The following is a 142,979-nucleotide window of genomic DNA, read 5'->3' as shown; positions in this document are numbered from 1 at the left end:
GGAGGTCAGGAAAATAAAGTCTGACACTGTTTCCACTGTTTTCCCCATCTATTTTCCATGAAGTGATGAGACCAGATGCCATGATCTTAACCTTTTGAATGCTGAGTTTAAGCCAGTTTTTTCACTCTTTTCTTTCCCTTTCATCAAGAGACTCAGTTCTTCTTTGTTTTCTGCCATAAGGGTGGTGTCATCTACATATCTTAGGTTATTGATATTTCTCCCAGCAATCTTTATTCCAGTTTGTGCATCATCCAGCCTGGCATTCCTCATGATGTATTCTGCATGTAAGTTGAATAAGCAGGGTTATTGTACACAGCCTTGATGTACTCCTTTCCCAATTTGGAACCAGTCCATTGTTCCATGGCCGGTTCTAACAGCCACTTCTTGACCTGCATACAGGTTTTGCAGGAGGCGGTAAGGTGGTCTGGTATTCCTATCTCTTTAAAAATTTTCCATAGTTTATTGTGACCCACACAGTCTTTGTGATCCACAAATCTGAAGGCTTTAGCACAGTCTATGAAGCAGAAGTAGATGCTTTTCTGGAATTCTCTTGCATTTTCTATGATCTAACAGATGCTGGCAATTTGAACTCTGGTTCCTCTGACTCTTCTAAATCCAGATTGAACATCTGGGATTTCTCAGTTCAGGTACTGTTGAAGCCTAGCTTGGAGAATTTTGAGCATTACTTTGCTATCATGTGAAATGAGTGCAATTGTACGATAGTTTGAACATCCTTTGGCAATGTCCTTCTTTGAGATTGGAATGAAAAGTGACCTTTTCCAGTCGTGTGGCCACTGAGTTTTCCACATTTCCTGGCATATTAAGTGCAGTACTTTAACAGCATCATCTTTTAGGATTTGGAATAGTTCAGCTGGAATTCCATCGCCTCAACTAGCTTTATAAATTGTGATGCTTTCTAAGGCCCACTTGACTTCACACCCCAAGATGCCTGGCTATAGGTGAGTGTTCACACCATCTTGATTATCTGGATCATTAATATCTCTTTTGTATAGTTCTCCTATGTATTCTTGCTACTCTTCTTAATCTATTCTGCTTCTGTTAGATCCTACTGTTTCTGTCCTTTATTGTGCCCATCTTTGCATGGAATGCACCCTTGATATCTCTAATGTTCTTATAGAGATCTCTAGTCCTTCCCATTCTATTGTTTTCCTCTATTTCTTTGCATTGTTCACTTAGGAATGTTCTCTTATCTCTCCTTGCTATTCTTTGGAACTTTGCATTCAGATGGGTATTTCTCTTCTTTTCTCCTTTTTTCTTTTCTTTTTTTTCCTTTTCCTTTTTCTTCTTTTTCCTTTCTTCTCTTATTTTCTTAGCTATTTGTAAGGCCACTTCCAACAATCATTTTGCCTTTTTGCATTTCTTTTTCTTGGGGATGGTCTTGATTCCTGTCTCCTGTACAATGTCTTGAACCTCTGGCCATAGACCTTCAGACACTCTATCATATCTAATCCCTTGAATCTCTTTGTCACTTCCACTGTATAATCATAAGGGATTTGATTTAGGTCATATCTGAGTGGCCTAATGGTTTTCCGTACTTTCTTCAATTTAAGTCTAAATTTTGCCATAAGGAGTTCATGATCTGAGTCACAGTCAGCTCCAGGTCTTGTTTTTGCTGACTATATAGAGCTTCTCCTTCTTTGGATGCAAAGAATATGATCAATCTTATTTTAGTATTGACCATCTGGTGATGTCCATGTGTAAAGTTGCCTCCTTTTTGTTGGAAGAGGGTGTTGGCTATTACCAGTGCATTCTCTTTGCAAAATTCTGCTAGCCTTTGCCCTGCTCCATTTTGTATTTCAAGGATTATTCCTAAACCTTAAACTCTAGTCTGAACCATTTCTCCCCAATTCAGAATTACATATTCCACACAGCCTATGGCATTTTAGAACTCCCTTATCCTTTAAACTTTTATTTTACAAAAATCTTGCTCAATTAAGGCTTCTATAACAAAACGGCATAGACTGAGTTGTTTAAACAGCAGATATTCATTTCTCATAGACCTGGAGACTAGGAAGCCCAGGATCATGGTGCCAGCATTGTTGGCTTCTTGGTGCAGACCCTCTTCCTGGCTTGCAGACTTTAGCCTTCTCGCATTATCTTTACATTGTGCACAGAGAGGAAGCTCTAGTGTCTCTTATTCTTATAAGGCCTCTAATTCCATCCTAAGTGCTCTGCTCTATAGCTGCATTTTACCTAATTTCCTTCCAGAGAAGGCACCTAGTAATGTAACATGCTAAGGTTAAGAGCTTCAGTGTGATTTGGGAAGCACAATATTCAGTCCATAATATAATTTGACCTCCTAAGGGATGGAATAGGAGATTGTCATTTTGCGTCCCAAATGCCCCAGAGATTTTTTGTTATCAGGTAGTCAGTTACATGTTGTTCTTCACTGTCATTTGCAATATTGTTTCTTTTAAGTACTTTACATGGGAATATAATAAAGCTACTTTTTAGTTAATAAAGTCACAGATTTTGTCATAAACTGAACATCATAGTTTCAATGAAGGACAGATGAAGGAGGATGAGCAGGAGGTGGTGGAGGAAGATAAACTAGGAAAAAGGAAGAAGATGAATAAGGACATTCCAGCAATAATATCACTACAAATACTCATTCACAGGCTGCTTTCCAATGTCATCAATTTAATGCCATACCTGTGATACAGCAGTAGCTCTTTATTGATTTTTCCTTTGAAAATGAATGACCTTGACATTTTCAAAGAGTATGTTGCTTGGTTAGTGTAGACAAAACACCTGTGGTCTTAATTTGAAATATCAAGACATCCTCTGATCCATCAGTTTTCAAAAAGATCCATCAGTTTTCAAAAATGACCCATTGTTCCTAGAGGATGAAACCATAATAACACAGATCTACTTCTTGTTTAGAGTCCACAATTCTAATTTTCTGCTTTTAATCTAATCCCCACACTTCCTATCATGTTGAAGGAGATAATGATGAGTGCAATAATGTCTGCATCTGGGTGCCCCAGACTAAAATATGGGTGTGTTAAGTTTAATTGTAAATTTTAAATATGAATATGAGCATCTATTAATTATTATTACCAGGCAGTTTGTGTTTCTTGCTGTTGATTTTTTGGAGGGTCTCTGGAACATTAGTTCTCTTACACTGTGAATATCTTAGATCTACTAGAATTGTGTCTAGGACCATTGCTTAAATGAATCAATGAAGAAAAAATGTTGAGGGAAGAAATTCAGTGAGGAGGAATGAGAAAGAATAGAGAATGGAAGGAAGAAAATCACTTTAATCTCCAAAATGGATAAAGCAAGACTTATTTTTAAAAATCAGGCTAACTTCAAGGGTTTCTGAACCCTATACATCTTTTCTCCATTCAAAATATACCTACAGAATTAAATTTATTTTGCATTTGAGAAGCAACCGTATATCTACAAGACAAAAAACTCATGGAAAAGAGTAAAAAATACGGAACTTGAATTTGACTTTAATTCTTTAGTTGCCTTAATATATCATGCATAATGTCAAAGCACTGTTCAGAGAATAAAAATAATTTATAATAATATTCTTCACCTATAGCACAAATTTTTCCTACAAACACCAAAACTATGACTTCTATTGATAGGGTCACTTCAATAGATGAATGATGTCTTTATCAGTGTACTTACCTGGATTCTTCAACTTCATGGTACAAAAAGAATAACCTGGAGACAGTGTGAAAATTGGATTCCTTGTGCCCTTCCAAAATCCTGATTCAATATATCTGATGAGCGCTAATGAAGTTGAATTTCCAAGAATATTTCTGAAGATGCTGATTCTGATGGTCTCCTATAATATATACACTAAGTAATCATGAAATAAGACATAAAATTTATTTAAAATTTACTCGATTTTCTAATTTTTCATTCTGAGTATATTAAATTAGCCAACAAATAGCAAAGAGGTAAATTTTGTATTAATTTCCTGAGGGACTGAGGCAGACCTAAGTATTTTCTTCTACCTATTGTAATCATGTCAACTCATGACTTCCACTGAGAAACATGATCCCCTAAAGATTCAAGGGAGTAAATTTAATTCTAAACATATGCATCTAGTCACTATATGAAATATATACTACTGAGTTTCTCTGATCACATGGTTTTGAGAAAAAGCATCACTTTATCAGGCAATATACAAAGGATTATCCATTTTTTTCTAATAAATATTTAATGTTTGATTGGAATATAATGTAATAAGATAAAAGAGCAACTTAATAATTTGTAGGAAACATTTAAAATAAATGACTTGAATTTATTATGATAGCACCATATCTTAGAGAAATGTAAATTTTTCATTACATGATGTATTTTTGGCATAGATTTGCTCCATCTCAAAAATGTATTTGTTGAAATAATGTGAGTGGTTAGTGTTTTACAGAAATATTTTTACTTTATTTCTAACTTTGTTTTCTCTATCACATTTTTTCCTTTATTTTATTCATATGGCCTAGATTGATTAGATTGATACTAGGATTAACTTTTGATGGATTTGTTTGTTTCCTGGTCCTTCTGCTTCACAATCTTCTATTGTAAAGTCACCCTATTAACTTTATTCTTAGTATCTGTGAAGACAGATTTTGGGCATTATCTTCTGTTCTATGATATGATTTGACAACTGACATGATTTAGAATGACAAATGGAAAATTTCAAGTGCATTTAAATACAACAGTTCTCCAGCAAAGGGCATTCTCTCTTTAAGCTTCGGAATTTCAGCTTCTCTGACTCCTGAGTCTCACCTTGGGTGAAAGGTATGTTCATATATAATCTAATGTGATGTCTTATTCTAATCTTTTGCTCAGTAGAATGAGCTGAAATACTTTATTAATTATATGTTATTTGTTGATAGCTTCTCATAAAGAAATAATTTTAAAGAAATAACCCTCTGCCAGGATCTAAAAGTGGTTTCAGGATTTCAGTGCCTCTGAACTGACAGCAATCGTTGCCCAAGGTGATTGAGGTGGAAAATGGAAGACAAGAGCTCCATCTTCTCTGTCTCTGATACATCTTAGAAGCCTATTTCTCCTGGACTAAATGTGTGATCTTTTTGTTAACACGTTTACCTTCAGCCTACAGTGTAGCTTGTTTTACAGAAAAAGTATCTCAAGTAGCATCAACTCTATTTTTGGAAACATATGCATTCTTTTAAATTTAAGTAGCCTTTTTCAAGGTTATTTTCTTCCCATCACAGATCATTTCCAACCTTCCCATTGTTTTGTCATCATCAACATATATTCTGTTTTTCTGAACCTACACAAGCTTTATCATTGTATATTTTAAGAAGCATTTTCTTAAAGCCCTTAAATTATTCTGTCTATCCATCTCTCAAGATCAGTTTCCGTCATTTCTCTCAATTATCTACATTCTATAAAATCCAAGGATAAAATGGCATCACTGAATATTTAGTGTAATAGTAAATGATTGAAAAACTTGACCAAGAAATATATAATTTTTATAGTTTGTCTGATATTCAGGGCTTAAACAATGAGACACAATCAGCAAACACAGGAAAACAGAAATACCATCAGTTACAAATTCTAATTTATATATGAGAGATTTATAGTTATTTATCCTGAGTAGTTTCTTTCCTTAAAGATGTTGCTGTGATGTTCTATCAAACTGATGACTAAAAATTATTTTTAAATTTACTTATTATTCACCTTATATATAAGGAATTTTTTAAATTTAATGCTAGTAATTTAGAAATAATCTACATTATTTCCTTTCAACAGCAACAATACTGGGTTCATTGCAGATAAAAAGTTACAAAAACATATTAAAGTTTCCCAGTTAAGTTTAATTGTGTTCAATAAGGTTATTTGAAGATTAAATCATTTTATTAATTCAATTTCAAAATAACTAGAATTTTTTCCTAAAACATTTTTGTTTGATTTTTCTCTCCCTAGCATCATTAATTTTCTAATACCAAGATTACATCATCTACAGTTTTCAAGTCAGAAACCTGACTCATTTTCACTAATTCTGATTCAAAACCAGTCCCTGTAGCTTGTCATTCTACCTTCTAAGTACATCTCAAATTCCACCTTACTATCAAATTCCGTCCATACTATCATTATGTAAGTTCCCTATCATTTCACAGAAGTCTAAATGGTCAACCTGTCTCCTTTTTCTGTCCTTGTTACAGTCTGAAATATTTGTTCTCATTCTCTTTCATTTTTTTTTTCTTTGTAGGCCACAAAGACTTGTCTTTACTTACTCATTAACCCCATATAATGTAACACAAGTCTTACCTTTTTTTTTTCTTTTTAAAAACTTTTGGCTTAGCTGGGTGTTCCCTGCTGCACCCTGGCATTCATTCTATAGTTGTGGCGAGCAGGGCCTACTCTCTAGTTCTGGAGTTGCTTCTCTTTGAAGTGGCTTCTCCTGTTGCAGAGCATAGGATCTAGGGCACAAGGTCAGTAGCTATGGCTAATGGGCTTATTTACCCTGCAGTTTGTGGAATTCTCCTGGACCAGGGGTCAAGCCCATTACCCCTGAATTGGCAGGCAGATTCTAAACCAGTGGACCATGGGGGAAGTCAAGTCTTACCATTTTATTTTCTTCAATATCTCCTTTCTCTAGGTCTAAGACGCTCACTTGCTGTGTGTTCACAGTGCTTTAGTATTTAACGTCATAGTACTTCTTTTTGCTTATCAAGATGCCTACCTGTCTCTACATTGCATGATGACAGGCAATGTGATTCAATTGTCTTTGCATTTCTACTCAGTTTCACAAGACTGTGGAGCACAGCTTGATAAATACATGTTTGATTTTTAAATGCAGGAGTGGATGGGTTACTGATTTTTCACATATGCTTTCACAGGACTCTACCAGATATGAAGATCTTTTTCTTTGCCTTCGTTATGGCTCTCATTGTTGCCATGATTGTAAGTATTGATATACCAGGAAATTTTGAACTTAAGCTCTTAGGAAGTATCCTAAGAGTGTTTCCTATTTCTTGTGTTCTGACCTATATGTGCATGACTGAACACGGCTTTAAAATTTTTTTCATGTTTTATAGGAACATTTTCCTTGAATTAAGCTTCATAAATTTGTGAGGAATTAGAATATATCTTGAAAAGACATGCATGTGCATAACACACACAGACCTAAAGTATAATAGTATAATGTAAAAATAATTTTTTTTTAAATCCCATAATATGGGACTAAGAGCTGGTAAAAGGCACTTAAATATTAAAAGCTGTGGCTCTGACAAATGCCATGAATTCTCAATTTGTACTGTCATTTACTCCCATGTGTCATTAGGTAAAACTTCACTTCTCTAAATTGCTTTCCACTTCCTCCCTCTCCTTTTCCACCTTCTACCATTGTCTTCCTGCTTTTTCTATTTTCCTTAAATTTGTTACTCCTGCTAAAACTAATTGTCCTTTTCACTTCATATTCATTATGTCCAGTTACTGAGAAATTACACAAGAAGTAGCAATACCACAAGATATTGAGCAAATTCTAGTAGGAGTTTCAAAAACAAATTGGTTACGATATCACTATAAATCATGTTATTTTCTATAAAATGATAGTTGTGGAAAAATAAAACTTTAAAACAACCAGAGAAAATTATAATATCAGACTCTACCAGCATACTAATGCTTGAATATTAGTGGCTTTTGAGTTACTTAAACATATCCACATAAAAAATGTTTTTCTTGAGCAAAACCAAAAATGAACTATTCAAATTCACTGTCCTATTCAAGGTAATAGATTTTTCTCAATTTCACACCCAAAAGAAATTCAAACCACAGTGAATTATTTGAATGTAGCAAATTAACATGGCAGCAAACTATTATTCACTCATTTTAAAGATGTAAGTAAACAACAACCAAAGTGTAAACAACAACCAAAACAGCAAAAAAAAAAAAAAAAATACAAGTTGCTTCTATCAGTTACCTAAGACTTTGCCTCCATTTTGTTTAATTGTGGCAGCTAAGTGCATTTCTGCACTCAATCTAGAATTGTAAAATTAAAATGTGTTAACTACTTTACCCCATAACAAATTAAAAGATTAAAAATAAATGTGCCAACTATTTTCTTCTTTTCTTTTTTTTCCCAGAAAGCTGATTCATCTGAAGAGGTAAGTCACTTTTATTCACTGGGAAAGGTGATAATTAAACATGTATTAAAATTTTAATTTTTTCTTTATTTTAGCAGGAACATTACCGGTTTAGATATAATCCTGTAAGTATTCCCCTGAGAAAATGGTATAGCACAAACATATTTTATTCCCTAGTGTTAATTCAAAAAGAAAGGCCCACATTCATCTCTGAAATATATTTATACAGTGAATGACAGCAGTACTTGTTTATGCATTTGTTATCTATTTATTTATACATTTATTTCTTTATAATACACTGAGGAAAGTCCTGAACTCCTTAATATTAGTAGCATTTAGATGGAAACTCATAATGCCAACCTGATGTAGCCAATCACTTTCTTAAAACTCAGATATGTTTGTCTGATGAATAATTTGACTCTGCCTAAAGAATCATATTCTTTTGAGCATAATATACACTTGGTGGAGCATAGAGGCTGTAATGGTAACTTTCCAATTTCTGATTCTCATAGTGGGTGATAAAGTCATAAGGTAAAGTTTAAATTTACCATGATGAGAGAGATCATTTTATTCATTTAACATTTTGCTCCATGAAATGTACCCCTGATTTCTCACACTTTTTGGACATGTCTTATCAATGTGATAGGTCTCAAAATTGTATACTAACTTAACAAGTAGATGATCTTAAAATGATATCAAATAAAAAGATTCAGAAGGTTGGATGAAGGATATTTGGATTAACAGAAGTGAATATTACAGACTTGGGGGTTTTAAGAGGCAGTAAGCTCATTATAATACAACAGTGATCAGTAGCAATTCCAGTAATTTGGAATTAGTAAATGCCTACTCCCTAGAAGGGTGACCAAATCAGTTTAGAGCTAATATCATAAAAAAGATTTTAAATCATTTTTGAGAGGTCAGCCATAATCAATGGGTCTGGGTATGATAAAACAACAGAATCATCAACAAACAGCAAAAAAAAAAAAAAAAAAAAAATCCTATATTATTTTACTATTTTAAAAATATTTTTCTCATACAAAAAGTAAAAATCTAACTAAAAGTTTGAAAAATAATCCAACAGATGATATAGAAGGACCTACCACATTTATGATGTAAGTTGTTAATAGATATTATTATGAATTATTTGCCCTATATTATCTTAACTCTATGCAATTTTCTCCTCCCTTTTGATGTATGCAGACAAGTTATTACCCAAACCAGCAAGGAGGATATATTCCTAATTATCCATATCCATATCGACTTCCAAATCCATACCCATATCCAGGCGTGTATTAGCTGCTCAGTAATCACAGGACATGAACACAAAGGTAAGACAAGTCTAGTGACATTTCGTATTCTCCAGAATTATGAAGGGTGACAATTAAAACAAGAAAAGTCAAGAGCAAGTCATAAAAACAAAAGCAGCCCCAGTTTAAGAAGTACAGCCTGGTGTAGCTCTCTTAAACTGTACTTATTTATCTGTGCTGTGCTTAGCCACTCAGTCGTGTCCAACTCTTTGCAACCCCATTGAATCCTCTGTCCATGGCCCACCAGGCTGTCCACGGGGATTCTCCAGGCAAGATACTGGAGTGCCATGCCCTCCTCCAGGGGATCTTCTCTACCCAGGGATCGAACCCAGGTCTCCCACATTGCAGGTGAATTTTTCACCATCCAAGCCACCAGGGAAGCTCAATTATTTATCCAACTGCTTCCAAAGAAAACATCTGTCCTGTGGTTCAAAGACTGAGCACTGGGTGTGGGGACACCTGGGCTTGTATCCTGGTCCCCAAAATCATATGAAATATCCTTAATCTTTTCTAAACTTCACTTTTGCATCAGACTCCATAGTATCATAGTAATAATTCCTCATAGAACTAGTGAGCCTTTTAAAAGATGATATGCAAAATTTCTTGAACAGAATTTTATATAACTGTGACTACAGGTAGCTCTGCCACTAAATCTGCACCAACATATTGTTTAAAACGTTTCCTTCTAAATGTAAACTTTGGAACAACTGCAAAGGCACCAGATTGGAACTTGTTAGCAATTCATTCTAAAGTAACAGCCACACAGTGAACCAGGACCTGCATTTTAAGAAGATCCCTATATAATTCATAATTCAAAAAAGCCTGAGAAATATTACCTTGGAGAGTCTGTAGAGCAATTAGAATAGGAAACACAGTTCTAAAAAGAACCCCTCAAAAAAAAAAAGATACTGAAATACTTATAATTTACTATTAGAAAGTTATTTTTATCTAAAAACATTAATATTTCCAAATTTTATAATATATTAGATATTTCACTACACAGTAAAGCAATATTTGTAGAGATGGAAGAACATTGTTCTACAATTCAAAGTTGAAATAGTTTCAAAACATTTTCAATTAATTTGTATGCATGAAGAATATATTCAAATTGAATTTCCTAGTGCCATTAATAGCAGAACAAAGAATCTGAACCTATCTTCCCAGATATAAAGCAATCACTGAAGGTTTTTGATCAAGGAAAGAAATAATATTAACAAAAATATCATTTGACAGAGATAAACATGGGTAAAATATGGACTCTGTTTATAAGTTGAGGGGCAGGGGGCTGAAATTGGTTGGGAAAAGAAAGACTTGAAAGAAAAATGATAAAGAAGCCTTAAGAAATGGCAATCAGATTTCATGATGCATTGAATGGATAACCAAGCCAGGGAAGGAGAAAAAAAGAAACGGAAGAACGTGGTCAGAATTTGATTAGCAAATAAATGTTCTCAGGAAATATAATTTTCAGTAAAGACACATGATACTAATGCTATTTGTTTCTTGGTTGTTGCTGTTTCCTCCAGGAAATTTTGCTTTATGAATACGTTTGATCTGTTAAAGTAGGAGATGCTAAAAGAGATATTTTGGCTATGTTCAATTTGAACAAGAATAGCATTCACATTGAAAGTCCAAGTGGAATAAAATGCAAACTAACACAGTTTTTCTTATGTGAGAAGTGCAGGAAAAAAAACAAAAGATAGTAGCTATCATTCTCTGAATTTATTAATAGTCGTTTGATATTCCTTAAATCCATGAAGTATCAGGGAAAATGAAAGTGAAAGTGAAAATGAGACTTGAAGACATGGAAATATAGGAGTTCTTTTAACTTTTGGATGAGAACAGTTGAAAATACTGTTCCTTTGTTACTGTTTTAGGAAAGGATCCAATGAGATTTGCATTCATTCATTCAACAGATATTTTTAGACCACCCATAGGCATTCACTGAGATGGCCACTGAAGATATAAAAAACATTAAGGCAGAGTCCATGCAGTAGACAGCTTTAGTCACGTCCAACTCTTTGCGACCCATGGATAGCAGCCTCCCTGTCCATCATCAACACCCAGGGTTTACTCAAACTCACGTCCATTGAGTCAGTGATGCCATCCAACCATCTCATCCTCTGTCATCTCCTTCTCCTCCTGTCATCAGTCTTTCCCAGCATCAGGGTCTTTTCCAATGAGTCAGCTCTTCACATCAGGAGGCCAAAGTATTGGAGTTTCAGCTTCAACACCAGTCTTTCCAATGAACATTTAGGTCTGATTTCCTTTAGGATGGACTGATTGGATCTCCCTACAGTCCAAGGGAATCTCAAGAGTATTCTCCAATAATAAAATGCTGAATAACTTTTGCCAAAAAAAAAAAAAAAAGAGTATTCTCCAACACCACAGTTCAAAAGCATCAATTCTTCGGTGCTCAGCTTTCTTTATAGTCCAACTCTCATATCCATACATGACTACTGGAAAAACCATAGCCTTGACCAGATGGACCTTTGTTGGCAAAGTAATGTCTCTCCTCTTCAATATGCTGTCTAGGTTGGTGATAACTTTCCTTCCAAAAATAAGTGTCTTCTTATTTCATGGCTGCTATCACCATCTGCAGTGATTTTGGAGCCCCAAAGAAATAGTCTGCCAGTGTTTCCCCTGTTTCTTCATCTACTTGCCATGAAGTGATGGGCCCAGATGCCATGATCTTAGTTTTCTGAATGTTGAGCTTTAAGCCAACTTTTTCACTCTCCTTTTTCGCTTTCATCAAGAGGCTTTTTAGTTCCCCTTCACTTTCTGCCATAAGGGTGGTGTCATCTGCATATCTGAGGTTATTGATATTTCTCCCAGCAATCTTGATTCCAGCTTGTGCTTCCTCCAGCCCAGCATTTCTCATGATGTCCTCTGCATATAAGTTAAATAAGCAGGGTGACAATATACAGCCTTGACGTGCTCCTTTTTCTATTTGGAACAAGTCTGTTGTTCCATGTCCAGTTCTAACTGTTGTGTCCTGACCTGCACACAGGTTTCTGAAGAGGCAGGTCAGGTGGTCTAATACTCCCATCTCTTTCAGAATATTCCACAGTTTATTGTGATCCACACAGTCAAAGGCTTTGGCATAGTCAATAAAGCAGAAATAGATGCTTCTCTGGAACTCTCTTGCTTTTTGATGATCCAGAAGATGTTGGCAATTTGATCTCTGGTTCCTCTGCCTTTTCTAAAACCAGCTTGAACATCTGGAAGTTCATAGTTCACATATTCCTGAAGCCTGGCTTGGAGAATTTTGAGCATTACTTTACTAGCGTGTGAGATGAGTACAATTGTGCGATAGTTTGAGCATTCTTTGGCATTGCCTTTCTTTGGGATTGGAATGATAACTGACCTTTTCCAGTCCTGTGGCCACTGCTGAGTTTTCCAAATTTGCTGGCATATTGAGTGCAGCACTTTCACAGCATCATCTTTCAGGCTTTGAAATAGCTCAACTGGAATTCCATCACCTCCACTAGCTTTGTGCACAGTGATGCTTTCTAAGGCCCACTTGACTTCACATTCCAGGCTGTCTGGCTCTACGTGAGTGATCATACCGTCGTGATTATCTGGATTGTGAAGATCTATTTTGTACAGTTCTCCTGTGTATTCTTGCCACCTCTTCTTAATATCTTCTGCTTCTGTTAGGTCCATACCATTTCTGTCCTTTATTGTGCCCATCTTTGCATGAAATGTTCCCTTGGTATCTCTAATTTTCTTGAAGAGATCTCTAGTCTTTCCCATCCTGTTGTTTTCCCATATTACTTTGCATCGATTGCTGAGGAATGCTTTCTTATCTCGCCTTTCTATTCCTTGGAACTCTGCATTCAAATGGGAATATCTTTACTTTTCTCCTTTGTTTTTTGCTTCCCTTCCTTTCACACCTATTTGTAAGGCCTCCTCAGACAGCCATTTTGCTTTTTTGCATTTCTTTTCCATGGGGATGGTCTTGAGCACTGTCTCCTGTACAATGTCACAAACCTCCATCCATATGGCACTCTGTCTAACAGATCTAGTCCCTTAAATCTATTTCTCACTTCCACTGTATAATCATAAGGGATTTGATTTAGGTCATACCTGAATGGTCTAGTGGTTTTCCCTACTTTCTTCAATTTAAGTCTGAATTAGGCAATAAGGAGTTCATGATCTGAGTCACAGTCAGCTCCCAATCTTGTTTTTGCTGACTGTATAGATCTTTTCCATCTTTGGCTGCAAAGAATATGATCAATCTGACTTGGTCAGACACAGAGGAATGTATATGGATATAATTTGAAAACAAGTAAGAATAATGTTATTAGCCATGATTTTATCTGTATTTCAAAGTTAATAAAAAGAATATTTTCTCTGTATCTACAGGCTTGGTGAGAAGATGTATTTGCTTTGTACTCAGGAAGGTTCTTCCTGCCCTCCTGCTGTGTCCATATTCTGACTTTCAAAGAAGGAAAAGAAAAAAGAAGATGCAATCAAGTAGTGTTACATTCAAAACACACTCCTGAGATCATATTAATATTTCTAAACAGTAGTAGTGATATTCTCTGAACTAATTGATTGTGTTCTACCTACTTCTCTATGTTAAAGTATTACAAAAATTTAAAAAAAAAAACTTATCATAGTAATAAATTGATCTCTCAAGCAAATACTGGATATCCCATTTTATTTATTTCCTTGACTGTAATAACAAAGTAACAAAGTTGGTGGCTAAATTTACAATAATTTATGTCTTCACAGTATATTTGACAGAGTTCTGATGGATGTAGAGTGTAATTGTCTTTGTGGTTTTTCTAATTCTGACATTCATTATCCACCCTTGGCATTTCTTAGTTTGTAAATGTATAACTTCAATCTATGTATCTGTTTTCACAAATTCAACATCTACTGCTGGGTTTCTGTCTTCTCATGACAACAACAGTCGTGTTTCATTAACTGCCCAGTTCAGTTCAGTCCCTCAATCGTGTCGCACTCTTCGAGACCCCAGGAACTGCAGCACACCAGGCCTCCCTGTCCATCACCAACTCCCAGAGCTTGCTCAAACTCACATCCATTGAGTCAGTGATGCCATCCAACCATCTCATCCTCTGTCATCCTCTTTTCCTCTCCTGCCTTCACTCTTTCCTAGCATCAGAGTCTCTTCCAATGAGTCAGATCTTTCTATCAGGTGGCCAAAGGATTGGAGTTTCAGCTTCAGCATCAGTCCTTCCAATGAATATTCAGGACTGATTTCCTTTAGGATTAACTGGTTTGATCTCCTTGCAGTGTTTTTTTAATTTTGAAATATTCTGTACTAAAAAAATTTCTATCCATGCTGTTGGCATGAAGTCATCAAAATCGAAATCAATATCTTGCCTTTCACTTTAATTGTACTTATCAAAGAAACTGATTCATTCTTTTATTGAAGTATAATTGATTTACAATGTCCAGTTAGTTTCAGGTGTATAGCACAGTGGTTCAGTATTATGTATACATATTGAATGAATATATGTATAGTCATTTATTCATTCTGTATTCATTCTTTTTCAGATTCTTTTTTCCAAACAGTTTATTATTAAATACTGAGTATCATTCCCTGTGCTATAAATTCTTCTTGTTTGTCTGTTACATATAGTAGAGTATCTACGTTAATCCCAACTTCCTGATTTTTATGCCCCCTTCCTTTTCCCTCACCATATGTGTAGGTTCTATCTGTGCATCTACTTCTGAAATACTCATTTTAGCATGCAGCTTGGAAAAAAATGTCAACTATGTGCTACTTGTAAATATTAGCAGCTAAAACTCTACAAATTAAGCTGTGTCATAATTTTAGGTGATAGTAAGTTTCATTCACTGAAATACATGGAAACAAGTTTACACTTCCTGAGAAGATCAGCTAAAGGAAGGGACAATCTTCAGTTTCCAGAGGTTTGCACACAGCAGAGTGGCCTAGTGTTGGATCAAAGACATTCGCAGAACACAAAAGGAGAGTCCCCAGACTCAGATGCTGATGAAAGAATCAGAGAGTGAGGGAAGGAAGTAGATACTGAGTTATTTGTGTGTGTACTCCCTCCTTAAGGCTCCCTGCCTTTTCACTCTCCACTTACACACTCTACTGTGTGAAAAATGCCTGAAAATGAACAACTCCAATAGACAACTTTTTGTTGTGCCCCTCCCCCAATTCAGTTCATTTCAGTTCATTTCACTGCTTAGTTGTTCAGATTCAATACATAACAAAATCCTTGAGTTTGTTTCCACTGATCTTCACTTTTTATTTATGACCGATATATATCTCTGGGATTGTCTTTCTTTGGGATTAGAATGAAAACTGACCTTTTCCAGTCTTGTGGCCACTGCTGCATTTTTCAAGTTTGCTGGCGTATTGAGTGCAGCACTTTCACAGCATCATCTTTCAGGCTTTGAAATAGCTCAACTGGAATTCCATCACCTCCACTAGCTTTGTGCACAGTGATGCTTTCTAAGGCCCACTTGACTTCACATTCCAGGCTGTCTGGCTCTACGTGAGTGATCATACCGTCGTGATTATCTGGATTGTGAAGATCTATTTTGTACAGTTCTCCTGTGTATTCTTGCCACCTCTTCTTAATATCTTCTGTTTCTGTTAGGTCCATACCATTTCTGTCCTTTATTGTGCCCATCTTTGCATGAAATGTTCCCTTGGTATCTCTAATTTTCTTGAAGAGATCTCTAGTCTTTCCCATCCTGTTGTTTTCCCATATTACTTTGCATCGATTGCTGAGGAATGCTTTCTTATCTCGCCTTTCTATTCCTTGGAACTCTGCATTCAAATGGGAATATCTTTACTTTTCTCCTTTGTTTTTTGCTTCCCTTCCTTTCACACCTATTTGTAAGGCCTCCTCAGACAGCCATTTTGCTTTTTTGCATTTCTTTTCCATGGGGATGGTCTTGAGCACTGTCTCCTGTACAATGTCACAAACCTCCATCCATATGGCACTCTGTCTAACAGATCTAGTCCCTTAAATCTATTTCTCACTTCCACTGTATAATCATAAGGGATTTGATTTAGGTCATACCTGAATGGTCTAGTGGTTTTCCCTACTTTCTTCAATTTAAGTCTGAATTAGGCAATAGGGAGTCCATGATCTGAGTCACAGTCAGCTCCCAATCTTGTTTTTGCTGACTGTATAGAGCTTCTCCATCTTTGGCTGCAAAGAATGTAATAAATCTGATTTCGGTGTTGACCATCTGGTGATGTCCATGTGTGAAGTCTTCTTTTGTGTTGTTGGAAGATGGTGTTTGCTATGACCAGTGCATTCACAGCATCTGGTCCCACCACTTCATGGGAAATAGATGGGGAAACAGTGGAAACAGCGTCAGTCTTTATTTTGGGGGGCTCCAAAATCACTGCAGATGGTGATTGCAGCCATGAAATTAAAAGACGCTTACTCCTTGGAAGGAAAATTATGACCAACCTAGACAGCATATTAAAAAGCAGAGACATTACTTTGTCAACAAAGGCCGTCTAGTCAAGGCTATGGTTTTTCCAGTGGTCATGTATGGATGTGAGAGTTGCACTGTCAAGAAAGCTGAGCACCAAAGAATTGATGCATTTGAACTGTGGTGTTGGAGAAGACTCTTGAGCGTCCCTTGGGCTGCAAGGAGATCCAACCTGTCCACTCTGAAGGAGATAAGTCCTGGGTGTTCATTGGAAGGACTGGTGCGGAAGCTGAAACTCCGGTACTTTGGCCACCTCATGCGAAGAGTTGACTCATTGGAAAAGACCCTGATGCTGGGAGGGATTGGGGGCAGGAGGAGAAGGGGATGACAGAGGATGAGATAGTTGGATGGCATCACCAACTTGATGGACATGAGTTTGAGTAAACTCCAGGAGTTGATGATGGACAGGGAGGCCTGGCATGCTGCGATTCATGGGGTCGCCAAGAGTCGAACACAACTGAGCAACTGAACTGAACTGAATATATATCTGGTAAGTTCTAACCCTAACATTAATATATACTTAAATTATATACATAAATTTATGTGGTTGCTCAGTTACTTATGTCCTGCTCTTTGCAACCCCATTGACTTTAACCCACCAGGCTCCTATGTCCATGGGATTTTCCAGGCAAGAATACTGAAGCGAGTTGACATGACCTCCTCTAGGGTTCCTTCTCAACCCAGGTCTCAAACCTGCATCTCCTGTGTCTCCTGCATTCACGCACTGGCAAGAGAATTCTTTACCACCGCGTTAGCTGGGATGCCTACATATGAATTTAGATGAAACATACAGTACTGCTATCTATAGATGCTAAGCTGTATAGTAGGTCTTCAGAGTCTATTTATCATTCATGGCCAAAACTTTGTACCTTCTGTCCCTGGCAAACACAGCCACAGTTCCTGCTTCTCTAAGTGTGATAACTTTAAATTTTACCAATAAATGAGATTGTACAATATCAGTCTTTCCGCGTCTGACTTATTTCAGTTAGCACAGTATCCTCTAGGTTTATCCATAGTGTCTCAAACAGCTAATTGTCTCTTTTTTAGTGCCGCTGTTCATAGTGGCTCAGTCGTGCCCAACTCTTTGGGAACCCATGGACTATAGCTCGCCAGACTTCTCTCTCCAAGGGGATCTCCAGGCAAGAATACTTGAGTGGGTTGTGATGCCCTCCTCCAGGGGATCCTTCCAACCCAGGGATGAAACCAGGTCTCCTGTATTGCAAGCAGATTCTTTACCAGCTGAGCTACCAGGGAAGCCCTTTTTCATTCTAAATGTAATAATATCTATTTTTATAACATCTATAAAAATAGATATATTTATTTTAAATATAATAATGTGTATTTCATGTGTATAATACATTTACTCTCTCCATTCGTGTGTCAATCCACATTCAAATTGTTTCTAAGTCTTGGCTATTGTAAACAATGATGAACATGAAAGGGCACATCTAACTTGGACACGTTGATTTAAATTCTTTCAGTTAAATTTCTCAGAAGTGGGATTATTGAATCAGATGTTAGCTTTATTTTTAATTTTTTGAGGTAATTCCGTAATATCTTCCTTAGGGGTTGCACCAACATATGTTTCTATGGTACCCCAGAGCTCCCTTTTCTACAGTCTCAATCACATTTATTTTCTTTTTTTAACAGCCATATTAATAAAGCATCTTAGATATTAGCCTTTAATTTTCCTCCTCCAGTGATTTGTAGTGATGTTTTCATATACTTTAACCCTACTTTTAGTAAAACACACACCATATATATTATTACTTTTTTTTTCATTTATTTTTATTATTTTTTAAATATTTACATTTATAAGTGTTTTCAAACATAGATAATTGAGGCATTTCCTTTCCATCCCCATATTTACCATTTTCAATCTTCTTCTATTAAGGAGCTAAAGATTCCCATGTGTTATTACTTTACTTCTACCTGAATGACTTTCATTAAATGTTACTTCTAAGGCTAGCATAATGATCATAAATTTGCTCAGGTTTGTGATCTGAAAAAAGTTTTTTTTGTCTCCATTTTAGAATTATATTTTCACTCATAGAATTTGTTTGACAGATATTTTCTTTTCAGTACTTAAAATATTCCATCACCCTTTTCTGGCTTATTTTGAGAAATCAGTTAGCATTCAAGTACTTGTGGCCCTGTATAACACATGTATTTTTTTTCTCTAGATACTTTCTTTTTAAGACTAGTAGAGGAATTCCCCGGAGGTCCTGGGTCTGTGCCTTCACTACTGAGGCTGGATTTGAGGTCAGGTTCTATCTTTGTCACCGAACTGAAATCCCATAATTCAATACTGCAGTAAAAAGAAAGAAATGGCTAGGAAATCATTTGTTTATAATGTGTTTGATATGGTCTTTTTGATGCTTTGCAGTCATAATTTGTTGTGCTCTTGATCTATGAGTTGCAGGTTTCCTAACATTTGGACATTATTTGTTCATTGATTTATTCAAATATTTTTTCTTCCTTCCCTTCCTCACCTTCAGCATAATACAGCATATATAATACATATATATAGTACATATATAATATGTATTATATATGTACTATACAAAACATACAAGTTCCTTTTGATCCATTGTTCTTTTTCCTTTTAGGTGGGCTGCCGTCTATGGGGTCGCACAGAGTCGGACACAACTGAAGTGACTTAGCAGCAGCAGCAGCAGCAGATATACTTTTATTCCTATAAATGCTATTTTTTTCTGAGTTATTTAACCAGCAGGATAAACCCAGTCCCTGATATGTAATCAGCCCCAGAAACTGAATTCCAGAGCAGAAGTCCTTTAATCTCAAAATGCCTTTAAAATCCTGCATAATCGGGTTCTTTTGATTTCTCTGCTCTCAGTTCCAAGAAAGATCTCAATTTAAACAACACTGTCCTATTTGCTTTAACATCATTATTAACAGTATTATTATTTTAGTATTGCAGGCATGCTCCCATCTCATGGTCTAGATTAGAGTAGTCTTCTCACAGCTGTCGACAACATTGACTTGTTTACTTCCTTCAAGTTTTTACTTTCTTGCTCAGCAAGACATTTCCTAACACATATATATTCTGTTTCTAGAAAAATTTCCTAACCCTTTCCTCTAATTCTATTTTCTTAGTATATATCACTATCAGACAAAGGATTTATGACTTGGTCATCATGTTTTATCTCACCTTCCAGTTAATGCATAGTATATCTTCCGTGAAGACTGAAATTTCTTTTTCTTCACGGCCCAATTCTATTTGGATGAAAGAGTTCCTGACACACATTAGGCAATCAATAATTGCTTGTTAAATATACTACACTTATATTTTTTAAAGGGAAAATGCATTTACATAAACACTCTAAGGGATGTATTTTATAATATTTGCAGGCAATTTTGTAGCTATAGTCAAATCTGAACATGATCTAAAAATAAACATAAGGAATATTAAATGCACTGTCTGTGAAAATATGAGGGAGGAACATTCTTGAGCAGAGGAAAAATGGAAATCAAAAACACATGAAACTTCATGGTGCTTTCAGGAAAGTTGCAAATGAGACAAAGAATAGTGAAAAATGGAATTACAAATGTCTGCTGTGTGAAATTTGAATACCCTTGTATTATATGTTATAGATTGTCAATATTACCTTACTCAGGATAAGAAGCCAAAAAAAAGTATTGAGGCAGTTAAGTTGCCCAATACATCTATTATTTTTTTCAAATGTAAAACTGTTGTGGAAAATGTATTTTGGAACTGACAGATAAAGATCAGATTTTAATTTATGAAATTAAAGATAAGCTACATATCTTTATCCATGCAAGAGGGGATGAACTGACTTACAAAGGCAGTGCATTAAAGACATTTGGAAGAAGAAGTCATAAATAGGACATCTTTCCAAAAGCTTAGCCATCATTGTAAAGAAGCAATGGTTAGTGTGATTTATTGGAAGCAGAGAATGAAGAGATGGTATCTGAAAAATAAGTGATAATTAAAGATCATAGTTGGAGAAGGAAATGGCAACCCACTCCAGTACTCTTGCCTGGAGAATCATTGTAGACTCAGGGAATAAACAAGTGCAGACAAAACAAGCTAAGATATTTAAGAGAAAGAAACAACCACAAAAATAAAGTCTTAGAAAAGGAGAGGGAAGAAGATGGATACTTATAGTAGTAACTGGCCACTCATAAAAGCTCTTCTAGAATTCAAAAATATTAAAAAGCACAGTTGTATGATTTCTAGTCTCTTTGAAATTAGAAGTAACAGCTAAGAATCAAAGGGTGGCTGCTGAATGCAATGAATTCTGTCTGCAAAATTAAGAATTGACTGAACTCCATGCCACTCCAGGTATTCAGGGTAGTTGTGGAACCACAAAGTTGGTTTAAGTCAGGTCACCTCCACTGTGGAAGAAAAAATGATGATGAAGTAGCTCCAAAGGTGAAAATAATTTGCTGGCAACAATTAAGAACAGACATTATTTTTAAAAATGTATGTTGTTAAAAGGTGATTTCATTTTGGTTATGATTTCTACTCCTCTTATGTGAAACCTATAGGATGAAGCTATGTTAAGACATCTTCAGTTTAGTTCAGTTCAGTTGCTCAGTCATGTCCAATTCTTTGCAACCCCATGGACTGCAGCACACCAGGCCTCCCTGTCCATCACCAACTCCTGGAGTTTACTCAAACTCATGTCATTGAGTCGGTAATGCCATCCAATCATCTCATCCTCTGTTGTCCCCTTCTCCTCCCGCCTTCAATCTTTCCTAGCATCAGGTCTTTTCCAATGAGTCAGTTCTTTGCATCAGGTGGCCAAAGTATTGGAGTTTCAGCTTCACAATCAGTCCTTCCAATGAATATTCAGGACTGATTTCCTTTAGGATTGACTGATTGGATCTCCTTGCAGTCCAAGGGACTCTCGAGAGTCTTCTCCAACACCACAGTTCAAAATCATCAGTTCTTCAGCACTCAGCTGTCTTTATAGTGCAACTCTCACATCCATACATGATTACTGGAAAAACCATAGCCTTGACCAAATGGACCTTTGTTGGCAAAATAATGTCTCTGCTCTTCAATATGCTGTCTAGGTTGGTCATAACTTTCCTTCCAAGGAGTAAGACATGTTAGATAGTTTAAAATTGAGTCCCAGTGGCCAATGTGGACTTCTACATTAGTTGTTCTGAAATATCTGTGTAGGACTGGGAGTGTGTTGGGGTAATAAACTAAGTCATCTCTTTAGATGGAAAGTTTGATGGCCAATGTACCACATTGGAACAGAAAGAATAACCAAAATCAAGACCTCTCCCCAGGGATAACCATTGCTCCTTAAAAAGAGCCCACCAAGCTGAGTGACTTGAGAGCTCTTCCCAGGAAAACCCAACTTTATGCTGTTGAGAGTTGTTGCAGAGACTCTTACCTGGAAACCCTGGGAGAACAGAAAGTGACCTCTCACTCATATTTGTTCCAAACTCATTGCCTGGCCAGAGGCCACTGCTCCTGCTGAGATGCCTCATTCTGGAAGCCTCCTTAGTATGGTTCTTACTTCATTGTCTCTACTTTGACAATTCTGTGTTGTATGCTAATAGTGTGTAACAAGCTAAGTGATTCACAAATTGAATGTTTGCTACTCTTTCATATACCTCCAATAGATGATTCTTATCTGTATTACTTTGAGAAACACAGAAAATCTGACTTTAGGAGAAATTACTTGGTCAGTGGCTTCTAAATTCCATATGCTCTAATCGTTCCTTATTGTTTGAAAGCAACAGTTTGTGTGCTATAAATCTTACACAAGTTCATGTATTAAAGATAAAACTTTTAATCAACAATTAAATAGCAAAAAAAAGAAAAAAACAGAAGAAATATGAATCCAGGAAGCTGGCAATTTATTTTAAATAAGTTAAGTTTTAGAGTCAGAGGATCTGTTCTGCCGCAAACAATTTGTACTTGACTTTTCCAGGCACTTGTATGCCTTTTTGTAGATGAAATTCTGAGGTAATAGAGAAGCAACAGAAAAAGCAACAGTGAAAACCAAGCATGTCAGACTGTGGGTTTAAATATGAATACCTTAAAAATTATTAAATCCTGGTGGGACCATTCATTTTAATTTGAATATATCTTTCTTTGCTTTTTAAGAGACATTTGTAAGCCTTGAGTTCATATTTTCACTTATCATTTGTTAAATTCTTTAAACTGAGAACTTAAGGAACTATTGTATTAGATATTTAGATAAAAATGCAAAATCAGAAAGTCATGTTGAAACAACTTGATATTTTTACAACTTTTAGTATGATCTACGAACTTGCAGTTCCAACAAGCTCTCAGGTGATACTCATTCTGACAGTCTCATATACCAGACTGAGTGAAAGTGGATTAAAAAATATAATTTAAATACTGTAGATGATACCATGATATTCAGATTTTAGTACACTTGATTTTCAACTAGTATCAAAAAGGTACATTTTAATACAATTTCCTTAGATACTTAGTAATAACTATTTTTTTCTACTATCCTGTATAATCCTATTATCACATGGCTTCCCTTGAGGAACACAAAACCCTAAAGACTTAAAGTAAGCAAATTCAATTCCAAAAAAAAATGCATCCAGTTACTGTATGAAATATATAGTACTGAGCTCCATGGTCATTTGACTTTGAAATAGGAATTTTTTAAGTACAATCCTAAAAGATTACCAAATTTTTCTGAAAATTTGACTATACATTAAGACTTAAAATATTATAAAGTTATTTTAATAAAAGTGCAATTTAATAATTTGGATATGTTTATAATCAATGATGATTCCAAGTTACTATGCCATTTATCATCATTTATTAAACAATGGTAACATTTTTATTAGCTGTTATATTTTTGGCATAGACTTATTCCACCTTGGGCATGCATTTTATGAAGTAGGATAGCTGGTGTTCTACAGAAACATTTTTTACTATTCCATGTATTTTCTAACTTGGATAACTCAAGCATAGTTTTCCCTTTGTCTTATTCACACATGTCAGGCTAATCCTGGGATTAACTTTGGATAACTCATTTGTTATTTGGTCACTCTACTTAACTATCTTCTATTGTAAAAATCATCCTGTTAAGTTCATTTATAAATCTTTTCATTTGGTTGTTGCTTCTAATCATTTTTATGGAATGTTTTCCCCCAAATATAGCATTAATGTTCTATGGTTATTACTTTACTTATTATCTGACTGCATTTTCCCTACGGATAGCCAATCCTGTTTGTGATGCCAACTGTCTTGCTGTATCGCACTGTGCACATTGTTCGCTGAACCCAGGGAAGGCAAGGTACAAGCTAAGAGGCTGGAAGAAAACGGGGAGCCATAGCAACTGCAGACACGTTTATTCTCTCCTGGCTGGCATGGCAGCCACAACACAGCCTCTGTCTTGGCTGATGCAGCAGTTGTAGCTGCAACCACAACATAATCATAAAGGAGTCATAATAGAGCCATAACATAACCTCATATAACATAACCATGATGTCACTCCAGTGTAGTCCCAATGCAGCCGTAGCTAGGGCTTTCATGGTGAAACTTACAGGCATACATACACAGCAGCCCACGACCAACCGAATACCTTGTGACACGCATGTGCAGTGCTATAGGTGATCTCAGCTGTTACATAATCATTATTTACAAAGCATGGAGAAAGGGTGAGAGGCCAAGGGGCAAGAGAACCTGACCATCTATCTTGGCTAATTTGCTGTTTCCCTACACCCTATTTATCTTAATCATGTTCATTATCATCTATACACTATGATGCCCTAAGACACTCGACTATATCCCAGTAGTCATGTACAGATTTGAGAGCTTGGACCATAAAGAAGGCTGAGTGCTGAAGAATTGATACTGTCAAACTGTGGTGCTGGAGAAGACTTGAGAGTCCTTCGGACAGTAAGGAGATGAACCAGTCAATTCAACCCTAAATATTTATTGGAAGGACTGATGCTGAAGCTCCAATACTCTGGCCACCTGATTGTTAAGAGCAGACTTATTGGAAAAGATCCTGATGCTGGGAAAGATTGAGGGCAGGAGGGGAAGGGGGCGACAGAGGATGAGATGGTTGACTGGCATCATCAGTTCAATGGACATGAGTTTGAGCAAACCCTGGTAGATAGTGAAGGATAGAGAAGCCTTGCATGCTGCATTCCATGGGGTTGCAAAGAATCAGATACAACATAGTGACTGAACAACAACAATCTCCTGAAAGTGTTAGTCACTCAGTTGCGTCTGATTCTTTGCAACCCCATAGACTGTAGCCTGCCAGGTTCCTCTGCCCATGGAATTCTCCAGGCAGGAATACTGAAGTGGGTTGCCATTCCCTTCTCCAGGGGATCTTCCCAAACTAGGGATTGGACCCAGATCTCCTACACTGCAGACAGATTCTTTGCCATCCAAGCCACCACAGAAGCCACATCAATTTCCTAGACATCTCTTATATATTCATTTGTCTCCCAGAATAATATATAAGCACCTTAGTATAGTGTCAATATAATTTTCTTTGAATCCTCTGAGGTCAAAACCAAATCTTCAATCTAATTGCACTAAAAGCCTTTTTCAAATTTGTCATCTCATATTTCTATATTACATTAAAATGAAACTGTAATATAGCATACACCTAAATTCCTTGATGGCTTAAAAAATATACTTCAAGAATCCTTCAGGGATTCAGCTTTGGGTTTCTTTCATTCGTGTGAATTGATAGTTAAAGATCATCTTGTTTTTGGAGGAGACCGAAAACAGGAAAGTGCGTATTAAAGCTGGCTCTGGATTGTATCCTTATGGCACCATACTCATGAGATAGCAATATCTCTTTGTCGTGCTATGTTGTAAAGGAAACATCTTGACATTTTCAAGAGCCTGATATTTGGCTTTGGAGAACATTCTATCATTCTTTATCTAAACATAGAAAAACAAGCTCTGGTCTATTAGTTTTATAAAGCCATCTCCCTGTCGTGAAGTTTAAGATTATAGACAAAATAAGAATGCCACTCCTATGAGTACAGTCAGCAGTTTTTATTTTGAATGTCATGCATATGTCACACCTCTCTATCTTGTTGAGTACAATTTTAATATATCTTGTTGAATATATTAACATAACACTTTAATGTAGTAATCCAACCTAAAATATAGGATATGTTAAATTTCAGTGTGGTTTATGTTTCCATTTACATTACACTCAAGTAGGATCATTTGAATTTATATTTGAAATCTCTTGTATTCACTTGAACCATATTATTGCTTTAAATCCACTCAGTAATATGACCAATGTCTATAAAGTTTCCTTGTTTCAAAGAATAAGGAAAAAATAAAAGTAAGAAGAAAAGAAGGGAAGGTAGGAGGGGGAAAGATGGAAGGAAGGAAAAAGGGAGATACGAAAGGAAGGAAGAAAGAAAAATGCAATCAAATATGTTAGAATAAACCTTGCATGTGACTTAGCAATGTAATTTTTAAAAGCCAGACTTATTCCAACAGTTATTTAGAAAGAGTCTCCAAACTGGTGTGTAATGGTACCTCATTGTGGTTTTGATTTGCATTTCTCTAATAATGAGTGATGTTGAGCATCTTTTCATGTTTTGTTAGCCATCTGTATGTCTTCTTTGGAGAAATGTCTGTTTAGTTCTTTGGCCCATTTTTTGATTGGGTCATTTATTTTTCTGGAATTGAGCTGCAGGAGTTGCTTGTATATTTTTGAGATTAATCCTTTGTCTGTTTCTTCATTTGCTATTATTTTCTCCCAATCTGAGGGCTGTCTTTTCACCTTACTTATAGTTTCCTTTGTTGTGCAAAAGCTTTTAAGTTTCATTAGGTCCCATTTGTTTAGTTTTGCTTTTATTTCCAATATTCTGGGAGGTGGGTCATAGAGGATCTTGCTTTGATTTATGTCGGAGAGTGTTTTGCCTATGTTCTCCTCTAGGAGTTTTATAGTTTCTGGTCTTACATTTATATCTTTAATCCATTTTGAGTTTATTTTTGTGTATGGTGTTAGAAAGTGTTCTAGTTTCATTCTTTTACAAGTGGTTGACCAGTTTTCCCAGCACCACTTATTAAAGAGGTTGTCTTTTTTCCATTGTATATCCTTGCCTCCCTTGTCAAAGATAAGGTGTCCATAGGTTCATGGATTTATCTCTGGGCTTTCTATTCTGTTCCATTGATCTATATTTCTGTCTTTGTGCCAGTACCATACTGTCTTGATGACTGTGGCTTTGTAGTAGAGTCTGAAGTCAGGCAGGTTGATTCCTCCAGCTCCATTCTTCTTTCTCAAGATTACTTTGGCTATTCGAGGTTTTTTGTATTTCCATACAAATTGTGAAATTCTTTGGTCTAGTTCTGTGAAAAATACCGTTGGTAGCTTGATAGGGATTGCATTGAATCTATAGACTGCTTTAGGTAGAATAGCCATTTTGACAATATTAATTCTTCCAATCCATGAACACGGTATGTTTCTCCATCTGTTTGTGTCCTCTTTGATTTCTTTCATCAGTGTTTTATAGTTTTCTATGTATAGGTCCTTTGTTTCTTTAGGTAGATATACTCCTAAGTATACAAGCAATAAATGCTGGAGAGGGTGTGGAGAAAAGGGAACCCTCTTACACTGTTGGTGGGAATGCAAACTAGTACAGCCGCTATGGAAAACAGTGTGGAGATTTCTTAAAAAACTGGAAATAGAACTGCCATATGACCCAGCAATCCCACTTCTGGGCATACACACTGAGGAAACCAGATCTGAAAGAGACACGTGCACCCAATGTTCATCGCAGCACTGTTTATAATAGCCAGGACATGGAAGCAACCTAGATGCCCATCAGCGGATGAATGGATAAGGAAGCTGTGGTACATATACACCATGGAATATTACTCAGCCATTAAAAAGAATTCATTTGAACCAGTCCTAATGAGATGGATGAAGCTGGAGCCCCTTATACAGAGTGAAGTAAGCCAGAAAGATAAAGAACATTACAGCATACTGACACATGTATATGGAATTTAGAAAGGTGATAACAATAACCCTATATGCAGAACAGAAAAAGAGACACAGAAATACAGAACAGACTTTTGAACTTTGTGGGAGAATGTGAGGGTGGGATATTTCAAAAGAACAGCATGTATGCTATCTATGGTGAAACAGATCACCAGCCCAGGTGGGATGCACAAGACAAGTGCTCCGGCCTGGTGCACTGGGAAGACCCAGAGGAATCGGGTGGAGAGGGAGGTAGGAGGGGGGATCGGGATTGGGAATACATGTAAATCCATGGCTGATTCATATCAATGTATGACAAAACCCACTGGAAAAAAAAAATAATAATAATAAAAAAAAAAAAAAAGAAAGAGTCTCCATAGCTATGATACTTAAAAATCAAAATGCCAAAATTATTTGAATTATCTAGCTGCCTCAAACATATGTATTTCTCTATGATCCAAAGAAAAAATACAATCTCAATAAAGAGGATGTTACTAGCTTATTGTTTGAGTATCTAGAACCCTATTTATTATCTGAATATCTAATATATACTCCCTAAAATTAATTGTATTTTAACCTCAAGATAAATTCAGAATTTATGTGTTATTTCTTTCTGCTAATAACATGGTGGTTTTGCAAAATTACTTTGTTTTTAAGGTTGACATGGACTTTTCTATGTTATTTTATTCTCATATATAACTTTGCCTACTCTTTACATTTTTATTTCCATCATTAAAAACTTTATTTTGCATAAATAATGCTCACATCACTTATTCATTCCTATTTTATTCAGTTGTTTTATCTACTATCTCAATTGCTGAAAAAGAAGGAAATTTTAATTTTCAAAAGATCTTAAATGTGTCCTTTGAATTTGTTTTTCCAAAGTTAGCAAATAGTATTTTTTGGCAGAGAAAGATCACTTTCTGTAGACTTCTTTTCTATTCTAATTTTAACACAATACTATAGTAAAGTCAATGTGATTGCATCTTTTCCTATATCATGACATGGTTTAAAGATCTGTACAGTGCCTGCAAGTTGGAAAATTTCATTAAGATACTCTAAATACTTCGCATTCTGAATAACATCCAGTGCTCTTGACATGAATAAATAAGAGAAACTGACAGATAAAAAGCAAGTAAAACAACAGAGTGGGCTTCCCTGGTGGCTCAGTGGGGTCTCAAAAGAGTTGGACATGACTGAGTGACTAAACAGCAACAAAAAACAGCATAGAAGTCACTATGTTACTTCTTCATGTCTTTGATTATTAAATTTTTAGCAGAAATGTAATATCTACTTTTCAGGTGCAATATGGTTCTGCGATATTGTATCATTCTTGAGAGAAAAAAGTTCACAAGAAGTCTATTATTTCTTTTACATTTTTCAATTAGGTAAAATATGAATTTTATAAATTCTTTAATTATTAAATATTCCTCACAACATATTTTAATTTTTATGTATATAATTCAAATATAGTTCATATTTAACTTGCTGGCTCTGAATTCACTTGGATACAATTGAGCGAGGGGATTATAGAAAATAGTGCCAGATTAAGCTCTTATTTTCTTTTTAATAGAACTTTGGGACAATTTAATTGTTTTCTCCAATTCCATTTCTCATAGCCAACACACAAAACATCCTGCATTTTTGATTAGTTGTTTAATAGTCTGTCATTTATTCTTTTAAACATTTCTTCAATCTGTTCCTTAATCAACATCATCAGTGCCATTTTCAACAAATCAGCCCTTATAATTGTACTTTCTTTCACACACCGCCATAAATGGCAATGCTGTCTGCTATTTTACTCCACTGTTAATCTTTCTCTGCAATAATTTTTCAGTAATTAATACAAAATTCAGCACTTTCCACCTCACATGCTGATGAAGAGTCTTCCATGCCACTCTCAGCCCCCAAGAGGAGACATAAAATGTTTAGCCTCCCTGAAAACTTTACACTCAATTCTTGCCTCTCTTTCTCTTGAACTCAAAATTTCTGCTCCTCATTTGGCTACTCTCTCTCATTTTTCCTGTCTTTTCAGGCTTCTGACACCTTCCTTTTCCTCACTTCCTTCCTCTGTGACTGCCCTCATTTTGTAGGACATAGCACTACATTTACTCTGATCCTTTCCCAGATGTCCCTGCTTATCTGATTTGGTTGATACGAACATTTTCCATATTCTCATAACATTTTGAGTATACTCTCACTACAACATTTTGCTTAACTTACCTAGTATGAGTTTATTAGAAAATATGTTCCTGAAATCAGGGAATGTAATCTTAATTTTCTGTATATCACTATTATCACAATTTTTTAGCATGTAGTATGAGCCATACAAGTTTGACAAGAAATGAATGAATTACTACTTTATTATATCTACTTTATTAAGACTCAAATAAAATCAAGTTTTTATTCACTATCTTTATTCTTGTTCTGGTGGTTGACAAGGTGGTCCTCATATAAGTATATGACAAAATTGAGAAGATAAATTCTTATTAACTACACTGATGGGATTTAATTTTTAGTAATTACATTAAAATATCTAATATATTTGTGTTCTAAGCTACATTTTAGTAACCCCTATGTTGTCTATTAAATTTTTTCACGCAAATATTTTGCTCAAGTTAGATCACAAAATTTTCTGGTGAAAAAATATACTCTCATACACACATACTGAGATGTATTTGGCTCAAAATCAAAATCGAAAAAGATTGCTCAATAAAGAAGTGGGGTAACAGAATAGAGTACTCTTGAATATAAAAATCACTGGCATAAAAGTCAATGTTTCCTGAGTTGAGTCCAACTGCGTCTTTATGCCCATCACACAACTTCCTTGAATCTCTGTTCCTCTTCTGGTAAAATTAGAGAACATTCCACCTTGAGTATACCGTGTATTTAGTTACCGGGAAGTCATACAAGATTAGTGGCCGTATTCCAAATGCTAACATATGCTCTATTCTGACTTTAAAATTGCAAGTAACTGTCTGATGTGTTATGAAAATATTCAGTGTGCATCTACCATATGAATCCTATGTCTTATCCAAGACAAAAAGAAATTGTCTTCAAAGATCATTGTACAAATAATATTATAATATCTTTATTCATGATAGTCCCAAACTAGAAATAGCCAGGGTGTCGTTCAACAGCATTTTTATAATAGATGACTCAGCAATAATGGCAACAACATGGATAAATCTCAAAAACATTATGCCATGAGACAGAAGCTAGATGTCATACAGTATATGCTGTATGATTACATACAAATGGAAACAGAAAAAAAATGAATTATTGATCATTTCAGGTAAGTGACGATCTCTGAGAGAGGTGATCAAGTGGGACAGGGCAGGAGGTAACTTCATGGGGTGATACAAAAGTAACACACTTCAACCCTGGTAAATGATCCACCTATACAGTTAAAACGTGCATTTTATCACACATAAATAATACTTTAATTCAAATACTTTAGTTCATGAATAGAAAAAAAATTTATCGCTGCAACTGAAGCTTCATTGTTGTTACTCAATTTCGTTCCCATCCATAGCTCCTCAGAGGTAATAGAATTTTGAAATTTGTATGTAGTTTTCCAGGCACTATATTATGCCTGTGCTATACATGCATACAGTTCTTCCAATATATAGCAGACATTTAGTTTAAAAGGGATTTTTCTGCATAATAAAGTAATATTTTGACTTTAAAAATAGAGATAAATATATGATTTGACTTTCCATAAGATTTCATTCATAGATTTATCAAAGCATATCAAAAATACATTGAATTAAACTTCTTTTTAGAAAAAATGATTAGATACATTTCTCATGTCATTCCTCACAGCTCACATCGCTAGTGTTGTTTTTTTCTGCCAGAGATCACTTTGTTTTAGATAGAAATTACTGAAATTTTCTGTGTTATTTCCAATGAGCCAATATTCACTAATCAACTGGTAACATTTATAAGATAACATATCTTAAATTATCTTTAGCTCTTATTAACCTGCATTCAAGTTCTGTTTCCATCCTCAGGGTTGTTGGCCTTTTTGATTACTTATGACCTAACTCTCTGTTCCTTCAACTTTGCACAAACTCCCTCCATACCTTATCTTCTTTCTGGACTACCTGGTTCTTTTACTTAAAGATATTTCTGTATATAAGTAAGTGTCTTGATGAACTATTGATATAATCATTGCAATGTATTGAACATATGACAACATATATATGTCCACTGAAATAATATATGACTTTCAGAATTTTAAAATTTCCTTTCTGTTTGTTTATTTATATCCTACAGAACTTATCTACTCCAGGTCTTTTATTTCTAAGTGTAGTAAGAGCTTCTTTTTCTTTATGTTCTCATTTTAGCTGTACATCAGTTCAGTTCCGCTCAGTCACTGTTGTGTCCAACTCTTTGCGACCCCATGAACGGCAGCACACCAGGCCTCCCTGTCCATCACCAACTCCTGGAGTCCACCCAAACCCATGTCCATTGAGTCAGTGATGCCATCCAACCATCTCATCCTCTGTCATCCCCTTCTCCTCCTGCCTTCAATATTTCCCAACATCAGGGTCTTTTCAAATGAGTCAGCTCTTCTTATCAGGTGGCCAAAGTATTGCAGTTTCAGCTTCAGCATCAGTCCTCCCAATGAACACCCAGGACTGATCTCCTGTAGGATGGACTGGTTGAATCTCCTTGCAGTCCACGGGACTCTCAAGAGTCTTCTCCAACACCATAGTCCAAAAGCATCAATTCTTCGGCACTCAGCTTTCTTTATAGTACAACTCTCACATCCATACATGACTAGTGGAAAAATCATAGCCTTGACTAGATGGACCTTTGCTGACAAAGTAGCATTAGAAAATACTGAAATCATGATAATAAGATTTTTCAATGATTAAAGAAATCAATCCCACTAGGTAATTTTGTATTGTTGTATACTGTTTATATTTCAACCTAAATTTCTAGTTAGAACTTCAAATTTAACATTTATAAAACTAAGCTTCTAAAAGTATAGATATATGTTTATGTATAACTGAATCACCTTGTTGTATACCTGAAATAACACATCATTGTAACTTCAATATAAAGGAAGATTTTAAAAATAAAAAAATTAAATAAATAACTTAAGGGGGAAAAAAAAACTAAGCTCCTAATGGTTTTCCCACAAACCAGATCCTCCCTCAACAGCAGCCATACCAGTAAGTAGTAACTACATTATTCTAGATGATCAAGCCAAAAATCTGGAGTAATTATTGACCTTTTCCTTTCTCTCACACCTCACCTTTAATCTATTAAATTCTACATTCTCTAAGTTTCAAAGTATATCTAGAATGCAACCATTTCTCACTATTCCATCTGCTGACATAATCACATGCCTATATTATTACAGTAGGCTCCAAATTGATCATATTTCTTCTCTTGCCCCTTCAGTCTACTTTTAGTAGATAATCCCAAATTATCTACTACTTGACAGCATCTTCCAATCAGTGTAACTGTCTTCTTAAAATCCTTTCAATATTGAAAAACCTTGCATTATGGGTCCCATTTTCCCCTCTGACTTTGTTTCAACTAAATTCACTATTTTTTAGCCATGTTGCTTTATCCAATATTTTTCAAATTTGTCAAGTTGACTCATAAATCAGGGCCTTTGCAGATGAGTTCTTCCTGAACTATCTACAGTAAAATGTTTACTTCCTTCAAGCTTTTGCTGTTTTGCTCATGGAGACATTCCTTGGTCACACTATCGAAGAGTGACCACCTCATCCCTATTAATACTTCCTGTACTGTTTCTCCATTATTCCCCTTACCATGCAAGATGATAAAACCAACGATGTGTTATTTATCATGAGATTATCTCTCTCAGCCGGTTGAAATATAAGCTCCTTGAAAGCAGAGATTTTTCATTTGTTTATGGTTTTCTCCTAGATGCTTAGAACAATTCCTGGCTTGTACTCAAGAACTACTCACGGAATAAAGAAGAAAATCTTAACTATATTTCCAACTTCAGTATCTGTTCAACTATTTCATTTGTCACATTTATTAAAAAGTTCAAGTATGTGGAAGATTTGGGAGACCTTTTCACAGATGGTTCAAATCTCAACCAAATATTTAGGAACAGATTGGCATTTACTAGGTAGAAAATGTGATAGAAAGGCATTTCCAGTCAGAATGATCATGGACATTTCATGGTGCCCTGGAAAGAATGTGAATGTGGAATATGACATGTTGAGAAATGAGGGCAGAAAAATTTCCTGAAAAGATTTTGAATGACCTTGAATTCTATGTCAAATATCTTGAACATTACCCTAGACACTATGCAAAACCTCAGAAATATTTTGATTCAGTAAAATTGCTTGTTACATTGATTTTGGAAAGAAAATATTTGTGAGGAAGTTAATGGAAAATGCACTTTGGAGATAACAGATGAGAGGTTACAAGATGTATTAGAAAGCTGTTAATAATTATCTAAGCAATGGAAGATAAACTGGGACAGAAAAAAAGTAGGTAGCATGTAGTTACCAGCTCACTTTATATAAACTATTTCTAATTATTATAATATTGGCTTTCCTGGTGGCTCAGCTGGTAAAGAATCTGCCTGCAATGCAGGAGACCTGGATTTGACCCCTGGGTTGGGAAGAAACCCTGAAGGGAAAGGCTACCAATTCCAGTATTCTGGCCTGGAGAATTTCATGGTCTGTATAGTCCATGGAGTCACAAAGAGTTGGACTCGACTGAGCGACTTTAAGACTTAACAATATTATAAATTGGATTAAATATAGACAGTATTATTTGACAGATTCTGAAACTAATGAGAAAAGCTAAAAAAGTAAATACTTATAAAAGTTACTGCTAGCAAGTAGGAGAGCTGAGTTTCCCAGTGTATTACATAGACTTGCATATGGCTAACCTTATTTTTAGAGTTAGCAAATGATAAGCAGTGAATAGGAAGAATGTATTTTTCACTTATTAATGAAATTTTAATTAGCATATCCAAAATATAATTTTAGATGCTTATTTAAAATGGTCGTGACTAGAAGAGGCTCTATGGTACGTCTAGGCAAAAAATAAACAAAAAGAGCCTTATGCTGAGCCTCATAACTAGTATTAAAATGTGGAAGAACTGAGCTACACAAACATGAAATATAGACAATCATGACACATTATAAACCCCACATTACCTGTTATCATGCTCTAAATCAAACTGAGTAGAAGCATTCCTTGGAATATGGGGTACAAAAATTCGATAGAAAAGCAATTCTAATCATCATGACTTCTTAGAATTCAAATTCTGTTCAGGTATTTCAAACCACAGAATTACCATATTATGGAGGAACAAGGTATAAATAGTGCTGTGCTAATCCATCAGAGATATTCCATTGCCTGGACTACTTGTTTTCCTTTTAGGAAACGAGGTAATATTTTCATTTATCTTTTTGCTAGTCTATGTACCTTTTAATATTGTAAAACCTAATAACATTGTTCCAAAAAGTATTTTTGAAAGAAACTAATGTCAGTGTACCTTAAGATTCCTTGAGAAATTGTTTGATAGCTAACACAGCTACTGATTTATCTCCTTTTCAGTGCTTCTTAAAAAAATTAACATACAGATGCTAGAAATTGTTACACTGCTCTATCTTATGATGAAATGCCACAGTCTTATTTTAAGAATGAGCTAATCATAATGAGGTTTTTGAAAATGCAGGGTGCTGCACATTAGATGTATGACCTCTTAGATCACTTTCTTCATCTGTTAATCAGACACGTGTACCTAGCAAAATTGTTCCACAGACTAGAGAAAGAATTTACAACATACCTAGCACAATGTCTGGCAATAGCGGATGCTTCATAACTACAACTATTTCTATGGTTCTCATTTATCAACATGCTGAAAGCATTTCTTTAACTCTTAGTTAATATTTGTCCATGTTCCAGTTTCTTTCATCCATGGAAAATAAAATATCTTATGTAAAATTAAGGTATGTGGCTATATATAATGAACTTATTTCAAAAATTTAAATTATAAAATTTAATATATTTATCATCTTAATTTAAAACATTGTTATTATGAAATGCTTATAAAGTGAATGTCATGTGCATTATCCTGTAAGAGGAAACAAGAATATCTGTAATTCTTTAGTAGGAATGATAAATTAATAACAAAAGCAGGCAATGCTAATCTTAAGACAGAGAATAATTCTCACACATACACATTCTCTAAATTTGCACAGGCAAAGATCACCAGCAAATTTAACAATTTTGAGTCAAATAAAATCTTGCTGTTTAAAAGTAATTGATTTCAAATTTGTAGATCTACAGAGTAAAACACTATTACATGTCAAAAAGGCATTAGAATAACTTTATTTCACTTTTCAGTTCTTTGTTTATGCACTGGAAAAGTTGCATTGATAGGTAGTCAGCAAACCTTGGGGACTTATATGTGGTCATAGTATTAGAGATTGAGATGGAGGGGATCTTAGAAATCAAATCTTCTTAGTTAAAAATCTCATTTGGTGGTTATTCTAAGTCAAGTTCAGTGATGTTCAGTGACTTGCTCGAGGTTCAGCACTGTCCCCAGGCTGAGCTAGGATCAGCAGGCTTCTTGTCCCCTAGCACAGAGTTATTTTCACCTGCCAATTCTTCCCCTTATGAGGGAGGCAGGCTCCATGTTTTGGCTCACCTGAAATCTGATGTTAAAATGATTTCTGTTGTTTTTTGCATTTCTGATATGACTCTTCATAAGATTTAAGAAGAATTGTAAATAATATGGCGTTATTAGTATAAACATCATTATTTTTCATCACTGTATCTTTATATCTGGAATAGTACCTGACATAGCAAGTAGTCATTGAATAAGTGGGTAAATTAATAAATAAATTAGCCATTTATACATAGGGTCATTTATGCCACTAATTTGGTATACCCAAATGATCCTCCACAATTTAGAAACTAAGATTTTACATTATGTTGTGTTAATTTCTTCTTGTAAAGAACTCATCATATTCAAATCATGTGTTTCTCAATGAATCTGCTTTTATCAGTCTTCATCGCCCTTTTCTAATTATCTGAAGACAATTTAATACATAATTAATGAGGAAACGTGATTATAAGGAGAGTAAAACTGTTATTAATTAGCTTCTTATCTATTTCACAGGACCAAGTAAACATGAAGTTCTTCATTTTTATCTGCCTTTTGGCTGTTGCCCTTGCAAAGCATGTAAGTATAATAAGATACAGATGAGAATATTTTATGTAAATATAAGAATATTAAATTGTTTATGAGGATAACGTCAGGGGTAGACAGCAGGGAATAGAGAAGTGTATAAACTTTGAAACTTATAATCAAAGATGGCCTTGGCCCTGCCTTATGTAAGTTATGAAGATGGACAAAAGTGCCACTTCTAAAGTGTTGTCCTTGTAGGATTGGAAAGATTTTTAGTTCTAAGTTAAAAAGCATACACTTTCTTCATAAACATTTGAATTTATTAGGGAAATATTTTCACTCCAAGAATCACTTCTTAAAAGTAAGAAACATGAAACCATAACAAGAACTTCTTTTAAAGTTCAGGAGGGTCACAGAGAAAATGTAGATTCCCAAACCATCTCTCAAGCACATGTCAGAATTTCATCATTCTTGACTCCAGTAGCTCAGCAACAATGATGCTTTGATAGGAAACAGTGATGTGTTGAATAGTGCTAACTTTAGGAGTTGGGCTTCCCAGGTGGCTCAGTGGTAAAGAATCCACCTGCAATGCAGGGGACTCCAGTTCCATCCCTGGGTCGGGAAGATCCCCTGGAGAAGGAAATGGCAACTCACTCCAGTATTCTTGCCTAGAGAATTCCTTGAACAGAAGAGCTTGGCAGGCTACAGGCCATGAGTTGCAGAGTCAGACACTGCTGAGAGACTAAACAGCAACAACATCTTTGAAAATGACTTGCCAGATAACCTAATGCAAAGTCAACCCTTCACTTCTCAAAGCAACATCTTCTAGTGAGAATGTTATAGAAATATTCATATCATACAATGATAAAGAAGGACTAGATGCTTCACATGAAGCGCTTTGAAGATACAGGCATGTAATCTGTTAGCTCCCTCAGGAGCAATTGGGCTTCTTCCCTTACCTGCAGCCTGTGCTGCCAACACCTCTCCCATGCCCAATTCTCACTCAATTCAGATTGGGCTTTCCTTGTGGCTCAAGAATCCGCCTGCAATGCTGGAGATCTGGGTTCGATACCAGGGTTGGGAAGATCCCCTGGAGAAGGAAAAGACTAACCACTCCAGTATTCTGGTCTGGAGAATTCCATGGACTATACAGTCCAGGGGGTCGCAGAGTCGGATGCTTTCATTAACTTTCACTTTTCAGATGTACCGTATCATCAGGGTGACCAGAGTTCTTTGCTTCCTTTCCATTTCCACACCTCACACAACAGTCTTGAAAACAGTCTTTCTGTTAGTCCCTAAATTTAAAGCCAAACCAAGAGTTTAGATACAGTAAGAATTCCAGTTAGGTGAATATAAGATAAAATAAGCTTCAGTGGTCAATCTTACACCAAGTTTCATTGTTTCTTATTTATAATCTCCTAGTCTTAATTACTCTTCTCTGTAAATCAGTAATTGTCCTCAATCTTTCCCTTAAGAGTAATTAAATCTAGCAATTAACAAAAACTAAATAAAACAAAATATGGTATTTTAAACACTTTGAGATTCTGTAGCACATGAGCACATACATTATATTTTAAACTGTGATAGGATAAACTAAGAACCCAACACTTCCTAAAAGCAAGAACTACATTAAGCTATAAAAAGGATTTGTTTGAAGTACAGAATGATTTGCTGGTAATATTATAGGATATAATATTATAATAATAATGAAAAATTCAGCTAAACGTCATGCATTTCCAGAAACAAATTCCTGAAAGTCTCTTGCCTTTAAAACAACAGGAATAATGATAAAAACAAAACAAAATAGTGAGATATCTTGGCATTTTAAATCTACCATAAAACTGAAAACTGTATTTGCTTTTGTTTATAGAAGATGGAACATGTCTCCTCCAGTGAGGTAAGATACTTCAGTATCAACAGAAAATCTTTTCAGTTCGTAAAAACAGAATATGCCCTGAACTATTGTCTTTAAAATAATTTTTCACCTCTGAGTCTAGAACTATAGCATTAGAGAAAATTGAAAGTGCAACCATAATGAAAAGGTATATAGAGAGGAATAAAGACCAAAAATCTACACATTCAAATCACCAAGATTAGATTAGCACATTTTTTTCTGAAGATGTCTCAATATTAATGACATATTTTCACAAGTCATGATGAATATTTTGTGAGTACAGTGACAGAAATCCATTCTATGTTTCTGCAAAAAGGACTAAAGCTTTTCTGCAGCCATATTACATGCTGTTTCCTAAATGACTTCCCAGCTATGGGTGCATAACAGGTTCCCACCACCATCTCCGGTGTCACCTAAGCATTTTCTTGTTTTCATGTGATGTGTTTAATCTCTTTCAAAAAGACAGAAGAAAAAATGTGATAATGCTAATATGAAAAAAAACACTGACAATTGTACAGAGGAAATAGAAAACCTATTCTTTCTTCCCTGTGGATGATACCTGGGAAAGTTTTTGATTCAGATATTCATAACCCAAAGCACAATGCAAAATGAGTTAAGTATATGAAATATAATAGTTATGTAGAGGCAGTGAAACTTCAGTTAATTTTGTTCCATAATTCAGGTAAAGACTAATATGTTATCTACCCCATGGATAATGGTTGTAGATCAGTATATTATTAAGCTAACACAAATTCAATTTAGGTAAATGAGTAATATTGTCTCTATTTTTCTAAGGAATCTATCAACATCCAGGAAGTAAGTACCAAATTCTTAAGTCAAATATAATATATTTTAACTTTCTTTTTTTAATCATAGTTATAAAATAAATTTATTTATTTTGTAGACATATAAGCAGGAAAAGAATATGGCCATTCACCCCAGCAAGGTAAAGTTTGATTACTTTAGTCTATTAATCTTTCACTGATGAAACAGCTTTTCTATCAAACATCGATCACTTTCTTATTCAGTCAAAAAGAGAATTATGTTTGTGATTCTGAAAATGATGATGTTTTCATTGTTTTGTTTAAATGCTATATACTAATGAAAGGAATTCTGGGAAAAGATTTGAGAGCCATTTTTGAGCCACAATGTTAAAGCAGAATATCTTTGAAAGAATTTTTTGTTAAAGATCCATCATCTTTACTTTTCTTCCTTAATTCTGTACTCTCTTGATCACAAAATCATATTTTCTTTGCTATAACTGTATGCTCAAGAATATTACACTACATTTCAATAAATGTTGTATCCTTTTGGTCTTGTTTTCTTTTAGGAGAACCTTTGCTCCACATCCTGCAAGGTATACACTGATTTCACATCTGGAACATAATGCGAAGCAAAATATTATAGTATCTGAACTAATTTGGAATTAGCCTGTATTTGGAAAATATATTTCAAATCAATCAAATATGAAAACCAAAATTTCCTTTAAACAATGAGACCAAAATTATAGTCTTCTCAATTTTATGACTAAATTAAATGAAGAAAATATATCTTTGCATGAATCAACTAACACATTTGATTCCCAGGTTCTATGAAGAATGAAGAACTTATCTTTTAGTGTTTTTCAGTATCAAACTTATCTTATTCTTTTTTAAAATTCTTTTTCTGTTGCAATATTTTCTTAAAACTGACTCAATCAGTTTATCACAGAAACAATATTTATTTGCTTCCTAACGCATGTCAGTTGGCCTAGTGATGTATTTTTCCTAATACATAATAAGTAATGACTATTAAAATAAGAAAGAAAAATGTATCCATGCCTTGCCTAAAATTATCTTGTATATTCATTCATTCACTTGACAAATCTTTTATTCAAAAAGAACTAGGTCCCCAACATTATCTTAGTCTCTAGGAATACAATAATAATTATGAGACTCACTGACAATAAACACAGTAAACAACAATAAATACCACTGTCATCAAATAGGAAATTTTGTTATAACTTATACAAAACTCATATAATGAAAGTGAATCCAGTCTAATGCATCTCTTTATGAGAGAGGAATTTTTCCTTTTATATTCAGGAGAAAATAGTATAGCAATGCTGTGGGGAAATACATCTAATTATTTTTCTTCTCTCTTTAAGGAAGTTGTAAGGAACGCAAATGAAGAGGTGAGAAATTTTTATATATTTGAACATGTTTTTGTTCATATTATGAATATTTAATACTCTAAAATTAGTAATGGCATATGGGAACATGTTTAAATTTCCTTTTTTAATAAACTGGAAAATAATTTATAAGAGGCTTCAAAATGACAGTTTTTCCCTGTCCACGTGAGTAATGTCCACTGTGTATTCTCTTGAGCCACTTATATTTAAATATATGATCGTTTTTATCTCTTCCACTTATTTGCTAAAGGTGATTAAAAACAAGCAGCCAAGAAGCCTGGTTGCGTTGCTTTTATTTCAATCCTTTTAACTTATCATACTAATGATCATGTTTGTAATAAGAGACATATCCCAAGTAAACATTAACATGCAAAGAATAATGTTTGCATTTCTTCTGGTAACCAGATTTATATTGTATATATTATTTTTTTCAAGGAGTATTCTATCAGCTCATCTAGTGAGGTAAGAGAACTTTTCTTTTAACATCAAATAGCAAGTTCATCCAAGATGGATTTTCAGCAGTATCTAGTAATTTGTTGTTAACATCACAAATAGGGTGAGCAATGGAGAAATCATTTACCCAAACTTAATGTCATATTGGGGAGACTGCAAAGTGACTATCTACACCCTGGTGTACATGGGTGTTCTTTCACAGAGATATCAAATATCTGACTACAGAGGAAAGAAAGAAAGACATGCTCTGGTATTGATAGAAATACCCAAGCAGTGAGCACAATGGGGAAAGGTGTCTGGGAAAGGGAGAACCAAAGCTTTGGCTCAGAGCCTTGAGGCATAGCCTGAAGACTTCCTACTTAACATCTAGGAAGTCTGATTTACTGTTTCTCTAAGCCACAAGTCTGTCTGGAATGGAGAGCCAATGGCCTCCTATAAATAGCAATGTGTCCTCTAGAAAGGGTATGCTGGATTCACTTTGCCACATCTCACTAGGCTGACTTTGTAAACTTATCTGTCACCTGTCTACACTTCCTAAGAATTTGATATTGAATGAATAATGTAGAATTGATGAAAACTTTAAAATGAAACATGTTTTCAGTCACATGTTATTACTTTGAGGATTCTGAATTTTCAATTTATCAAATCTCTAATAAATACTATAATTTCTCAGTAGTAGTAGCTTGGACTCTAAATATACTTAATGAATTGCCTTTTCTACTCTAGTACAATGCTAAGACTAAATCATGCAAGTTAAGTTAATCCTCCTTTTCTTCCCTGAAGGAATCTGCTGATGTTGCCACAGAGGTAACTAATTTTCATTCAAATAAAATGAAATTCATATCACCCAGCTTTGCTTTCTTTTTGTGTATTTTTATAGCAAGTGTTTTGTTTTCTTAACAGGAAGTTAAGGTTACTGTGGATGATAAGCACTACCAGAAAGTACTGGTAAATTTCTCATACAAACTATAACTTTAAGTAAACAGTCATAGTACTGCTGCTTCTTCTCCAAATGTTCACATAACTCATTCCATCCCAGTTACAGAAAATTCTATGTTACTAAACAACCCTTGTTAGGTAAATTTGCCATGTTGTATAAATTATCTAATTAACTAAAGTTCTAAGAAACTTGGTTCTTCTATAATCTACTTTTGACACATAGAGAAGATTCAATACTGGAGTAGATATTGATAATTTTCTTTCTCTCTAGAATGAAATCAGTCAGTTTTATCAGAAGTTCCCCCAGTATCTCCAGTATCTGTATCAAGGTCCAATTGTTATGAACCCATGGGAACAGGTTAAGAGAACTTCTGGCCCCTTTATTCCCACTGTGGTGAGTGCCGCTTTTTTATATGTTTCTTGTTTATTTGGTTTTCTTTTTGTTTTTGGTGAGGAATGAGTTCAGGATAAAGATTTGTAAAATATCTAGAGATAAAATGTCCCAACAAGAGAAGTTTTAACTTAGAAAGTAGAACAATTGCAAAAATCATATAGTCCAGAAATTAAATCACAAACAAAAATAGCTCAATATAATAACAAATAACAATAGCAACCATAGTGACAAATAAGTAATTTAATTTAAATTGAACATACCTGTCCTAAGAGTTTGCTTCTATATCATTTTTCTTGGCTTCTCAAACAATTCTCTAAGAGGAGCTGGTGCTGCTGCTGCTAAGTCTCTTCAGTCGTGTCCGACTCTGTGCGACCCCAGAGACGGCAGCCCACCAGGCTCCCCTGTCCCTGGGGTTCTCCAGGCAAGAACAGATAGTAATCATTAATTTCATGTAACAAAAAGATTGCTTTGTTAAGAAAATATAAAGAAATGAAGTAATTTACCTAGGTTCCAGGTTCTCTCTACCATTTTCTTTCATAAAACAGTCTATCTTAAGGAATGTTTTCTCATATGGGGAATAAATAATGAGTTTTCATGGTCCCCCTTTTTTTTTTTTTGGATATAGGACAGAGATCATCTCTCCACCAGTGAGGTAAGGCATTTACCTACAAAGGCAATAATCTGGTAACTAGCAAGATATTATTCACTTATTATACACTATACTAGACAGTCTTTGATGTAGTTGCTTAAGCAATAAAACTGGATTTATATGAAAATTGAGAAACTTTTTCTGATTGGAAAATTGGAACTTTAGATCCCTAAGAAAAACCTGAGGAAGGCAGAACGAAAATGTACACATTGAAGGATACAAAGATTGGATCTGTGCTAGTATACTTTGTCAAAATGTTGTTACTACTTCTTTTTTTATAGATCACCATTAATATTTATATCACACCATGACACCTGGTATAGATCTTAAATTTTAGAAACAGAGTGGGAGAAACCCAATGTATTATTCTGAAATAAGAACTCTGAAATAAGAACTCAAATTCATTCAGATGCATATAAATTGCTGTTATCCAAGGGTCTTCCTGCATATCACACATAATTAAACACATTTTCACATCACACAAAAAATTGCCTACTTTTATTCCTACTTCATAATGAATAAAATATTTGAGAAAAGAGAAATAGCAATTTCATAAGTAAGACTAAAATGTATCATTTCAATTTTTTCTTAAGGTATCTGCCAACTCCTCCCAGGAAGCAAAGCAAAACCACTTACATTAAATATAGTTAAGAAATTACTTTTTATGTTGTTACAGTTATAAAATATTATTTATTTGCATAAATATAATCAGGAGACAATGTGGTTATGCATACCAGTCAGATAACATGTATTTACATATTTATTGGTTTATTGATGAGATATGCCATTCATCATTCACTTAAGAAATATGCATTTAGGCAGCATTATGCCCTTTACAGGAGAAGGCAATGGCACCCCACTCCAGTACTCTTGCCTGGAAAATCCCATGGATGGAGGAGCCTGGTAGACTGCAGTCCATGGGGTCACCAAGAGTCGGGTCAGACTGAGCGACTTCACTTTCACTTTTCACTTTCATGCATTGGAGAAGGAAATGGCAACCCACTCCAGTGTTCTTGCCTGGAGAATCCCAGGGACAGAGGATCCTAGTGGGCTGCCGTCTATGGGGTCGCACAGAGTTGGACACGACTGAAGTGACTTAGCAGCAGCAGCAGCATGCCCTTTACATTATGTTAGACTCCTGGAATACAACAGCAATCTATAGGGCAATAAAAACAAATTGAATTATTCTTTATAAAAGAGGAATTTTTCTAAATATAGTCAAAGGAAATTATGTATAGACAATACAGTGGGAATTAAATGTCTAATTCCTCTTTTATTTTTTAAGGAAAATTCAAAGAAGATTGTTGATATGGTAAGATATTATTTCTATATGAAGCTATATTTAATTAATATTTTCAAAATCTAATATCAATAATTAGGCCTATCTGAAACATTCTGCTTTTAATAAAATAGTTATATTTGTAAGTTATTTAAAAATATGATTTTTCTCCAACACTTAACTCTGTTCCTCTCAATTGTCTTGAATTCTTTCTGTTAAGTCCTTCCATGTGAGCAAGACTTTTCTATATCACAAAAGTTTTATATTATTTTCACTGCTTCTTTCTTTTTTTAATCAAATTTTTACTATTTTTGAACTAGATATTTTACTTCAATTCTTTTTTACCTATTGTACTATTATTCTTTTTGTAAAATGAGAAAGAACTGAAACTCCACAAATATTAAAATTATACTGCTACTGCTAAGAATTCAATTATCTTGGTCACCAAATTTTGACTATTTTTTTTATTTCTCCAAGAATCTTCTAGTAGTTCATCCAGTGAGAAAAAATATACTTTTAAAATAAACAACCAACTAGTTTATCACACTTTTCTGCTGTTAATTATTTTAAGCAAATTAGGTATCGCTAATTTTTTAACAGAGCCACATCAAAATAGCCAATAAAATAAAGACAAACACGTGTAAGAAAAATACACAGATTCAGAGTCATTTTAGAGATCTGGAAGGAAGTATATCCAAAAGGGTTGAGTAGATGTTCTAGCCATGCTTTTGATAATGTTCAGCTGGAGACCCTGATTCATTGATAACAGGCATTTTTAAAATAAGCCAATGCCAAATAAACATCGTCAATTACCTTCACCATAGTTCTACCCTGAGTCTCTCTGGTTGTCTAGGGGGTTGGATACGGGACTGGGCCATGGGTTGTGTAAATCACAGTTACAGGAACACTTGCTGTGTTAGAATGAGTCAAGAGGAAAAGCACAATGGGAAGACGTCCCAGAAGAGGATGAAACATGGATTGTGGCCCACCGTCTTGTGGCCTGAAGCACAGTCCAACATCATCCTCCTTGAGAGCTTTAGAAGCATGCCTTACCCTTTCTTTCAATTTGGGGTTGAAACCCCATTAAAAAGGGCTTCCCAGATGGCGCTAGTGCTAAAGAACCAGCCTGCCAATGCAGGAGACAAGAAACACAGATTTGATCCCTGGGTTGAGAAGATTGACTGAAGAAGGGCATGGCAACCCATTCCAGCATTCTTGCTTGGAGCATCCCATGGACAGAGGAGTCTGGCAGGCTACAGTCCATAGGGTTGCAGAGTCACATAGGACTGAAGTGACTCAGCACGCAGGGAGGCACAGCCATTAAAAAAGCAATGGTCTTCCCAGAAAGGATATGCAAGCTCGGCTCCATACCTCAAGAGCCTGCTTTTAGTTTTCCCTCTCTCTCCCCATTTCTCCTCCACTCCCTTGCTTTGCGTCTGCTATACTCGATGAGAATTTGACATTATATGAATAATATACGTAAATGGAAACTCAAAACATATTTTCAGTCAATTATCATGTGGACACAGAGAATGCTCTGATAGTGCATATTCAAACTCATTAAATTCATAATAAATTTCTATAAAATAGCATTGTGTTACTTGGTAGCAGTGATTAACCTTGAATTGTTAAAAATAATTAGCTCTAGTTCTCTACTGTAATGATACAGACAAAATTACTGGCTATTCAAGTAAAGCTGATCTTCATTTTTTTTCCTTAAGGAATCAACAGAAGTATTCACTAAGGTAAGTAATTTCCCTTCAAACAAAATTAACTGCATGCTATCCTATAATATTTGCTTTTGTATTTATTGCAGTTTATTTTTATTATTAACAGAAAGCTAAACTGACCGAAGAAGAAAAGAATCACCTAAATTTTCTGGTAAATTTTTATACAAACATTTGTAGCACACTCAGACTCAGCTTGGACACCACTGAACCACAATCCTCTCAACAACAACAAAGCAAAACAAAAAAACTCACATTTTTTAAACAAATTCTAATTTCTATAAGTCTTCCTTACACTTTATGAAAACTATTGCAAAAACATTCTTCCATTGTACCAGTTGTACTATTGCCATGTATCTACCCAACCAGTCATTCTAAAAACTCACTGACTTTTCATTTTGTAAAAATAGGAAATTATCCTGAAGACAGATACCACTGTGTTTAATCTCTATAATAATCTATAGTTGTACCCATATAAATAGTTCAAAATAGAACACAGAGGAGAGGGGTATTTAATTATAGAATCAGTGACAGGCAATATATTAATTCATTTACTTCTACAAGATAAATGACACTCAGAGATTAACAATTGGCTCAGTGTCACAGATTCTACTGAGTTAAATCACACATTCTATGTGACTCTAAGGACTAAAGTATTTCCACGAGATATGGAAAAGAAGCTGCAATCTAAGACACTGTTAAGAAATTATCCCCTTGCCTTCTTACACATTTTTTTTTCTTTTTTTCCACTTAAGCATTTTGGCATTAGAATTTGAAATAACCAAAGAATATTTTTAAACCTATCATTTATTTTATAAAAGTAAACATAATTTTATATGAATAAACTTCACTTTGCTTAAGTCTGTTTGGTATCATTTAGAATTTTTCCAAGTAAAACTTTATTTGGTTAGGTCCAGGTGTTCTGACACATAGGATAATGGAATAATTATAATTGTCCTAGAAAAAAATCAGCCAGTATTACCAGAAATTCGCCTGGCCCCAGTATCTCAAGACTGCTTATCAGTATCAGAAAGCTATGAAGCCATGGACTCAACCTAAGACGAATGCTATTCCCTATGTGGTGAGTTCTCCCTTTTATTTTTAATTTTAAAAATCGAGTTGTCTTTTGTAATAAAAATAAGATAGGGAAATGAAATATGTAAATGAAATTCTAAGTTCTAAAGTAAAAGCTAAGACAAAATTAAATAAATGTTCTAGGCTGGAAATTGAATTATAAATCATATAGGATGACTAGAGCTACAATAAGAAATAGTTATCATGATACATTGTACTTGTATTGGATTTAAATTTCATAAGTATTTGCTTATAATATTTCAGTTGATTCTATAGCATTTCCTGAAGGTAGGTCAGCATAGAGAATATCACTTCCATTTCACAAAAGTATCTGAAATTCCAAAAAGTAGCCTGACCAAACTCTAATTAACATTTCTCCTTTGTTTCATCTTTTAAAAAGTGTGACTGAGGAAATATATTTTAACATAAGGAATAAGGGAGAGAGCAGGAAATTGAACCTAGAGAACCAATAAGTTAATATAAAAATATAGGATTGGAATCCAGAAGACCTGACATAAATAAACTTTTGATTTGGGGCAAGTCACTTCATTTATATGGATTTTTTTATGATTTACTTTATTGGATATACATATAGTATTTAAAGATATCTTCCCCATGATTAGAGAAAATAAGAATTTAGTATCTGTAGTTTGAATATAATGTGTCAAAAATTTTTCTAAATATTTCCACAGAGTTGTAAATATTCTTTTTGTTTGTTATTATAAGCAATTAGCTAAAATATGTTATTTCATTCTCTTTTAAAGAAATACCTTTAAGATTCTTGAATTAACTGCTTCTACCTGGTTATGGTAAGTAACTTCAGGCTTATAATTTAAACAGTAAATGGGATTTTTGTGTGAAGGATGACTAATATTAAGTAATATATATACGTGTTAAATTGCTTCAGTCATGTCTGACTCTGTGAGACCCTATCGACTATAGCCCACCAGGCTCCTCTATCCATGGGATTCTCCAGGCAAGAATTCTAGAGTGGGTTGCCTTGCCCTCTTCCAAGGGATCTTCCTGATCCAGGGATCGAACCCGTGTCTCTTACATCTCCTGCATTCGCAGGCAGGTTCTTACCACTAACGCCACTTGGGAAGTATATAGCTTCAACTTTAAGTCATACTTGGTTTATGAAATGTTTTAAATTTTGCTTATACCTCTTGGATTCACAAATGTAAGTGATCTGTATATTTGCATGCATTTTATAAATATTTTGAAAATAAATTATAGAGACGGTTCTCTAGAGCTGATGATAAATTCAGTCAGAAGCAAGAGCTCTGAGTGGAAATTGTCACAAGCTTAATGGTCACAGGGATGTTAACCTGTCACCTTAGGGCTCAGACCCAGAATTTCAGTTTGGTGAAAGGTAAACAATACAAAGTTTTCTTACACAGGTTAGTTTAAAGCAAGCATTATTTTCTCTGGAAAAAATCATTTATTTTTTTAAACACATAAAACCTGTTTCTCCTAGTGATTCTCTTTGACATTTTAAACATTGCCTTAAAACCATGATGAACAGTCAAGGAAACAAGTACACATCAATGTTGCTTTTTCATGTAGTCACTTTTTCTTTTTTTGATGTTGTCCTTGCAGTATATAAGTTATCTCCAATCTCAGCATTCTGTCTCACTCCAGATTTCTTGTTCTTTGTATGTGTCCTGCGATGGGACAAAGTAGGTTTCAGAGAAACGAGTAGTAACAGTGGTAGTAATTTATTGAGGCCTTGCAATGCTTGTCAAAATACTAAGCCCTTTGCCTATATTAAATTTCATGTTCACAAAAACCTACATAGCCAATATTATTAGCCACGTTGAGATAAGGAAACTGTTGCTGCTAAGTCACTTCAGTCGTGTCCGACTCTGTGTGACCCCACAGACAGCAGCCCACCAGCTCCCCCGTCCCTGGGATTCTCCAGGCAAGAACACTGGAGTGGGTTGCCACTTCCTTCTCCAATGCATGAAAGGAAAAGTGAAAGTGAAGTCGCTCAGTCGAGTCTGACTCTTAGCGAACCCATGGACTGCAGCCTACCAGGCTCCTCTGTCCATGGGATTTTCCAGGTGAGAGTACTGGAGTGAGTTGCCATTGCCTTCTCCTAAGGAAACTGAGCCCCATAGAAATTAAATAACTTGTTCACGATCACCATGTAAAAGTGGAAAAGCCAAGAATCCAACACAGATTCCCAGCTCTGGGACTCAAACACTCCACTATTGATGCTAAGCTACAACCAAAGTCCAACTAGGGGATTTTTTTAGAACACTCTTTTGACTTTAGGTTATGTTGTCACAAACTTGATTTGCTTTGTCATATCATTTTTTCTCTCTGAATGATGAAAAGAATTAGACAACTTTGCAAAATAAATTTCTGTGAAAAAAAATAACTATTATTAATATGAGCTGAATATTCAGTTGTGTTTAATAAATAGCTTTATTCCCTTTGCTATCATTATTTATATATTTATTCTACATTAAAAAAAAATTGATCACGTGTTCCATAATGTAGGAGAAATGAAGGAGACAAAAATAAGGTACCAAACTTATCCTCATTAAGCTCTATTCTAGACAAAGTCACAGAAATGCTATTCAAGGTGCCAGATGCTAAGTTAGAGACATCAGAAATATGTGGTAGTACAAAAAGATCCAGTGATGCATCAGACATAAGTCCTAAAGTAAGTCTTTTCAGATAATTAGAAATAGGCTAAGCAAAGCAATGGCAAAGGGGGAAAAAAGGTATCAAACTGATAGGAAAATGACAAAAGAAACAGAGAAACCAAAAATGCAAGTCAGTTTTAAAGAATTTAATAATTTTAGCAATTTCTTAATGTATCAGCCCATGGTCATTTTGCATAATGATTTTGTTTTATTAAAATCTAGATTTCAATTATATTAAAGGGTTTTAGGTGCAGGAAGCAATAACATTTTATGTGTAATAAATTATTTAGAAAATAAGAATAATTAAATGTTCCTTCAAAGTTGCTGAAGTGTAAATATTTACCACTTTATAAATAAATATAAATATTAATACTACTTTTATTTGTTGGATTAAAGAAACTGGCTATCAGTTTTCACTCATACATTAAATTATTTCACAAATAGTTATTAAAATCCTACAATGTTCTAGGTTATCATGTTGAGCACTAGAAAATATTAACTAATAATAGTTACAAATAATAACATTTTGGATACATGTATATGCATGGCTGAATCCCTTTGCTGTTCACTTGAAACTACCACAACATTGTTAATCAGATATATCCCAACACAAAATAAATTTTAAAGCTTGAAAAAAAATAATAACATTCTGCTAAACTAGTATGGATGAGTATGTGTGGGTTCTGTATATAGACATACATTGTTTCTTGAGTATAGATCGATAGGTAATATAGTATTCTGTTTTCCTTTTCAGGTTGAACTGGAAAATCTATCTTCTACAGTTTCATATCTACCACTTTACTTTATACAACCAGCATGTTTGGAGTGGCCCATCAACAAGACAAATCTCAGAGAATTTCATGAATTATTTATACTCTCCCTGTTAGTTTATATTGAATATACTGGGTTTATATGGTGGTTTCATACAAACTTAGCTGATGATTATTTAAAATGCTTTCCCTACTCTTTCTGAGTTATAGAAACATTTTTCTTTCCCTCTGAAAATAAAATTTCAAATGCATTCCTTGGTGTGTAATCATCATTTCCATTGTTCATACTGGCCCATGAGGCTATGGATTATAATATTGTTTGTTGTTTAGTTGCTAAGTCATGTCCAACTCTTTGCGACCCCATGACCCACCAGGCTCCTCTGTCCATGGGATTTCCCAGGCAAGAATACTGGAGTGGGTAACCATTTCCTTTTCCAGGGCATCTTTCTGACCCAGGGATCAAACCCTGGTCTCCAGAATTGCAGGTAAATTCTTTTCTGCTGAGCCACTGGGGAAGCCTTCATGGATTATAACATAAAGAGTCTTATAAAGAATCCTAACAATAACTCTGAACCAGCTTGACTACCATCAAAAGAACCACACACTTTCTGAGTAATTCAATCTTACTTCTCATAAATACTACTTATTATATTCTCCAAACACAGCTAGGTTTACAGTATTATTCAATCATCATTCTACCTTTTTTTTTTTTTTTTTTACTTTGTGCTCATCGTCTGCCACAGCATTAACCCCAAACCTTCACCAGAGGCCCCAGTCCTCTTCTCTCTGGTCACCTTGTCACACTAAAGTAGGGAGTCAGGCATTGGGAACATAAACCTTCCAAAGCCCCCTATTAATGGTATTAACAACTGGAGAAATAGCATAAACAAATGGGTTCATGCATGGAACATAAGAAAACTATAGGAAGGTAACATATCCAAAGAAGAAAGAGGGATAGGGAACTTAAAGGAAAGTGAATTAAAGAGGAAAGAATAAAGATGAAAGCTATTTGAGCTTAGAAATTTCTGTGAAACATTTGCTTGTGATGGGAAGACATTGGAGGAGTTTTCACAGGCAAGTGACATTGTATGATATGTATCTTTGATGCAAAGATTTGAAAATTGGAGACTTTTTCTTTGATTCAGTAGACTACTCCAGTCCTTTAACCTTCTCATTGTACTCCATTCTATTCAAGCCCTCTTAACCTCACTTTTTTTCCTATTCAGCTGAACACTAAAGGGTTTTTCAGAAGAAGGGTACACATGCCATATATTTTGAAAGAGTGGAAGAGGTAGAAGTTAAGAGAATTTTACTTTGTCTTCATAGAACACTCCTTCCCTTAACACTCTGAATATATTCCATTCTATTTCTTATTTACCTCACTTCCTTTCTTACACAGCCCCGACTTCACCCTTGATTTTTTTTAAATTATCATTTTGATAACTCATGTAACTCTTCTGTCCCTCTGCATCTGGTGCTACTGGAAAGCATCCAACCATGAACTAAATTTCTCCTGCCACTTCACGCAAAGCAGCTGAATACGAAAGTAAGTTTGGTTTTTAAACATTTCTAAACATGTGAGTCATGAAAGACTGCTCATCAGTCTTTGTTGTCTTGGCGTTAAAGTTAGCTGCCTTCTTCAACTCTCTCTAAACTCCCAATTATCTTACTGAAAAAAAACTACCTTCCTACTTTATTGACAGATATTGAGTTTATCAAGCCTAAACACTATCTACCTTACTAGCATGACACTTCACTAACTTGATCTAAATCTGAACATAACTTTGACTGTCTCCTTCAAATCTCAAAGGCTGTGGTGATCTTTCTCTGGTTCAAAGCTAATAGTGCCTCTGGTGCTTTTTTTTTTTTTTTTTTTTAGCCCTTTTTTGTTTTTTATTGTCAAAGTAACACAAACCTGAAATTCAATAGTTAAAACTTTTTCAATAACTTTAAAGTTATTCTTTTTTTTTTTTTTTTTCCAGTGGGTTTTGTCATACATTGATATGAATCAGCCATGGATTTACACGTATTCCCCATCCCGATCCCCCCTCCCACCTCCCTCTCCACCCGATTCCTCTGGGTCTTCCCAGTGCACCAGGCCCGAGCACTTGTCTCATGCATCCCACCTGGGCTGGTGATCTGTTTCACCATAGATAGTATACATGCTGTTCTTTTGAAATATCCCACCCTCACATTCTCCCACAAAGTTCAAAAGTCTGTTCTCTATTTCTGTGTCTCTTTTTCTGTTCTGCATATAGGGTTATCGTTATCACCTTTCTAAATTCCATATACATGTGTCAGTATGCTGTAATGTTCTTTATCTTTCTGGCTTACTTCACTCTGTATAATGGGCTCCAGCTTCATCCATCTCATTAGGACTGGTTCAAATGAATTCTTTTTAATGGCTGAGTAATATTCCATGGTGTATATGTACCACAGCTTCCTTATCCATTCATCTGCTGATGGGCATCTAGGTTGCTTCCATGTCCTGGCTATTATAAACAGTGCTGCGATGAACATTGGGGTGCACGTGTCTCTTTCAGATCTGGTTTCCTCAGTGTGTATGCCCAGAAGTGGGATTGCTGGGTCATATGGCAGTTCTATTTCCAGTTTTTTAAGAAATCTCCACACTGTTCTCCATAGCGGCTGTACTAGTTTGCATTCCCACCAACAGTGTAAGAGGGTTCCCTTTTCTCCACACCCTCTCCAGCATTTATTGCTTGTAGACTTTTGGATAGCAGCCATCCTGACTGGCGTGTAATGGTACCTCATTGTGGTTTTGATTTGCATTTCTCTAATAATGAGTGATGTTGAGCATCTTTTCATGTGTTTGTTAGCCATCTGTATGTCTTCTTTGGAGAAATGTCTGTTTAGCTCTTTGCCCCATTTTTTGATTGGGTCATTTATTTTTCTGGAATTGAGCTTCAGGAGTTGCTTGTATATTTTTGAGATTAATCCTTTGTCTGTTTCTTCATTTGCTATTATTTTCTCCCAATCTGAGGGCTGTCTTTTCACCTTACTTATAGTTTCCTTTGTAGTGCAAAAGCTTTTAAGTTTCATTAGGTCCCATTTGTTTAGTTTTGCTTTTATTTCCAATATTCTGGGAGGTGGGTCATAGAGGATCTTGCTGTGATTTATGTCGGAGAGTGTTTTGCCTATGTTCTCCTCTAGGAGTTTTATAGTTTCTGGTCTTACATTTAGATCTTTAATCCATTTTGAGTTTATTTTTGTGTATGGTGTTAGAAAGTGTTCTAGTTTCATTCTTTTACAAGTGGTGCTTTTTAAAATTTCCTCTGTACTCTATCCTGTTCAGTATCGTTCACTGGGCAAGGTAATAATAATGATTATAACATCTGAAACTTATTGAACAGCTATGTGCAGGGCAATTTATATATTTGTCTCAATTATCTTTATGACTATTAACATTACTCTTATATTATTAATAACTCTTAAGATTATACCTTATGGATGAGGAAATTTTAGCAAAAAAAAAAAAAAAGGAATATGTTGTCTCCAGGGGCAACATTCTATTTGGATCTACTGATATTTATGACCTGGTGATTCTTACAATTGTCTTTATTTAGCTATTTCTTACTGGAAATGCTCCATTTCTTTCTCCTACACAAATATCAATGGTCTCTAGGCCTCTGGCCACAGCCACTTCTTTTCAATTTCAACATATTTTTTCCTAAATCATAGTGTCCACTTTAAACATTTTAATTGCCACATACAATTGGCTGATTAAAACCAGCTTCTAATTATTTAGATAAATTCAGCTCTAAATTACTGTTCTCCAAATTTAGACAGATATACCCAGTTGACTTCTGAAACCCTGTCTATATTTTTTGGCTCTCCAAATTAAAATGTAAGCAATATCAGTGGCAATGTGTAAGCAGACATCAACTCCTCAGTAATTCAGTAATCAAAACATTATCTGGTATTTGAATGAATTCCATATATTCCATATACTCCACACCTAATATTTTATTTGTTTTGTTGTTTTAGTCGCAAAGTTGTGTCTGACTCTTTCTAACCCCATGGACAGTAGCCTGCCAGACTTCTCTATTCATGGGATTTCCCAGGCAAGAATACTAGAGAGGGCTCCCATTTCCTTCTCCAGGGCATCTTCCTGGATCAGGAATCCAACCTGAGTCCCCTGCATTGGCAGGCAGATTCTTTACCACTGAGCAATTAGGGAAGCCTGATGGCAATATTTTATTACCACAAATTAAACTGGAACATAGCATTTATCATAGCTGCTTTTTGCAATCAACAAATAATCTTCAAGGATTTGTCAAACACTATCTATATGCAAGTTTATATTATTGGTACAGATAGATATCTAAAGAGTCTCTTATAATTGAAAAAGACTTAAAACATATGAAAGCAGGAAAACACATTACAAAACTTTGGACACGGATTGTGTACTTATGGCAGCAATAGTTAGTGGCATATCTTTGTTGAGTGTTTCTCTTGTAAATTAAACATCTTGACATTTCCAAGAGCATAGCAGCCAGTAACAAAATATAAAGTATCCTATTTCCATTATTACAAAATAGCAAGATATATTCTGCTCTATCTGTATTCTGAAGTCACCTACTATTTGTGGATATTAGGTTGTACATAACAGAAGAGTACTCTCATGGTTATTCATGTCTATTCTTTCCACCTGTCAAACATAATCAGCAGATTTCCTAACTTGTTGACTCACAAAGTAATGGACTTAATTATACTAATTTTCAGGGTAACAGTCAGAAATAGAGGGTCAGTGAAGTTTACATGTGGGCTTCTCTGCTGGCTCAGACGGTAAGGAATCCACCTGCAATGTGGGAGACCTGGGTTTGATCCCTGGGTTGGGAAGATCCCCTGAAGGAGAATTCCAACATCTGTATAACTGACTCTGGTCTGATGGCTTCTTTTTTATCTTCCTAATTTTTTCTTGACTTTCTGTGTGTCTTGTAACTCTTTATACTGAATGCCAGACATATGTTATAGTTCAGAATAAGATGAGGAAAATATTTTATGCTTGTATATGAGTACTCTTTTTCCTTCTATGGGGCCTTTAGTAGTGGGATTTGTATTAATTGACTCCACGGAGAGAATATTATGAACTTGAAGAAAGGATTCTCTTTCTCTGAATAAACACTGCAGCCACTATTATGATTCAAGAGTGTATCAACCTAAATCACTTCATGTTGCTCTGATGATGACTTGAGCACTGCCAACCAGTACGATATCGTATTGTCATTTCTTATTGAGTACTATGTATAACTGGAGATACTGTGGTCAATAATAAATTCACAGGGTGGAGCAGCTCTTCTAAGTTTTAATGATTATAATTATTTTGGTAGGTAATTCATATTTGTAACACTCACATAAACTGTAGAAAATTCTGAAAGAGATGGGAATACCAGACCACCTGACCTGCCTCTTGAGAAACCTGTATGCAGGTCAAGAAGCAACAGTGAGAACTGGACATGGAACAACAGACCGGTTCCAAATAGGAAAAGGAGCACGTCAAGGCTGTATATTGTCACCCTGCTTATTTAACTTATATGCAGAGTACATCATGAGAAACGCTGGGCTGGAGGAAGCACAAACTGGAATCAAGATTGCCAGGAGAAATATCAATAACTTCAGATATGCAGATAACACCACCCTTACGGCAGAAAGTGAAGAAGAACTAAAGAGCCTCTTGATGAAAGTGAAAGAGGAGAGTGAAAAAGTTGGCTTAAAGCTCAACATTCAGAAAACTAAGATCATGGTATCCAGTCCTATCACTTCATGGCAAATAGATGAGGAAACAGTGGAAACAGTGGCTGACTTTATTTTGGGGGGTTCCAAAATCACTGCAGATGGTGATTGCAGCCATGAAATTAAAAGACACTTACTCCTTGGAAGGAAAGTTATGACCAACCTAGATAGCATATTAAAAGCAGAGACATTACTTTGCTAACAAAGGTCCATCTAGTCAGGGCTATGGTTTTTCCAGTGGTCATGTATGGATGTGAGAGTTGGACAATAAAGCAAGCTGAGCATCGAAGAATTGATGTTTTTGAACTGTGGTGTTGGAGGAGACTCTTGAGAGTCCCTTGGACTGCAAGGAGATTCAACCAGTCCTGGGTGTTCATTGGAAGGACTGATGTTGAAGCTGAAACTCCAATACTTTGGCCACCTGATCTGAAGAGCTGACTCATTTGAAAAGACCTTGATGCTGAGAAAGATTGAGGGCAGGAGGAGAAGGGAACGACAGAGGATGAGATGGTTGGATGGCATCACCGACTCGATGGACATGGGTTTGGGTAGACTATGGCAGTTGGTGATGGACACGGAGGCCTGGCGTGCTGCAGTCCGTGGGGTCGCAAAGAGTCAGACACCACCGGGCGACTAAACTGAACTGAACTGAACATAAGAAGAGAGACCGTGCTGTTAATTTTTAAACTATTTGTTTTTCAATTGTATTCCATACTTAAAATGAAATAAAGCACAAGATTCCTTCATTGCAATTACCAATTGATGTCAAAAAATCAGTCAAGTAGTGCATATTTGGTCCTCCCAGGCGGCTCCAGTGGTAAAAAAAAAAAAAAAAAAACCCACCTGCCAACGCAGATTCGATCCCTGGGTCCTGGGTCGGGAAGATTCCCTGGAGGAGGGCATGACAACCCACTCCAGTATTCTTGCCTGGAGAATCCCATGGACAGAGCAGCCTGGCGGGATACAATTCGTAGGGTCACACAAAGTCAGACTCGACTGATGTGATTTAATACGCACACACCTAATACATATTTGCAAAGTGCGTTTTGGAATTACATTTAAACTTCCTTATTTTTATGGTTCTGAAATAAGCAAGTAATTTACACTCAAATCAGCCAAATTGATAGGTTTTTATTTTTTTAGTTTTAATGCTGATTTATTTCAAACAAAAGAAGAAACATTAGATTAAGGATTTCTTATAAGCACCCCTGGAGGAAAGGGAGTGAGGCACATTGTCCAGATTAAGACAAGACTGGTACCCCACATCCCCATCCCGGCACACACACTCTATTAAGATGCTCACATTTTTAAAGAGTTTTTTTTTTTTTTTTTTTTTTAAGATTCTCTAGTGGGTCTCAGATAAATTTTAATAGAGTGTGTTGCCTGCAAGAGGAAATGGCAACCCACTTCTAGTAATGCCAGGGAAGCCTGGTGGGCTACAGTCCATGGGGTTGCTTAGAGTTGGACAGAACTTAGGGACTAAACCACCATCAGTGTCTAAATGCATGGCACATTTATGTTCTTTCCTGGTTTGGAGAGGTTGGTAATACAGGGTGTTATGTAAGTCTAACCACCAAATACTTATATTCTCACTTCAAGACTGCATGACAGGAGACGTATCAAAGAAAAATTTGTCTTCTCTAGGTGTAGACTGGACTTAAGAGTTCACATAAACCTGAGAAGGATGGGTTTCTACTGAGGAATTCTCATGTTCTTCTGAAGGATTGAAAAATGGGGTCAAGTAAGCCATTCTCACTTTAAATCTATTTGAAGAAAAAATAAAATCTGAGGAAAAGAGAGGATAAAAAGCATTACTTGAATGGGTCATAAATGTTCTTTGTTGTTGTTTTTTTTCCTTTTTGGAGATTTCTAAAATAATAAATCACAAGTGATACATGGGTAGATAAGTGAATTGAGGCAATGACACCTTGGTGAGATTTTTAAATGCTGATACATCTGGGACTTTTCCATTTCTCAAGTTTTCATTTTAAGGAGTCTAAAATTATAGTTCTATTATCCTTTACTAGCTATCAATTTTTCTGAAAGGAATAAAAATTTTATTTTTACATTCTTTATGAAGAAGAAATATTTATTTCTCTTTAAGAGAATTGTTAATGCATTTAAGCAAATTAATAGTTGTCATATTAAGAAAAAGGTCAAATTTAATTTAAAATATGATACAAACATCTCTGCAAGGTGATCTAACCCAGCCATCCTAAAGGAAATCGTTGGATTTCCTGAAATAATATCGGTGAAATGATTTCAGTGATAATAATAATCACTGAATATTCATTGGAAAGACTGATGCTGAAGCTGAAACTCCAATACTTTGGCCACCTGATGCGAAGAATTGACTCATTAGAAAAGACCCTGATGCTGGGAAAGATTGAAGGCAGGAGAAGAGGATGACAGAGGATGAGATGGTTGGATGGCATCACTGACTTGATGGACATGAGTTTGAGTAAGCTCCAGGTGTTGGAAATGGACAGGGATGCCTGGCGTGCTGCAGTTCATGGGGTCACAAAAAGTCGGACAGCACTGAGAGGCTGAACTGAACTGAACTGATTATAATACAATAATAATTTAGGTTGATATTATTTAAACAACTAATGTAGAATTTCTTTTAAAAGCACACCAAAAAATGTAAATGTGCATTTTCTAACATAATTTATTTTATCTTTATTTATAGATTTTGGCTATAACATATGATCAAATTGATAGGTTCCAAAAATAATGGTAAGGTAAGGGAGAAGTTCTTCTAAATTATTCATCATATGTCAGTTATCAAATAATTATTAGACAATATGATAATTATTGATATAGCAAACTAGACAACTGCCATATAATTTGTCTTTGGAAATTGACTGCAGCCAATAAAATCTTCCTATTTCAAAAACCCAGATAGGGGTACAGGAGTGATTTAGAAAGACAATCAATAGTTAACTTTTCATTGTTAATCTTTAGGACTCTACAATGAGGTACTGTTGTTTAGTTGCTAAGTCATGTCTGACTTTTTTGCAACCCCATAGACTAGCCTGCCCAGCCCTTGGGATTTCCCAGGCAAGAATCCTGGAGTGGATTGCCATTTCCTTCTCCAGGGTATCTTCCCTGACCCAGAGATTGAACCCACATCTCCTGCATTGGCAGGCTAGTTATTTACCACTGAGCTACCAGGGAAGTCCACAATGAGGTAAAGGCTACTTTAAAAATAATTAGACTATAATAAGGAATAAAATACTGTCTCCTTTAGGTATAAATTAATTATATTTTTTGTTTAGCTAATTAAAATTTTTCATTTTCTTTACACAACATTAAAATATAATAGAGGGAAATTTTGATACTCTAAATAGTTTGGGAAAGATTCCTTTGATTGGTGAATTTTTTTCTTTTTCTTGTTCATTTATAATATGACCCATGTTAGAAGACTTAAGGCATCTTGCAAAATAGGTAAAACAGGATTTTTTGAAAAGTTAAAAAGAGTTTGATGAGGAAAAAATAAGGCTAGAAAAAAAAGATAAAGCCAGACATGAGGTAAGTTCACCCAGATGAGGCACCACAACACCCTATAGAGTTCTAAAAATGGGCAAGATATCTGACTCTGAAATTCCTTGTACACAAAGAACAAAAATAAATGCAAAATCAGGAAATAAGCCATGTCAGTATCAATAGGACATGAAAAGAGTAATACTTCAAGAAATCCAAGTCATTGAAAGACATCTGCCATGAAGATAAATTTGGCTTTGGTGTCATTCACATTAGGTAATGCTGACAGTAGATGAACAAGGTGACCAAATTCTCTGTGAAGATTCTTCCTAGTCAGACTAGTAAAGCCATAAACACTTTTATTATTCTGTAGAAGAAAAATATGCAATATATTGTATGTTTTCTGAAACAATCAATTTATAATATTAATGTTCATAGGGTCAACCAACATGAAGTTTCTCCTTTGGGCCTGCCTCATGTATGTTTCTTTTGCAAGAGTAAGTAAATGGACTTTTAAAATTGTAGCAATAGTATAATCATCAAATAGTTGCAGACAGCGATTCTACAATTGTATATTGTAGTTATAGTGTTGATAATGATTCAGAGACATGTTAATGAGAATGTAGTTTATTGTACCAAACTTTTCAAAAGAAATTTTCAGATGCCAAAATAATAAAAGTTGTGTAATCTGAAATGAATAAGCAGCAAGGAAAAGAGGTAAATTCAGAAAGGCAGTGGGTTGGAGGAGAATAAAATTATAGTGAACCAGAATTCCAGGCAGATGATCTTAATAGTTTACATCTTCAAATTATACAAAACTGGATTAGGCTTCCTCTGGAAGTGAAGTCCCATTGCTGGAGGTCTGATGTAGTTGCTGTTTTTCAGTCACTAAGTCATGTCTGACTCTTTATGACCCCATGGACTGCAGCACTCCAGGCTTCTCTGTCTTTCACTATCTCAAAGAGTTTGCTCAAACTCATGTCCATTGAGTTGGTGATGGCATCCAACCATCTCATCCTATGTTACCCCCTTCTCCTCCTGCCTTCAGTCTTTTCCAGCATCAGGGTCTTTTTCAATGAGTTGGTTCTTTGCATCAGGCGGCCAAAGTGTTGGAGCTTCAGTTTTAGCATCAGTTCTTTCAGTAAATATTCAGGGTTAATTTAAGGATTAACTGGTTGGATCAACTTGCAGTCCAAGAGACTCTCAAGAGTCTTCTCCAACACCACAATTCAATAGTATCAGTTCTTCAACTCTCACCCTTCTTTATGGTCCAACTGTCCCATCCATACATGCATACTGGAAAAACCATAGTTTTTACTATATGAACCTTTGTCAGCAAAGTGATGTCTCTGCTTTCCAATATGGTATCTAGGTTGGTCATAGCTTTTCTTCCAAGAAGCAAGCATCTATTAATTTTGTGACTACAGTCACCATCCAGTGATTTTGTAGCCCAAGAAAATAAAGTCTGTCACGGTTACTATTGTTTCCCCACCTATCTGCCATGAACAGACGGGACCAGATGCCACGATCTTAGTTTTTTCAATGTTGAGCTTTAAGCCAACTTTTTCTCTCTCCTCTTTTACATTAATCAAGAGGCTCTTTAGTTCCTCTTTGCTTTCTGCTGTTATAGTGGCATCATCTGCACATCTGAAGTTGTTGATATTTTTCCCAGCAATCTTGATTCCAGCTTGTGCTTCATCCATCCTGGCATTTCGTATGATGCACTCTGCCTAAAGGTAAATAAGTAGGGTGACAATATACAGCCTTGATATACTCCTTTTCCAATTTTGAATCAGTCTGCTGTTCCATGCCCAGTTCTAACTGTTGCTTCTTGACCTGCATAAAAGTTTCTCAGGAGACAGGTGAAGTGGTCTGGTATTGCCATCTCTTTAAGAATTTTCCACAGTTTGCTCTGATCCACACAGTCAAAAGCTTTAGCATAGTCAACAAAGCAAAAGCAGACATTGTTTTGGAATTGCCTTGCTTTTTCTATGATCCAGAAGATGGCAATTTGATTCCTGGTTCCTGTGCTTTTTCTAAATCCAGCTTGTACATCTAAAAGTTCTTAGTTCACATACTATTGAAGCTTAGCTTGAAGGATTTTGAGCATTATCTTGCTAGCATATGAAATAAGCACAATTATATAGTAGTTTGAAGAACATTCTTTGGTATTGCCTTTCTTTGGTAGTGGAATGAAAACTGAACTTTTCCAGTCTTGTGGCCACTGCTGAGCCTTTCAAATTTGCTGGTATATTGAGTGCAGCACTTTCACAGCATCTTTTAGGACTTGCAATAGCTCAGCTGAAATTCCATCACCTCCTCTACCTTTTTTCTTACTAATTATTCCTAAGGACCCCTTAACTTCACACTTTGGCGTGTCTGGCTTTAGGTAAGTGAGCACACCATCATGGTTATCAGGGTCATGAAGACTTTTTTTGTATAGTTTTCTGTGTATTCTTGCCATCTCTTCTTAATCTCTTCAGCTTCTCTTAGGTCCTTGCTGCTTCTGTCCTTTATTGTGCCCATATTTGCATGAAATATTCCCTTGATATCTCCAATTTTCTTGAAGAGATCTCTAGTCTTTCCCATTCTGCTGTTTTCCTGTATTTATTTCAATTTTTCACTTAAGTCTTTCTTATCTCTCCTTTCTTATCTCTGTGGAACTCCATAATGAATAACCATAGTGAATTAACTTTTTCCTTTGTTTTAGAAATGCTTCCACTTTATTGATGAGGTAAAACTTTTTTTTTTCATCTATGTATAAATGTATTTTAGAGGAAATGGAAACCCACTCCAGTATTCTTGCCTAGAGAAATCCATGGACAGAGGAGCCTGACAGGCTATGGTCCATGGGATTGCAAACAGTTGGACATGACTGAGCGACTAACATACACATAAATGTATTTGTTTCTACCTTGAAGTATATTTTACATTTTAAAACTCTCTGATTTTTAGTATGCAATTTTGTGACTACTGTTGCTGTTAAAATATTAATCCTATTAAACTCATATTTGATAGAAAAATGTTTATGAAGTATACATATATTTGTGCTCAACATATTTACTATAAGAATTTTCTTTCTTTTCAATGAACAGAAGCATTAAGCAAGTATACACCCTTTATAGTGGATATAAGTTTTGCTATGCCCAGGTTTTCTCCTCACGCTTTGACAAGATTTTATGACAATATTGTACTGAGTTTACTTCAACAAAATAAGTGATGAATCTGAGAAGATTTTGCCTATATGAAAAGATAGCAGAAGAAAGCATGATCTAGGAATTACTAGCAGGAGGAGTATGTCCTAAAGTGTTAGGTGATTTCTGTGCAGCAAATACTCAAATTATCCCTATGTAGCACACCAAGACATTCATCAGTTCACTGCCATTAGAAATTTTTTTTAGTTCTTTGTCATTTTTGCCTCAATTCTGATGACAGGAGAGTGCTAAGAAAATAATACTTATATCTACCCACAAGTATGCAGTAGATCAACACAACAATCTGTCAAGGAAAGGCCAAGGCACATGATCCAGATATGTTCAGTTTTAACCAAATACCATTAGACATACGGCAAAGGAATAGAAAATAATTTAAAAATGAAAACAATATGAGATACTACTTTTAATTTCTTACAAGAGTTAAGATTTTAATCATAAGAATTAGAACTCCCTGATCACACTATGAATCACTGTGTCTGTCTCTGTGAACACTCTGGAATGTCTATTGTTTGTGTATTATGCATCTTACCTTCATGATCCAGGAGCAAGTATTTTAACTCAGTAATTCAGGAAACTACCCTAAAATTGGAAATAATATTATGCACAATATTAAATTTTAATGAAGAAACTTCCTACCTGGGAGACAACAACCCTGGCACAAGCAAAGAAACCCTGTCTGTTCTATGCAGGTGGACAGCACAGGGTAGGCATTCATTTGATACTTCTAAAAAGTTCTTGAAAATACATCAAGAAAGACAAAGTATCCCCAAACCATTGAGGAACAATCTACATTCATTGAGAAGTTATATTGCAAAGTTTTTAGTCCCTGGGGATTATGTGATAAGCCCAAATGATGATATAATATAATATTTACCCATTAAATGTCATCACAGTCATAAGTAATATAGAGATAGGATGGAGGTAATCATTTTTAATTGACTACTTTGCTCTCCTTTAGGATTACAGTGACAACATAGGCAGTCCTTACCCAGTTAACCCATCTGCAAGTATTTCTTACCCAGTTAACCCATCTGCAAGTATTCCTTATCCCATGCCAGACAGTGATTACACTCCTCCTGTCTATCTTACAAAGACTAACTTCCCCAATTACCCTGTGAATCCTGATCTTGATACAGCAGTACCCTCAAATCCCCTGGTTTTCACTGCTCTTGGAGCTCCCCTCTACAGTATTGCTAGTCTTCCCATATCTCCTTTTCCCCATCAACTTCCTCCTACTGGGGTTTTCCGCCTTGTTCCTGCCTCAAGTAGACCTACGGGACCTTTTTACCCACCTAATGAAGCTGCACCTTCTGCAGACAATACATACATAGTTGAGATTCTTGTCCCACCTACCACACCCCCACCTACTCTCCCAGATATCCAACCACTTACTCTGACAGAGCCTGATGAAGCCGAGCCTGCAGCAGCTGCCCATGTTGGTCTAGAACCTCACTCCTCTATTTCTTTTGACCAGGTAAGTGGCCTCAGTCTTAGTCCTATGATGCATGAGATTTATAGTAGCAGGAAAGAAACAGTCTCTCCATAAACAAACATATTATCCACTGAGATATTTTGAACAGCTTTGTTGAGATAGGATATACAACAAACTACCAATACTAAAAGTGTATAATCTGATAAGTTTGGGCATGTATACACACCCATGGTTTGTTGGCATCGCTGACTCAATGAACATGAGCTTGAACAAACTCAGAGATAGTAAAGGAAAGGGAAAGACTGACTTGCTGCAGTTCATGAGGTTGCAAAGAGTCTGATACAACTTAGTGACTGAAGAACAGCAATGAAAAAAACACCAAGATAAGACTATATTCACAATAGCCAGAGGTATCCTACTGGTTATTTTTTCATTATTGTTTGTTTGTTTTAAATATTCACACACTCCCCTTTTTCCTGTTCTTGTTGTACTTTCTGTTGGTACAGATTCAGTCGCAATTTCCAGAATGCTATATAAGCAGAATCATACTGTATATACTCTTTCATGCCTGGTTTCTTTCACTCAGCATAATTATTCTGAGATTTATCCATGTAGTTATGCATATCAATAGTTCAGTCACTTTTTTTGCAAAGTTGTGTTAGATTATATGGATATATCATAATTTTTACCCATTCATTTGTTGATGAACATTTTAACTTCCAAGCTGAATACCATCTATACCATTTATTTATATCCAGTTACATATTGCATACAGTATTGTCTTAAATTGCTTAGTTCAATATTCAATAAAAACTGATTAGATGGACAGCCTTGCCTTGCTTCTGATATTGAGGGAAAGAATTTATTCTAGGATGTCATTAGGTTGCTATGATTTTCACCCTTAGTAAACAGGAATGGAGAAACATTTTGATCTAAGGATAATTTTTCCCATTGCATAGATCAAATCATTCTGAGTGCTCAGCCATATGACCTGTGAAAACTAAGCTTTTTTAACTCTGGCTGTGTGATCAAGGGCTTCCCAGGTGGTTCCAGTGTTAAAGAACCTGCCTGCCAAAGCAGGAGACATAAGAGATTCAGGTTCAATCCCTGGGTCAGGAAGATCCCCTGGAGCAGGGCCTGGCAACCCACTCCAGTATTCTTGCCTGGAGAACCTCATGTACCGGGAGCCTGGCAGGCTACAGTCCATAGGGTTGCAAAGAGTCAGACACAACTGAAGTGACTTAGCACCCATATGTGATAAAAATGTTTTTTCCTGCCAGATACTGTGCCATTTTGAGCACTAGATGTTTTTTCATTTCATCTTTTCAGATGGCTCCTGACCTGACCTGAGGTAGTATCATCATATCTTAGGACAATCTATTTATTTATTTATATTGACTTATATTTGATTTACAATATTATATTAGTTTTAGGTATACATCATTGTGATTTGATATTTTTAAAGATTGTATTCCATGTAAAGTTATTACAAAACATTGACTATTTTGCCCTGTGTGGTACAGTATATTCTTGTTGCTTATCTATTTTATACATAGTAGTTTGTATCTCCTAATCCCAAACCCCTATCTTGTCCCTCCCACCTTCCTTCTCCCCACCGATAACCACTATTTTGTGCTCCATAACTGTCTTTTTCTGTTTTGTTATATACAGTATTTTAATTTTTAGATTCCACATATAACTTGATAACACAGAGACTGTCTTTCTCTGTCTGACTGATTTCACTAAGCATAATACTCCTAGGCCCATTCACGTTGTTGCAAATGGCAAAAGTTCATTCCTTGTTATAGCTGATTAATATTTGTATATATTGGTATATATATGGAGGGAATGGCAATCCACTCCAGTATTTTTGCCTGGAGAATTCCATGGACAGAGGAGCCTGGTGGGCTACAGTCCATGGCTGACTAATATTCCATTGTACATATACAATGGAATATTAATATATATATATTAGTGTGTGTGTATATATATATATGTGAAATATTAATATATATATATATTAGTGTGTGTGTGTATATATACATATATATATGTATATATATATATATGTGAAATCACACCTTGCATATTTGTTCATCTATTGATGAACTTGTACCTTGCTTCCATATCTTGGCTATTGTAAATAACACTGCTATAAGCATAGGATAACCTCTTCCGATCTTTGTATCTATGTTTTTGTCCTCCTCTTTCCTTCAGATTCTCTGCCCTGTGAATTTTAGCTATCTTGGTCTCCCTAGACTCCCAGCTCCAGCTCCCTTCACTAAGGCCTCGAAACAATGCAAGCAGTAAGCTAAGACAATCATAGGGTTCATTTCCGCTGCTTCTTGTCTCTTAGGGATTGCTGTTCTTCATAAATTGATATTCAGATCTTCAGAAATAGTTGCTTCTCATATTTTGGTATTTTTTAAATTCATTTCAGACAAGTTTCTGTTACTTATTTTAACCAAAACTATAGTCCTCTAAATTTTCTTAAAAATGATGATTTAAAAAAGAAAAATAGAATCCCTTTGTCCCTAAGTTTTAGAGCTGTGGCTATTTTAAAAAAGGAAAAGAATGATTCCAAAGTACATGGAAGATACTCTGAAACCTGGGCACAGGCTAAAGACAAATGAGAGCTTAAACTCAACAGTGAATAATTTCTAAAGTGTATTGCCACTAATTGAATACTCCTAGTAGTTGTTTGCTAGAAGGAGGTAAAACTTTGCTTCTTGTACCCTTATTCCTGATAGAGATCAGGATCAAGTTAAATGGTTGCATGGAACTGCTCCCCAGAAGTTTAAAGAGCCATCCTGCTGCTCCAATGCTCTACATATTAACATGTTCCTTTAGTATGTTTGACACAAAGTACTCTCCTTCCATCAGTCTATATACATACTTATGGTTCCTGACTCACGTGGAGATAAACAGATATTTTAGAAAGTATGGGTAAAAAGAAATAAGACTTCAGAAAAGAGGGCCTTGAAAACTGCTAAATGTATTAGGCTGTTTCCTATATGCAAAGGAATTTATTAAGGACCCTTATTACATAATTTGACCAGTTCTTTGTTTCCAAAAGCTAAGTCTGATAGCAGTATCAGTTCAGTTCAGTTCAGTTCAATCATTCAGTCGTGTCTGACTCTTTGCAACCACATGGACTGCAGCATGCCAGGCCTCCCTGTCCATCACCAACTCTCAAAGTTTACCCAAACTCTTGTCCATTGAGTTGGTGATGCCATCCAACCATCTCATCCTCTGATGTCCCCTTCTCCTCCCACCTTCAATCTTTCCCAGCATTAGGGTCTTTTCAAATAAGTCAGCTCTTCACATCAGGAGGCCAAAGTATTGGAGTTTCAGCTTCAACAACAGTCCTTCCAATGAACACTCAGGACTGATCTTTAGGATGGCCTGGTTGGATCTCCTTGCAGTACAAAGGACTCTCAAGTGTCTGCTCCAACACCACAGTTCAAAAGCATCAATTCTTCAGCAACTCAGCTTTCTTTATGGTCTTACTCTCACATCCATACATGACTATTGGAAAAATCATAACTTTGACTAGATGGACATTTGTCAGCAAAGCAATGTCTCCGCCTTTTAAATGCTGTCTAGGTTTGTCACAAATTTTCTTCCAAGGAGCAAGCATCTTTTAACTTCATGGCTGCAATCAACATCTGCAGTGATTTTGGAGCCCAAGAAAATAAATTCTGTCACTCTTTCCATTGTTTCCCATCTATTTGCCATCAAGCGATGGGACTGGATGTCATGATCTTAGTTTTTGAATTTTGAGTTTTAAGCCAGCTTTTTCACTCTCCTTTTTCACTTTCATCAAGAGGTTCCTTAGTTCCTCTTCACTTTCTTCCATAAGGGTGGTGTCATCTGCTTATCTGAGGTTATTGATATTTCTCCTGGAAATCTTGATTCCAGCTTGTGCTTCATCCAGCCCAGCATTTTCCATGATGTACTCTGCCTTGACTTACTTCTTTCCCAATTTGGAACCAGTCTGTTGTTCCATGTCCAGTTCTAACTGTTGCTTCTTGACCTGCATGCAGATTTCTCAGGAGGCAGGTCAGGTGGTCTGGTATTCCCATATCTTTAAGAATTTTCCACAGTTTGTGATGATCCATGCAGTCAAAGGCTTTGGCATAGTCAATAAAGCAGAAATAGATGTTTTTCTGGAACTCTCTTGCTTTTTTGATTATCCAGCACATCTTTTCAATTTGATCTCTGATTCCTCTGCCTTTTCTAAATCCAGCTTGAACATCTGAAACTTCCCAGTTCATGTACTGTTGAAGCCTAACTTGGAGAATTTTCAGCATTACTTCGCTAGAGTATCAGATGAGTGCAATTATGTGGTAATTTGAACATTCTTTGGTATTGCCTTTCTTTAGGATTGAAATGAAAACTGACCTTTTCCAGTCCTGTGGCCACTGCTGAGTCTTCCAAATTTGCTGGCATATTGAGTGTAACACTTTCACAGCATCATCTTTTAGGACTTGAAATAGCTCAGCTGGAATTCCATCACCTCCACTAGCCTTGTTTGTAGTGATGCTTCCTAAGGTCCACTTGACTTCACACTCCACGATGTCTGGCTCTTGGTGAGTGATCACACCATCATGGTTATCTGGGTCATTAAGATCTTTTTTGTATAGTTATTCTGAGTATTCTTGCCACTGCTTCTTAATATCTTCTGCTCCTGTTAGGTCCATACCATTTCTATCCTTTATTGTGACCTCATTCCTTTATCCTTTCATAAATCTTTTCCAATTTGACTGTTATAAATATTCACTAGACAGGAAAATAGCAAGGCTTTATTTGACTGTTAACCACATCAGGATTTCTGCTGAGACGACATCAGTGCTTACAGTAGAATTGAAGACCTAATTTGATAGCTTTTACTACTGTTGGTAGGACTTCCCTGGTGGCTCAGACGATAAAGCATCTGCCTATAATGCGGGAGAGCCAGGTTCAATCCCTGGGTCAGGAAGATCCCCTGGAGAAGGAAATGGCAACCCACTCCAGTACTCTTGCTTGGAAAATCCCATGGACAGTTGATCCTCGAAGGCTACAGTCCATGTGGTTGCAAAGAGTTGGACATGACTGAGCAACTTCACTTCCCTATTGTTGGTGATGCCTCTTAACAGCAGCTATTACAAAACAAATTAAAAGGTTTAAATGTTGAGTTAAACCTTTTCTACTGCCATATTCTTTGAGGTTTTTATTTTACCATTATATAAGATAAAAGAATATTTATTAGTGAATTAGTTCAAGATATTCCAAAATTTAATACTTTCATATTTTCAGTAAACATTTATATTTCTTTCCTTACTATATTAATGACAATTCATAACAGGTAAGAGAAAGAGTACTACTTTTCTAGAAAAGTTTTTTAAGACAGAAAAGGAATTCTACTTCAAGTCATTCAGTATCAGGAGACTGGTGATCTGATCCCAACACTTCCACACAAAATGTTCTATATAATATATGCATGCATGCAAATAAATCATAACATTGAATTAACATTGCATTTTTAAATTGTTATGAGAATGCATAATAGCTGTAAGAAGATAGAGGAAAACAAACATGATTCTCTTAAATGTGACTTCTAATAGTAGCATGGATTTGTAGATAACCATTCAATATAGTCCCTTAATGTTAAAACCATAACGCAACGAGAGGAATTTTCTATAGTCATTTGATAACTTTTATACAAAACTAATATGTTGTCTTTCTTTTTCAGGAATAATTGGAACAAGAATCAGTGAAAGCTAAAAAAAATTATTTTCTTTTCAAAGATTACCATTGTTATATTAAAAATATATTTCAATAAAAAACACTTAAATAATCAGTCTCACCATATAGGTTTGTTTGTGATATTTTTTCATTGGATTTAATTTATATAGAAATGATATTTATGGTGTATTTTTTTTCCAATTCACAATTTTAAAAGGTTACTTCTTAACTATGTAAATAATAATTGTCAGAGATTTAAACATCTGTTGGCAATATGTGCTTTTCTTTTGAATAAACCCTATATAAAAAATATAACACAAATAGAATTTTTTATTTTTTGTTTCCAATTTGTGTCTTCTGAAAGTAAACAGAAAGTAGTTTGTTAGGGAAATTAAAATGGAGGAAGTCTTGTTCGACTTTCAGAAGTAGGAGAGCTGACTTGCTTCTGACCTGTCTGGACACTGTCTGGGTTCCATGCCTGTCTGTAAGCACAGCAAGTCAAGTGGTACCTTAGATAAGAAAAGGAACGGGTCTTGAAATTCTTGAGTCCCTGAGGGTCTGGCCAATGCCCCAGGGATCTAATGAAATCCTTTGACTTACAGAGTGAAACACAGTATTTTAAAAAGATTAAAGTAAAACCAGAGCTGCATTTTTGTGCACAATCTGGTAAAGACATCACTTTGTGGCCTGGGATAATAAATGGGAGCCCTTGAAATTGCAATCTGAAGTCTCACCCATGAGATAGATGCACTGCCTGGGACCCTTTCCCAATTGGGACTTCAGATTGCTGCTAACAAGGGACTTCCCAGTGCTATTTAACTCTGGATGTCATTCGGCTCCATTTGGTGATGTATGTGCTGCTACTTTTCTCTATTGCATCTGTTTCTTTACTTGTAATGACTGTGTATTTAAATTAAGCCCAATAATCTTCTATTAAATATTAAAATTGCTTATTGTGTGTGATGAGTGGTTTCTTTAGTTAACAAATCCTTTGAACCTAAAACAAAAGTAAAACTTTCAGCAAAACATAAAAAGGAGACAAGCATCATTCCATGGCTATCTCCCCATTTCCCTTCCCCTAAAATGTTTCACCTGCTTTTTAAACATTTATCTAACATCAATTTACATAGTACTTTGCAGTGCTAGGCACTGTTCTAAGTTCCTAACAATATAAGTTTATTAAGCCCTTATAATAAGCCTGCAAATATATACAGTTATTCCCACTTAAATCTTAGGTAACTGAATAACAGAGAAGATAAATGATTTGCCAAGATTACACAGCTGAAATGTATCAGAGGCAGAATGAGAAAGCATACCAAGGAAACATGGAATTAGAACTTTACTGGAAATTAGAAAATACAAACTAACCTGAAGTTAAGCATGATAAGTGTGCTAATTTCTTTTGGTTATTGCAACAAATTACAAAGTTGGTGGCTTAAATAAATAATAATTCATTCCCTCACATTTCAGGCAGTCCAAAATCAAGTTGACTGGGCTGAAACTAATATGTCACAAGGTCATTGGTGCCTTGATAGGCTTTTGGGAAGCTGTGACCCTCCCAGTTTCTTTCTGTAGCTATTAGCATCTCTTAACTTGTGGCTGCATCATTCTAATCTTCAAGGAATAAAGCATCAAGTCTCTGTCTGATTATTTTTTACAGTATTTTCTCCCATGTATCTTCTCAAATCTTACCTTTAAAAGGTATATGTGATTGCATTTGGGGCTTCCCAGGTGGCTCAATGGCAAAGAATCTGCCTGCCAATGCAGGAGACGCAGAAACACAAATTCAGTCCCTGGGTCAGGAAGATCCCCTGAAGGAGGAAATGTTAACTCACTCCAGTGTTCTTGCCTGGAAAAATCAACGGACAGAGGAGCTTCGCAGGCTACAATCCATGGGATCACAAAGAGTCGGACACAACTAAAGATTGCATTCAGGGCATACCTAGGTAATACAGTATAATCTCTCCATTTTTGAACTCTAAACTTAATCACATCTTTCAAAGATGCTTTTTTTTTTCCTCTTTTGCCAAATAAGGTAACATCTGAAGGTTCCAAGTATTGGAACAAAGAAACCTCTTGCGGAGGCCCCAGAGGCAACAGACAGAATTCAAATTGGAGTTAGATATCAAGTTAATGGAGAATAACTCCTTAGTTAAATCACCCTACTCAGACATGGAAAGATGGATGATATTTGAGCAATGAATGAAACCTTTGGCAAACTCATAGCTCTTTATGTTTAAATATATAAATCCTTATAAGTCAGTTTCTAGTAAAGTCAGTGTGAATCTGAAAATTAGGAGAAAGAAAATGAAAAAGGCCAAGATCCTACAAACAGAATTGGCCCGACACGAAGCAGAAAGAAAGGAACTTAAGGAGTAGATTAAGAGGCACAAACTTTTATGTATAAAATGAGCTACAAGGTTATATCGTGTAGCACAGGGAATACAGTTAATATAATATTTTTTTAAGTGTTAATCTCCAGCCCAGGTTGGATGCATGAGACAAGTGCTCGGGCCTGGTGCACTGGGAAGACCCAGAGGGATCGGGTAGAGAGGGAGGTGGGAGGGGGGATCGGGATGGGGAATACATGTAAATCCATGGCTGATTCATGCCAATGTATGACCAAAACCACTACAATATAGTAAAGTAATTAGCCTCCAACTAATAAAAATAAATGGAAAAAAAATTTTTTAAAAAAGTGTGAATCACAATACTGTACATCTGTAACTTCTATAATATTTACATCCGTTATACTTCAATTAAAAGAAACATAGCAAAAAATGCTAAAGACAAGACTTTCACTTTAAAAACAAATTGAGAATTGGTTAATGTATTTAAAAATTCACCTGGGACTACTTACAAAGAGAGGAAGGAAAACTGAAGACAGAGGACCCTGGGGCCATGTCCCCTGGCTTGTGGAAAGGTGATGGCAGGAAATACTGGATTGGCTGCTAGTGTGGTGACACCGGTTACCAATAGCCTGGAAAATTCAAAAGCTAAGAAAAAGTTTTGAAATTTTGATTCGTTGGGGCCCCAAAAACCACAAACTTTGACATCAGTAGAATTCAGACTTCAGGAAATAGTTGAGGATGACTCAGAGAGTTCTAGTTAACAGACTAGGTTCTAGTGACAGAAACATTGCATCTTAAGTCAGGGTCCCGGCTGTCACAACTGTTAGCTTCATGACATTAGCCACTTAACCTCTTTAGGACCAACGTTCAGCTGTTGAAAAAATAGGCTCATAATAATCTCAACCCTTTAAAAAATTATTGTCTCTAAAATCACAATATCTAAGAGAATTGATATAGTTAAGTTATTGTTGCCCAGATGCCAGACCTCTAAATCATCCAGTAACAAAGCCTGGCACACAGGGGTTACTTTAAGAGTATTTGGTAAACAAGATCCTATATAACCAAGTTATTTGCATTCACAGTATACAGTTGCCAAGTATAGCAAAGTATTCTCTCTAGTAGCAAAACTAAGTATTTTGATAGCTGTTGAATATTTGCCAACCTCACCATCAACACTGACTGCCCATTTAAATAACCCTGTTAAATGTCTGTTTTGTCAAGGCACACACAAAAATTCGGATTTATTTGGTAGGGTGGGTCTAAGTAAAGGTATTTTTTAGCATTTCCAAGGTAATTCCAAAGTGCACCTAAGATTGGGAAAAACTGATCTTTGTATCGTAGAAAAAGGAGACCTGAAAATTTAATCTAAATGAGTTCTAGAAATATAATTTCATCAATTTTTGAACACAAAGTAAAATCCTCCAAATCTATGAAAAAACACTCAAAAATAAATAGGTACATTTTTTGAAAGCTAGTAAAAGTAGTTATCTACAGCCAAATGTTGACAAAATTGAAAAGGATTATAGCCATTTTAAAAGACAGACTGGAAAGTTTATCTAAATTTCAGAGGTTGAACAGGGCCCCTAAGCATTGGAAACCACTAACAACTTTTTGATCAGGGAAAGATGGAATGAAAGTATTATTTTTACAATGATAATATGGACAGAGTGTATGGTCCACATTAGAAAGAGGGAGAAAAAAAAAATGGGAGAACAGCACTCAGGAAATCTTAGTTCGTGACAGTACAAATAAAAAGTAATAGTGAGAAAAAAGAGGATTTAGAGTAAAATTTTATTATAGATTAGAAAAGATAGACTTTTCCAAGGATGGAAATGAAGAAAAGAGGAATCCAGGGTTTCTGGTTTATTTTACTAAATGAAAAGAGAACAGGAAAACCTTAGAAGAGATGATCCATTATTGTTTGTTTGTCATGTGGAGCTCTGCTTTATATTTTAAGAGGGGAAAGATATAAAAAAAGACAATTCAGTTATGTTAATTATGAATGTCAAAAGTGACAAAATATCTCATTATGAACACTAGGCAGACAAAGATGGTGAATAAAACTTCATGGGAGAATTGAAAACCGGAGATAAAGATATGACATATTTTCATCCAATACATATCAAGCATCCCCCCTCGGTCAGGTCACTTATAAGTGACACTTGAATTCCTAGAAGCAAAGTTTAGAAGAATCAAATAATAGCAATATGAATTTCTGCCCCAGGTGTCATTTTAGATAATCATGAGAGCCCAAGCAGAATCAATCAAAAGTTTAACTTAATTAATTAATCAGGCAGTGATTGAACGTACATCAAATGTATGACAGAGACTAAGAGGGCATCACTTCTAGAAGTTTACTGCCTAACTTTGGAGAACTATAAATAAACAATTATAATTTGATTGGCAGGAAAATGACGTGCTCGTATGTGTTATTAGTCATATAGCATATACAGAAAATTACCCCCACAGTAACTCTCCTCCACACACATTATCCACCCAGTGGTAAAAATCATGTTTTTAAATCAAGTGTTACTCAAATCATATCATTGGACTCTTTAAAAGCCTCTAGTGTTTTCTCTATTAACATAGACTATATTCTAAACCCTCACCAGGGATACAAGACTTACCTGCTCTAACTAAGGATTTTTCATTTCCTATCACATTCTCCATTTTGCTCCATGGTCAAGACACAAGGACTTTCTATTTATTTTCAACTATGGTGTGTGTTTCCTATCCAAGAAACTTTGCACTGCTTTGTGAATGACTGGCTGCTTTTCCACCTTTCAGTTCGGTTCAGTTCGGTCGCTCAGTCGTGTCTGACTCTTTCTGACCCCATGAACAGCTGTACGCCAGGCCTCCCTGTCCATCACCAACTCCGGGAGTTTACTCAAACTCATGCCCATTGAGTCGGTGATGCCATCCAGCCATCTCATCCTCTGTCGTCCCCTTCTCCTCCTGCCCTCAATCTTTCCCAGCATCAGGGTCTTTTCAAATGAGTCAGCTCTTCACATCAGGTGGCCAAAGTATTGGAGTTTCAGCTTCCAGTGAACACCCAGGACTGATCTGCTTTAGGATGGACTGGTTGGATCTCCTTGCAGTCCAAGGGATTCTCAAGAGTCATCTCCAACACCACAGTTCAAAAGCATCAATTCTATGGTGCTCAGCTTTCTGTATAGTCCAACTCTCACATCCATACATGACTACTGGAAAAACCAAAGCCTTGACTAGACGGATCATTGTTGACAAAGTAATGTCTCTGCTTTTTAATATGCTGTCTAGGTTGGTCATAACTTTCCTTCCAAGGAGCAAAGGTCTTTTAATTTCATGGCTGCAATCACCATCTGCAGTGATTTTGGAGCCCAAAAAAATAAAGTCTGTCACTGTTGCCACTGTTTCCCCATCCATTTGCCATTAAGTGATGGGACTGGATGTCATGATCTTAGTTTTCTGAATGTTGAGCTTTAAGCCAACTTTTTCAGTCTCCTCTTTCACATTCATCAAGAGGCTCTTTAGTTCTTCTTCACTTTCTACCATAGGGTGGTGTCATCTGCATATCTGAGGTTATTGATATTTCTCCCGGCAATCTTGATTCCAGCGTGTGCTTCCTCCAGCCCAGCGTTTCTCATGATGTACTCTGCATATAAGTTAAATAAGCAGGGTGACAACATACAGCCTTGACATACTCTTTTTCCTATTTGGAACCAGTCTGTTGTTCCATGTCCAGTTCTAACTGTTGCATCCTGACCTGCATACAGGTTTCTCAAGAGGCAGGTCAGATGGTCTGGTATTCCCATCTCTTTCAGAATTTTCCAGTTTATTGTGATCCACACAGTCAAAGGCTTTGGCATAGTCAATAAAGCAGAAATAGATGCTTCTCTGGAACTCTCTTGCTTTTTTGATGATCCAGCAGATGTTGGCAATTTGATCTTTGGTTCCTCTGCCTTTTCTAAAACCAGTTTGAACATCTGGAATTTCAAAGTTCACGTATTGCTGAAGCCTGGCTTGGAGAATTTTGAGTATTACTTTCCTAGCATGTGAGATGAGTGCAATTGCACGGTAGTTTGAGCATTCTTTGTGATTGCCTTTCTTAGGGATTGGAATGAAAACTGACCTTTTCCAGTCCTGTGGCCACTGCTGAGTTTTCCAAATTTGCTGGCATATTGAGTGCAGCACTTTCACATCATCATCTTTCAGGATTTGAAATAGCTCAACTGGAATTCCATCACCTCCACTAGTTTTGTTCGTAGTGATGCTTTCTAAGGCCCACTTGACTTCACATTCCAGGATTTCTGGCTGTATGTAGAGTGTGAGTGATCACACCATTGTGATTATCTGGGTCATGAAGATCTTTTTTGTATAGTTCTTCTGTGTATTCTTGCCACCTCTTCTTAATATCTTCTACTTCTGTTAGGTCCATACCATTTCTGTCCTTTATTGTGCCCGTCTTTGCATGAAGTTTTCCCTTGGTATCTCTAATTTTCTTAGAGAGCTCTCTAGTCTTTCCCATTCTATTGCTTTCCTCTATTTCTTTGCATTGATCGCTGAGAAAGGCTTTCTTATCTCTCCTTGCTATTCTTTGGAACTCTGCATTCAAATGGGTATATCTTTCCTTTTCTCCTTTGCTTTTCACTTCTCTTCTTTTCACAGCTATTTGTAAGGCCTCCTCAGACAGCCATTTTGCTTTTTTGTATTTCTGTTTCTTGGGGATGGTCTTGCTCCCTGTCTCCTGTACAGTGTCATGAACTTCCATCCATAGTTTATCAGGCACTCTGTCTATCAGATCTAGCCCCTTAAATCTATTTCTCACTTCCACTGTATAGTCACCTCTGGATCCACATAAATAAATATCCTGTTTCAGAGTCACTGTTCCTAAATACCCTAATTAAGTCCTCTCCACCAACCCAGTTGTTTTAGGTTCTGTCACTGGATTCTTTTCTTCATGGTAGCTATTGCTATTTTTTAGTTTTTTAAGCATTTGCATATTTGTCTTCTTTGTGAAGTGAAGTCGCTCAGTCGTGTCCAACTCTTTGAGACCCCATGGGCTGTAGCCCTCCAGGCTCCTCTGTTCATGGGATTCTCCAGGCAAGAATACTGAAGTGGATTGCCATTTCCTTCTCCAGGGGATTTTCCCAACCCAGGGATCAAACCAGGATCTCCCGCATTGCAGGCAGACGCTTTAACCTCTGAGCCACCAGGGAAGCCTTTGTAACCCTCATCAAAAATATAAATATAAGCTCTTTAAAGGCATGAATTCCTGTGTCTACTTGCCACTTTGTTACCATGATCTACAACAATACCTAGGACATATTGGGTGATCAGTAAATATTTATGAAAGGAAAGGAGAAAGAATGGAATAATAAAAGAAATTAAGGAATGAAGGAAGAAGAGAGTCTTACAAATCTTCAGAACATTTTCAGTATGAAATAATTTCTTGTGAACATTTCTTATGTATATAATTTTGCCTATTATCCTACTCTGAGCCAGAATATTAACATGAGTAGCCATGAGAATATAGATTTCCAAAAAATGAGAAACTAATAAAAAACAAATTATGGATATAAATTGAATTTAGGTATAAATTACAAGTGGATTGACTTCTTGGAATGAGGAACAAGTGTTAAGCTACCTGGATTTGTGTCTCATGTGAATACATATCAAGGGCTTCTTCCTTAGAGGAAGCTCTCAGTGACCAAGTGTACATGACAATACACTCATGTGTGAATGTCAATCAGCCTTTTTTCCCAGCCATCACACGCTTATTTAAGAGGCTGTGTATAAAATGTTCAGGCTGGCACAGACTGAGGGCAGGCATGCACTTAAAACCAACTTTCTCTTGGGTAGGCTGAGGTGACTCAGCTATTCTTAATGTGTCAGGGCTTCCCTGATGGCTCAGATGGTAAAGAATCTGCCTGAGATGCAGGAGACCCAGGTTTGATCCACGGGTTAGGAAGATCCCCTGGAGAAGGGAATGGCTACCCACTCTTTTATTCTTGCCTGGACAAAGGAGCCTGGTGGGCTACAGTCCATGGGGTAGCAAAGAGTCAGACAGGACAGAGCAGCTATCAGATTTCACTTCACTCAACAGAGACCCAAGCTGAGCCTTCAATATGGTTATGTATCTGCAAAGTATTAAGTACCCATGAAGTTGTTACTATTGTGTCATTTAACACGTCAATGGGATTTTCCCTCCAAATAAAATTTCTTTGCTGTGTAAATAAAATCAAACAGTTGCATATGGAAAAATATTCACTTCTGGCTTAACCCTCTGATTTATCCACAATATAAAACAGATCATTTCCAGAAACTGTTTAACATCAAATTACTTTTGTTCTTTCACAGGACTTTCTTGGTGGCTCAAACAGTAAAGAGACTGCCTGCAATGTGGGAGAGCCGGGTTCAATTCCTGGGTCGGGAAGATCCTCTGGAGAAGGGAATGACTACCCACTCCAGTGGTCTTGCCTGGACAATTCCATGGACAGAGGAGCCTGGTGGGCTACAGTCCATGGGGTTGCAAAGAGTCAGACATTAACATACTATTTCTGCTTTTTACAGGAATAGACCTTTAAAAATGACTGCTGGCTTGCCTACAATTTTCCAGGCATTCTTAGATGCTTTCACATAAGATCTATTTTTTTTAAACAATAAACAGAGGATAAACATTATTCCAATCATTCTTTACTTCTCTGTCACATGTCACATATGATATCATCAGTAAATCCTAATACCACTACCTTCAAAATATATCCAGAATCCAGTCACTGGTAATGAACTACACTGCAAGTACCTTGGTTATGATCACCATCATTTCTCACCTGGGTTTCACAGCAGCCCTCAACTGGACTGCTTACTCATCCTCCCCTCTTAGAATCTATTCTTAACTCAGTTGCAAGAGTAAGCAGTTGTAAGCAGGGTGACAACATACAGCCTTGACGTACTCCTTTTCCTATTTGGAACCAGTCTGTTGTTACATGTCCAGTTCTAAATGTTGCTTCCTAACCTACATATAGGTTTCACAGGAGGCAGGTCAGGAGGTCTGGTATTCCCATCTCTTTCAGAAATTTCCACAGTTTATTGTGATCCACACAGTCAAAGGCTTTGGCATAGTCAATAAAGCAGAAATAGATGCTTTTCTGGAACTCTCTTGCTTTTTTGATGATCCAGCAGATGTTGGCAATTTGATCTTTGGTTCCTCTGCCTTTTCTAAAACCAGCTTGAACATCTGGAAGTTCACAGTTCATGTATTACTGAAGCCTGGCTTGGAGAATTTGAGCATTACTTTATAAGCGTGTGAGATGAGTGCAATTGTGCTGTAGTTTGAGCATTCTTTGGCATTGTCTTTCTTTGGGATTGGAATGAAAACTGACCTTTTCCAGTACTGTGGCCACTGCTGAGTTTTCCATGCTGACATATTGAGTGCAGCACTTTCACAGCACCATCTTTTAGGATTTGAAAATTTGAATTTTTAGGATGGTTTCAATAGGGCTAGGGAAAAAACTGCAGTGAAATTAAGTAACAGTTTTTCTGCAAGGAAATGAGTCATGCCTGATAGTAAAGAAGCAGAGTTATGATTAGTTTGTTGTAATTGTTGCTAATATCATCAAATAATTATGGAAAAGAGTAGATTCACTCTAACAAATACAAAGGAAAATCTGAGCAATGCAGATGAAAAGGGGATTCAAGTATGATCTGCATATCCTTTCATTAAATGTTCATAGTAAATGAATTTTCACATTAAAAGATACGAAATGTATTTTGTATTGTCTAATTTCAATCCCTGCCACCTCATTATAAGCTCTATTGTATTACAAATTCTTACTGAAGAAAGGAAATAAAGCCTACAATGATGGCTCTAAACAAATATCAAAAGCAAGCTTCATACTTTAAGTAGGGTGATACATATGGAGAAGAGGTACATGCTACCACTTTAATTTTGTGCAATATAATTTATAATATTTATGTTAATCTGTGGTCCTATTTTACACAAACCAAAAGATTTAAGTGCTTTACCCTACACAAAAAATCAATTTCCCAGACTTTTAATTATCTCAATTGTTTCTCTAAGATGCCCTGTAACTCCTCCATACAGCTAAATTACACATCTAGACACAGTAATATAAATAGTTGGCATTTATTTCCCTAATATAGAATGAAATGATGCTTATCTTGGGATAGGTGGTTTTTAGCAATCCTAAGGGTTAAGAGCTCAACATTCAGAAAACTAAGGTCATGGCATCTGGTCCCATCACTTCATGGCAAATAAATAGGGAAACAGTGGCTGACTATTTTTTGGGGCTCCAAAATGACTGCAGATGGTGATTGCAGCCATGAAATTAAAAGACGCTTACTCCTTGGAAGGAAAGTTATGACCAATCTAGACAGCATGTTAAAAAGCAGAGACATCACTTTGTCAACAAAGGTCCGTCTAATCAAGGCTATCGTTTTTCCAGTAGTCATGTATGGATGTGAAAGTTGGACTATACAGAAAGCTGAGTGCCAAAGAATTGATGTTTTTGAACTGTGGTGTTGGAGAAGACTCTTGAGAGTCCCTTGGTCTGCAAGGAGATCCAACCAGTCCAGCCTAAAGGAAATCAGTCCTGGGTGTTCACTGGAAGGACTGATGCTGAAGCTGAAACTCCAATACTTTAGCCACCTGATGTGAAGAACTGACTCATTTGAAAAGACCCTGATGCTAGGAAAGATTGAGGGCAGGAGGAGAAGGGGACGGCAGAGGATGAGATGGTTAGATGGCATCATCGACTCAATGGACATGAGTTTGAGTAAACTCTGGGAGTTGGTGATGGACAGGGAGGCCTGGTGTGCTGCGGTTCATGGGGTCACAAAGAGTTGGACACAACTGAGTGAACTGAACTGAACTGAGGGGTTAAGAAAATGACAATACACAAAGGACAATTATTAATGATGCCATCTTCCAGAATAATTATAAAATAGTCAAATGTCTTTATTGTCTGTAGGCTCATAAACCTATTCCCTTCTAACCTATGTTCTCTCTCATCCTATTCTATTCCTATCTAAACCTAGTCTTTCAAAGACACCTTAACAATATGAGTGACCTTCCCATCCACTTCTCTCTGAAGGCAACCTATACTTTCATCTCTAACCTTCTGAGAATCTAAATCCTTAGCATATACTCATTTAGGTAAATGTTTAAGCATTCTTTGTCAAAGAGCAGCATTTAAAAGAACTCAAAACTTTGGCTGCATTTGAACAGAGATCACAAGTTCTAATGAAGAAATCACTCTCTTGGAGAAAATTCTGGAATCAGTGAGCAGGTGATAAGGAGAACTCATAGATGAAAAAAAATTCTGGCTCTTGAAATTGCCCATGCACATAAACAGGTAACAAAAACACAACTTACAGCTATGCCTTTGCATATGTACACAGATGCCTGGCCTCTGGCCGGCCCTTTTAAGCTTTAGTGAGCCAAATGTCAGCACTGTTCACAGGACACTTTGAATAAGCCGCTGAGTTTATCTGAGGTGAACCCTTGACTCCCTCCTGACCCTTCCTCATGCCTTTGTTTCTCTTGGTTTTTCAGTGATTGACAAACAACCCGTCTCTGTTCTTGTTTGTGAATGTCGTTATTGGTTCTGTAGTCACATTTATTTTCCTTGTACTGAACTTTAATCTCCCTGGTATATGCCTTGAGAAAATCGTCCTTTGTTGCCATAAATGACTTTAGTCCATGACCTTCTTAGTAGAATTTTTACGGAAGTTGGATATACCTCCTAATGTTATCACAGGGATGGAGGGACTATTTTGTAAGCTTCTGAGTTGGCATCTAAATTTCCTCTAGCATTTAACATTCTAAAGTGTGTCTGTGTCCCATTTAAAAATATATATATATATGTCTAGATTTTAACAGATTCTCACTGCAAGGGATACCACTAGATTGCCTTATCTTTCAAATGGTCTTTTATATCAGTGTGACTTAATAAACAGCAAAGGTCAAACAGATGGTCCCTCTCCCTCACATATTCAATCTTAACAGATCCATAGCTCTTCTGGCAGAGGTAGTCTGAATATTTTTCTGATATTTACATCTCCATACTTACCTACAGAAAAATACCAGATATACATCTACATTTGTGATTACCAGTGAGCTCCATAACCACAAATCTATCCAGTGTAGTTTGGCCTTTATCCTCAGCTTTTGCAGCCTTTCATATTCATCAACATATCAGGCTGGTTAAAATTAAATTTAAATTATCTACAGATATCTGGAATGCATTTCATACTGTATGGCTCTTGTATGTTTGGGAAAGTTAGAATGTAAAGTGATTAATTACTTTATAGTTTCTATTAGGAAAAAGGGGGTTTCCCAGGTGGTTAGTGGTAAAGAACCCGCAAACCAATGCAGGAGATTGGATCCCTGGGTCAGGAAGATTCCCTGGAGGAGGGAACGGGCAACCCATTCTAGTATTCTTGCCTGAAGAATTCCATGGACAGGGGAGCCTGGCAGGCTACAGACCACAGAATTGCACAGAGTCAGACACAGCCGAAGCGACTTAGCAGGCACAGACACATACACATTTGGAAAAAACACGAATTACACTATAGGAAGGGAAAAAAAAAAAAAAAAACCTCTGTATGTATAGCGCAGGAAGAGAGCGCCCTCGCGTGGGCATTGGTAAACAGAATCTGCTTCAAGGCTGACAGTTTTATCAAGATCTGGGCCCATCCTGTGGCCACTGCAGCCATCACTAGTTGAGTTAGCCTTCAAATCTCTCTCAATACAACTTTGTAAGTAGCTGTATGCAATCAGTTGTGACTGGCATTTATAAAAGTGTTGTTCCTTTAACTAGCCACAGAATCGTTTAGATAAAACACCCAAAGGTAATCAGATTCACCAGGAACTTACTACAAGATTCACATGTTCAGGTTTCTGATTTCATATTTCATTCAGTAATGTTCTCTACATGCTAATAATTCTATTTTAATGATTCAACAAAACAAACATATAGAAAGAAAACCTTAATTCTGCAACTAAACCACATCACCCTCCTGTATTCTGTCTCTCTTTCTCGGTTATACACACACACACACACCCCATGCTTCAGCACCATTTCATTCGGTGGTCTCTTGGCCTGCTACCTGTAGTTTACTCTTATAAAGACAATCTAATAATTTTTATCCTATCATCACATGTCTATATACAAATAGTCATACAATTTGTAGCTTTGCTAGCTCTATGCATAGCTCATGAATACTGAGATTTGCACCATAAAGTAAAATTACTGACTATATATATATATATATGTATACATTCATGAATGGGAACCTTTAACTAGCTGTTAGTTCGTTAGTGTTTCTAGAGTAAGTTTGTAAATAGAAACCATAGAAAACAGAGCATCAAGACCATCTTTAGATCAGTGGACTCAGAAATTGCTGAGACATCACTTACAGACGAATTGTAGAACTTGGAGTTTAAAGGGAAACTGTTAACGATCACTGAATTGATTGTTAAAGAAATTGAGCACCAGGACTGAGAGGTTGAGATGAATGAAGTGGAAACAGTAATTTGATAATGAAGATTACAGCTTCTATTTGTTATTGTTGTTGTTCAGTCACTAAGCCATGGCCAGCTCTTTCTGACTCCAGGCTTCCCTGTCCTTCACTATCTTCTGGAATTTGCTCAAATTCATGTCCATTGAGTCAGTGATGCTGTCTAACCATCTCATCTTCTGCCACCCTCTTCTACAGCTTCTATTTAACGAATACCCATTATATGGGTATCACACAGTGATAAAGTACTTCCCGTTGATGAAGGACCAAGAGAGACCAAAGAAAGAGGCAGAACATTCCAGATTGGAGGATGGCAGTTTTAATAAGAAAGAGAACTTACATACAGGGCTTGTCTTGGGTGGCCACAAGACCAGTAATCTCTGCACCTGCCCACCAAAATCTTAAAAGTCTACACAAAGGCCTTTCATTGGGTTCAGTCTTGTATACTGTCCGCACTGTCTTGACAACACATTTCCCTCTCAAGGATGCATCCTTGAAAACGGTTCTGGTTGTAGGAATAGTGAACAAAAGTTACATTCCAAGACCAGGGTGGGTGGGCAGTGAGGAGCCTCTGATTGCTTGGTTCTGGTTTGGTGGTCAATCATCACATCCTTTTGATGACTTCCTTCACCACAATAGCTCCACAAGGCGGATGCTATTAGTCTTAGTTCACAGATGATGAGACTAGGGTCTGGAAAGATGATGTAGTTCACGTGAAGCCCCTTAGGTTAAAAGACGACAGAACTAGGAGGGTCTGTTGCCTATGCAGTTCAGGAGGTAGTGAAATGGTAAAGATAAATTACGCTGTAGTAACAAACCACCCCCAAACCTCCGTGACTTAAAACAACAAGATTTATTTCTCCATTATACTACATATTTACTGTGAATCACTTTAAGTTCTGCTACATATTGTTCTCACTGAGAGAGTTGGTTTAAAAAAAAACACATATGGATGGAAAAGTTACCATCTATGACATGGCCAGTGACCACAGCAGAAATAAAGTGGTGAATTAGCTGAAAGCGTCCAGCCAGAAGTGATACATGCCTTTTCTTTACTCATATTTAATCGGTCAAGGCAAGTCACTAAGTTTAAGGGCTAAAAGTAGAACTTTACACATGACCAAGAGGAAGAATGGAAACATTTGCTAAACACTACTAATGACTACTGCATGTACCCTTTGCTTGATGGATAGATGCCACATGCCAAGAGAATAAAACCCAAACACATTTATTTGTCTTACAAAACCCTATAAGATGTGGCCTCTATCTTCCCAGTTGCCCACAAGAATCCTATATTCTAAAGATCTCAAACCAGTAATTATGCTCCCAAAGTATCAAGCTGTGTCATGCCCATGAGTTTGCACAAAAGGTACACTTTGCTTGGTATTTTCATTCTGGATTATGAATTTCTCCTCTTTTTTTTTTTTTTTTAAGGCCCAGCTCGGAGGTTTCCTGCCCTGTGAAGGTTTATCAGCCCACTCCATCCTTGATCCACATATGCCAGGGCCTTACCTCTATTCCGTCCTCATCAAACAGGACGACACTCATTAGTTTACACGTAATTCTCATCTGTTAGACTGTGAGTGCTCTGAATGCAGTATCTCTGGATCATTGTTAGTACTCAATAAATGATATCTGGATGAAGAAATAAAGTCATCTGCATTTTAATATGGGATATCAAGATTTAGTATAAAGAACATATCATAGCTAAACTATCATTAGTTAATCAGGGAAGGTTTGAAAAAATATAGGACAGCAGGAGATAGGCATATCGGCAGTAATTTTCTATACTTTATTTTTTTAAAACTAACATTTTTCTAAGCAATCATTTTTTTTAATGCAACCTGGTGACTTCAGATTGGAGTGGAAAATCACATATATATGAATAGTTTGTGAAGCTTTTTTCAAATGATTGTTATCTCTTAGGGACTTCCTAGGAAATCAGATGTTTCAAGTTGCCCTTAAAATAATTTGTTGAGAATTATTACTATGATGAGCAATGAATTTTCTCATCTAGTAGCATCTACTCTCTGTAGATATGCTGTTAATGTGTCCCATTTTACAGACAAGGGTACAAGTTCAAAGAAGCTAGTTAACTTGCTCAAAATTATATGGCTGGTAATTGCCTGAAATGGGATTCAAGCAAGACTTTTTAATGATGAAATCATATTATTAATCATGCCATTTGTGCAATAAATGAGGAGATGTAGTGAATAAATTTAACATACTCATTCATGCATTTATGATGTTCTAATAAATCACTCTATGCTTTGCCTTATCAGAGAGTCTTCCTTTCACAATGTTTTAGCCAAATAGCATTGTTATAAACTTCAGTTTTTATCACTGTATAAGTGATGGTTTAGGACTCACAAATTTTGCTATAATTGTACTTCACAAACAGCTGTGGGTTTTGCCAAATTCTAGGGCCTATATTGGACGTGGCTGTCCTTGGTGGTTATACATCTGGAAATCTTATGACCATCTTACCTATCTCAGCCATCACATGTCACTGGGAGTCTATGCCCTTGAATTCTGTGGTGCTTTTGACATTTAAAGGAAAAAGCCAATGCACTTGTTTTCTAGGAGCTTCTCCTAGCAAGAATTTCCTAATATCACAATTAGCCCCATGCCAGATTTCCACAGTCATTCATTTCTGGGCTCTAATTTTATCCATCTGTGCCAAAAGTATTTTTATCTGAAAGCACATCTAATCTTTGAATCTAAATCAGTTCTCTGAAGCACCTATGAAATACAGAACTAGGAATTGTTTCTACCACCCCACATAAAGAAATTCTATATTTCCTGACAGACAATTTTTTCAAAATTCTACTTAGAATAGAGATATCATATGTTTATTCTGGCTTTCAATGATTTTCTAGGTCTAGACTTTGTGTGAAGGCCCTGAACAAATGCAAGTTGTTTGTTTCAATAAGCCTTCTTCACTTTACTGGGCAAATACTTAACATGACTGCTCAGTGAACATTACCTCCCAGAGAAATCAGGATGAGTAATTACTGAAGAAGGCGTGTCCAAGTAATTAGTCCTGCTGTCCTTGCAAGCAAAGGCTGTGCTGCCTCAAAATTATTTTCCACAAGTCTTTTCGTTCACATTGGTTTTTAGGAGTCATTTCAACCCAGACTAACACTTATTCAAAGTCCAGGCTTAGACAGGTAACCCATCCTCAGACATTTTGCAAATCATTACATAATGTTTATTCATGGACTGCTTTAGTTTTCTTATAGAGATTAGTTGACATTTTCGTAAATGTTTCTTGGTAATACTTTTTCACCCTTTCATACTTTCAGGTTTAGAATTTATTTTGTAGCATTTTTAAAGTTTATTTATTTTTAATTGGAAGATAATTGCTTTACAATATTGTGTTGGTTTCTGCCATACATCAACATGAATCAGCCACAGGTATATATATGTCCCCTCCCTCTTGAGCGTACCCCTCACCTCCCACCCCATGCCACCCATTTTTAATGAAAGTGTCTTAAAGACACTATTTTTTCATCTTTGCCTAGTAAGTGACAGTCTAAGAAACTGATATTTTTCACCATAATGTAAAATAGTCATCACTGCAGAAAGGAATGTATTAATAATAATCAATGAAGGTTATGTGTATGTGTGTGTGTGCACTCAGTCATGTCCAGCTCTTTGTGACCCCATCAGTGAAGGTTAAATTTCTTCAACTGTTACTCATGCATGGATACAAAAGAAGAAAAATGCATTTGTGGAAATGTAGATTCATAACCATCAGACCCACAACAAAACACTATTCAGTTCACTAAGTGAGATTTTTTTAAATGTTTAGGTATATGAAACTGTAAACATTAAGATTCTGGAATAAGTCTTTAATTAACTATGTGCTTTAGTGTAGTACAGTTGTTATGAGTATTTGGGAGCTGTATAGATCTCAGTTCAGATTTGGCCCTGGAACTCATCAATCACATATCCTTGGGAAGATTTCAGAATCTCAATGATCAATATTTTCAGAGAAGGCAATGGCACCCCACTCCAGTACTCTTGCCTTGAGAGTCCTATGGACAGAGGAGCCTGATGGGCTACAGTCCATGGGGTCGCAAAGAGGCGGACACGACTGAGCAACTTCAGTTTCACATTTCAATATTTTATCCAACTTTAAAATGAAACTATCAATATCTACAGCTCAAGATTGTAGGATGATTAATACAATTGAGTTGATGTATGTAAATAAAGCACTATGTATAACACCGCACAATTTACCTGTTAGTAATACTTTTGTTCTAATTAATAGGGCTAATAAATAGGGGCTGGCTGTGAAGCTTTACAGAAGTTTGCAAATAAATGTTTGCCTGCATGATATACACTTTTATATATGGAAAAAGAAGAGATACAAGAGGAAGCATATGTTCTGGGAGATTATAACACATACATTCAGAAATTTGATGAGGTATCCAACACAGTCATGAGTTTAATTCCAGAAAGAAGATTGAGCTCTTTGTAAGTAATATTACTAAAACATCCAGTTAAGAAGATATTTATGAAAACACAATATTGGTATTTGAACAGAGTTTCTATGTTTCTGAAAGCAGTCCCAATGAGGAAAGTTGTCCATGGCACTGGTTTATTAGTTCTTGGCTTATGCTGCCTTAAATACTTGTTTTTGTAGGTGGAAGATATTCTTGGAAAAGGAATAGAGAAAATCAAACTTCCTTTACTGAAATGTGACCAGAACAATAAGCACTGTTATTATGTGACCTTCCCGTTTTGTAATCCCAGCTGAGGGCACTTAAGCTGTATATTGGAGCAATATTCTTGGATACATTTCCTCATGTCAGAATGAGTTTCTTCAGTCTATTGAAGAAGCAGAAATAAATTGTCTGAAAATTAGTATCTCTATCTTAGAAAATTCCCAAGGGATATAAGGCAAGCCTCTGAAAATCCAGAAATCGAGACATATTAATTACAACAATATATTTCAAGGCTTATATTATTCAACACACCTGGGGAATCGTCAACAAATAATGAGAAGGAAATTTTAATCAAAAAGATCATGACACTTACTTCATGTATCTCAAAATTATATGGGGAAAACTGTCCAATGTCTTCATCCTGGGCAAACATATAAGGATGGTTTAGAAATAAATACTTACTTTAGGAAAAGACCTGAGTTCAAATTTGACTTTATCAATGAACTATGCCCTCTTGGGCAAATTACTTAGAATCTGAGCCTCAGTTTTCTTGCAAGTATAGTGATGATAATAATACTTTGTAGATTCTTATGAGGATCAATTGAAAAAAAGTGTATTCAGAAACACAGCTAACAGCCTGAAGCATGGCACCAAACAAATGTCAGTTTCACATATCTGTAAATACTTACAGCTTTAGCATAAAGTGACCTTATGTGGGATACACCATGGAAAACACTACTGACCAGGGCAACAAAACTGTATTATTTGGGAAATTCAAGCATTATCCATTATGCAAAAGCATTATTTTGATAAAGCAAAATAATTATTTTGTGTGCCTCTTGAGATTCAGTCTTTAGGAATTTTAAAAGCTAGATATTTAACAACAGGTAATTTGAAATGGGTCTGGTGAGAGGTTTTACACTATGGAAATTGAGAAATACTAAAAAATTAGGGGTTTTTTCCTTTTTTTTTTTTAGTCAGAGATCTGGTTAACTTTTAACACACCACTGACTAAAAGAAAGGTTAGGATTTGAGAGAAAGAGGAATTGGTAGAACCAAGTGAATGTGTCTTAACAAAATGTTGAAATCAATATTTTAAAACTTTTTCAAAAATATTTTTAATAATAGACTAATTGATTGATAATACATATCCTTAGTTTTGGTTCGGGGACCTCCCTGTAAGCAAGTGCTCTGTGAATCTTCTTTCTCACATTACACTGGCTCTTTGCTGTTCACCTTTTAGTTTCCTGCACCAAGTCCCATTCCATTTACCGAGCTGGTTTTTGTAATAAAATATATTTCTGCATTTTATGCTTCATTCTTTCATTCACTCAACAAAAAATCTGGGTCAATTTCACGCCATGCCATGGGGATGCTCAAGGTGCCTATTGTCTAATGATGAACCTCACTATCATTGGGTGCATTTTATAGGAACAGAACATGAGTTATCTCAACAATCCTAGAAGGATATCCCCATTTTGCAGAAAGGTAAACTGAGCTTCAGAGAAGTTAAAATTTGACCATAATTCAAAGGCTTGCAGCTGACAGAGCCAGGCAAAAAGACTCGAGTCCATGTTCTTAATCTCGACCTTTATAAAGCCTCTCTTTGAGATGCAGACAAGTTAAACATTGTTTATGAATGAATGCGATAGACTAGGAAGTTTTGTAGGAGTTTTTGGAAACTAAATTTCTGTAGCCCTGGATTTTCCTGGTTCTAACTTTGTACTTCACAAATGTACGCCATGCTAAGCTTTCCGGTGTATGCTCCACAAAACTGCCGGGTGCTTCGTAGCCTAGTGAGATGTCTGTTCCCTCTCTCCCTCTGAAACTTGGTCAGAAATATGTTGCAATGATGTAGTAGAAGGCAAGTTTTATCAACCATTCTGTGACAAGAATAACCAGCCATAATTTTCCAACATGGACTTTATATGCAGTGTGTTAGGGTTTTCTTGTTTAGTCATTTCATGACCCATTATATCAGATAATATTGGTTCTTATTCAGTATACATCTAATTGCTAAAATATGTAATCGTAGTAAGTCTAATGAGAAGTTTAGTTTTGGGTATTAAACTATGGCCAAGGCGTAGAAAGAGCATTCACAGGTCAACACACGATAAATAAGACTAATGAGTTACAGTCTATTTCTCAGAAATAATCTTCTCTGCAATGATTCAGAGCTGGCTAACTGATGAGAAAGGATTAACATTTGCTGCACCATGATCAAATCTTTATAACAGGTCATCCAGAGCTAATATTCTCATGACCAAAGCTTCAGGGACTATCTCCAGTCAAGATCCCCAGGAAGCAGACTGAAGTGGAGATTAACACGCAGGAAATGTATTAAGGGCCCTTGGAGTTACAGGCATAGAATGGAGGGAAAAAAGCAGGAACAGACAAAGGGAGATGTCAAGCTGCTATGCAGTCAACAAAGGCTTCAGTCAATCCCATGGGGATTCTGGAGCTAGGATGACGAGGCCTGGCCTCCAGTGGATTAATTAGATGGTTTTTATTAGCCAGGGGATGGGGAATACCCGGAGGGAGGGAGGTGAGGCAAATTCTGAAGAGGTTGTTGTCTGGCAGCACCGCCAGCAGCTGAGGTGAAAAGTCCCCCATTCCTGAGTGGGGCTCTGGTTGGAGCATCGGAGCATCCACTACAGAGGCTAACACAGAAATCTGAAAAAGAAGAGTTCAAACTAAAGGTGACTTTTCTCCCATCACTAACTCCAGAGGACAGGATAATATGAATATGGGTGACCAACTGACCAACGCCAGTAACTTGGACAGAAGTATCCCCAAGGTGAAGCAGGATGACAAGATAGAATCTAGGAGTACTTTGACTCATATTTGTCTCCATAATCTAAGCGTGTAACCCTGAATGACCTTCAGCACAGAGTTCTCATTCGTAGCATTGTTTTCTGTAAATACTTCATACTGATTTTTTTCCTATTTATGATCTTGCTGTCTGCCAATCTAACTCCCATTTCTGTCCTTGACTCCATAATCGGATTTGATACTCAGTCTTATTTTCCAAGCAACAAATATAAGTTGCCCCTTCACTGTTCAAATAGCAAGCAGAAAAAAGCAGACATTTCTAAGACTGCTAAGTTGTGGGTTAAGACATTACAAATGAAGAAACACATAATTACAAATGACCACTTCTTTCTACCAAATTCTTCATATGTGTTTAAGTTTGCCAGAAACTAAGTAACAGATTATATTATAAAGAGTTATATAACCAAGCTAGATATGTACTTTTTGTTTGGAATGTAAAAAACAGTGCATTAACAATTTTATTATATCATAATACTCCTAAGTGACAGAATGAATTTTTAAAAAGAAGATTAAACAATACATTAAAAAATATAATGTCCTATCTTCAAACGCTTTGGTGAATTTTAATATTTGTTAGTGCTGCTAGGAAGCACTTAATCTCATTATGTTAAAGTGTGTCTTTGGGATTTCAGAGTCAGAACAGTCATCATGCAATTATTCAACTAATATTCAAATACCTAATACTATTCTAGGCACTGAGGATAAAGTAGTAAACAAAATAAGATTCTGCTCTAATGAAGTTATAGTCTAGCAATAGAAACTAAAAAATAAAAATAAATGTTTATGATTAACACTGAAAATAAATAAATAACCAAATAATCAAATGTACCAGTTATGAGACAGCGGTGCATGCTTTGCAGACAATTTAAATAGAGATATGATAGAGGTGACTGGTCTAGATTGGGTAAGTCTGGGAACATCCATTTGGGGGGTGATTCTTAAACTGAAGGAAGAAAGCTGATACCTTTTGTGGGGTGATTCCTAAACGGAATGACAAGAGGGCATCAACCCCTCAGTGATCAAAGGGCATCCCGGGGGTAGAGAACAAATACAAAGGCCTCGAGGCAGGAATAAATTTAACATGTTAAATATTCAGAAAGAAAACCGGTGTGGTTGGAGCTTGGTCTATGAGGAACCAAGTGAGAAGCAATGAAGTGAGAGAATAAAACAAGTGTCAGACTATTGAGGGCTTTATATACCTGGCTATTTGGACAAAGAAAGAGAAATGGAATAAGAGATAAAGAAAGGAAAAGAATAAATAGATGGAAGAAGGCAAGGAGGAAAGAGGAGAAGGGAAGACAAGGTAGCTAATATTTTGAGCAATAAAATATCACTGCTATCAGAATGCATAAAATTTTGGTGAGATCAACTTTTAATGTAACAAAATGGAAAAGAAGACAAGCCACAGAATTCTGTGGAGAACTATGGCAGACTGGCCCGGGCTTCTAGGTTCCCTTGATGGAACACTCAGAGGAGAGGGATGACTACAGCATTGACTGGACTAAATGTCTGAAAAGGAGAAAGCAAGAAATCAGCCAATGAAACTAATTTTAAAATGAGTTACGAGAACTGTAAGATTTTGGACTTCCCTGGTGATCCAGTGGCAAAGAATCTGCCTGTCAATGCAGGGGACACAGGTTGGGTCCCCAGTCCAGGAAGATTACACATGCCCCAGGGCAAACTCAGTTTGTGCGCTTTCCTACTGACGCCCGTGGGCCTTGAACCTGTGCTTCACAGCACAGAGAAGCCACTGCAATCAGCAGCCCACGCACCACCATGAAGAGGAGCCCCTGCTCGCTGCAACTAGAGAAAGCCCACGTACAGCAACGAAGACCCAGTGTGGCCAAAAATACGATAAATAAAATTTTCCTTTTTTACCAATGACTAGAGCTAGAAGGTTTTGATTAAAATGGACACATTTGTTTCTGGGAGGTTACAGAACAGAAACCAGGTTCGGGCCAAACTCTCATGACAGGTCTGAAAAGAACAAAAAAATACAGGTTTCTGTGTTCAGAAAGAGAGCAGAGGACACAATAAACACTATAGGGGTTCAGTAGAAAAAGAAAGGGATTCAAGTAAGGAGACAAAAGCAGTGATTTTCAGAGAAAGCGGATGCTGATTATGCCCAGACCAGCATGGGCTGCATTGCAGGTCTGTGCTTCCAATGCACAATCTGCAAGCCACAATGCAGGGAATCCCAGACAGTAGCCATTCTGTAGCCAGAGCTCCACTGTGGGCTGGCTTCTCAATTACTCTGAAACTCATCGGTCCTTTTGTGAAAGGAAGAGGTGTGGATTATTTTTCTGACCATCTATTCCTGAACAAAACTAACAAAACTACTCCCAGAAATTATAATTTATAGTTGTAATTCACATGCACATACCTACCAATCTTAACTATAATAAAATTAGACTCATATAATCAAGCCAGAGCCACAGTGGACATGTAATCATTACTATCCGGTAGTGTACTACTAACCAGAAGGAGGTATGTAGTAAAGTCTCATATCAAAGTAAACACGATACAATTGAAGAGATTTGATTAAGAGCTTGCTCATTTTTTGCATTTACTACACAGGCTACTCTTGAAATAATCGTTAGCATCACAAAACCTACTGCCTGAGAAGAAACTTATTGTTCAAGTCTGGCAGTATATGAAAATATTCACTTTTGTCATTTATTATTTTTATCTGCTAATTATCTTTGGGAATTGTGCTCTGTCTCTCTCTTCTCTGGTTAGACAGCTTCATGCTTTAGAAAGGCTGCTTGGTTAAGAATCAAACGACCTGAAAAGTAGCCACAATTATGGTGCTTTTTTGACAGTGGAAGAGAAATTTATGTGAAGGCAGAAATAATTTCTGTTATATTAATACTAATTTCTCAGTGTCTGGCAAGGACACAAACTACAGAAGGTGCACAATAAGCATTTGTCATATGAAAAATGAAAGGAAGAAGTCACTGAACCTTCTGTAGCTCAATGAAGCTGTAGCTCACTTCTGTAGCTCACTGAACCTTCTGTAGCTCAGCTTTCTCAATGATACATGGCAGTGATACATCTGTCCTGCCTACCTTGATGCCTAAATAGAAGTTCATGGGAAAGTATAATTCATAAGCAAGAAATTAATTTTTATTATAAGCAGTGCTAAAATTCAAATTTGATTCTCCTGATCCATAGAATCTACTTCACAATGGTTCCCATCAGCTTCTTAACTGATTTTCACCATAGCTCAACAACAAAAGCAGAGATAACATTTTGGAATGACTAACTTAAAAGCCACTGTTTTTTTCTGATTCATCATTTATGTTACAGGAAGAGAGAAAAGATACGGACAATTTCAATGGCACGTAATCCAACAGTCAAATGTACTTGGCGATGACTTGTGTTTTTGTACTTTTATTTGAATGAAGGGATGTCTGGTGTTCTGGTAATTGAACTAAAACAAAATAATGAAGTCCCAGTGGCACTACCAGGCACTACCAGGATTTCCTCATCTTCAGCTTCCTCTGCTTAATGTCCCTGCACCTTAATCCATACAGACTGACAGGCCTCTGGGTCTGGGTCACCTTTTTCTCCCTTGAATGAAGGAACCCATTTATTTAACAAAAGCCAATGGAATACCTATTGGGTGACTGACATGCAATAGAAAAATTAATAAATTTAACACAGATGGGTGAAAGAAACAGACATAGACACTATTCATATGACAATGTTTTCAGAATTAAACTAGAGCCCCTGGCTACCTTCCTTCCTACTCAGAGGCAACTTTCCTTTGGTGACAGGAATTGAAAGCCATCGCACAGGAGAGCACAGCCTTACCTCTTTCCCACTTCAACTTGCTGCATAACTAGAGAGTTTCAACTGCTTTTCTTTAGGATATTCAAGTAATGGAAAAATAAAAGCAAAACTAAAACAGTAACAGAAATCTCCTCCCAACTAACTTCAGATTTAAGAAATGCAGCTAGGCAAAACTGTTCATCATCAGGATAGTAGTGTTCACATTGACTCTATTTTCTCTGTAGTACAGGTGACGCTAGTGGTAAGGAACCCTCCTGCCAATGCAGGAGGCAAAGGAGACGAGGCTTCTATCCCTGAGTCAGGAAGATCCCCTGGAGGAAGAAATGGCAACCCACTCCAGTATTCTTGCCTGGAAAACTCCATGGTCAGAGGCGCCTGGAGGGCTACAGTCTCTGGGGCCACAAAGAGTCAAACACGACTAAACACACACACACACAATATAGGTCCTAACTTTCTCCATGTTTAGCTCTGACAACTTTCTGGCTCAGTTGTGGGATGAGCCGCCTAAGACCCTGTACAATGGATGCAATAGCAAATCTCCGGAGACTGAGAGCTTATGGTTTACTAAATTTAATTTGACAATATTCAGAATAAACTAAGGTAAATCACTGAAAGTATATCATCAGGCAATTTAGAGCCATCAACCTAATTCACCCATTCAGCCAGTCTACTGGTCCAGGTAACAACTGGCTAGGTTATAGAACCACTTGGCTCTAGTAAGATCTGCATCAACATCTGAGGTGGTCCAGCTATTTAACTAACCTAAAAAGATAACTCTGCTAAATTTCAGAAAGGTTCCTGTCTAACTGATATACAATCCTTGTGGAAGCTTATCTGCTTTACTGAAGAGGGGTCTTGTTGTCTTTATTTATTTATTTTTTGTCCCTATAGTTTTTTTTGGCTAGATAGCAAATGGCATGATCATTTTAGTGTTAATGAGTCATTCAAGTTCTAAGTGTCTCTTTCTACCAAGAAAGCCAAATTCATTGAAAAGTAATAAATTTGTTTTCTGCATGGTAAGGCTTCCATTAGTTATTCAAGGTTAAATTAGTTAAAGAACTCTTGCACAATGGAAATTCACTGTTAATATATTATCACATTTGTGATCCTAACTATTCATTAGAGCAGGGTCAATATTAACAACAAAGGAAAATAAGACAAACACCACATTTGCTTTAAGAAGAAAATATAAATAACAATGAGTGCAGAAAGTAATACTTAGTTGTATTTTGAATACTAAAACCATATTAAGCAACAAGTAATTTTTTAAAACACAAAACATTCACTCTCCATTGTTTCTAAAATGTAGGCAATCATGCTTCGTATTTATTAAATTATGTAATCCCAAGCAGCTTATATCCAAAGTAGCTCATTTTTACCCAGTCCAGAATTTAATAATCAAAGAATCTTTACCTCTCCTAAACAGGTTTTGAATTATTTTTCTTTTAGACCTACCTCTTTGTTTAAAAATTTTGTATTTTATCCTTGAAATAAAACTAATCACTCAATAATCCTTGAATAAAATCTTTAAAAGTTACTCTATTAAAGTGTCCATTTTAAGGATGGTAAAAGAAGGAGCAGAGAAAAATTATTATTCTGGAAAAATTAGTCATAACCAAAGCAGAAGCCAGGAATGATCAGGGAAAATTTTCTAAGGATAATTTAACAACATTACTAAAACTGTGGGAATCCATATACCACCTAGATGATTAGGAAGGGGGTTATTAGCTAAGCCATTGTCTGAAACCCACTGAATCACTGGTCCTTTTGAACAATGATTGGTCCTCCTTTTCTAATGATGGGACTTTAAAATTTAGGAGAAGCTCCAAGCAGCAGATCTGAAGGATTAAAAAGAACACAAGCCTTGAATGAGTCTAGATTTCTCTTCATAAGTAAAGGAGTGAGGTAAGATATCAAATCTCTGCTTTCATAATTTTATAAACACAAATCAGTCAGTTTTGCAGGACAAACTACCAAGATCACTCTAAATGCTTGTGCAGGTCAATCATTTGAACTATAGCAAGAGTTTTTGCATCTGGAGGACAAGAGATAATTTATTTCCACAGATTACACTGTAAATCAATATTACAGCTTAATTTTATAACCTCTTTCTTTGAATTAGGAAATATTTGACTCAGTTGCTTCATTTTAATATATTTTAATGTTATTAAAATTTTACATAGAAACTACCTGGTACTGAACTGCTATTGTCAGATCTTTACTGTAGTACTTTTACCACATTAAATAGACAATAAAATTGTTTTCATAATAAAGACCGAGTTCGTTGACCTCCGCCATGGACCTAAAGGCCCATTCCCTATGATGTAGAACAGTACAAGAAATAAGTCCTTCTTGCTCATAAATTCATCCAGCTAGATTGTATGTTACCAAATGAGTCATTTGGGGAAAGCTAAAAGGACAAGCAAACAATTTTGGTTTTTAAAACCAGCTGCTCTGAGAAAAAGAATGAATTCTCTTACAGATACTTATAAATATACTTTTTAATTTTAAATCCTAAGACATAAGTAAATACTGTGGAATTCACCCAACTACCCTTCTGATTGAACAATACTGGATAATTATTGTTATCATGATTTTTACATAGACAGTCTTTTTACAGCTAAGTTTCACAATGTATTTTCTAGATATTTCATCTGAAAATGAGAACTATAATTCTTCTCGGCCTACTGGGAGCCACAATGTCAGCCCCGGTGAGTGATTTCGTGATAAAATTGAAATCATTATGTGAAACCCATAACAAATCCCTCTTTTACTGTTTCTATTTTTTTGTTTGTTTAGCTTATTCCACAGCGCCTTATGTCTGCAAGCAACAGCAATGAGGTTAGTTTAAATATTTAAAACAATATCCCCAGTTTTTTGTCTTATGGAAACACAGCAGGAAGAGATAAAAGCCTTCTTGTTGATTTATCCTGCAGTTCTACCCACTAATTATATCCAAATGCATTCCCAATGTTTATGTTTGTTTTGCATACCAGGTTGTTTCTAGAATACTACTTTGCCTCCCTTATTTGATTGCAAATTCTTTAAAGGCAGAAACAGATTCTTGTATACCTTTCTGCTCTAATAACACTTAACAGAGTGGGTATAGGTGTTTAAGAGCATAAAATGGCTGACTAAACCACTGGAATGGGCTAAAGCTGTGCAGTCTCACACACAGGAGAGAGGTAGTTAAATCCTACCCTCTAATCACCATAATTTAGTTCAAGCTTAGTGAGAAAACATCTCACCTCTAACAGGAAACTGAGTTGTACAGTATTTGACTGTACAGTATTTGTAGTAAATTTTATTCTTAATAGTTTTATGTGTAGTAATCTTGTTTTCATGTTATCTTTCCTTTCCTAGTTGCTTCTGAATCTTAATAATGCTCAGCTTCAACCACTGCAGCTTCAGGTATCCCTACCCCAATGATTGTTTCAAGAATATTTCCTACTGCTCTTTTCTTGTGGCACTTGGTAGGGGAACAAAATGTTTTCTGATTCTATTTCTGAAATCTTAACTTTTAAAGTTACTAATTTTTCACATGTGATTTAATTTCCATTTATTTGAAGGCCGAAGTAAAAACTCTAATCAAATGAACATTTTCAGGCACGAATGCTCGCAACTATGAGATAGTTAAATTAATCATTTTATGAAAAGTCATACACAGCTAATAGGCAAAAAAAAAAAAAAAAAAAATATATATATATATATATATATACACACATATATATAGAAACCAGTCTGGCAACTGCAGACTCTGTACCATTTATCCACCTCATTCATATTTGTCATCATGATCAATGGGAATTTACCACTGTTCATGCTATTTGCCTGACTCTTAATGTGCCAAGATGCTGTCCTTTTTTATAATGCAGCAATAGAAATATAGAAATTGTTTTACATTTGCTTCTTTCTCTGACTTTTAATTCTTTTCTAAATGAAAGAGAAATGCTTCCTTTCTGTCTCTTGTGTCCTCCCAGGGCCCATTTAATTCATGGATTCCTCCTTTCCCTGGAATTCTACAACAGCAGCAGCAGGATCAAATTCCAGGACTCTCCCCATTCTCTTTATCAACTCTCGAGCGGTTTGCTGGACTGGTCCCAAATCAGATATTCGTCCCAGGACAGGTTGGTTTTGCCCAAGGAACCCAGGCAGGACAGCTGGACCCCTCACAGCCTCAGACTCCACAGCAGACCCAACGGGGCCCTAAGAATGTAAGTCCAGCCTCTTCTATCTAGAGGAAACATAATGCACACGGATTGTGAAAATGAATATGAATCAGCTTTGAAATAAGACAGGCATTTCCTGAGCAAGAATTACTTCTCTGATCTGTTTCTACCATCACTGGAAGTACTTCCTTGTACTTCTGATTTTTGACATGAAAAATGCCATATAAATCAGCTCTTCCAGGATCACAGTCACGAACTGAAAGTGTGAAAACATGTCTTGGACAGGATAATTAGGGAAATTTCATCTTCAAAAAAAGGGTGATTTGTATTAGTGCTGGTACATATAGTAGATGACCTTTTGTCATCCTAGAAGTCTGCTAATATACATTTTACATTTATACACTTAGGTCTAAAGAAATCGGCACTGGAATTTTAAAAAGTCAAGTGTAACTTTTTCATCATTCCTTTTTGGCAGGTTATGCCCTCTCTGTTATCCTTGAAAATGCCTCAAGAGCAAGCACAGGTAAGTGAAAGAAGGCCACCACTCCTGTGCAGAGATGGCGGCATACTCTCTCCATTGAACTTCTTCTTCTATATTTATAGCTCTGACTCCTGTGGCAGGGCTCTGAAGTCCATGTGATGCTATTACTGTCTGGGTACCACCCCTGCTGGGCTGGCAGCAGTTTGTTAACAGCTTTAAAAGAAAGGCCAGCTGGGAGTCTCCAGGACCCCAGTTACCAGCACATGGCTGTGCTGGGAGTTATGGAACTCACTAAGCCTTAGGTTGTGTTCTCTCTCCACCAAAAATGCTAGCATTTGATAACAACTCTGGAGAAATACCATACACTGACTTTGGCCAACCCTAAATTTTGGTTCAGAGAAAGAGGCATTAATCTGATGAAATATCGTATGATGTAGAGAGAGGTTTTTTTGAGTTAGGCTCTAAACATTCCCAGGTTCTTGGATATTTTCAGTTTAACTCCATATTACAGTCAAATTGCGGTGATTTCCATTAAATAGCAGAATCTTTAAAGAAAATACTGCAAATTAGTAAAACCATGAAAGTAATATAGAAAACCCTCTCAATGTTAATATAATAGCCTGCATTCAAAGACATATGAATATGGATAAATTATATTATTCACCAGAAGAACGTTGACAATTTTGTAAAAAGTTAGACACCTGGCTTTAGTGCAATAATTATGTAATTTTGTCCACTTAAAACAAACATTACCTCTAGACATTATCTCATTCTGTTTCATACCAGTTAGAGAATTAGATACCTGACAAGTAGAATTACTCCATTTTAGGATCAAAAACCTAAGTCTTTATGAGATTAAGTTCCCAATTCTAATGAAAATAAATAGCGGAGTTAGAATCTAATTCTTCACCCTTCCTTTAACCACTAAATCAGTGACTCACCATTCTGGCTTTGCATTAGAATCTCTGGTGATAATTTTGAAAATTACAGACACCTGGACCCTGCCCACACCTCATGAATCAATCCCCATGAGGAGAGCTTAAATATGACTATCTGTAAAAATGTTCAGTTGGTGTTTTGATTCTTAGCCAGAGTTAAAAACCACTATACAAAATATATACCTCTTCTCAAACCATAGTTATTGTTTTTCTTAACTTGTTTCCATTAAGGGCTCTTATTAAATAACAGGAGACAAAACTCTATGGATGTACAATGATCATAATTTTCTATAATTACATATACAGACACACAGACATAAGTGGAAACCAATGCATGATGATGTGAGTGGTAAAACTGCAGAGGCTCCTATTTTTTTCCTCATCTATTTCTAGATTTGCCAAATACCTTATAATGCACATGGGTTGTTTCAATAAAATAACAATTATTAAAGGCAATACATTTCTGAACAATTCGTTCATTATGGTAGAATGTCTAATACTACATCCTGCAAAATGAAGAGTCAAAAAATATTGATATATGGAAAATGCTGTATAGGCTATCTTCTTAGATATTTGCAAAGTAATTTCTATATGGCTTTTATAAAGCTCAAGGTACCCTTTGAAGAAGATTGCTATTAGCTGAATTCACTGCTTCCTAATGTGTTTGACCAAGCAACCTTGAAACAAATTCCAGTGTCATGTGCCATACAAGTTTTTTCTAAAGTTTGGGAAGGACTGTTTTATGTGTTCTTTTGTTCACAAAATTGCTAAAGACAAATCAGCTTTAAAATAATATTGATAATAGAATTAAAAAAAAAAAAAAAAGCCTGACTGATCTGAAGGAAGCTCTTCTGTACTTTTCTATTTACAATAGATGCTTCAGTACTACCCAGTCTACATGTTCCTACCCTGGGAACAGCCTCAACAAACAGTCGCACAGTCACCTCCACAAACAAGACTGCAGCTATTTGAGGAGCAGGTACTACAAGCATTTGATTTTAATTTAACTAGTTCCATCTAAGGATAAAGAAGAAAAGGTAAATTTTCAAAGAAGAGAATATCTGATTTTATACTTAGTGCAAAAACTCAGTGTCTTGAACTGATGGTCATAAAAGGATATACTGCTTTCTTTTAATGTAACACTAATTTGGAAATATACTCCAAGACTGAATTTGGAAGAATTGTTGCTGTTGTTGTTTAATGACTAAGTCATGTCCAACTCTTTTGCAACCCCACTGACTGTAACACGCCAGGCTCCTCTGTCCATGGGATTTCCCAGGCAAGAATACTGGAGTGGGTTGCCATTTCCTTCTCCAAGGGATCTTCCCAACCCAGAGATTGAACCCATGGTTTCCTGCATTAGCAGGCAGATTCTTTACCACTGAGTCATGTGGAAAGCAATGAGATACAATTAGGTAATGTAATATTGAGTTTTGTGGACCTTCAATAAAACAGTAAAATTTTAATATAAATTTAGATGGCTCATACATAACTAGATTACTTTCAGAGTGCAAATTAGATTTTAATTTATCATCACTTAAAACTTATCAAATCAATTACAGAAAACTGAAAATTATGCTTCAAACGACTGGTAGTAGTACTTCCAATTAAGCCATACTAATTTAAAGAGAAAGGGACAGTTTTAACCTAGAAATCATATGCTGTTAAAAGGATGCTTGGTAATTTAAAAATAATTTTTACCACCTAGAACATATAAATTTTCAAAAAAGTATTAGTACAAAATAATATACATATATTTCAATTATTTATCACTGCATTATGACAAAAACCATAAGTGATCTAACACATTTTTTTAAATTCTAACAGATGCCATATTATACTGAATTTGGATATATTCCACAACAAGTAGAACCTGTAAGTAAATGTATTTCTCATTAAAAAAAGAAAAACTAACTTTTGAAACTACTTGCTAAATAAACTATTAAATCTATCAGTGACCTTTAGTCAAAAACCCACCAGGAACACACTTCTAGTTGGACAAAATTGGATTTATCCACTTATTGCAACAGGGGAGGACACACACCATGAGGAACTGTGGAGTGTCTTAACAGGAAGGATTGGAATGACTCCTCACAGGGTCTAGTCTTGTGTCAAGTGATTTGGGGGAGAGCTCAAGTAGTGACATTTCTTTTGATTGGGAGTTCTCAAGAACTGGGCTTCCCTGGTGGCCCAGACGGTAAAGAATCTCAAGAACTGGGGGTAGTTCTATGACTGGGTAACTTAACGATTCTTACCTAAAAGGTAAGAAGGATGGAGTGAGGCAAAGACCATGATGGGTAAAGAAACAGAAAGTCTTCAGATTATCCAGGACCTAAGGATGCCTAATGTTTTCATGCCTTACACAGGGACCTTGCTGTGGGCAAGGTTACCTAGTGCTGTTTTTTTCATTGCATTTCATCATGTTCAGAGGTGACCTTGTCTGATACTGGTGTTCTGTAGGATTGTTAATGTACAACAGGGGAACACCAGCATCCAGCAGAGAATGTCAGGCAGCTCCTGTGAACACTGCAGCAGTTAGGCCAGTTTCTCAGTGTCAGGAGTTGCTTTTCTCTTTCTCAAAACCAAATTATGATTTTTGTTTTTAAGAAACTAATTGAAGAAGTTGGGAAGGGTATAACCACCTTAGGTGCAAGATAAATGTTTTATGGATTATTAATTTATGCCATTTAAAACTTTGCAACTTTTAAGGTTATGCCAGGAGGACAGCATCAACCAGCCTTTGATCCCTTCCTAGGTACAGCTCCTGAAATTGCTGCGATGGTACGTTTCCTTACCATCTTTGCTTACCATCTTTTCCTTACCATCTTTAACCGTCCTACCACACTTTGATAGTTACAGGAAATCAGCAGCTGACAACCTACAGCTCCTTGCACTATTGTGCATTTTAATGAAACTGTTATTATTATTCCATCAGTAATTATAACTCCTTCACCCTGTAATCTTTTGCCACTCAAGATTCAATTCACTCAGTTCATCAAATATTTATTGAGGAGCTAATACATGCCAGATACTCTCCATAGGTACACTCATTTAAAGTCAGGTATTAAAAGGCATCCATGTTTGCTGGCATATATGCATACTCTTTCTAAAGGATAGATTTTAATCTAGAAAACTAACAAGGTATTTACTTCTTTAAAAAAATCCTTGCTTTACATCTTAATCCTACTGCTTTATATTCTTCCCAATTTTGACCTTACATTTGAACTTGTAATCACTTTTTTTTTCTCGCCCTTACAGCCAGCAGAAGTGTCACCATATTTACAAAAAGAAATGATAAATTTTCAGCACACCAATGCAGGAATTTTCATTCCTTCAACTTCACAAAAACCCAGCACAACAAGTTTTTTTACTTCTGCTGTGGACCCAATCATTACCACAGAACTCATGGAAAAGAAGGTAGAATAATCAAAGATTCTTTTTATGAAAGAAATGGGTCTCTAAATAGAAAGTATAAAAATAAAGTTTGAGCTTGATTTATAGGACTTAGTTATGAAAATCATGGCAAAGTTAAGATATAGTAGAATATATGGTCTTAGCCTTGAATAGGAAGACCAATAATTGCTTACAGATAATCAATCAGAATCTAATTTAATTTTTATTTAATAAAAGCTTTTTTTTTTTAATAAAAGCTTTTTATGCATGTTTTTCTCACTAGGCCAAGACTGAGAGCCTCAAGGAATCATAAGATGTTGTCCTAATTATTCAAAGTTTAGGGTAGGTATTTGCCAAGAGGCATGCCTTACATTCCATGACATATCTTAAATTAAAAGAAAAAATTGTAAGAATAACTAAAGGTGTATGCCAAAATGAAAAAAAGTTAGTGCTTATATATTCCTACAAAGCTAACAATAATTATGAGCAATTTTATTAGCAAATTTTTTAGTCAAAATAAATTTTTGAGAATAGTGTCTGTCTACGCCATAAACTTTTCATAAACTCTGAGAACACAAATAGCAAATATACTAGGTCCATGTTACAGACATTCTACAGACAGTAAATGCAAAGTGCTATGCTGTGCTTACTCTCTGAGCCATGTCCAACACTTTGCAACCCCATGGACTGTAGCCCACCAGCCTCCTCTGTCCATGGGGATTCTCCAGGCAAGAATATTGGAGTGGGTTGCCATGCCCTCCTCCAGGGGACCTTCCCAACCCAGGGATCAAATCTGGTCTCCTGCATTGCAAACAGATTCTTTACCATCTGAGCCACCATTGAAGCTCATATGCAAAGTCAGTTCCCCCAAACCACCACTTCACTTTGCAAGCTAAATGTAATGCCAGTACATCTGTGATAGTTTGGAATGAAATAAAGTCTCAAAGTAATAAAAAAAAAAAAAAGCATAATCACATGGAAATTTAAAATTCCATGATTTTTGTATTAACTATTACTTTAATTGATTACCTGTCCTGATGGGTTTCACTGGCTATGAGGCTAGTGGGTGTTTGATAGAAGGGCAGATTGGGGTGGGTCTAACATGTAAAAAATACACACTAAAAAGCAAATGATTTGGCCTGAATTGGAAAAGTAAAAGGCAAAGATTTTTTAAATCTATCCCCTGCTTCCTCTGAGTCTTTTCTGATTTCTCCTTCTATGAAAATGAATACTTAGCATTCCTTAGATTAAAAAAAAGTAGATAAAAATACAACCAGAAGTGAATAGTGTGAGCACCTCTTTAGAAAAGTCTCTTCTATAACGTGGTATTTTGTGCAATGCAAGATAATTCAAGCTTTTTAATCAGAAATATTAAAGGGATTTCAGTATAGTGTGATCTTCTGAACCAATGCAAGAAAATGTAAAGTTTTATTTCTTTTTAAACAATTTAGAAAATATCTAGGGAATTTTACAGAAAGCAGTCTAATGATATTAAAATGCTCTTTTATTTTATTTTTCAGAGAAAAAGATGTGGCAGCACCCTGAGTATCATTTTACTTCCTCAATATTAATATTGATTCTTTGAAAACTATGAAATATTTTTGGCTCTTCTCCTGAACTTCTTTTTACTTACAAATAGCATTATACTCTTTAAATGTCATAGAAAAGTAATACAATCATTTAATAAGCTTAGATTTACAAAATTACATTTCTTTTTAAATATACTATCATTGCATAATCTGGAAAGTAACAACACTGAGAATAAAGTGTGTATCACTGGATTAATTGTATAAGCGCATGAATAAAGGCAGGCTCTGGAAAATGGTGGCATCCATGAGAATAAAGATATCCTGTCATTGGATTTACAGGTGTGGTGACTGACACTAATGAGCAAAAGTATGTTCTTAGCTTTGACATATCACTCACTATTCCTCCCAGGTCCATTCAATGAGATTCCTTCTGACGCACTCCCTATTAGAATCAAAATTATTTGGTGGCAGATCCCATTAAGTGCACATTCCCAATATGACACAAGTACTTGGAGAGATGGCTACCATCACCCAAAAGGATAGGTCCCCAGGAAGATGTATACTGGTTTGGTGAAGCAACATCTTATACAAAACAAGGCATAGATTTTGGATTTCTTCAGATGTGGCTTTCAATCTGACTTTGAACATTCAGCAGGCTCAATTTTCTCAGGTGTAAAACAGAGGTAACAATATCTACCTTTTCAAAATTTCCAAAAGGATGACATGAAACAACACATGTAAGATACCTGACTCATATGGCTGTCCCTGGAACAACATGAGTTTAAACTGAAGTGAAGTCAAAGTTGCTCAGTCATGTTCAGCTCTGCAGCTGCATGGACTGGAGCCCACTAGGCGCCTCTGTCCACGTGATTTCCCAGGCAAGAATACTGGAGTGGGTTGCTATGCCCTTCTCTAGGGGATCTTCCCGACACAGGGATTAAACCTGGGTCTCCTGCATTGCAGACAAATTCTTTACCATCTGAGCCACCAGTGAAGCCCCTTAAACTGAAGGGGTACAGTCATATGCGGATTTTTTCAATAAATACCTACAACCATACTATATGACCCAAGGTTGGTTGATTCTTTGGATGTGAAACCACAGATACCGTGTTGTTTAATCTCTAGGTCGTGTCCAACTCTTTGCAATCCCATGGACTGTAACCCACCAGTCTCCTCTCTTCATGGAATCTTCCAGGCAAGAATACTGAAGTGAGTTGCCATTTCCTCTCGCAGGAGATCTTCCTAACCCTGGGATCAAACCCACATCTCCTGAGTCTCCTGCACTGCCGGTAGACTCTTTACCACTGAGCCACCTGAGAAGCACCTGGCAATATTAGAAAAGTAAAAGTGAAATTTAGTCACTCAATCCTGTCCGACTCTTTGAGACCCCGTGGACTGTAGCCTGCCAGGCTCCTCCATCCACAGAATTCTCCAGGCAAGACTACTGGAGTAGGTTCCCATGCCTTTCTCCAAGGAATCTTCCCAACCCAAGGATCAACCCTGGGTCACCTGCATTGCAGGCATATTCTTTACCATCTGAGCCACCAGGGAAGCCAAAATTAGGGATTACAATAATAAATGCTTTGAAAATTACACAAGTTATACAAACACAGTATTAACATACAAAAGCATTAAATAAGTTCTACATAAATAAAATAATGATCAACATTGCAATTTCCTTCAAGAATAAATTTTTGATAAACAATATTAAGCTAAGCATGCCAAATTTATTTCTTATTCTACGCAATATTAAAAGGATCTTATTAGTTTGGATGGTTTTAAAAATTCAACTTAGTGACTCAGCTTAAAAAATAAATTTCCAAGTCTCCAACTGGAGATCAAATCTGTTTCAGGTGGATGTTAAGTCATGGCAAAATATTGCTGAGCAACAACTATGTTTGAAAACAAGAATGCTATAGTCACTACCAATGAAATATTCTATATATGTCAAACTGCAATACAGAAGAGCTTTAAACTGTCATTTTTGTTAACAGGTTAAGAAGACAAGAGTGTACAGTTAATGGAAATATTACTTGGATACATGCAAAGAACTACATTTTATATGTCTGTTTAACCCTCTCTTCCTAATCTCCCCATCTCAGGCCAGTGAAAGAAAGGCAAAGCACAAAGAACAATTTGATTTTGAACATATATGATCAGGAAAACTTTATGTAGAATATTCTAGAATCAGAGTTGCTTATATTTGGTAATTCACACTTTAGCCTCAAAACTTTAGCAACCAACCTTCTTCACTGGGTGATTCCTATCTAAGTGTATTATAACAGCATTAGTTCAAGACTGACATATGGAACTTATGTGTGCTCTCACTTTAAATACTACATACACAACCAATCTACCATCATTGTTTAGTCATACTTTTAAATATATAATTTGATGAGTCTGATTCACGTATACACATACACATAAATACACATATAAATTGTATATACCTTGCAACCATCACCCCTATCAAGATGCAGAACATTTCCACCACCCCGACTTCCTTTTCTTTTCTGGCCAATCTGGTTTCCCTGTTCTCATGTTTTTAAACCTACTATTTTAAAAAACAAAATATCTATCACCATGTATTAAGTGTGCCTGTTCTGGGACTTTCTACATATTAAATAACACAATATTACAATGGGTATTTTTTTGTGGCAGTTTCATTTACTCAATATAATGCTTTTGTGATCCATTCACATTACTGCTTAAATTATAATGTTACAATAAATGAATATAGGACTGTTTATTTTCCTACTGAAGAACATCTGTGCTGTTTCTAATTACCATTAGGAATAAGGCTGCCATGAACATTCTGTACAAGTCCTATTGCTAACATACATTTTCGTTTCTCTTAAGTAAAAACAACAAAAACCACCAAACCATAGGTTAAGTTTATTATAAGCAAGTGCTAAGTACTTTCTGGCCTTCCCAGGTGGCTAGTGGTAAAGAACTCACTTGACAAGCAGGAGATAAGATGTCAGTTCGATCCCTGGGTCCATAAGATACCCCAGAGGAGGGCGTGGCAACACACTCCGGTATTCTTGCCTAGAGAATCCCACGGACAGAGGAGCCTGGTGGGCTACCGCATTTGAGTCGCAAAGAGTCAGACATTAGGGAAGCAATTTAGCACGCATGCACGCACGTACTTTCCAATGTAGCTATATTTTATACTCTGGTCAACAATGTGTCACACTTCCAGTTCCTCCACCTTCTGGCCAACATTTAGAATTTTTCTTTTAAATCATTTTCATGAGTTCCTCTTCTACCAAAGTGAAAGTGAAAGTCGCTCACTTGTGTCCGAGCGACCTTGGACTATACAGTCCTTGGAATTCTCCAGGCCAGAATGCTGGAGTGGGTAGCCTTTCCCCTCTCCAGGGGATCTTCCCAACCCAGGGATGGAACCCAGGTCTCCCATATTGCAGGCAGATTCTTTAACAACTGAGCTTCAACATTAACTGTCAACAAGTTTGACCTCTACCCGCTCTTCTCTCTCTCATAAATTACTGCATGAACATTTCTATAATAAATGACTTTAATAAACATGTATAAATTATCACTGACTCCTAAATCTGTACCTCAATCTAATATATTAAATAGTTAAGTCTGAGAGTGTGAGTGTTAGTCGCTCAGTTGTGTCTGACTCTTTTGTGACCCCATGGACTGCAGCCCACCAGACTCCTCTGTCCATGGAATTCTCCAGACAAGAATACTGGAGTGGGTTGCCATTCCCTTCTCGAGGGATCTTCCCAATCCAGGGATTGAACCTGGGTGCCCTGAATTGCAGGCAGATGTTTTACCATCTGAATCACCAGGAAAGCCAGTTAAGTCTGTATCTACTCAATTACATAATTTGTGGCTTTTATTTGCATTTTCCTAATGACTAATAAGTTGTTTTTCTGTTCTTACCAGAAATTTGCATATCTTTATTTTTGAAAAGTACATTTATTTTTATTTATTTTCTTACAATTGAGTTGTAAGAGCTTTTTATGTATTCTGGATAATATACTTGGTCCATCCAAAATTTTACTACAAATACTTTTTCCAGTCTGTAGCTTGTTCTTTCATTTTTTAGTGTGCTTTTTGAGGATCAATTTTTTTTTTTTTTATTTTGGTGCAGTTAATTTGTCAATTTTTTGAAGATTAGTATCTCTTGTCCTAGTAAAGAAATCTTCACCTATTCCAAAGTAATGAATATATTCTCTTTTGTTTTCTTATAGACTTTTTAGTGGTTTTGCTTTTACATTTAAATCTGTAGCCATTAGTTTTTTGCATAGAGGTTTGTGTGTGTGTGTGTAGAGTGTGAAGATCAAGGTCAAGGATAATTCTTTCCATGTTGTTGTTGTTTAGTCATTAAGTCAAGTTGGACTCTTTTGTGACCCATGGACTACAGTGGGCCAGGCTCCTTTGTCCTTGGGATTTTCCAGGCGAGAATAAGGGAGCGAGTTGCCATTTCCTTCTCCAGGGGATCTTCCTGACCCAAGGATGAAACCTGTGTTTCCTGCATTGGCAGGCAGATTATCACTCAGCCATCAAGGAAGACCAATTTTGTTCATTAATGTTGTTCAGTCTCCCAGTCGTGTCCGACTCTTTGCGACCACATGAACTACAGCACTCCAGACCTCCCTGCCCCTCATCGTCTTCTGAAGTTTGCCCAAGTTCATGTTCACTGCATGGTGATACCATCCAGCCATCTCATCCTTTGACACCCTCTTTTCCTTCTGCCCTCAATCTTTCCCAGCATCAGGGACTTTTCTAGTAAGTCAGCTGTTCGCATCAAGTGACCAAAATACTGGAGCTTTAGATTCAGCATCAGTCCTTCCAATGAGTATTCAGGGCTGATTTCCCTTAAGATTGACTGGTTTGATCTCTTTGCTGTCCAAGAGACTTTCAGGAGTCTTCTCCAGCACCACAGTTCAGAGGCATAAATTCTTTGGTGTCCTGCCTTTTTCACAGTCCAGCTCTCACAAACATATGTGACTACTGAGCCAAGGGGAAAGCCCATTTTTTTCCATACAGACACCTAATTGCTCCAGAATCATTTCTGTAAAAGTTTATCCTTTCCTCATTGAATTGCCTTCGTATCTTTATTGAAAATTAATTGAATTTTTGTGTCTGCATCTATTTTTGAACTATTCTATTCCATTTAATTGCTTTTCTGTCTTTGCATCAATATTACACAGTCTTTATTACTATAAATTAATGTCTTTCACATTTCCATATAAGTTTCAGAGTCACTTTGTCAGTTTCTACCCTGCTGAGTTTTAACAGGATGGTCTTGAATCTTTAGATCCATCAGGAAAGGCTTGGCATCTCAATCATATTGAGTATTCAAATTCATGAACGTGACACATATTTATTCACATCATTTTATATTTATCTTTGAAATGTTTTGTGGTTCTCAGTGTAGAGGTCTTACAATATTTGTTAATTATTTTTCTAAATATTTTATGTGTTTAATTTTATTTTCTATGTTTAGCATATAGAAATGCAGTTGATTTTTTAACACTGAGCTTATATGGAATGATCTTGCTAAGTAAAATTATTAGTTTCCACAGTTGCTTTGTAGGTTCCATATTATTTTCCATCTTAAAAAAGAGGGGTTTTCTTGAAATAAAAACAATTTCTCTTGTTTCCATTACCCCACACATTTTAAATTCTTTTTCTTACCTTGCTACACTGACAAGTGTATATGATGCAATGTTGATTAGAAGGAATAGAAGTGGATATACTTGCATTATTCCTGATATTAGGAGAGAAGTATTCATTATTTCACAATTAAGTATGATGTCAGTTGTTCATTTCCCATAAATTACCTTTACAGATTGCAAAAGTCCCCTTTTACACCTAGTTTGTTGAGAATTTTTATTATGAATGAGTGTTGACTTTTGTTAAATGATTTAATAAAATAAAATATGGATATTCTCTTTGATTTGGTTAATGTAGTAAATTACATTGTTTCACTTTTCAATGTTCAATCAAACTTTCACTCCTGGGGGAAAAACATACTGATTTGTTATAATGTGGTGTGTTTTTAAACTATTGCTATATTTTATTCACTAATTATTCCATGAGTGATTTTTGCATCTGTGTTTGTGAACACTATTAGACAGTAACTTGCTTTTCTTATAATGTCCCTGGCAGTTCTTATATTGAACTTTTGCTGGTTTCATAAAATGCATTGGGAAATGTCTGCTCCTCTCTATTTTAAGAGTTTTTGTGTATTTTTGGTATTGTTTTGTCTTTAAATGTTTGATAGACCTCACCGGTGAAGCCAAAGCCATTAGAGACTAGAGCATTCTTTGGGGAGTATTTTTCATTACAGTTCAGTTACTTTATTAAATGTAGGATTGTGTCAATGTTCAATTTCTTATGTGGTTTCCAAAGTTTGTCTTTTAGAAAACTTGTCCATTTTTCTAAGTTGTCAAATTAATAGACATGAAAATATTTATCATGCAATCTTATATTCCTTTGAATGTCTATCAACTCTGTACTTAAGGTCTCTCTGTAACCTCTACTTCCTCCCCTTTTTTCTTGATTAATCTGGTTGGAGTTCATCAATTCTATATTAAACTTTAAAAAAAAAAACAAGTTTTGGCTTCACTGAATTTTTTGTTAGTTTTTTTTATTTAATTGATTTACATCTTTTCTTATTTTCTTTATTCCATTTGCTTTATAAGGCAAATGCTTGTAACAGGGGTCAGCAAATTTTTTTTTTAAAGGGCCAGATAGTATTTTTGGCTTTGTGGTCCACATAGTCTGTTGCAACTACCAAACTTACAGTTTCCAGAATGAAAGCAAACATAGATGATATGTCAAAGAATGGTATGGATGTTTTCCAATAAAACTTTATTTATTAATAACAAACATGGGCCATCTTTGACCCTCAGCCTGCAATTTGCCAACCCTTGGCTTAGATCATTGATTCAAACATTTCTTCTATTTTTATAAAAGCATTTTAAAGCAAAAAAAAAAAAAAAAACCTTCCTAACAGTTCTCTTCTTTGACTCATGGATTAGTGAGAAATATGATGATAAATGTTTGGGAATTTTCAACATGTTATTGCTATTGATTTGTAATTAAACTCATTGAAATCATATTCTATATCATAAGAGAGCATATTCTAATGCCATTTAACTCCTTTGAAAGTTATTGATACTAAACTATGGCTCAGATTTTTTATTGGTCTTGGTTATATTTCCTGTACATTTAAAAAACAAGTTGCTGGTCCCCATGTTCTACAAATATCCATGAGATCAACCTGATTGTTTCATTCAAATTTTCACGTTGTTGATTCATTTATTCTCCCCTACTTCTGTCAATTTTTGCTTCACATATTATGAAGCTCTGATTTTAGGTACACTTTTGGAACTCACATGTTTTTGAGAAATTGATCTTTTAATCATTGACATAACCCTACTTTATCTCTAATAATATGCCTTGTTTTGAACCTTAGTTTGTCAAATATTAGGGGATTCCCTAGTGGCTCAGAAGCTAAACAATCTGCCTCAATGCACGAGACTTGGGTTCAATCCCTGTGTTGGGAAGATACCTTGGAGAAGGGAATGGCAACCCACTCTGGTATCCTTGCCTGGAGAATTCCATAGACAGAGGAGCCTGGTGGGCCCACAAACAGTCAAGCGTGACTGAACACCTAATAACTTGTCTAATATAAACAGAGATGCGTAAGCTTGTTCTGATTAGTATTTATGTGATACATCTTTACTATCATTTTCTATGAGTTTGTCTTTACATTTAAAGTGTTTTATAAGCAGCATATAGTTGGTTCTTGATATTTTAATCTAATCTCAACATTTGTCTCTTAATTGAAATATTTAGTCTATTTAAATTTGGTGTAATTATTGATATGATTGAGTTTAAGTCTACCCACATACTTTTTGTTCTCTATTTGTCATCTGTGTTTTTTGTTTCCCACTTTGTTTTTTTAATTAAACATATATTACTATTCTTCCTTTCTATCTTCTTTATATGCTACTTAGCTAATAGGTATGTATCATTTAGTGTTTCTGTGAATATTATAGCTTAACTTATCATTGTCTACAAAGAATTAATATCCTACATCTTTATACATAAAAATTACTTTATGATAATACAAATACCATTTATACCCTTACTGTCTTTTGAGCTAATGTTTTTGTACAAACTTTTTCTATACATATCTATTAATTTTTGAAGACTTTAAAGAAAAACATGCTTATACATACTGACGTACTTACCAACTTCAGTGCTTTTCGTTACTCCCCATAAGTATGGTTTTTTATTTGATATAATTTCACTTCAACCTCAAGAACATTTTTTAAAGTTTGCTTAGCTTGTATCTTAGGGTTGTTAATTTCTTCCACTTTTATTGCTCCTAAAATGCTTTTATTATGCACACATTTTTATAGAATTTTATAGAAATATAGAATTCTTAACTTACAGATCTATTTGCTTTTACACTTTGAAGATGTTATTGCATTATATTCTGGCCTCCATTGGTTCAGATGAAAAGTCAACCATAAGTCATATTTTGTTTTGTTTTGTTTTTGCTGTTTATCCAAAATTTTATTTTAAATTAAATTATAGGCCTAGTCAGATATTCTGATAAGAAATTTATTTCTCCTCAAAAGAAAGGAAATGCTTCCCTAGCACTGTTAATAATTGTATACATATCCATCTTTTCTTAAGGGTTAAAAATCACACTGAGTAACTGACATGTAAAATTAAACCTTTATAACACATAACGACATTATTTTCTTGGGTTCAAAAAATCACTTCAGATGGTGACTGCAGCCATGAAATTAAAAGAGGCTTGCTCCTTGGAAGAACAGCTATGAACAAACTAGACAGCATATTAAAAAGCAGAGACATTACTTTGCCAGCAAATATCCATCTAGTCAAAGCTATGGTTTTTCCAGTAGGCATGTATGGATGTAAGAGTTGGACCATAAAGAAAGCTTAGTGGCAAAGAATTGATGCTTTTTAACTGTGGTGTTGGAGAAGACTCTTGAGAATTCCTTGGACTGCAAGGATCAGTCAATCAAACAAGTCAATCCTAAAGGAAATCAGTCCTGAATATTTGTTGGAAGGATTAATGCTAAAGCTGAAACTCCAATATTTTGGCCACCTGCTGAGAAGAACTGACTCATTAGAAAAGATCTTGATGTTGGGAAAAATTGAAGGCAGGAGGAGAAGGGGACGATAGAGGATGAGATGGTTGGATGGGATCACAGACTCAAAGGACATGAGTCTGAGCAAGCTCCAGGAGTCGTTGATGCACAGGCAGGCCTGGCATGCTGCAGTCCATGGGGTTGTAGAGAGTCAGACGTGACTGTGCAACTGGACTGGACTGAACACAGAAAGAAACCACTTCCAGTTTTGGTGTATGACCACCAGTCACACTGATGCTTTCCCATATGAAATGCGTGTTTTTTCTTGATCTGCTTTTGAGACTTCCTCTGTATCTTTGGTATTAGCTAGTTGACTATAATAAACAATTTGGAAAACTCAGCAGTGGTTACAGGACTGGAAGACACCAGTTTTCATTTCAATCCCAAAGAAGGGCAGTGCCGTAAAATGTTCAAACTACCGCACAATTGCACTCATTTCACATGCTAGCAAGGCAATGCTCAAAATCCTTCAAGTTAGGTTTCAACAGCACATGAATCAAGAAATTCCAGATGTACAATCTGGATTTAGAAAAGGCTGAGGAACCAGAGATCAAATTGTCAACATCTGTTGGATCATAGAGAAAGCAAGGGAATTCCAGAAAAACATCTACCTCTGCTTCATTGACTATACTAAACTCTTTGACTGTGTGGATCGCAACAAATTTGGAAAGTTCCTAAAGACATGGGAATACCACACCACCTGATCTGCCTCCTGAGAAACCTATATGCAGGTCAAAAAGCAACAGTTAGAAATGGACGTGGAACAACAGACTGGTTCAAAATTGGGAAAGGAGTACGTCAAGGCTGTATATTGTCACCCTGTTTATTTAACTTATATGCAGAGTACATCATGCAAAATGCCAAGCTGGATGAATCACAAGCTGTTACAAAGATTGCCGGGAGAAATATCAACACTTTCAGATATTCAAACGATACAACCCTTATGGCAGAAATTGAAGAGGAACTAAAGGGCCTCTTGATGAATATGAAAGCGGAGAGTGAAAAAGCTGGCTTAAAACTCAGCATTCATAAACTAAGATCATGGCATCTGGTCCCATCATTTCATGGCAAACAGGTGGGGAAAAATGAAAACTGTGGCAGATTTTTATTTTCTTGAGCTCCAAAATCACTGCGGACAGTGATTGCAGCTCTAAAATTAAAGGATGTTTGCTCCTTGGAAGGAAAGCTATGACAAACCTAGAGAGCATATTAAAGAGTAGAGACATCACTTTGCTGACAAAGATCCATATAGTCAAAGCTACTGTTTTTCCAAGAGTCATGTACCAGTGTGAGATTTGGATCATAAAGAAGGCTGAGTGCCGAAGAATTGATACTTTCAAATTGTGGTGCTGGAGAAGACTCTTGAGAGTCCCTTGGACAGCAAGGAGCTCAAACCAGTCAATCTCTAAAGGAAATCAACCCTAAATATTCATTGGAAGGACTGATACTGAAACTCCAATACTTTGGCCACATGATTCCTCCTGAGCCAACTCACTGGAAAAGACCTTGATGCTGGGAAAGATTGAAGGCAGGAGGAGAAGGGGGCTACTGAGAATGAGATGGTTGGACGGCATCACTGAATCAAGGGATATAAGTTTGAGCAAACTCTGGGAGACAGTGAAGAAGAGAGAAGTCTGGTGTGCTGCAGTCCAGGGGGTCACAAAGAGTCAGACAAGACTTAGCAACTGAACAACAAATAATAGACAAACTGTGATTATCTTCATATTAATACAACCTGTGCTTTGAATTTCCTACATTTAGAATTGGCTTTTGACTAAATTTTGGGGGGGAAAATTCCCAATATTTTTTTACTATCTTTCTATTCCATTTTCTCTATTTTCTCATTCTAGAATTCATGTTAGATTATGTGATATCATCCCTCGGGTCTTTGAAACTTTGTTAATTTTTTTTCCTGAGAGATTCAATTTTGAAAATTTCTACTGATCTTCTTCTGATTCACTGTTCTCTCCCTTGTATGCTGGCTAATTTGTGTGCAGCAGAGTATCTAGATTTAAACATTTTTTTCTGAGTGTATCTGTGGAAGATTTTCTGAATGAGATTAGCATTTGACTCGGTGGACTCAGTAAAGTAGATCCTCCTGTCCAAAGTGGGTGGGCAGTATCAAATCCACTGACAGTTGAATAGAACTAAAAGCAGAGAAAGGATACTTTGTGGCTAAAGTTTCTCTTGTTCAAATTAAAATGTATTATTTTTGAATATAAAGTTATTCTTTAAGGTGTATACATCTAAAAGACTATCATATATATATTGTAGTCTTTTGGCCAAAAAAGTTGGCATGTAACCCCTTTTGATATAAAAACACATTTTAAAATAACAGATTATATAACTTTAAAAAATCTCTACAGTCTCCTTATGATTCACTATTCATATCACTCTTATTGTGGTTAGGATCTGACTAATTCTGTATTCCAGTTACATAGTTTTCTACATTTATGATCTTAGATATTTAACTTCTAAGCCACTGTTTCCTCATCTGTAAAATAGAAATAATTGCATAACTTACCCCATAGGGCTATGGGGGATATATACAATGTATCTCATGCAAAGCATTTGTCAGCTTCCAGCACAGATTTTTTTGACAATGTTAATAATGAATAATGCAGAGCTAAGAGAATGTTTCCTAATTATGTGGGTCCTTAAGGATTTTGTTTAATTAAAATCTTTACTAAAGTCAGAAAACAAGTTTTTTGTAAGAAAAATTTTGATAATTCAACAATAAAAATAAAGAGGAAAAACTTGAAACTCTGGACCATGAACATGGAAAAGATCAGACATGTATCTGAAGAAGACTCACAGCTTAAGACTTGACTGTAACACACTGCCCTATAGAAAACATCATTTTTTAAAATTTGAATTGTTAAAGCTATGAGACAAACAGGAAAAAATATTGTCATTGTTATTTTAATGCTGAATAAATGGTGGTTATAGAAGATTAAGAGACTTATCCAAGTTAAGCGGGGGAGTGTAATTCAGATCCTGGATGCAGGACTCCACAGGCCACTGTCTTAAACCTCTACATGTGTATCACCATCAGCATAAAATGTCTACTCAGTAGGAACCACAGGAAGTGTTACACTGATGTGTAACACAGGCAACAGAGTGATACTATAAACTTGTCATATCAAAACATTCAGGTTGTATTTAAACAGCTTAGGAAAAAATGTATAGACTTCCCAGGTGGCTTAGCGGTAAAGAATTCGCCTGCCAATGCAGAAGATGCAGGTTCGCTCCTTGCATTGGGAAGATCACTTAGAGAAGGAAACGGCAACCTACGCCAGTATTCTTGCCTGGAAAATTTTGTGGGCAGAGGAGCCTGGCAGGCTACAGTCCACAAGGCCACAAAGATTTGGACAGGACTGAGCAACTAAGCATGCACACATGCAAACTGTTTAGAAAAATAGGTAATAGTTCATAGAAGAAAGTTACTGTTTTTTTTTAAGGTTTTGTATTTAACCATTACTTTCTTGACTTTGAGAAAAGGAATTATTTATTTTACAGAGGGAAAGGGAAATTTGGGGATAGGCCCATAGGATGTTTGTATATGTCAAATACAGCAACGTGGGCTATGTACGCTATTTGCAACATATATCAAATATGGTAATTTCCATGATTTGATCCATATAAAAATAAATTATGAATAGAACTTGGTATAAAATTAAAATTATCCTGATAAACTTATGTCTCATGAATATAGTGCAAAGTTAATAAATACAGATTTACAGCAATTGGCCTTTGGGCTTCAAGTAATGGCATAAATGATAAAGAGCACAAGGAAATAGCTAAAGCAAGTTCTGAAAAAGCTAACTTGTTCACTCAGTAAGTATTTATTAAACACCTGCTGGATGCTGGTGTAAGCCAGACCCATTTCAGGGAACAGCATGGTAGACACGCAGACATCTGGCCATGACTGTGGCACTTGCCGGTGCTGATTCTGGGCATAAGAGCTCTAGGACCACTCTGCTTCTTGACAGCTGGGAGTCAGGCGTGCCATGGTGACTGGGGGACTGACAGCCACTCAGATCCTACAACATTGACACATAGGGCTCTAATTCTTTTGCAGAAATCCTCAGTCACTACAGTCACTTCTAGTTGGATGTGTAGCATTCATAGAGGTTTGAAGAGCATTCAGATTTGTCTGTATCCATTCTCTTAGATGGAAGACACCCAAGACTTTTTAAAATAATATTCCTCCTTAGCATTGGCATGTATGCAAGTTTATTAACTTCATTAGGTCATTTCTCATGGTTTTCAATTCACAAAAAATGGATGATAATGCCTAAAGAAAGCGTTATGTGTATATACTACTGATACTAAGTATAAAATAGATAACTAATGAGAACATAGTGCATAACACAGGGAACTCTACTTAATGCACTATGGTGACCAAAACAGCAAGGCAGTCCAAAAGGGAGGAGGATATATGTATACGTAAAGCTGATTCGTTTTGCTGTATAGTAGAAACTTAATACAACATTGTAAAGCAACTACACTCCAATAAAAAATTAATTTTTAAAAAAGGCAAATGTACTAAATTTCTAAAAAATATTTCTAGCATATATCAACTTTGTATATATTATAAGATGTGGAATATAAGGTATAGAACAAAATATTTCTGCTCTCTTACTGAAGTAGTTAATCCTCTAAGACTTCCCATAGTGTGGCTTACAATGTGCATTTCCTTACCACTAACTCTAATCCTTTGAAGAGAATAAACCTATGGGATTTATTTTTTTTATTAATTGCTAACTAAACCTGTTCTGGTAGGCATTTTCATCTCTATTTAACACCTGGTATGAAAGTATTATAACTGAAAGTGTACAGAGAGGTCATCTAAGAAGTTCCATTGGCTGCACAAAAGTCTCTTCTGCTATACCTCAGCCTGTGGTCACTCAATGTTTCCTTGAATATCTGTAGAGATGGGTGTCTTTTAACTTTAAAATTTTTTCTTATAGATTATTTTTAATGTCTTGATATACTAATGTTGTGTTTCTGCCCTCTGAGTTCCCACGATAAAACTAAACTCTCATATGATAAGACTGTTGGCTTCTGAAGCCCACTCCATGGGCAAACTTTCTGGTTAGCCTCCTTTGTGTTACCCGACAAAGGTCCGTCTAGTCAAGGCTACAGTTTTTCCAGTAGTCACGTACGGATGTGAGAGTTGGACCATAAAGAAAGCTGAGCGCCAAAGAATTGATGCTTTTGAACTGTGGTGTTGGAGAAGACCCTGCAGGATTCCTTGGACTGCAAGGAGATCAAACCAGTCAATCCTAAAGGAGATCAGTCCTGAATATTCATTGGAAGGACTGATACTAAAGCTGAAGCTCTAATACTTTGGCCACTTTGGCCAGATGCAAAGAACTGACTCATTAGCAAAGACCCTGATGCTGGGAAATGTTGAAGTCAGGAGGATAAGGGGACAACAGAGGATGAGATGATTGGATGGGATCACAGTCTGGATGGACTTGAGTTTGAGCAAGCTCCATTAGTTGGTGATGGATAGGGAAATCTGGTGTGCTGCAGTCCATGGGGTCACAGAGAGTCGGACACGACTGAGCGACTGAACTGAACTGCCTTACCCTTGCCCTCTGAAGAACAGCCATGTGCTGCAGACTTTGCAGAGAGTATTCCTGTATCTGTAATTTTTATTCTGTAAAGCAAGGGTATTTTCTGTTTATTAAATTCTAGGCATTTGAATTAAGATTAACACAAGAAAAGAATAGCAGTTTTTATTGCCTGAATTCAGCCAGAATTATAGCTTATTTGTCCTCAGAGGGATATTGTATGGTGAGTAAAATTAGATCACCAATGAAAAAGAATACTTGCCTCCTGATACTGCTCAATTTCAAAATTTCCTATTTATTTTCAGATTTAATAACATATTAAGCCCTTGCATGCTTAATCTCTCAGTTCTCTCTGACTCTGCAACCCTTTGGACTGAAGCCTGCCAAACTCCTCTGTCCTCTGGATTTTTCAGGCAAGAACGCCAGAAATCAAAGTCACTCAGTCGTGTCCTACTCTTTGCCACCCCATGGACTATAGAGTCTATGGGGTTCTCTAGGCCAGAATACCAGAGTGGGTATCCTTTCCCTTCTCCAGGGGATCTTCCCATCTCAGGGATCGAACCCAGGGCTCCCGCATTGCAGGCAGATTCTTTACCAACCGAGCCACAAAGGAAGCTCAAGAATAGTGGAGTGGGTAGCCTATCCCTTCTCCAGTGGATCAGCTGCCATTTCCTACTCCAGGGGAATCTTCCCAACCCAGGGATTGAATCTGTGTCTCCTACATTGCAGGCAGATTCTTTAGCCACAGAGTCATCAAGGAACTGCCAGGCTCCTCTCTCCATGGAATTCTCCAAGCAAGAATACTGGAATGGATTGTCATTTCTTCCTCCAAAGGATCTTCCAGACCCAGGGTTCAAACCTGCTTGCATCTCTTGCATTGGCTGGCAGATTCTTTATGGTCTGAGCCACCAGGGAAGCCCATTAAGCATTTATCTGATTTTAATTACTATGTAAGGTGCTTCCGTATGTTGTTGTTTAGTCGCTAAGTTGTGTCTGACTCTTGGCAATCCCATGGACTGTAACCCACCAGGCTTCTCTGTCTATGGGATTTCCCAGGCACGAATACCAGGGTGGGTTGCCATTTCCTCCTCTAGGGGATCTTCCCAACCCAGGGATTGAACCCACATATCCTGCACTGGCGGGCAGATTCTTTACTACTGAGCTGCCAGGGAAGCCCAAAGTGCTTCTATATACCTTTATACTAGCCAAGAAACTCAATCCTCTGAGGAACCCTGAGGATGTATGGCAGGAAGAGGTCAGATTTACTCAAAACTTCAGCTCTGACACTGATAAAACATCATTTATGAAATCACACTGAATGCTGAATGTTTTTATACATTTCATTTCACTTAATTTCCAATTCCAGAGATAATTATCTTTACTTTAAAAATAAGAAAACTGAGACTCAGAGTATGACTTTCCCACTCATGGCCAACAAAGAAAATCTAAAAGTATAAACACCAGTCTCAAATCTAGAGCTCTTCCTACTTCATGTAGCTTGCTAGTAGTGATGGCTGACAACTTCTTTTTTTTTTCTGCTACCTCGTAATAGCTAGAATTTCAATAGTAGGGTAATTACAGCTTTCTGCAACTTGCTGGTTTGATCAGGGCAACTTGTGGCCCTACACAAATGGAAATCAAAAGTTGGGACACCAAAATTTACTAATTAGAAAGGCAAATATTTCATTATCTTGCTTATATGTGAAATTTAAAAACAAACAAATAAAAACAGGGTTATAAGGAGTTGGAGCCTAGAGGAAATGGGTGATGGTGGTCAAAGTATAGAAACTTCCAGTCATAAGATGAATAAGCTTCAGGGATCTGACCTACACCATGGTGACTATACTTAACAATACTGTATTGTATATTTGAAAGTTGATGAGAGAGTTACATCTTAAATGTTCCCACAACACATTCACACACTTAAACACACAAAACTAAAGTAATGGATGTGTTAACTAAACATCTTATGGTAATCATTTCATAACCTATACATCCATCAAACTATTACATTGTATACCTTAAATTTACCCAATGTAATATGTCAACTATGTCTCAACAAACCTGGAAAAATATTATATTCTTAAATATTCTTTAAATATTCTTAAATAAAGAATGTTTATTAGTGAAATTATTAGTTTTTAAAACCCTGTTTCAGTGTGTATGTGCATACGCAGCTATGACACAGTATGAATTTTATCCTATAATCACATTTTAAAAGGTTTAAGAGACACTTTGGAAGAATATGATGACAATGGGTTGGAGAGAGGAGAATAATGGAGACAGAGAATCAAATTAGAGGCTATAAGTAACCATCCAAGAGAAATTGAAGGACTAAAACAAGGAAATGGCCAGAAGAATGGAAAAGACCGAATTTGTGAATACACAGCAAGAAAACACTTAATTACCTTTAGCTGCCATAGGAAAGGGACAAGGCAAAGACAGACTGAGTCTTAGATTTCTGGCCTGGATGGATGACTGATAAACATCAGTTGAGGAAGCAGATAAAAGTGAGGAGGGTTTTGGAGGTAAAAGCAATAAGTTCAGTTTGAATTATACTCCTCAAACATCTAAATGGAATATGCAGTTAAAGACTTCAAGATAAAGACATAGGTTAGGGAGTCAGAAGTCAACTATACTATGCAGAGCACATGTAGATTAAATGATAAGAGGTCACCCACAAGGCACTGGAGAAAAAGAATCCACAAAGACTTAAGGCTGCGATCACAAAGCTGGAAAAGAACAAGAGAGAGTGGTTTTAAGAAACCCAGGGAAAGAAAATCAGTTTTCTGAGTGGATTAGTCATCACAATTAAATACCCCCAAATGTCTATAACATAAGGACAGAAAAGCATTCATTGTCGCCACAATTAAGAGGCAACTGGCAGCTTTTGTCAGAACAATTTTAGGTAAGTATAAGAAATTAAAACACGGTTGTAAGATAAGGAAGTGAATATGTTATACACATGTGCATACAAATACACACGTACATTTGCATGTGCAAACACACACACACACACACACACCTGTTATCTTAGTCCTGAGGAAATCAACTCTAACCCCATCTTGGTTAAAATGAAAACTGATATTCAAAAACATACTAGTTATAATAAATTAGGTTTCTAAATAAAGCAGTTTTCTCAATCAGAGTGATAAGACTGAATATTCAATTATAAGCAACAAAAGTTTAATGTTTCCCTGCTTTTGCACTGATTTTGCTAACTTGCAACAATGACATTAGGCGAGTCTGGGATTTGGAATCAAATTATGAATATTAAATACCGTCTCTGCCAGAGTACTAATTATGATACCTTACCTCTCAACCTCTTTTTCTGTAAAGTGGGGATTATGTTGATAACACTAATACTTTGCTTTTGGAGTTGGTTGTTGATTGTGCCTGAGCAAAAGCCCTCAAGAAATGTTAACTGTTAACTATTTTTCTGAGTTTTTTTGAGAACTAATTTCTAGAAAAAAAATAAAAAGAAAAGAGGGACATTGATGCACTGCTACAATTTTGTTCATATAAAACTCTGCTGAAGTAGAATTTGAATGCACGTATGCAATATTTTTGAGGGCTCTTTAAATATGATAAAAAGCCCAAGTTTTATTTGTAGAAATTTAAAGTGATTCTTGAAATTTTTGAAGACTCTAGTTTTTAATCCCACATTCGACGGTTAGACATCTTCTCTTGTGTTAAGTGCATCTTTAATTGAAAAGCAAATTGTCATGTTCCACAAGGTAACTAAGATACTTGATATTTCCAAATGTGGTCCACTGATCTTGAAAACTCTAAGCCTGCTCACTGAAATCAAAGAACTCAAGGTAGAATCATGTAAAAGATATCAATCCCATGCTTAACATTTTTAAGATTATTTTCTTAAAATGACAATACAACCAAAAAAACTTCCCAATTGATTATAATCAATACCAATAGGATGCTGAGAAAATAACTTTTTTAATTCTAGAAATTAAAGGAAAAAATTTAAAGAGCAGAGGGCAACTTTATGTGAAGTGATAAGCTTTGAATACACAAATTACACAAATTGAAAAGAAAACACAAATAGTTGCCTTTGGTAGTCACTCAGCCAAAGTTTCAATGAAACTGTAAATGTCAGTTATTCCGCAATTTCAACACATCATGATAGTTGATGATTCAACTAATAACTGATCCCAGGGAGAGACTCTCAAACCACAGGCTTCATCGCATTCACTTCAGAGTGTATAAAATAGCTATGATATTCCAGGGCCAGTCACTTCCATTTCTTATAACACCATCCCAGAGAAGGAACAGACTGGGGAGTTTGAGGTAAGAGAGATCTTAAGAATTATGGATCTTAATATATCAAGACATATTATATACCTTTATATATGTTATCTAGAGAGAGATATATATCTAGTAAACTGTCAAAGTTAAAATTATTGAGACTGTCATGTAATGGTTGCTTGAATCTGTAATCTTTAAGTGCTGAGACAATCATCTAGGGTATACCTATTTACAAGACTCTTTCTTAAAATCATCACCCAGTTGTCATAAGTACATATTTTAGAATGACCATAAAGAAATCTTTATTGGCGCTGGAGTGCTGGCGGCACGGTTTCTGTTACAAGAGCCTCAGGCTCATCGATTTATGAGCTTAAGTCAGTAAATGTAGAGAACATGCAATACCACATATTCTCTAGAGTATGAACATGTGACTATTTGTGGCCTGCTGTTTTTCTTTAAAATTTTCTGTATTTACATTCCTTTCTATAAAATATCATGTTGACTTTAATGTAAAAATTACTTGGCTTTTCCTATAAATCCTTAAATGAAACTGATGCTCCAGGAAGATGCATCTAATTTATTCAGAGACATTGGATGTGTACCCCAGCATACAGCTATATGCTGCTATGGGTACTACAGTTTGAGAAATAGACAAATAAAAGGTGGTAGTTGGTAACTACACTGAGTCCTGCCAATAAGACAAGATCTGAAAGAGTCTATAATGTGCTTTACCTGTTTGCTTCAGGTGGTTTTAAATCATCCTTGAATTCATATTTGTAATCCCCCTTTGGAATAGGTTCACTTGAATTCTACTCTCTCCAAAAATATTTCCTTGATTTCTCTGTTTTTTTTCCTATATTTGATATTATTTAGTCACTGAGTTATGTCCAACTCTTCTGCAACACCATGGACTGTAACCTGCCAGGCTTTTCTGTCCAAATAACTCTCCAGGCAAGAATATTGGAGTGGGGAGCTATTCCTTTCTCCAGGGGATCTTCCAGACCCAGGAGTTGAACCCAAGTCTGTTGCATTGCAGGCAAATTATTTACCATCTGAGCCACCAGGGAAGCCCTAAATTTCTTATCTATCACCACACTAAGTTTCTGTGTAGGCCAAGGCTGTATTTCCCTCCAGCAGCTACTCTTATTAGCATGTACAGAGAAGTATTAGTCTTAAATAATATGTGAATATTTGTTTTTTAAAAACTTGATGTAACATCAAAATTGCAAAACACCTTTGATTCTACCTAAAAAAAACAATGGTCTCCAAATAGGTTGATGCTCTAAGAACTATTAGTAACATAATTTGTGCTACAACTAGATCTACTGAATTTGTGTTGACATTTGGTCTTTCTATTACTTCTAGAATATATCTGAATAAAATGAAAGTTCTTCTTCTGCTCACAGCCATCTTGGCAATAACCATTGGTTTCCCGGTGAGTAGTTCTGTATTTCAGAGTATTTATGGGTTGCTGTTGGTTTTTTTTTTGTTGCTGCTGTGGTTATTGTTCTAATTCATGAATCCTAGGAAATGTTTCTACTTTAAGCATGTCTAATATCTGGCTTTTTTACATTATATTCTATGCAATTTTATAAATCATATACTGTTTCATGTATAGTTTAATTCTACATAGTCTTTTTTTTTTTTTTTTTTTTTAATTTTTATTATTATTATTTTTTTTTTCCAGTGGGTTTTGTCATACATTGATATGAATCAGCCATGGATTTACATGTATTCCCAATCCCGATCCCCCCTCCCACCTCCCTCTCCACCCGATTCCTCTGGGTCTTCCCAGTGCACCAGGCCGGAGCACTTGTCTCGTGCATCCCACCTGGGCTGGTGATCTGTTTCACCATAGATAGTATACATGCTGTTCTTTTGAAATATCCCACCCTCACATTCTCCCACAAAGTTCAAAAGTCTGTTCTGTATTTCTGTGTCTCTTTTTCTGTTCTGCACATAGGGTTATCGTTATCACCTTTCTAAATTCCATATACATGTGTCAGTATGCTGTAATGTTCTTTATCTTTCTGGCTTACTTCACTCTGTATAAGGGGCTCCAGCTTCATCCATCTCATTAGGACTGGTTCAAATGAATTCTTTTTAATGGCTGAGTAATATTCCATGGTGTATATGTACCACAGCTTCCTTATCCATTCATCTGCTGATGGGCATCTAGGTTGCTTCCATGTCCTGGCTATTATAAACAGTGCTGCGATGAACATTGGGGTGCACGTGTCTCTTTCAGATCTGGTTTCCTCAGTGTGTATGCCCAGAAGTGGGATTGCTGGGTCATATGGCAGTTCTATGTCCAGTTTTTTAAGAAATCTCCACACTGTTTTCCATAGCGGCTGTACTAGTTTGCATTCCCACCAACAGTGTAAGAGGGTTCCCTTTTCTCCACACCCTCTCCAGCATTTATTGCTTGTAGACTTTTGGATAGCAGCCATCCTGACTGGCGTGTAATGGTACCTCATTGTGGTTTTGATTTGCATTTCTCTAATAATGAGTGATGTTGAGCATCTTTTCATGTGTTTGTTAGCCATCTGTATGTCTTCCTTGGAGAAATGTCTGTTTAGTTCTTTGGCCCATTTTTTGATTGGGTCATTTATTTTTCTGGAATTGAGCTGCAGGAGTTGCTTGTATATTTTTGAGATTAGTCCTTTGTCTGTTTCTTCATTTGCTATTATTTTCTCCCAATCTGAGGGCTGTCTTTTCACCTTACTTATAGTTTCCTTTGTAGTGCAAAAGCTTTTAAGTTTCATTAGGTCCCATTTGTTTAGTTTTGCTTTTATTTCCAATATTCTGGGAGGTGGGTCATAGAGGATCTTGCTGTGATTTATGTCGGAGAGTGTTTTGCCTATGTTCTCCTCTAGGAGTTTTATAGTTTCTGGTCTTACATTTAGATCTTTAATCCATTTTGAGTTTATTTTTGTGTATGGTGTTAGAAAGTGTTCTAGTTTCATTCTTTTACAAGTGGTTGACCAGTTTTCCCAGCACCACTTGTTAAAGAGGTTGTCTTTTTTCCATTGTATATCCTTGCCTCCTTTGTCAAAGATAAGGTGTCCATAGGTTCGTGGATTTATCTCTGGGCTTTCTATTCTGTTCCATTGATCTATATTTCTGTCTTTGTGCCAGTACCATACTGTCTTGATGACTGTGGCTTTGTAGTAGAGTCTGAAGTCAGGCAGGTTGATTCCTCCAGTTCCATTCTTCTTTCTCAAGATTACTTTGGCTATTCGAGGTTTTTTGTATTTCCATACAAATTGTGAAATTCTTTGGTCTAGTTCTGTGAAAAATACCGTTGGTAGCTTGATAGGGATTGCATTGAATCTATAGACTGCTTTGGGTAGAATAGCCATTTTGACAATACTAATTCTTCCAATCCATGAACACGGTATGTTTCTCCATCTGTTTGTGTCCTCTTTGATTTCTTTCATCAGTGTTTTATAGTTTTCTATGTATAGGTCCTTTGTTTCTTTAGGTAGATATACTCCTAAGTATTTTATTCTTTTTGTTGCAATGGTGAATGGTATTGTTTCCTTAATTTCTCTGTCTGTTTTTTCATTGTTAGTATATAGGAATGCAAGGGATTTCTGTGTGTTAATTTTATATCCTGCAACTTTACTATATTCATTGATTAGCTCTAGTAATTTTCTGGTAGAGTCTTTAGGGTTTTCTATGTAGAGGATCATGTCATCTGCAAACAGTGAGAGTTTTACTTCTTCTTTTCCTATCTGGATTCCTTTTACTTCTTTTTCTGCTCTGATTGCTGTGGCCAGCACTTCCAACACTATGTTGAATAGTAGTGGTGAGAGTGGGCACCCTTGTCTTGTTCCTGATTTCAGGGGAAATGCCTTCAATTTTTCACCATTGAGGGTGATGCTTGCTGTGGGTTTGTCATATATAGCTTTTATTATGTTGAGGTATGTTCCTTCTATTCCTGCTTTTTGGAGAGTTTTAATCATAAATGAGTGTTGAATTTTGTCAAAGGCTTTCTCTGCATCTATTGAGATAATCATATGGTTTTTATCTTTCAATTTGTTAATGTGGTGTATTACATTGATTGATTTGCGGATATTAAAGAATCCTTGCATTCCTGGGATAAAGCCCACTTGGTCATGGTGTATGATTTTTTTAATATGTTGTTGGATTCTGTTTGCTAGAATTTTGTTAAGGATTTTTGCATCTATGTTCATCAGTGATATTGGCCTGTAGTTTTCTTTTTTTGTGGCATCTTTGTCTGGTTTTGGAATTAGGGTGATGGTGGCCTCATAGAATGAGTTTGGAAGCTTACCTTCATCTGCAATTTTCTGGAAGAGTTTGAGTAAGATAGGTGTTAGCTCTTCTCTAAATTTTTGGTAGAATTCAGCTGTGAAGCCATCTGGTCCTGGGCTTTTGTTTGCTGGAAGATTTTTGATGACAGTTTCGATTTCCTTGCTTGTGATGGGTCTGTTAAGATCTTCTATTTCTTCCTGGTTCAGTTTTGGAAAGTTATACTTTTCTAAGAATTTGTCCATTTCATCCAAGTTGTCCATTTTATTGGCATAGAGCTGCTGGTAGTAGTCTCTTATGATCCTTTGTATTTCAGTGTTGTCTGTTGTGATCTCTCCATTTTCATTTCTAATTTTGTTAATTTGGTTTTTCTCTCTTTGTTTCTTAATGAGTCTTGCTAATGGTTTGTCAATTTTGTTTATTTTTTCAAAAAACCAGCTTTTAGCTTTGTTGATTTTTGCTATGGTTTCTTTAGTTTCTTTTGCATTTATTTCTGCCCTGATTTTTAAGATTTCTTTCCTTCTGCTAACTCTGGGGTTCTTCATTTCTTCCTTCTCTAATTGCTTTAGGTGTAGAGTTAGGTTATTTAATTGGTTTTTTTCCTGTTTCTTGATGTAAGCCTGTAATGCTATGAACCTTCCCCTTAGCACTGCTTTTACAGTGTCCCATAGGTTTTGGGTTGTTGTGTTTTCATTTTCATTCATTTCTATACATATTTTGATTTCTTTTTTGATTTCTTCTATGATTTGTTGGTTATTCAGAAGCGTGTTATTTAGCCTCCATATGTTTGAAGTTTTAACAATTTTTTCCCTGTAATTGAGATCTAATCTTACTGCACTGTGGTCAGAAAAGATGACTGGAATGATTTCAATTTTTTTGAATTTTCCAAGACCAGATTTATGGCCCAGGATGTGATCTATTCTGGAGAATGTTCCGTGTGCACTTGAGAAAAAGGTGAAGTTGATTGTTTTGGGGTGAAATGTCCTATAGATATCAATTAGGTCTAGCTGGTCCATTGTGTCATTTAAGGTTTGTGTTTCCTTGTTAATTTTCTGTTTAGTTGATCTATCCATAGTTGTGAGTGGGGTATTAAAGTCTCCCACTATTATTGTGTTACTATTAATTTCCTCTTTCATACTTGTTAGCGTTTGCCGTACATATTGCGGTGCTCCTATGTTGGGTGCATATATATTTATAATTGTTATATCTTCTTTTTTGATTGATCCTTTGATCATTATGTAGTGTCCTTCTTTGTCTCTTTTCACTTCCTTTATTTGAAAGTCTATTTTATCTGATATGAGTATTGCGACTCCTGCTTTCTTTTGATCTCCGTTTGCATGAAATATTTTTTTCCAGCCCTTCACTTTTAGTCTGTATGTGTCTCTTGTTTTGAGGTGGGTCTCTTGTAGACAGCATATATAGGGGTCTTGTTTTTGTATCCATTCAGCCAATCTTTGTCTTTTGGTTGGGGCATTCAACCCATTTACATTTAGGGTAATTATTGATAGGTGTGGTCCCGTTGCCATTTACTTTGTTGTTTTGGGTTCACATTTATAAAACCTTTCTGCATTTCCTGTCTAGAGAAGATCCTTTAGCATTTGTTGAAGAGCTGGTTTGGTGGTGCTGAATTCTCTCAGCTTTTGCTTATCTGTAAAGCTTTTGAATTCTCCTTCATATCTGAATGAGATCCTTGCTGGATACAGTAATCTAGGTTGTAGGTTATTCTCTTTCATTACTTTCAGTACGTCCTGCCATTCCCTTCTGGCCTGGAGGGTTTCTATTGATAGATCAGCTGTTATCCTTATGGGAATCCCTTTGTGTGTTATTTGTTGTTTTTCCCTTGCTGCTTTTAATATTTGTTCTTTGTGTTTGATCTTTGTTAATTTGATTAATATGTGTCTTGGGGTGTTTCGCCTTGGGTTTATCCTGTTTGGGACTCTCTGGGTTTCTTGGATTTGGGTGGCTATTTCCTTCCCCATTTTAGGGAAGTTTTCAGCTATTATCTCCTCGAGTATTTTCTCATGGCCCTTCTTTTTGTCTTCTTCTTCTGGAACTCCTATGATTCGAATGTTGGGGCGTTTCACAGTGTCCCAGAGGTCCCTGAGGTTGTCCTCATTTCTTTTGATCCTTTTTTCTTTTTTCCTCTCTGCTTCATTTATTTCCACCATTTTATCTTCTACCTCACTTATCCTATCTTCTGCCTCCGTTATTCTACTCTTGGTTCCCTCCAAAGCGTTTTTGATCTCATTCATTGCATTATTCATTTGTAATTGACTCTTTTTTATTTCTTCTAGGTCTTTATTAAACAGTTCTTGAATCTTTTCAATCTTTCTTTCCAGGCTATTTATCTGTAACTCCATTTTGTTTTCAAGATTTTGGATCATTTTTATTATCATTATTCTAAATTCTTTTTCAGGTAGATTCCCTATCTCCTCCTCTTTTGTTTGACTTGGTGGGCATTTTTCATGTTCCTTTACCTGTTGGGTATTTCTTTGCCTTTTCATCTTGTTTAGATTGCTGTATCTGGAGTGGGCTTTCTGTATTCTGGAGGTCTGTGGTTCCTTTTTGTTGTGGAGGATTAACCCAGTGGATGGGGTTAGACGATTGGCTTGTCAAGGTTTCCTGGTTAGGGAAGCTTGCATCAGTGTTCTGGTGCGTGGAACTTGATTTCTTCTCTTTGGAGAGCAATGGAGTGCCCAGTAATGAGTTTTGAGATGGGTCTATGTGTTAGGTGTGACCTTGGGCAGCCTGTATGTTGATGTTCAGGGCTATGTTCCTGCGTTGCTGGAGAATTTGCGTGGTATGTCTTGCTCTAAAACTTATTGGCTCTTGTGTGGTGGTTGGTTTCAGTGTAGGTATGGAGGCTTTTGGACAGTCACTTATCACTTAAAGTTCCTTGTAGTCAGGAGTTTTCTGGTGTTCTCAGGTTTTGGGCTTAAGTCTCCTGCCTCTGGATTTCAGTTTTATTCTTCCTGTAGTCTCAGGACTTCTCCAACTATGCAGCCCTGATAAGAAAACTTATAGGTTAATGGCTAAAAGATTCTCCCCCGTTAGGGACACCCAGAGAGGTTCACAGAGTCACATGAAGAAGAGGAGAGGGAGGAGGGAGATAGAGATGAACAGGAGGAGAAAAAGGGGGACTCAAGAGGAGAGAGACAGATCTACACAGCTGTCTGTTCCCAGAGTGTTCTCCGTAGCCCAGTCACCTACAAAGATTCACAGAATTGGATTGGGAAGAGAAGGGGAAAGGAGGAAATAGAGGTGTTCTGAGGTAGAAAACAGAGAGTCAAGATTGGGAGAGAATAATCTTCGGTTTAAAAATAGGGCTTCTCTTCTTTTTTTTTTTTTTTTGTAAGGTTATAGTGTATTGAAAATGAAAATTAAGGAGTAGTAGAGGAGTACTAGAGGACTTTAAAAGAAATGAGAAAAAGAAAAATAGAAAATAGAAGAGAAAAAGGAAAGAAAAAAAAGAAAAAAAAAAGAAAGAAAAAGAAAAAAAAAAGAAAAAAAAAAAAAAGAAAGAAAAAGAAAAAAAAAAGAAAAAAAAATTTTTTTTTTCCCCCTAATTAAAAAATCGTAAAAGTCTATGGAAATGAAAGTTAAGGAGTAATGGGGGAGTAATAGGGGATTTTAAAGGAAAATAAAAGAGAAAAAATAAAAAAGAAAAAAGAAAAAAAGAAAAAAAAATTAAAAAAAGAGAAAAAAGTAAAATTATATCTAGGAGTTTCTCTGGAGCTGTTGCGGTCAGTGTGGGTTCGGCTCAGTTTCAGATAGCTCCTCGTTCCAGCTTACGCTTCTCGATATCTACAGGCTCCTCCGGTGTAGTCAATGTTTCCTAGAGGGATTTTAATCTGTTGCACCAGTCCCTTCTGAGGCGGTTCCCTTTGTTTATTTGGCTTCTGTTTGCCGGTCTCTTCAGAGCCTCATTTCCGCCCTGACACAGGCGGGCGGAGGTGGACTCTTATTCAGGCAGCTAGTTCCGTCGCTCTGCGGGGAGGGGCTTGCGCCGCGGGACGGGCTGGCGCTGCCGGGAGGGGCTGACGCTGCTCTCTCCTCTGCGCCGCTCAGGCTCCCGGCTGTTCTATATGGAGCGCGCCCCGCGCTGCGCGAGGTTCCAGCCCTCGGGTGTTCCACAAAAGCGCGGAGGGGAAAGCTGCGCCTGCTCTCTGTGCCTTCCCCGTCAGAGCGGTCCAGGCAGCCAGGGGCTCGGTGGGCGCACTCTCCCCAGGTGTGGCGCGCCCACTCCCTTCCGCGGACCCAGTCTCAGTTTCCGCTGGCGCCAGTCGGGTGCGCGCGCCTTCTGCCCTCCGCGTCCCCAGCCCCAGTCCCCGCCCGCGCCGGTCGGGTGCCTGCGCCCTGTGTCTCGCCGCGACCTTCCCCTCCCCTCTGCCTCCTGCCTCCGGCGGGGCTGGGCCGGTCCGCAGCCTGCGAGCTCTTCTCTGGATTTTCTCGGTCCCTTTGTTCTGCGAACGGCCAGCAGTGTGTTCGGGCCGGCTAATTTACTCTCTCCTTTGGTCTCCCACAGTTCATGTTGGCAACTCACAGAAGCTCCCTCCGATTGTCCTCAGGGCACTCAGGCCCGGACCCTACCCCAAGCAATGCCGCCCAAGACTCCCTTCCCGGGACGGATCTCCGTCCTTAGCTCTTTTGTCTCACTTTTTATCTTTTATATTTTGTCCTACCTCCTTTCGAAGACAATGGGCTGCTTTTCTGGGCGCCTGATGACCTCAGCTAGCGATCAGAAGTTGTTTTGTGAAGTTTGCTCTGCGTTCAGTTATTCTTTTGATGAATTTGTAGGAGAGAAAGTGGTCTGCCCGTCCTACTCCTCCGCCATCTTGGCTCCTCCCCCCTAATTCTACATAGTCTTGATGAAGTGGTGAATTTTTTTAGGTGTTTAGAATAAATAATAACATTTTTCAGAAAAATGATTCCTAGAATATTTTCTGGAAGCTCAAATCCTAAATTTAAGCAAATGGCTACTATGAAACAATACTGAGTAATGGATAGTTAAACTATTTCTTTCAAACATATGTATGGTTCTCAGTTTGTTGTGTTTTATTATCACGAGTTTAATTAACTTCACTGTTTGATCTTTAGGTCTCTCAAGACAAGGAAAGAGAAGCACGAAGTGTAAGTAACACTTTTGCTGTTTAACATGTGTGATTTTCATGTGAAATATCCATAAATGTGGTTAAAGATATTCCTTTATTCAAACTTCTCAAACTGTAGAGAAATCCTTAGAGAGTTTGGGTATTAGACTCAACAGAGATTCAGCCTTCAGGGATATGACCTCTGCTTGTTATAAAGAGAATTACCTCGGCATCTCACATAACAGTGGGGCCAAACTAAAATTTGAATCACTCCATAATGAATTGCATTATAATACTTTTTTACTAAAACTAGCCCAATAAATGTTGATACTCGCTCATCCCTCTATTCTGCTTTAACTCTACAAAACCCAGTCCAGAGAAGATAATAAAAATGATAATATAAGTAAAAATTTGAGAATTAGGAAATTTGGGCCTGCTTTGATGACCCCACCAGTGGAAAATTCACTAACATCTTATTTTGGTCTAAACGGTTAATAAAAAATGTTTAAGAAAAAGAAAATAAAATTTTAAACAGGAAGCTCTTGTTTAGGAATTTGCTTATACTCAGATTAATCTTATTATGTCATGTATGGATGTGAGAGTTGGATTATAAAGAAAGCTGAGTGCTGAAAAATTGATGCTTTTGAACTGCGATGTTGGAGAAGACTCTTGAGAATCCCTTGGACTGCAGGAGATCCAACCAGTCCATACTAAAGGAGATCAGTCCTGGGTGTTCATTGGAAGGACTGATGCTGAAGCTGAGAGTCCAATACTTTGGCCACGTCATGCAAAGGGCTGACTCATTTGAAAAGACCCTGATGCTGGGAAGGATTGAGGGCAGGAGGAGAAGGGGACCACAGAAGATGAGATGGTTGGATGGCATCACCGACTTGATGGACATGAGTTTGGGTAAACTCCAGGAGTTGGTGATGGACAGGGAGGTCTGGCGTGCTGTGGTTCATGGGGTTGCAAAGAGTCAGACACAACTGAGCGACTGAACTGAACTGAATATTATTATCTTAAAGCAAGCGTGATTGAGGCCAAAACTATAGAGAATTAAGAATACAGAAATTGATAGGAATATGGATGGACAGTAGAGAGGGAAAGAAGGAAGAAAGAAATGAAATAGAGGAGATTGTATCTTTGGGTAAAGACCTTATATAAAGGCAAAGAGAAAAAAATTTGATCTCTCTTCCTCAATACCCTCCCCTTGATCTTACACTTACAGAAGCAATCATCAGGAAAATTATCAGGCTATGAGTAGAAAGGTACAAGAACAGGGTTATCTATAAGTGATTTCCTACATTTTTCTAAAATGATGCAAATTAATCAAATCCCTGTTCATAGTAAACACAGAAAAGGTAAATATCTCAGAGATTCTAAAGCCCCTACTTAAAAATGAAGACCTGCATGTTCATTCAATTTCTTTCTCTCAACAGGTCAGTGAGAGTGATGAACTATCTTCACAGCTCTCTTTTCCTCCTTACCCATATCCACGCAGCCATTATTCACGATTCTTCTGTCCATGGTGGACCTATTTTTATCCTCCCATTCCAGTACCTGCATCTGTCTCTGCAGCTACCCCTGTTAATGAGAAGTAAATAAGAAAGAGAAGTCCCAGTGCAATTTAAGATGAAATAGATGGTAAGTATGCAGAATACAAAACAGGTGGGATTTTTTGGGGGTGTTTTTGTTGGTGGTCTCTAGCTGTGTGACAAGGAGGATCCTATCTCCTTGACCAGGGATCAAACCCACATTCCCTGCATTGGCAGCTCAGAGTCTTAATTATTGGATGGTCAGGGAAGCCCCCAGTATGTGTTTTGTTTTTGTTTTTGTTTCTTTTTGGAAGATAATTGCTTTAGAATACTGTGCTGGTTTCTGCCATATATCAACATGAATCAGCCACAGGCACACCCATGTCCCTTCCTTCTTGAACCTCCCTCCCATCTCCCACCCCATCCACCGTCCAGGTGGTCACGCAGCAAATTCCCACTGGCTATCTATTTTACATATGGTAATATGAATGGATACAGAAATTGTGGTACATATATACAATGGAATACTACTCAGCTTTAAAAAAGAATGCATTTGAGTAAGTCCTAATGAGGTAGATGAACCTAGAGTTCATCCTACAACCTAAAGCCTATTGTACAGAGTGAAGAAAGTTAGAAAGAGAAAGACAAATGATGTATATTAGCACATGTGACTGGAATCTAGAAAGATGGTACAGATGAACCTATGTGCAAGACAGCAATGGAAACGCAGACATCAAGAACAGAGTTGTGGACACAGTGTGGGAAAGGGATAGTGGGATGAATTGAAGTAGCATGGAAACATACACATTACCCAGCATGTGTTTTCTTTACTTTGCTGTCTGTAGACTGAAATACATTATTTCATGAAAAAAAAAAAAAAAAGTCGCAATGTTTTCACTTAGCCCCATTAAGTTACAATTTGTCTGTGTGTGTTTGTTAGTCCCTCAGTCATTTCCGACTCTTTGCAATGCCACGGACCCTGCCAGGCTTCTCTATCCATGGGATTCTCCAGGCAAGAATCCTGAAGTGGGTTGCCAGTTCCTTCTCCAGGGGATCTTCCCAACCCAGGATTCAAACCGGAGTCTCCCACAATGCAGGCAGACTCTTTACCATCTGAGCCACGGGGAAGCCCAAGTTATAACTTACTTCTATCTCCTTCTCTGGTAGAAAGTGTCAGTGTCTCTGCTCAGAGGTTGGGCTTCCTTGGTGGCTCAGTGGTAAAGAATTTACCTGCCAAACAGGAGACGCGGTTTTGATTCCTGGGTCAGAAAGATCCCCTGGAGAAGGAAATGGCAACCCACTCCAGTATTCATGCCTGGGAAATCCCATGGACACAGGAGCCTGGTGGGCTACAGTCCATGGGGTAGCCAAAAAGACACACACAACTTAGTGACTAAACGACAATGACTTACAGGTACAAATATGTGCCCTTGTACGATCCAACCTACACAGCGGTTTGAATCCCTCACTTGCTGTGAAGCGATAGAAACAGTCTTTCTTATGAAAATATTTTTGAAAAATATTTTTAACATTTTCTATTATCATCAACAATGGTGCATTTAAGGGCTGAATCAGAGCACCCAAAGAAGGTAAAATTTTAATCAAAGTGAAGATCATAATTGATGAACTTGTGGATCTAGGGTCTAAAGTAGACTTTAGCCTATGCCTTAGAAAATTATCCATTGTTCTAATTAGTATTAGAACTCACTTAACTTTTAATTATCATAATGAAATAAAATTCTAAAGACTGAATGCTCTCCACCTGAAATAAAGTTCCCTTTTATCTCATCATCTCAAAAAACAAATTGATAGTTTGTTAATTACCAATGAATTGAGGCAATGTAAATGGTACTAAAGATTACATTAGGACCGAGGTAGGGTGGGGCGGGGAGTGGAATCTTTTATCTAATGCCAACAACTAAAAGTCTCTGCTTTCTTTCTTTCATCTACTCTGTCTTCTTGAACAGAAAGTTTCCCAGCCCTTGAACTAGATATACTTTTGAGCCAATATTTGTAATTAAAAAGCAAAAAGACTTACACATGACTCACTGAGTTTAATAACTTTATGTCTGTGATTTATTTCAGGTCACTGCAAAATTTAACGTGAGCCACTTCCTTGAAAAATCAATATTCCTGTTAATCAAAGAAAAATAAATGTGATTGAAGAAGCATACAAGATCATGGTTTCCCATCATTTTCTAAATCTGCATTGCCTGTAGGCATGCAAAATAAATTTTAACAGATTAATTTAATATACACTTCCTGATGATAACTATTCCAAGGAAAGTACTGGAGTGGAGGTAACCAGAATTCACTAGCCCTGGAATTACCTTGACTGAAAGCCTACTCAGTAGCTTACGTTATTGTAGCGTAAAGGAATTAGAGAAGACAAGGTTTGGAAAAAGAACGAGACTCCAAGACCGGCACTTTACAGGAACAGATCACCTTTAATGAGACGAGAAGGGGCAGCAGTCAGATTAGAGAGCTGCTGCGCTAAGTCAAGAAGAGAGTAGGTATATATATATATGCAGAGATACATCGTTTTGAGGGGGTCTGTTTTTCCTCATGATTATTTTTGATTAGTTAGATTTCAACAACTGGAGACTGGGATTAGCTGGGAGCTGAACGTAATCAATCTTAATGTCCATTCCTTTCTTGGGGGAGAAAGTTCTTTATTCTGTATAGAATGGTGGGGAGAAGAGTTTTGGAGGGGAGTTTTAACCCTGGGCTATTTTGAGCCGTGTAGCTTCCCTTCAGTTATGTAGTTCTACTGCTTATATTAATGAGACTAGATGATTTAATTTACTTCAAAAACACATTTGATTAATTGAGTCTGAATTACTCAATTACTCATTTTAGTCTGAAATTTATATGCTGTAGCATATTAAGCTTGATATGTTGGTAAAGGATATAAAAAACAACAAAATACTCTCTCTAATTAAAAAGAAAAAATGGGTAATGGGTGGGTAATCCTAAAAATAGCATTTATATCAAGCGTATAGGTTAGAGTTCTTTTTCAAATCATTCTATCACCAAATCTCCACATAATCTCATTTCAGTAATCACATTTTATGTGGGGGGAAATTGAAAATCATGAAAGTCCAATGTCCTTCACAATCATAGCATGTGGCAGAAAAGAAGTAAAAACCACTATCCAAATCTTGTGCTTTTGTTTTAGCAGCATATCTCGTCAAATAAATTTTGTGTCCAGGACTCCACGATGATAGTGCCAAAGACTAGTTAAGTCCCTTTGTTTTCACTTTATTTCAGGAAGATATATCGAATTCATGCTAATAAGGGTAACTTCCCCCAGGCTCTCCTATGCTAATAACTCCAGTGCCAAACTGCCTCTGGAGTGAGCTTTAAAAATGTATAATGACCTTTATTCTGTCTTGCTCAAATGCCTTGTAAGGTTTCTTATTGCATACAATAAGATCGCAAGGGAATCAGCCTACAGGGTAAATTCAGAGACCTCTGCAAGTAGAAACACAAGGATCAGGAAGAAGCACTACTGAATTAATGTCAGTGGTTTTGAATTTTGAAGAGCCAAGAACTGGAGTTACAGAATGGCTTCTTAACACTGACATTACTTAGAATATTCTATTAGCAGGGAGAAGTCTGGCTCCAAATTATAGTATTTTTTTAACATATACTATTATCCATACAACTGAGTATCTGTCATCTGTGCATAGTGAAGTGAAAGGTCAAAGTGTTAGTGTCTGTGTGTCTGACTCCTTGCAACCCCACGGACTGCAGCCCACCAGGCTCCTCTGTCCAAGGAATTCTCCAGGCAAGGATATTGGAGTGGGTAGCTGTTCCCTTCTGCAGGGGAGCTTCCTGACCCAGGAATTGAACTCCAGTCTCCTTCATTGCAGGCTGATTCTTTAGTGTCTGAGCCACCAGGGAAGCCCTCCATGCATTTACACACATATGTGTGTGTGTACAACACAACATACTTAAGTAAGCAAACCCCACTCCAACACAGAATAGAATACAATGAAGGCCCTTGCAAAGATCTGTGTGTTTTTCCTCACTGTAAATTTTGCTTATAATTCTTACTGCTTTTCTGCATATGTACTTTTACCATATGCAAGAATTATTAAAAATGACACATGCTAGTTCTGCTATTTGGAGTTTATAAAAATGTGATTGTACAGTTTGTAGTCTTCTGAAATTTTGTCTGCATTTACCATGCATATAAGGCATTCAAAATACTGTATTGTTAGTTTTTCTGTTTTCAGCTTTATAAAAATGGTATCATACTCAAAAAAAAAAAAAGAAGAAGAAGAAGAAGAAGTCTGTTTCCCGCACAGGGCATTCAAGGCCTCTACGTACTAACCTCCAGCTTCTTTACAAATCCCTCCAGCCACCCACCCCCAGCCTCCCTTGCATTCTCCACTGGCACACTAGGCCATCGTCATTTCCCACCATTGGATGTCACACACAACTTTGCCTTTGCTTATTATGCTCTCTCTTCATGGAATATCCATTCCTCTGTTTCACTGTTTAAATCCAATTTATCTCTCAAAGTCCAAATCCAATATTATGACCTGCCTGAAAAATTTTCTATTTCTCCAAACAGAATGCATCACTTACCATTCGACTCTCTTTCACTGCATTTTCCCCACTCTTTTTATGAATCTCGTTATAATTTACCCTCTAATAAAATAAATAATTTGTATGTTTCTTCTTGAAGAATTGTAAGTTCCTATGAGGTGAAGGTAGATGCGCCCAACTCCTCAGGGTAAAGTGATTGGAGATTCATTCCTTGTGGACTGAAACTCCAAGACGGGAATAGCAGGACAATTAAGAAGAAGGCTGGGCCCAGCCCTGACCACACATTTCTCATTCTCAAAGTCAGGAGACCTCCCTGGCCACACATGTGCAGAAAGGCTCCTTGGAGGTCAAATGGGGAGTGATGCCAAGAAATGTTCTACCTATAAGCCTTTTCAGTAGAATCCATCCTGGCTAAGAGATGCGTGTACACACATGTGAGGACCCTGAGATATACCAAATATAGACGGTGAACCAGGCAAATCAAAATGATTGACCAAGGGAAACTCAGAAGAAGTGTTCCATAAAAGTAATTCAAACTGCAATGAGGGCATGACTCAGCAACTCTCTCACTCTGAGTCCACCAATGTGTCTCTCCACTGGTACTGTCCTCTTTTCCCTCTTAATAAATACTTTTCACTTGCTTCACTACTTTGCATCTTTATGGAAATTCTTTCCTGCAAAGCTAAAGTGCCAGGGCCCTTGTCTCTGACCTTGTCACTGTCTAGTGGCTAAGATTTGGTGCTTTCACTGTCGTGACCTGGCCTCAGTCTCTGGCTAGGAACCCAAGCCCCACTGCAAGCCAATGCCAGCCAAGGCCACCCAAGATCATCTGGAATATCACAAGAATATAACTATTCCCCTAGATAATGAAAGCAGCACTCACACACACACACACACAATGTCTTAAAGCATTTAATATTTCACCAGCTATGGGAAAATCAAGCTCAGAGACTTTCAGTTTATCAAGTATAATTTCTCTTGCATATAAAGGTAAGTGCATATAGCAAAGGCTTGTGACCTTTATTGAGGAACAGTTTGTCCTAATCATCAGTTCCCGTAAATCCCATCATGAACATTCTAGAAACAAAACCCCTGAAAGAAAAAAAGGTAGCATGTGGCAACGAAAAGAAACTTCCCTGCAGTATGTGACAGAAGTCATCCAGCAAGAATCTACCTACACAATAAGCCTTTCATTGTGTCACAATGGCAGCCTTTGTCCCATAGGTAATTTATCAGGAAATCAGAATTCTCACTGAGTAAAGATTACATCTCTTCACCCCAAGTTTAAGTCATCACTGGACCCTCAGCATCAGTGCGGGAAATTCTGCCATGACCATAAGCTGGCTATAGATCAAGGCCAGCCTAATGAGCCTCTTGGCATGGCTTGAGTAGGGAAACTGCTGTCTCCATCAACCATTTTCAGGGATCAGAAGTTCCTCAAACATTAAACATTCCTTCTTTGGTACTAAAATTAGTGATCCCAGTTAAAACTATATGAGTGACAGCCAGAGGACCACACTGTCCTCAATATAATTTGATAAATTAATTTCATAGGAGTTGTTTCCCAACCTTACAGCTGACAAATTGAATGCCACTGAATGACTGATGAAAGGCAGTCATGAGAAAGCAAAACGGAGGTGCATAAAGAAGGTAGGGATCCAGAGCCCTGAAGAGCAGCCAGAGAAAAACTTTGGCTGCTCTGAAGGTTAGGAGGGCAGCTCTGCAAATAATTTATGATCTTCCTTCTTCTTTTTTAGTCTTTGATATATTTCTTAACTCTTGGAATAGGATTTTTACTTTATCCAGCTTAAATTACATAATTGCAAACTTCTGAAGAAAAAAGAAAGCATCATATGTTTTATCTACTGTATTTGTGAGGCAAATATATTCTATTAAAGTGAATCAATTATTCTCCCAGTGTATTTGGACAACACCATTTTTGGTCCTGACACATTTGGTTATTGTAGTTGGTGGGGTGGTTTCCCAATAAACCTGTCAATCAAACCTTCATTTTCTTTTGTAATCCAATGTTGGTTAATGAAGATAGGACCCACTAAAGCACTGTTTACCAAAGTGTGTTTCTTGAAGCATTAATATCACCAGGTGGCCCCTCAAATAAATATTTATCCTCAAAATATCTCTTATAAATTTACAGTATATATACACATGGTAACATTCTTGAAAATGCATGTTTAAAAAATCATTTTGCTTCACTATGTTTTCCAAACTATATTGACCATAGACCAAT

The 142,979-nt window shown here is 36.4% G+C and overlaps 2 protein-coding genes across 2 annotated transcripts; both read left to right on the top strand.

Moving 5' to 3' along the window:
- The first annotated feature begins 36,964 nt into the window (after nt 1-36,964).
- On the top strand, nt 36,965-86,000 carry PRR27 (proline rich 27). The gene is made up of 17 exons (XM_061145571.1): nt 36,965-37,015; nt 38,832-38,858; nt 39,651-39,671; nt 39,760-39,801; nt 40,186-40,212; nt 41,002-41,028; nt 41,461-41,487; nt 42,262-42,285; nt 42,382-42,426; nt 42,689-42,811; nt 43,437-43,463; nt 44,746-44,772; nt 46,461-46,484; nt 46,576-46,620; nt 47,428-47,547; nt 64,375-64,890; nt 85,884-86,000. The coding sequence occupies exons 1-17, from the start codon at nt 36,965-36,967 to the stop codon at nt 85,998-86,000; spliced, it is 1,290 nt and encodes a 429-aa protein (XP_061001554.1).
- A 12,409-nt stretch (nt 86,001-98,409) lies between these two features.
- On the top strand, nt 98,410-105,043 carry ODAM (odontogenic, ameloblast associated). Its single transcript, XM_061145570.1, has 10 exons — nt 98,410-98,460; nt 98,549-98,590; nt 99,113-99,160; nt 99,730-99,963; nt 100,394-100,441; nt 102,212-102,316; nt 103,165-103,212; nt 104,047-104,118; nt 104,596-104,754; nt 105,014-105,043. Exons 1-10 carry the CDS (start codon nt 98,410-98,412, stop codon nt 105,041-105,043), a joined length of 837 nt encoding a protein of 278 aa, XP_061001553.1.
- Nucleotides 105,044-142,979: the final 37,936 nt, after the last annotated feature.

Source organism: Dama dama, chromosome 6 (genome assembly GCF_033118175.1).
Source record: "Dama dama isolate Ldn47 chromosome 6, ASM3311817v1, whole genome shotgun sequence".
NCBI lineage: Eukaryota > Metazoa > Chordata > Mammalia > Artiodactyla > Cervidae > Dama > Dama dama.
The sequence above is the reverse complement of the archived record's forward strand: the minus strand, read 5'-3'. Positions and strand labels throughout refer to the sequence as shown.

Coding starts and splice junctions, on each gene's coding strand:
- ODAM (XM_061145570.1), top strand. CDS start 98,410: ATGAGAACTATAATTCTTCTCGGCCTACTGGGAGCCACAATGTCAGCC. Junction 99,161..99,729: donor TTCAACCACTGCAGCTTCAG/GTATCCCTACCC, acceptor GTGTCCTCCCAG/GGCCCATTTAATTCATGGAT. Junction 103,213..104,046: donor TTCCACAACAAGTAGAACCT/GTAAGTAAATGT, acceptor GCAACTTTTAAG/GTTATGCCAGGAGGACAGCA.
- PRR27 (XM_061145571.1), top strand. CDS start 36,965: ATGAAGTTCTTCATTTTTATCTGCCTTTTGGCTGTTGCCCTTGCAAAG. Junction 42,812..43,436: donor GCCCCTTTATTCCCACTGTG/GTGAGTGCCGCT, acceptor TTTTGGATATAG/GACAGAGATCATCTCTCCAC. Junction 64,891..85,883: donor CCTCTATTTCTTTTGACCAG/GTAAGTGGCCTC, acceptor TTTTTTTTTAAG/GCCCAGCTCGGAGGTTTCCT.